The sequence below is a fragment of the Cricetulus griseus genome (genome assembly GCF_003668045.3).
Source record: "Cricetulus griseus strain 17A/GY chromosome 1 unlocalized genomic scaffold, alternate assembly CriGri-PICRH-1.0 chr1_1, whole genome shotgun sequence".
Classification (NCBI taxonomy): domain Eukaryota; kingdom Metazoa; phylum Chordata; class Mammalia; order Rodentia; family Cricetidae; genus Cricetulus; species Cricetulus griseus.
The window spans coordinates 129,909,843-130,054,021 of record NW_023276807.1 but is presented as its reverse complement, the minus strand read 5'-3'; the positions used below and the strand labels follow the sequence as shown (position 1 = coordinate 130,054,021).

General features: G+C 37.5%; 1 protein-coding gene and 1 pseudogene across 1 annotated transcript; one reads left to right on the top strand and one right to left on the bottom strand.

Annotated features, from left to right (window-relative positions):
- The first annotated feature begins 15,014 nt into the window (after positions 1-15,014).
- On the top strand, positions 15,015-15,592 carry LOC100752171 (annotated as a pseudogene).
- A 62,844-nt stretch (positions 15,593-78,436) lies between these two features.
- Dthd1 (death domain containing 1) lies at positions 78,437-138,944 on the bottom strand. Its single transcript, XM_027390717.2, has 10 exons — positions 138,674-138,944; positions 136,365-136,977; positions 131,175-131,505; positions 128,214-128,393; positions 126,764-126,999; positions 121,457-121,621; positions 117,712-118,001; positions 110,991-111,229; positions 83,668-83,725; positions 78,437-78,759 (listed from the first exon to the last, which is right to left on the bottom strand). The coding sequence occupies exons 1-10, from the start codon at positions 138,942-138,944 to the stop codon at positions 78,437-78,439; spliced, it is 2,706 nt and encodes a 901-aa protein (XP_027246518.1).
- Between the last annotated feature and the right edge of the window lie 5,235 nt (positions 138,945-144,179).

Here is a 144,179-nt window from a genome sequence, read left to right as displayed (position 1 = left end):
GTTAGAGTCATGGATATTTTTGGTATGTTACTGAAAAAGGAGGAGAGATGCTATGGTGCCAAAAGAAGGGAACACAAGCAAGGAAAGGGTCAAATATATGCTGTACTCTCCCTCGGGCTGAATTTTGAATAATTATATGAAATTCTGGGCTCAAACACAAACACCTCCAAGAACATGGTGGTCAACTTGGCACAGGGAAAGACGATTCTCCTCTACTCTGCTCTGACCTACCTCCGCTCTGCTACAACACAAGTCCTTTGCTGTGAGATTACTTCAGAATGGGCTAGATGCACAATTCCTCTGAATTTATCTAAAATGGCATCGAATGCTTATTGTCCTGTGGAGTTGTCCAAGCCAACACTGTTGAATAACCCCCTCACTCTGTGGCTCAGTCCTATTTCTTTAGTATATGACCCCCTTTGTTGTGTTCTCTGTTGTCACTGCAGAATGTGTAGCCACTAATGAGTATGGCTCACACCAGCAGTACAGAGACTGTTCTCCAGTGGGTTTTATTTTAATGGAAAAAGAAAGGTTTTTGTTTCTAGTATCCTCAACGAACATGACCCAGAGTCTCTAAGTGAAATACATGTCCATTCCTAATGCAATCCTGTGGAAAAAAATCTAGGACATTAAGACATCTTTGAGTCAGGCGTCAATCAAGGACCACACTTGAAGAATAAAAAATGAAAAGTGATGGATCTTTTGGAGGTCCTTGGTCAGTGAGGCAGAGTGAATTTTCTGCAATATAGTTTCAGTAGAATAAATGAAAATGATGAGAACAAATGCTGATGATCTAAATGTTTCCTGTTTTGCATGTGATATTTGTACATTTTGTCAAATTTGTTGTTTGAAAATTTCAAACAATAGGACCACCCTGAACCTGGTTGCACCTCACCCTTGTTCCCTCTCCACCCTCTGCCCTCTGCCCTCTGCCCTCTGCCCTCTGCCTTCTGCCTGCCACCTGAGTGAGTCTGGACACTGCTCTGCTCTCAACCTCCCCCATCACCTCCTGCTTAGTTCTTCCTGAGCCTCCCCCTGGACAATAGTGGACCTGCCCAAACTGGAAGGGCCATCCTGAGTCTGGACACACCTCACCCTTCTCCCCCCTCTGCCCTCTGCCTGCTTCCTGAGCCTGAGCCTGAACTTGTTGCCTGAGCCTGAGCCTGAGCCTGAGCCTGAGCCTGAGCCTGAGCCTGAGCCCTCCGACAGCTCCCTGAGAGGAGAGACCCCCACCTGCAGGCACTAGAAGAAGAGATGGGAAGAAGACAGAAAAGAACACACTCAATAACAGAAAGACCAATATGACACCACCAGAATCAAGGGACTCCACACCAGCTAAAACTGAAAAGCCCAATGCAGAGGATGAAGAAAAGATGGACCTTAAAAATTATCTTATGACGATTATAGAAACCATTAAAGAAATAGAAGAATAAAGAAGTATAAAATTACATGAAATAGAGGAAAAGACAAACCAAGAAATTCAAGAAGTAAACAAATCTCTTAAAGAATCTAAACAAAGCCAAGAAAAAAAAAAAAAAAAAACAACCAAACAAGTGAAGGAAACAATTCAAACAGTTCACGGTTTGAAAGCAGAATTAGAAACAATAAAGAAAACACAAAATGAGGGGATGCTGGAAATAGAAAAAGTGAGTAAACAATCGGGAACCTCTGATATAAACATAACCAATAGAATACAAGAGATGGAGGAGAGATTCTCAGGTGTTGAAGACTCATTAGAGGATATACAGTCATCGACCAAAGGAAAATCCCAAGTCCAACAAATCCCTAACACAAAATATCCAGGAAATATGGGACACAAGGAAAAGACCAAACCTAAGAATAACAGGTATAGAAGAAGGTGAAGAGATTAAGCTCAAAGGTACAGAAAACATATTCAACAAAATCATAGACGAAAACTTCCCCAACCTACAGAAGGATATGCCTATGAAAGTACAAGAAGCTTACAGAACACCAAACAGACTGGACCACAAAAAGAAGTCCCCTTGACACATAATAATCAAAATACCAAACCTACAGTATAAAGAGAAAATATTAAGAGCAGCAAAGGAAAAAGGCCAAGTAACATATAAAGGCAGACCTATCAGAATCACACCCGACTTCTCAATGGAAACTTTGAAAGCCAGAAGGTCCTGGATAGATATCCTACAAACACTAAGGGAATATGGATGCCAACCCAGACTACTGTATCCATCAAAACTTTCAATCACTATAAATGGAGAAAACAAGATACTCCATGACAAAACCAGACTTAAACAATTCATATCCACAAATCCAGCAAAACAAGTTCTGGAAGGAAAACTCCAACCCAACGGAGATAACTACACTCACAAAAACATAGGCAATAGATAATTCAATTTTACCATACATGAAAAGAAACAAGAGGGTGAAATCCACACACAATGACACCACCAACAACAAATACAAAACAAACAAGAACCAACAATCAATGTACATTAATATCCCTCAATATCAATGGTATTAACCTGCCTATAAAAAGATACAGGTTCTCTGTACGACTCAGGGCTTTTAGATGGCAAGGTATTTGGAACATGGCATCAGGGATGAGGAAGGTTATTTTTTATGAGTACAGCAAAACTGGTACCTTTCATATTGGTGGTTTGAATGATAATGTCCTGCATAGTTTAATATGCTTGAATACTTGCTCACCAACTGGCAGAACTATTTGGGAAAGATTAGGAGGTATGACCTTGTTGAAAGAAGTATATCACTGGGGGTGGACTTTGAAGTTTCAAAAGACAAGTGCCCCATTCCCAGGTTTCTCCTATCTGTCTAATGATTATGGATGGAGATGTGAGTTCTCAGCCGTTCTTGACAACATGTCTTTACTTTGCCCTCATAGACTGAAAACTTCTGAAACTAGAAGCCCAATTATAAGTTTTATAAGTTGCCTTGGCCATTGTGTTTTGTCATGGTAATAGAAAAGTTACTATGGTAGTCATTCTTAGATAAACTAAAATTGATCTCATTTTTACTAAATGACATTAAATTTCTACCCTATTACAATATTGACTTTTTTATCTATTTTATATGAATTTACTTAAAAAACAAATGAATTAGCCAAAAGAGCTCTGTTCTAACAAATAGACTAAGGTTCTTATTTTGGGATTGGGTTAATTACTGAAGGAGTAGCCTCCTGATAAAAAGAATTAGTCTAGCCTTATTCCTCCTTGTGTTTTGCATATCTCCACTTAACTTTCTCTGCTGTTGTGATACATCATGGAAGCTTTGTCAGAAGCGGGAACATGGTCCTGGCAGTTTTCATCTTCTGAACCATGAACCAAAAATTTAGCATAATACAGCAATTCATAACATCTATTTTGTTACAGTAGATGAAAGCATACTAAAACACCAAACAATTATTTCAATTTCTAGACACTGAAATATGAAAAAAACTTCATAGGATAGACCTGAATTAGCCTATTCAAGTCTATCTAGAAACTCTGAGCTACAGCCTTGCAACTCAATCTAGGTATGCTGAGCCCCTCAGCCTACCTATAAGCTCAAGAAAACACATGCTTGTTGATATAAGCTGCTAAATTTAAGAATGCTCTTTATGGAACCTCTTTTGTAATAATAGTGTTTTCCTCATATATAGAAAAAGAATTGCCACACATACCTCACAAGACATGAAGATGAATTGAATTTTTTAAGGCTTTGGAAAATACCTGCTATACCAAAAGTATATGTATTACATTACAATGTATGTCTTACTTGTTACCTTTAAAAATTAAGTGACTTGCTTAACAATTAATGGATAATGAATAAAGATAAAAAGTTGAAGTGTGATCGGGTTTTACTAGATAACCTAAATGCTTCAAATACTGACAGCTGCACACCTGGTTTATAACATCACTAGTGATGATTATCTTGGAGAAATGTAATAAATGGTGGAATAAGAAGAATATACTTCTGACTCAGATTTTAAACTAATTTTCTATGTAAACTTTTTAATGTTATCTAATAGGAACTCACTGCTGGGCATGAGGGATCTTAACAGGAATTAAGAAAAGAGCAGAGAGATGAGGGGCAGCAGGGAGTGGATACAGCTCCTCTGCCATCACTATTAGTGTGATCTTGAGTAAAAGCATTTCTGAGACTCAATAACCTTACTGTAAGACTGGGACAAAATTACCCCACTTGAATAGAATTTTGTGAAAGTTAAAAGAAATATTTGATGTAACAAAGCTGTTAAATGTTACAGAGTTAGAAAATGATCTTTTTTTTCTTCTTCTTCCTTTTTTCATGTTTCTATCTTATGAAGTTGACCCCAGAGTTCTTTATGTTCCTAATGATGACTAAGGAAATTAAATTTTCTTACAACACCATATAAGAGTATAGTATTAATTAAAATGATAGTTTGAGAGAATTACCTAAGTACTCTCAATTGTAATTATGGAATTCAAGCCTCAAGTAAATAGAAACAATTTAATCAAGATTAAATTGTGTGATTGGGATCAGAAGCAGTCCCATCAAGATCTCAGAAAGTTATTTGGACTTCACAATGTTACTCTGCAGGCATCTTTACTCTAACTTTCTTCCTTTCTAAAAGACCCGAGATGGAAGTTTATCACCCAAGAACTCATGTTTGTACTTATACATGCTTTTCTCCAATTCTGCCACAGATAGGATTCTCAGTGCCCTTCCCTGTGCCTTTCTCTTCTCTGAAGGATAAGGGAAATTGCATGTTCCTTTCCCAGACTTCTGTCCAGTTAGGGAAGTCCTTAGGACACAGTCCTGTCAAGAAAGATAGACAAGAAGTCTGATGAAGGGTTTCTGAAAATTATACAGTGTTTGCAAATGAGCCATTTCTTCCTTCTTACTGATTTGGCTTCAATATAGATGTCTAGAGTTTTCATAATCATCTTAAATGGAAATGAAATGAATAGAAGGGGTGATTGGAGGAGAATTCAGTTCCTTCATGAGATTAAAGACTAATACTCCAGCTGTTTATCAGAAAATCTCACAAGTCATCTCACAAGTTGAGTAAAAGAACACATCAACTGAAATGTAACATAGCCAGCTCATCACAGCTTGCAAAATTAGACATGTGCCCTGGAGTCATAACAAATGTGGACTGGATCTTTAAATTTCTTAAGGAACTCTTATGAATATTCTAGTTATTACAAAAACATTATTAATAGAAAAGATTCATTGCCAGAACCTTCAAGTGGTATAATGATATAAAAAATAATGTATTTAAGTATTTTAAAGGCAAAAATATTTTTCAAAGTATCTCCTTTAACTAATAGCATTTGATAAAAAATGAAATACTTCATTCAAGAACATCCTCAGGAAAGGGTAAATTAAATTTGTATTTGAAATACCATTATTCCATAACAAAAATTTAGGCATTTTCAAAGTTATAAATACAAATAAAGAGAAAAGACATATTTTTACAACATTGTGCTTAGTTTTGAAAATGATTTACTTCAAGTTTTATTTGGAAGAAAGGCATCATAATATGTGTTTTGATATAATAAAAAATGTAAGGGTTACAACCACAAAAAGACAAACATGATATGTTCTCACTCATATGTGGATTTTAGACATAGAGTAAAGGATTACCAGCCTACAATCCACACTGCCAGAGAAACTAGTAAACAAGGAGGACCCTAAAAGAGGCAAACATTGTCCCCTGGAGAAGGGGAAAAGGTCAAGATCCCCTGAGCTAATTGAGAACATGGGAAGAGGGGGAGGGAGCTAGGAGAATGAGAAGGGAAGAAGAGAAAGGATGCAGTGAAGAATAGAAGAAAGGGTATGTGATAGGTAGGGTTTTAGTTGGGGGGGTGGTAGGGAAGGACGGGAGGGAGAAGGGAACTAGGATTGTCATGTAAATCAATCTTGTTTCTAATTCAAATAAAAAATGATTTAAAAATGTAAGGGTTAATTCAAGAGCAATTGTTTAGATCTCAAACTATGTTACCAAACCATAGTAATAAAAACAATATGGTACTGGTCTAACAACACACATGTAGACCAATGAAATAAAATTAAAGTGCCAATATGACTATGCATCTGATGTTTTACAAACATGCCAAGGATGCACACTGAAGAAAAGAAAGCATCTTCAACAAAAGTTGTGTGAAAAACTGGATATCCACATGTAGGTGAATGAAATTTATCTATGACTATCACCTTATGCAAAACTAACTCGAAATGGTTAAAAATCTAAATGTGAAAACAGAAAATACTAGGAGGAAACACAGGCAGAGACTTTTCTCTCTCATATGTGTGTCTTAGCTCCTAATCTTTAGATGGGAGTAGATACCGGGAGTAGCTGCAGAAAGAGGGGAAGCAAAGGCATTATGATGGAGGAAGCAATAGAAGGAGAACACTACTTTTGAAGAGAAAAGTGAGAAAAATGAATGGGAAGAGAGGGAAACTAATACAAAAGAAGAAGAGTGAACAGTAAAATAACAGTAAGGACGTCTGAAAAATTACAAGGAAGCATATATATATATATATATATATTATATATATATTATATATAATCTATCTACTCTACCTAAAATTACATTTGATACATATAAGTATGTGTATAAATAAACAGATATAGTTTAAATGAAATTTTCCCATCTGGGCTGACAATATTTCTGCCAATTGTCATAGACTATCTAACCCTGAACAAGGACTTTCCCAATAGACATGCTAACATGGAAGAAGAATGGTCATCAAGCTTCAACCCTGAGCAAAGACCTACAGATAACTAAGATATGCTGACAGTAGGGAGAAGCAGTCTGTCCCAGGGGAAAGGCCAAAAATTGGTTTGGTTATTCAATACCAAGTTTTCAGGCCTGAAATCATTCAAGTAACACTATATACAGTGAGGAGGTTGTGTATATACATATCTGTGTGTATGTGTCTATCTATGTGTGTATAACAACAATTAAAGAAACAGAGGCCTTGAATTAGAGAGAGAACAAGGGAAGTGTATGGGAAGGGTTCCAGGGAGGTACGGACAGGAAGGAAACAATGTAATTATATTTTAATTTCAAATATGTATATCACTAATTGAATAGATCTAGTCAAACAACTAGCCGAGCCATCAGACATGAACTAGCTGGCTAAAATATACAATCCCAAGCTTCTTAAAGTCAGCCACCAAATACTTTCTCTTTACAGCTCATCCACCTTCCTTATGAAGGCAGTGCTTCATCCACTTCAGCATCCATTGCCCAGTGAACCAATCACCACCATCTTTGTTTGTTCTGACCATGGTAACAAGAAATAATGGTAACCAAATAGCAGAGCTTTGGGGTAGATAGACTCAATCCATTTCTCTAGTTCTTCATTTGACACTTGTCTTGAACATCTTTCTTCCACTTCTCTGATTTCCTCACTTGTAAATTGTAGAGAATGACCACTTCTGGTAAAACTGCTTATTTTTAACGGGTGCTGCCTGCCATATGAAAACCACTCTGGAAGGGTTCATTTCACAACATTTGCGGTTTGAATGCTCGTGACCATGCAGGAGTATCTATTCTATGGAACTGACTCTTGCATTTCAAATTGCAGATGATGTCACACTTTCCACAGCATTTGGTCCTAGCAATTCCACAGCTATCTCTTTATCCAACTGAGTATGCACATTGACAATACCATAGGCATGTAAATTATGCTGCATTTTTTAGTGTAGATAATGTTGCATTGTGTAGTGCTTCTAGGCAGATGTCCTTTATTAAAGAGTAGGCCTTGTGGGGAGAGATTATCCATCCTACTCATACCCCTAATATTTCATACCATGCTTTGCACAGAAAATTTAAATATTTTTGACAGGATGTCCTTGGATGTAGAGACAGATCTCAGAATTCTAAAAAAAAAAACAGTCAAGGTCATTTCTCTGTATGTTTCAGAGTGGGTTTTCCAACTGACACCATGTGTAAAGGTCCTGTGTATCCCCAAATCCCAGAAGAAAGCACAGTGTGGGAAATAGACCTATTTTTCTCCTACACTTATGAATCTGTGTCTCTATCATGGTTTCAATAATAAGGTTTAGTAGGAATTCAATGTTGAAGAATAACTGTCACCTAGGAAACAAATTATAAATTTTTCAAATGACTACAATTTTAAATTTCAGACATCTTGACAAAAAAATAACTGTCTCAAAAGAATATTTTTCAAGACCTGGAGAAAATTAACCAGATGAAATGATTTTTACATCTATGTTTATTCTGAAATGTGTTCACAGAAACTTCTACACACAGATTTCCTTTTGATCAGTATGTATTGACTTCCAATGTCAATGTGAAGATAGAATTTATATAGCCCAATATAATGGTAAAGAATATATTTAAATATGCCCAGGGCACTGTGTTTCTTGATATATAATACCTATAAAAGGGAATGGAAAGGTAAAAATGGCATAACAACACAAAATCCTCCTCAAAATGAAGTTGCATTATTCTAAGAATAATGCACTAAGAAGAGATGATAAAATGCATTTAAAATCTCTGACACTCTGCTGGGCATTGGTGGCGCACGCCTTTAATCCCAGCACTTGGGAGGCAGAGGCAGGTGGATGTCTGTGAGTTCGAGACCAGCCTGGTCTACAAGAGCTAGTTCCAGGACAGCACCTCCAAAGCCACAGAGAAACCCTGTCTTAGAGTGTCTCTGACACTCTAAGAATGTCTATCATAAGATCATATCTAGCCATCAAATACAACCAGTGCAAATATGCAATATATCCTTAGGTGTTTACTTACATAGAGACTTAATCCTATTGCTACTGGTTTGTGCCAGTGATGATTTTTTCTTGATTATTAAGTAGCCAGTGTTTCTATTTGTACTCCGTTTTCTGTCTTAACTTTTTTCTTTATTGAGCTTTTGAGCATTAATGTCAACACTATTAAGCTTGATGCTACTTAATTATGTTACCATTATCTCTTTGCTTTTTCTTCAAAGTTGGTTTCTTGTCCAGACAAGTGACAGCCTTATCAAAACATTCATTCTGAAAATGATTCCATTTGCCATCCTGCCATCTCCTGACACCAGCAAACTGATGGATCAGTCTAGGCACTATCTTTAGCAGTAACATGATTAACTAAATACTGTAAAATCCTTCTAGAGAACAACCCACTCTGAATTGAGGACTGCTAACCTAAACATAAATCTATTTTGCATGAACAATGAAATCATATGCAAATTGATGAGAAGCCACTTGCAATCTTTCTTTGCTAAGGAGTGGGAAAAACCTAGACCTATGGGTGTATTTATTCTGGGTCTGTGTTTTCTTTATATGCACTTCCACGCTTTTCTGTGCTTGTTCATCTACTCTCACATTTCATGTCAGTCTCTGGGTCACACTAGTTCATCATGGTTTCTTGTTATTTCTTTTGTCTATAAAGTACTCAATGTAAAAAAAAAAAACTTTTTGATAAGATAAGTATAAATCTCTAGCTTGCTCTGTCCCTACTGCATCGGTCTCTGTCAGTGCCCATAAAGATGGCTCCACTTCATATTGGCTCAAGGGAAAAGAGTTCAGAACTGTGCCCAGTAAGTCAGTCATAAGACACAAAGGTCAAAGGCATGGCTGCAGTAGGATGTTTGATCTTGGCCTTGGGTGACCTGGTCTAAGGTATGGTTACTCCTGACCCTCAAGGCCAAGTAATGAGAAGTTGAATCTAAGGTGTGGTTATTGAATCCTTGGATAAGGTATAAAAGAGATGTAAAAAATAAACTCATGGCATTCGGTGTTAACTGAATCTGCCCTCCTGCTTTTATTCTGTGTCTCCTTCTTTTCCTTTAATGTCTTTAGCTAGCCTTTCTCCAGTCCACACTCCCCCTCTCAGGTAGGAACCCTGGGCTGCCCAGCTGGCTCCAACTGCAGCCCAGAAAAGACAGCTTCCCACAGGTCTCTTTCCCCAGAACTCACAGAACACTTGTGGATAAAATTCACATGTGCAGCCCACCATTGTCACATACAAGGTCACTCACATAGGAAAATCATGAGGCAGACTGCTGGTCAAGGACACCAAAACCTCTCAGGAGAGAGTGAAATGGATTTCCTTATATATCTGGGAAAGGTGATGAAGCATATTTATTTAACACTTTCCACGCCTGATCCATAACTTTTTCTTATTCAGACATATGGCATATGACTGTCCATTTGGATATCTGCTTCAGGCCTGGCAAATATTTAGAAATCTGTACAAAAGAGTTTCCTCTAACAGAGATTTTTTTTTTTCATTTTCAGCCTTTAAGTTACAATTATAGAGAACATAAAGAGCCCAAGATTTCTGACTCCAAAGATATAACACATTGAGTGGAACATGTGCAGGCATCCCAATCCTGCCAGTAAACTCAGAGTGTGGCATGTTTTCCTTCTAAATATTATTATGCTATTTACACCAAGACTTGTCTTGTGCTTCAGGATGGAGGACTGCCAGAATCATATTAACACATATTGACAGGCTCTTTCTGATTTTCTGTCTTCAGAATCTCCCTAGAAATTTGGTCTTCATTTCATGTTGTAGAATTTATGTTTATACTGATTTGAGAGGCATAGACAATGTAAAGGTGAATTAATCATCAAAGCTAACGATTTGGGGCTGAGCAAAGGATACCACCCATGAAAAAAAAAAAAAAAAACTGCTTCTAAACGGGACTGACCTCTTGGTATTTATTTATGATGCCTGAAAGTTTGTTTATTTAACTCTTGATTTCTTCGACAAACTAACTAGCTTACTTTGATGCATTTAACAAACTATAAATAAACCAAGAGTAGAAAATCATAAACAGTTAGTTTTCTAAAATTCTACCACCAATCTATATGTAACTAATAATAGTGGCTGTACTTGTAAATATACACATGTTGAAATACAGAATATGGAATTATGTATTGTTTTCTGTATATTACTCTCTTTTATCACTTCATTAAAATGTTAGATATAATTTCACATACATAAAAAGATGCATTATGCTTCCTTAATATTGACTGTTTTTCATTGTGTAGCTAGACATGTAGCTGGATTTTTTTCCATCTGCTTTAGAAAATATATTGTTCTGATGAAAAAAAATAAATGATAAAAAGTTACCATCATCAAGAAAAACAAAGAAGTTGATGGTTAAAAGAAAAAAGAAACAGTTATCAGAATACAGTCTCCTGGTTATTTGGGTCTAGGAGAGGGATGGGCTACGCCATAGAAACAGTATGGACCAATTTGTCAAAAGACTGTATTTAATACACTAATGGCATACAGATGCTCTTCAGATACCCTGGAGTCTCAGAAGTGCTGACTTACCTTCTCATCCTCTCCTGCTAGCATTAGATCCTCACTTTTCTTTGTCCTTTTACAGAAATGTCGACACATGGCCAGTGTTACAGATGTTACTGATATCCACTGATGCCCTGTCCCAGTCCTCAACAGTACAATGGATAAAACACCTGGGTTTACTAGGACAACTTCTCCTTATTTGATGTTACTCCAGTGGCCACCAGTAATTCCCCACCTACCCCCCACCCCAGCTACACCTTTGTATGCAGTGAGAGTCCAGCATCTACATCCACTAGCCTCGCTGCTTCACATGCTGGTCCTAACTTGCTTGCATCTGCCTGATCCCTTCCTTGGCTGTCACTGGATTACTTTCAACCTAACTAAGGCCCATGAGATTCATCTTCATCATTTCTGGCTTCTGTGAATCTCTGTTAATAAATTTCACAAAAGTTTCACACCATGTACATAAATCACTTTGTGATAGCAACTATCTATCTGAGCAACAGCAAGCATAGAAGATGAGATAAAGAAGCTGATTATCTTAAGATAACTGACCATTTGAAAGAGTTTTCCTAATAATCACACCAACCCACCAGAGGGGCATAGTCAAGTGTGTATATGTGTGTACTGAAGGAAGAGTTTCTCTACCTCATATAATGCTTCTCTTTGTATTCTTATATTCATCTAGTTTCATAGGATTGACATAGACTTCCTTTTTCTTTAATTATAAAGTTAACATTAAGTTAGTACTTGTGTGGACAGTGTAGTTAGTAATTTAAATTCATTATCAATTTTTACAGTAGCTTTATAGATTAGGTATTATCTACCTAATGATTGAAAAATGTGGAATTTAGAGGTTAATATTTTGTTTACTATCATGTGACTCATAGTGAGTAAGTAGTTTTAACCAACTCTTTCTTGTTCTAAACCTTACTAGTAATAAAATGTTACAGATAAGTGAAATTTATTGTTTCAAAATGAAGAGCTTCTTACCTACACATCCTAAGTGTTCTTTCTCTCCATTTTCATACTTTATGTAGGTAACTAGGATGATGTCTGAGAGCACCTGGTGGACATTAGGTAGAAGTGCCATGGGTGTTGTGATGCAACTAAGGTAAAAGGGAGAGAGGCCTGTGCAAGTCTACAGTTAATCTAGATAGAGACGTGAGAATTCAGGAATATGTTAAGAAGGGTGCAGCTTCCTGTATACACAGAACACATACAAAATCACATATTTCTACTTCATGCAATGAGATTCTACACTGCCATTAATTATCACAAACAGAAATAATAATTGAGTATGCTATAGAATCCTCATAAAATTATGTTGCTATCTAATATATAAGAAATAATGTAATACAATATGAACAAAATATAACAAAAACAATTACAAGGATATACTAATCTGAAAGAACATTTTAATCAAAATATAATTACTCCCTTTTCACCTTTCCTACTTTAACCTCTCCCATGGACCCCACCTCTTGCTTTTTCTCAAATTCATGGTCTCTGACCTCTTTAATTCTTAAAAAGAAATTACATTTAGTATCCTGAGAGAAATGAAGGAAAGTGCTACATCTTTTTCTAAAATGAAATAAAATTAAAAAAAAATAAAGCAGAGGTGGATATAAAATAAAAATGGTAGAAAATATAAAGTAGATAAAATTATAATAATGGGAGAAAAGACTCAAAGGATATTGAAGAATAAATTTGAAGAAAGCTGTCAGAAAGTGAGCCAAGGCTGATGAGATAAAAAGAGAAGATAATGAGAGAACAAATCCAGAAAAGTCCTTTGCAGGGCTGCCAGAAATAAAGAACAGGGGAGAAAAAAAAAAGCAGAGAACACGAAGTCATGGAAAGAATTTCAGGATTATTTCCAAGAACCAGAGAACATGAAATTTTAGTTTCACAGAGCCCATAAAATGTTCATAAAAATGGAAGAAAATAGATCTAACCCAAAGGGCCTATATAAATGGAAAAAAGAAGTTCTCAAAGGAAAGTTTTATGAGCTGAAACACATAAAAAGAAGAAGGGGGAAGGAGGAGAGAGAGAGGGAGCGAGACAGCGAGAGAAAGAGAACATTCAGAGACCTTCATACTCTATAATGACATTTTCAGGCACATGACACATTCCAACCTGATATCCCATGTGACCATTCTTGTTAAGATTAATAGAACCCTCCCAACTCATAGAGTGGAAGAGGAAATACTGAAAAGTGTGGATGAGATGGAAAAGATGGAAAAGAAATTTCCAGGATAGTGATGGAGTGAGCACCCATGGTAACAATGGCAATCCATGTTGCCACCAAGGATGAATACATAGTCCTCGGAAGTGATAGATCATTGAACTAAGTATAAAGAACAGTTAATGCATATGAATATGTATTGATAAGCAACCGGAAATATCTGCTTTAGGATATTGATCTTTGATGTCAAAATTTTTGGAAATAAAGAGTTTAGATAGAAAAAAAAACAAACAAAACAAAACAAAACAAAAACATCCTGAGTACCCAGACCCAGAAAGACGAACAGAGTATGCACGCACTCATAAGTGGATATTAGAAGTAAAGCAAAGGATAACCAAACTACAATCCACAACCCCAGAGAAGCTAGGTAAAAAGGGGACCCTAAGAGGGACACAACTGAAGGGCCCCAAGAAGGGAAAATAGTTAAGATCTCCTTGGGTAAATGGGAAGGGACTAGAAAGGAGGGAATGGGAGATGGGAACATGAGGGATCAAGAAGACAAAGTCGGGGCGGTGGAGGGGGACAACAATGAAAGAGATATTTTGACAGAGGGAGCCATTATGGGGTTAGGGAGAAACCTGGTACTAGGGAAATTCCTAGGATTCCACAAGGATGACCCCAGTTAAGAATCCTAGCAATAGTGGAGAGGGTGTCTGAATGGGCCTTCCCCTATAATCCAGATTAGTGACTAACAACCTAGATCATCATAGAACCTCCAAGCAGTAACTGATGGAAGCAGATGCAGTGACCCACAGCCAAGTTCTGTGCTGAGCTCCCGGAATTCAGTTGAAGAGAGGGAGGAGGGATCATGTGAACAAGGTGGGCCAAGATCTTGATGGGAAAAACCACAGAGACAGCTGACTCCAGCTAGTGGGAACTCATTGATTATGGACTGATAGCTGGGGGACCTGCATGAGACCAAAATAGTCCCTCTGAATGTGGGTGACAGTTATGTGGCTTAGTTTGTGTGTGTGTTGGGGGGGTGCTGGTAGTGGGACCAGGACTTATCCAGGGTGAATGAACTGGCTTTTTGGTTCCCATTCCCTATGGTGGAATACCTTGCTCATCCTGATACAGGGGGAGGGATATGCCAGACTTTGTTGACTCCCCAAGGAAGGACTTAATCCCTCTGAGGAGTGGGTTGGGGGTTGGAAGGAGAGAGGTAGGGGGAAGGAGGAGGGGAAGGAGGAGGAACTGGGCTTTGTATGTGAAATAAAAGGAAAAAATTTAAATAAAAAGAAAGTAAATAAAAATTTACAAAAGGCTAAAACTACTTATCTGAATTTCTATAAATTATGGTACAAATAATAGAGAAATGGCAAACTAATGACATGGGAATAGCAAAACAAAATGATATAAACTATGAAATGGAACAATCCATTTATCATATTGGGTTCTGAAATTTCTAAATTAAATTTATTTGAGGCAACATCTCTGTTAAGAGCCCCAAAGAAGAGTCGCCATGTGATCCCAAGAAGAGAGGACGCATAAGGCCAGCCAGCATCCTCGGAACTGACTGACTTACAGAGGGATCCTCCTGCTCAGTGTTCTGCAGAACCTGTAGGTGATGACTTGTTCCACCTGCAGGCCACCATCATGGGCCCGAATGACAGTCCTTACCAAGGAGGTGTTTTCTTCCTGACCATCCACTTCCCGACAGATTATCCTTTCAAGCCGCCAAAGGTTGCTTTTACAACCAAAATCTATCACCCTAATATCAACCACAATGGCAGCATCTGCCTGGACATCCTGAGGTCCCAGTGGTTCCCCAGTATTGACTGTGTCCAAAGTTCTCTTATCCATCTTCTCACTGCTCTACGACCCCAACCCTGATGACCCACTGGTGCCAGAAATAGCCCACACCTACAAGGCCCACAGACAGAAGTATGCGTCCTCTTTGGGTTGGCTTTGTGTGCGGCTGCCCAGGTTCCCACGGACATCTTCCTGCCCAAGCCCATATACAACAGACTAGCAAGAGAGTGGACACAGAAATATGCTATGTAAGTGCTCGAAGGCTCCATGGGAGACACTGTCCAAGAGAAGCTTGCCAGGCAGAGTGGCCGTCCTGTGAAGCTCTGAGCTATTGGCTAAGACACTCACAGAACATCCTACGTTCACACACGTGTTGACCACTCACTTTGTCTGGCTGCAGCATGTTGGTGCCACTTTCAGCCATTGTGGCCTTGACAGTATCACACCTTTGATGCCAAATCAGCAACCATCGTTATGATCTGCAGTCTTCCTGCTTACTAGAATTGATCTATGCCCCAGCTTGTCTGTTTGTTTCTGGGGAATCAAGCCATGCATGCCTCCCCTACTTATCCTCAAATGGTGCCACTAGTCACCATGGCACTATACAGGAGCCCAGTCTGCTCCCTAATCACATGCCCTTTGCTTTTAGAACACAGTGCTATCCTGAGAGCCCAAGGCAGAGTGGGCTTTCTCCATACTCTTGTCTGCCACAGACCCATGTCCTCAGGAGTCCAAGTGTATCCTGGAGGCTCCTGGAATTGGGACAGCATCACGCGAAAGTGCTTCTGCTGCCTTCCGCCACCATCCTCTGTAGTGCTATATTTCTCTCCACACACCAAATAGCAAGTGGGGAATATTGGGATCTATAAAGCATGTAACACCCCAAGAAAGAGGATGACACCATCAGACGTGGAGAGATCAGGGCTATGCATATATATATATATTATATATATATATATATATATTGAGGCTTTCCCCGCTCTTCTCCTGTAAAGGGCCATAGGCCCAATTATGTGACTTAAAGCCCAACCCTGTGAGCCCCCTGTAACCCATAATTAGATACGGTTTGGCCAAGCGAGATTACTAACAACTGCTGTTCCAAGAAAAGGCCGTGGGGCCTTCCTGCTTGCTGTTTCGAAGATACCACAAGATGTTCCAGCTGATACCGCAAGAAAGTTCCAGCCCAAGCAAATACCAGATGTTCCTTTCTGCTATTCTCCCCACTTGCCCAACTTCCTCATTGCAGGGCCATTTAAGCCCGTTCCCTTGCTTCAGAAAATGAGACCTTGACATTGCACAGACGGACTCTCATCTTTTCTTGTGCCGCTTGGTCTCCTTTCTTTCTCTCACCCATGACCCTTTCAGGCAGCCCCCCTTTGGACCCTGAATAACTGGACCCGCAGGACGGGTCAAGTGGCGCCCGAACAAGGACCCAAAGTACGGTCAAGCTGTCGGACGGTGGACAGACACCCCGGGACTAAGGAGATACTTTAGACTGCTGAACTCATGCTCTCTTCAGGAAGACGTAAGGTGCCTATTCATTGCGGTCCCATTCTATTATCATGGGAACTCTAGTGTCTAAGGAGTTGCAATTTATAAGGGAACTCAAGACTATTCAGGGAGAAAGGAGTAAGACTTAAAAAGAAAGATTTAGTTCATTTTTTCTATTTTATTGATGAAGCTTGTCTATGCCTGGTTCTAACGGGACCAAATATAGCTCCCCAGACCTGGGAAAAGGTTGAGAGAGATTTAGGTAAGATGTATGAGACAAAGGTCAAGGCATCATTGAGCGCGCCAATCAGATGCTTAAACACACTATAGCCAAGCTGATGGGCCAGGTGAACCTCTACCCAATCAAGGGTAATGCCAAAACAGTCTTGGCCCACGCTCTGTTTGTGCTAAATTTCTTGTCCTTGGACGATCAAAGACGCTCAGCAGCTGATAGACTATGGCACCCCTCCACTCAGACCACTTATGCCAGGCACTCTGGAAGGATCCTATAAAAGGGACCTGGGAAGGACCTGACCCTGTACTCATATGGGGCAATGGACATGCTTGCATATATGAAACTCAAGCACAAAATGCCAGATGGCTCCCCAAGCACCTGGTAAAATTGTATAACCCACCCAGGGAAAACCAACCCTGAGGGAAAATTCTCCTTTTCTTTTCTAGATGTCACCCGAGGACCAAAGGGAAAAAGGATGACATTTCCTCTTCTGGATCTGGATAACATTTGGAATGGTAAGAATGGCGAATGCTTCCCCTTATCAGATCTTTAATTTCACCTGGCAAATTGTAAATGAGGCCAGAGATGTTGCTAACTCTTCATCATCCGTGGGTTCCAGCCCTAAATTCGACCCTCTAGAAGTAGATCTCTGCAGATTAGCCATGGGAGCACACGATTCCTGAGGATTAAGAACCCACTTCCTCCCATTGGAGGTGGTACCCTCAGGGGTACCACCAGGCTGGTACTGAAGGATGTTTAGATCCAGGAGGAAGACAGCTTTTAAATGATGTACCCATATATGTTTGTCCTGGAATCTTCCACAGAAATAGATCCCTAGTAACAAAGTGCGGGCTCTCTACTGATTTTTATTGCACCTCCTGGAGCTGTGAGACCACTGGAGACACATATTGGAACCCTTCCTCCAGCTGGGATTTTATTACAGTTAAAAGAAAAATTCCCAGCTCAAAAGAGGCTGCCTGCACCAGGTTGTGCTATACTGATTTCCCTACCAGGGATGGTGCAACCCACTCCAAATTCAATTTACTGAATCAGGCAAAAGGGCCGACTGGACAGGCAGAGGTTATCAATGGGGCCTCCACCTATATATCTCTGGTCGGGATATTGGGCTCACCTTTAAAATAAAGCTAGAAAAGAAACCTCCTACCACTCAGCTCATATCGTTTGGCCCTAACCCTGAGCTACATGATGCAGGGCTATTACCCCGAGCTCCCCCTCACTATCTATAACCCCTGCCCCAAGCCCTAGATTATCCAGCTCAACAGTTTTCCAAGCTATATTACCTCCCGGCCCACCCTCCTCCGCACAGGTTATCTTATCCTTAGTTAACGCCTCTGCCATGGCCCTCCAGTCCCTTAATGACTCCAATTATCAGGAATGCTAGATATGCTTCTCTCCCATACCACCCTTTTATGAAGGTATCGAAGAGTTTAATAATCTCACCTTCACTAATGACTCCAACAAGCTGAGATGGTCCCCCAATAAGCAGGGACTTACCCTCACTTACATCTCGGGTCTCGGAACATGCATCTTAGGATCCTGCATGCTGCTCCTGACCCCCTTACAACCCATTTGCAATGAGAAACTTACTATTAATCAAACATTCTTATATGTGGCTGCTCCCCATTCGACCTATATTGCTTGCTCTCAGGGACTCACCACCTTTATTTCTACCTCACAGTTTCTAGAAAGTAAAGATTATTGCATCTTAGTACGGCTTTTGCCCTGCCTAATAGTACGTGCCCCGGAGGAGCTGCTCCCTAGCTAGGAAGAAAGGCCCCGCCGCAAAAGAGAGCCCATTTTAGCCATCACCTTAGCCGTTGTGATGGGCCTAGGGGCAGCTGGAGCTGGAACAGGAATAGCTTCCTTAGTTACTTCCAACCAGCAATATGTGCATTTGACTCAATTGTCCCAAGTGGTAGATAAAGATATAAAAGAACTACAGACAGGACTCCAAAATCTAAAGGACTCTCTAGTCTCCCTGTCAGAGGTAGTACTCCAAAACAGAAGAGGCCTAGATCTAATTTTTCTCAAAGACGGAGGACTCTGCGCAGCTCTCAAAGAAGAGTGCTGTTTTTACAAGGATAAAACTGTGTTAGTTCAAGATAGTATAGTAAAGGTAAAGAAAAACCTAGAGGAAAGAAAAAAACAGAGAGAACAACAAGAGTCCTGGTACAAAAACTGGTTCTCCACCTCCTCCTGGCTTTCCACACTACTACCCTCCCTCCTGGGGACCCTCGTGGGACTCCTACTATTAATTTCCTTCGGCCCATGGGCCTTCCAAAAAATGACTCGCTTTATAAAAAGTCAAATAGATTCATCCCTTTCCAAAGATTTTGTTTCTATACAGTATCACCATCTCCAGACCCGGGATCCAGACAACTGACAGCGAGTTGAGCAGTGCGAGCTAAGTGACCCTTGGCCAACCGAGAAAGGCTCAATTTCTCTAAACTGTTAAAGGTTTAGTCACAGACTTCAGAGATGTGCTTGCCATCCCTAGGCATGCAACACTGGTAGCCCCGGGCATAGATGGCCGCCTCAATGATGGGCAACTTCCTTTCCTCCTGGACCAACCTAAGACATGGGACCCCTGGATGGTGGGTTTTTATCACCCTAAGATGGATAAAGCCAGAGAGGTGAAAAGGTCGAACTAATCTAAGACAGAGACGGCCATGATCCAAGACCCCAAAAGACATGATACCTATGGCCTAGTCTTAGCCCCTCTCTTTAAGAAAAGTATAAGGGGGAGAGGTAAAGGGCCATAGGCCCAATTATGTGACTTAAAGCCCAACCCTGTGAGCCCCCTGTAACCCATAATTAGATACGGTTTGGCCAAGCGAGATTACTAACAACTGCTGTTCCAAGAAAAGGCCGTGGGGCCTTCCTGCTTGCTGTTTCGAAGATACCACAAGATGTTCCAGCTGATACCGCAAGAAAGTTCCAGCCCAAGCAAATACCAGATGTTCCTTCCTGCTATTCTCCCCACTTGCCCAACTTCCTCATTGCAGGGCCATTTAAGCCCGTCCCCTTGCTTCAGTAAATGAGACCTGGACATTGCTCAGATGGACTCTTGTCTTTTCTTGCACTGCTTGGTCTCCTTTCTTTCTCTCACCCATGACCCTTTCAGGCAGCCCCCCTTCGGACCCTAAATAACTGGACCCGCGGGATGGGTCATTCTCCCACTGGGAACTTAAAATGAAGTTCAAGCATAAGCCATTCACAGACTGGAGCACAAGAAGAAGACAGACTTCAAATGCAAATAAAAGTGGAATTCCCTGAAAAAAAAAAAGCCCCAAAGAAACTGTATTTCTGAACAAAGTCCAAGCATGTCCAGATCCATTTAGATGGTATTATCAATGGTTAGAATACCTGGAGGAAAGACTGACAAAGTAAATTTGAATAGATTAGAACAATTAACTTTCCTTAAGAAATTATCTTGTTATCTTAACAGATTATATAAAAAACAATGATATTCCAGAATTAGTACACTGATTCACTCATCAGTGGAAGGTAAATATGATTAAAACTGTTATTTACATCTTTACTCCAAACTCTGACGAAGACTCATATAAGAGTCTTAGGACAATCATCATTTCGTTTCTTTCATTTTCTGTCCTTTAGATTCAAGGAAAATGAGGAACAAGGCTTAAAATACATGCAAATGATTAGCCACATGTAGAGATGGAGAGATGGCCCAGCGACAGAGTGCACTTGTTGATCTTACAGAAGACACAGGTTTAGTTCCCAGAACCCATATCAGGCAGCTCAGAATCACCTGTAACTCTAGTTCTGCAAGATCTTATGCCCTCATCTGGCCACCACAGGCATTGTACACATGTGATGAAAATAGAATGTACACATACACACTAATAAAAATAAACACTTTTTTAAAATTTAAAACAAGAGACTACGTAGGAGCTAGAGAAATGATGCAGTGGCTAAGAATGCTTACTGCTCTTCCATAGGACCTAGTTTTCCGTCCCCTGTCAGGTATCTCACAACCACCTGTAACTCAGAGATTAACACCCTCTTCTAGAGGCGACTGCACTCACTTGGCATACTGTCACAGCACACACACAAATAAAAATGACAAAAATAAATCCTTCTTGAAATTATTAGATACAAGGCAGAACAAATTGTTAGTCACAGTAGGTATTAGCTATATATCAATTATCCATTAAAAAGAAATTTCATAACACTGATATTCACCAATCAAAGATAATATAAAACAGTAAGGTGTCTTTCAATAACTAATGAGATGTTGATGAAGCTTTCTTTTTAAATTCGAAAGATACATGATAATTTGTTTGTTCCAGATAATAGCAAAATTTGGTGCATGAACACATAATGAAAGCAGGTATCTAACAGCATGTTTCTTTTTATAGAAACGACACATGATTTTGCTAGCCTAAGAATAGTGTACCTTTCATGCTTAACCCAATTCAGGATGAGAGAATTCTTTTCATTTGCCACAGAAGCACTCAAATTTCACAACTTTCATCAAAATCACTGGCCTAATGAAAAGAATGCAAACTGTGGGGAAATGCAAGCTTGTATATGGATATAAACCTTTAGATGCCCTTAAGTAATTGAAGAACAAATGCCAAAAGGAAGAAAAACTGAAGGCTAGACAAATTTCTTCTTTGTATAAAATTTCTGGAGTTTAAAAAGATAAGGGAGGTAAGCGATCAAATGGTAGCATTTCTTCAAAGTTGAGAAAGAATTATACTCACTCCATCACCTGGCCATCTCTCTAGCCCCACATGTGGCTAATCATTTGCACGAAAAAATAATGTAAATGTAAATAATATCTCTTTCTTAAAAATAAATCATTAAAATCACCACAACAAATACAGAATATATTCTTTTTGTTTATTTTTATTAAATTTATTTAATTTAGAAGCAATCTTATTTTACATATCAATCCCAGTTCCCTGTCCCTTCCATTCTCTCATGTCCCTACTGAACCCCCATCCCACTCCTACCCACTCCCCAAGGAGGGTGAGGCCTACCATGGGGAATTATCAAAATCCAGACATCCATTCTTTCTGTTCCAAAGTAAAGTTGACCTTTGTTAAGCACAGGAAACTATTTCTGGGTTCTAGAGCGCCCCCATGTGGAAGTAAGTAAACATTACTCACAGTATAGGTCCATTTACTTCTCACACTACTGCCTAAGGGCTTACAAAGATTTTTTTTGTGCATTATTTCAGTTGAATTTACTCATTGTCAACTTCATGCATGTACAGTGCACTCTGATGTTTCTCACTCTCTCTCTTTTCTCTGTCACAATCTTGACAAATCCCTCTCACAATTACATCTCCCCTATCCATGCCTCTTGGTTTTGTTACCTACAGTGATTAACCAGAGCCGTCTGTGTAACATGGCTTTAGACTGTCTATTAATGGAAGCTGTGCAAGTCATCACAATAAAATAATAGCAGCTTGTCATGATTTCTTTTTTGTTTAGTTAAACTCTTAGTAGGTGCACACTAACAATATGAATAAAATGAACAACCACTGTGTGCATCACTGAATCCCAATGCTTATGGCATAAGGCAGATATCTTAGTTTCTTTTCAGTTGCTGTGATAAAATGCCCTGACAGAAACAAATTAAAAGACAATTTATTTAAGCTCACAGTTCTAGGTTACAGTCCATCATTGTGGGGGAAGTTGCAGCACCATAAGCTAGCCTCATGGCACTCAGAATGAAGATGCAAAGAGCAAAATATGAATGCCAGCTCACTGCTCAAACTCTCCTTCTTTGCTGATATAGTTCAGAATCCAAACCAGGGAATGATACCACCGGTGGTAATTGGTCATGCTGATCAAGCATTCATTGGTAGCAGAGGTTATCTAAGTCAGAAAGCCTACTAATGTTTCTCCTCAAGAGATAGAAAGGGAAGGACTAGGAGAGAGCGTAAGAGAGGAAGTGCTGTGAAGAATAGCATTTCTGGTTTGGTGGAATAGGAAGTTGGTTACACTTTCTTCCCCTTCCCAGATAGCTGAAATTGTGTAAAATGTTTAAGACTGCTAAGACTCATGGAATGGCAATGAGCTAAAATATCTTTTCACAGCTGTCCATGCTTCATGCTGAAGTATTCATTCTGGTACAGATTGGTAGAAATAAGCAACAATAGCACAGGGCCAGACTGAAATTTCAATCTATAGTACCAGCTTTTAAATCTTGCTAATCCTAAAGTATTTACTCATGTTTGCATCACCTATTACTTTGATACTGTTAAGACCTAAATATTTGGATAATTTTAAGTCACTAAAAACATTTTTAAAACTAAAATTATTTCTAGTAATAAAACTGAGAATCAGTAAACTAAAGCTTTTGCCTGCCTCTCAGGAGTCTATTGTCATTGAACTAAATTATGGAGGACAATGTTAACTAGAATTTCATAACACTCATTAAGCTTATTCATGAAGAAAAGAAAGAGGCTAAGCTATTTAATATTGACAATTCAAAGTAACATCTCATGAGAAAATTTGTTTTAAATTTCTTTTGTAATCAAAATTATGAGTATTTAGTTTAAGTATATGTGGTAGAGAGTGAAAATTAAGTAATAAGGAAAAAGAGGTTTTTCCATTACAATAATTTAAAAAATAAATTCTTATGATTTAATTTTTTGTATTCTCTCTGTTCCCTGGTTAATTTATAATTATAATACAAATAATGAAATAAAGTTATATCCAGCAATCTAGGGCTATAGTCTATGCTATTATTAAGAAATTTAACCAAAATCATTATTAATATGTCAACCTGCACTTTAGATGCACATAATATACCATTAGATGTACTATTTTGAATAAACATTCTACTTATATACTTCTTTTTCCCATAAATATAAAATCAAGTTGACTCCAAATGTGCTTTCTGCTTTTCAAACATAGGAAAATTTATCATGTAGTAAATTACATTATTTTGTGTTTTCTCAGGACAAAAATAAAGTCTGTTAATAACTAAAGACACTTTTAGGAAAATATGGACTCCATAAAATACTAGTTGGCATAATCAATATAAAAACCCAAGTCTTGTCTTAACATGTGTATCTCAAAAACATAGATCTAAGCAAGAATTTCATGTATGAAAGTCATAAAATTAGTGGTTGCTGCAAAACTACCAAAAGATGCAACTCCAGTGAAAACAAGCTTTAGACATTTCATTGTCCATAATCCCTTTGTGTAGGCTCTGGTCCTATATCTGGTGGCCACATCTTCATCTTACTTCACCACATCATCAGATAAATACAAACATGAGGACATAGGTCATTCTTCACCTCACCAGGTTCTACTCACCTTAGAGAATAGAGTCGATTTTCTCTTTTCTATAGAGAAACTATCCTCCTTTTCCCACATCACAACTCTTAAACCAGTGATGACTCTTTCCAGTTAGTGGGCCACAGAGATCTGTAACTCATGCTGATTTCTCTTCGTAACTCCTTTCTCTAATTCTCACTGGATTCTCCTTTACCTTCCTGCTACTATATCTGGAAAGTTAGTTTATTAGTACACAGGTCCCTGTGAGAGATGTTTAACTTCCCACACAGGGAAGAATCCATTATACGCTACGATGCCAGTAGTGTCTTGTCCATGTGACTATTACTGCTCTCACAGTTGATGCATTTGCTTATACTTCTGTATCATAAATCAACTATGAAGCCATAGAGATAAGGAGCAACACAACCAACATTTAGCAAACATCCTGAGAGATGAGACATTTGGGTTCTAAATAAATATTTAGAGAAAAAGAAAAAATACAAAACTTTTAAGCACAGAATCCCACAGATATTTCCATGTAGGAAATAAGCAGGAAGGACTGACTTCTTGTGGAAATTGTATCTGTGGTCAGATTGAACCAATGAGGGCAGAACAATGTGAGGAAAGATGGCCACTGGGTCCTGGAAATTCAAGAAGCTCCATCTGTATGGCTACTCAAGATAGATAATTTCCCTTCCATACACTCCATACTTTAGTCATAATCATTTCTAGTGCCTTTACTACATTTGACTAGCTTACATAGAAAATATTTTCAGAATACATTTGCTTAAGTTGACTCATATTTTCATTAAACTTAGTATAATAAGAACTTTGTATCATTACTATATAGAGAAAATTCAGTATTGTCCCAGCAACACAAATTACACATAAGTATAATGGGAGTTTGGTTGTAGTTAATTTCATAGTAGGTAATTAGGAACAACTAGAAAAGCGAAACAAGATATTTTTAAAAGTAGCCTGAACACATGAGAGCGCTCTCAAGGCTAGGACAAATTAAAAAGAAAAATCTTGGAGAATCCAGGAAAACAAAGAGTTGAGTCTCACACTAAAGTGCTCCTCCAAACCCCATCCCCCCTGCAAATCTCAGTTCTGATGTGCTTTGTTTTTCAGATTTTTTCGTCTAATGAAGAAAAAGAAATTAATTAGCCTTCCATTTTGATTCCATTGCTGTGATAAAGTTCATAACCAAAAGCAACTTGTGGAGAAAGGGGCATATTTCAGCTCACAAATCCAGACCACATTCCATCAGTAAAGGGAAGCAGGGAAGGAATTCAAGGCAGGAACCTGGAGGCAGGAAGTGAAGAAGTGACATGGAAGAGCATTGCTTGCTGTCTTGCTCTTGTTTTTTTGTTTGTTTGTTTGTTTGTTTTTGGTTTTTGGTTTTTTTTTTTTTTTGGTTTGGTTTGGTTTGTTTTTCAGTTTCCCTTCTTTTTATTTATTTTTATTTTTTATTTTTTTTGCAGATTTTTCATTTGAATTAGAAACAAGATTGTTTTACATGGCAATCCCAGTTCCCTCTTCCTCCCATCCTCCCCTACTACACCCCCCAACTAAATCCCTACCGATCCTTTCTGCTCCCCGTGGATGCTGATGCCTTCCATAGGGTGTCATCAGAGTCTATTGTATCCTTTGGGATAGGTCCTAGGCCCACCCCTGTGTGTCTTGGCTCAGGGAGTATTCCTCTATGTGGAATGGGCTCCCAAAGTCCACACCTATGCTAGGGATAAGTTCAGTTTCCCTTCTTATACTACCCAGGGCAACCTGCCCAGACAGTGGCACTGCCTACAGAGAGTCAGACTCTCCAACATCAATCAATTATAAAGAAATCTGATAGAGGAAATCCCTGTATTAAGGTTTCTTCTTAGCTAACTCCAGCTCATGTCAAGTTAATACACACACACACACACACACACACACACACACACACACACACACAGGCTTTGGTATAGACAGAGTCCATGGCAACTGCAAGCTTTCACAATGTAACGTCTTCCCATAGCGAAATTGTCCAGAGCTGCCCAAACTAAAACACAGCCTTATTTGGAATGGTACTTTCTTCCTTTGTCTGCATATATTCACTCACTGTGTCTCCCACTTTCTATTGTGTTCACATAGTAACACTTCCTGGCTCTCACAGTTCACCCTTCAGTAAAGATAAGGTAGAACCAATGGAGATGGTTTCAATTCTAAAGAGTCTATAGCTCTGCAGAATTCCAGAAGTTAAAGAGAAACAATATTCTCTTTTCCAGCAGTACCAATCCCTGGACTGTGTGAATTCTGGAAGTGTCTCAGTCAAGTGAGTCTGTCATAAAGGAAGAGAAAATTAAAAAGTTGACTTCAGAGCCTTAAAAATTCTAGAGGTGCATGTATGGTAATTGGTTTACATTGCCCGTAGTCATGCTTACCTTTTCATGTTTTGTCAATGCTTTCCTCTCTAGCATTTTCAAGTTTTCAGTTCCTACTTTAAGATCTCTTATTGGTTTTCCATTTATTTTTATTCAGGGTAAGGAAAATATGACCTAGTTTTAGTCATTTACATGATTAGATTTACATTCACTCAATCAATGAAACCTATACTTGGTATCATTATTGGACCAAGAACCTACAGCTAGATTTACTATTATTATTATTATTATTATTATTATTATTATTATTGTTATTGTTATTATTATCATTATTTGCCAAATGGACACAGTATTAAAACCAAGTCTAATGACTTATTGTTATAATACATGTTGTATATTAATATACATGTGCACCCCTCAACCCTCATGAAAGAAGCTTTGTTTTTAGTAAATGATGATTAACACAGAGACCCATGACTGGCCAAAGTACATAGAATAAGAGATTACAGAATGCTGACCTTTAATTGGAATGTATACACCACACTCCCTTCTCCAAAGTCTCCATTATGATGTACAATATGGGCAGCATAGAGTATAGGGCCAGAGCTAGTGAATGACTATAGGAAACTGTTTTCTGGACATAGCAGACATAAGTTCACAGCTGTTGTTCAAGCCTAAGCCAAAGCAAATCTCAGCATGGAGAGGGGAATTGGTCATGAATTCCCACCTCTAGATGAGGAGTTATTGGCAATTATCAGTTAGCTTCTGGTAGAAGGAAGATAAGTTTTCTTTAATAGTGTAGTCATCAATAAGTCAACCATGCATTCAAAAATATTTGGGGCTGCACAAATTAGTCTTGATGGTAATACAAAACAGGTGAGAAGTTGAGTGAAGGAAGAATGGATCTGTGAAGAGTTGGGAAAGAGAGAGACACACACAGAGAGAAAGAGAACATGATCAAAACATGTTTTATAAAATACTCAAAGAATATGTTATTTTTAATTAAAAATTTTAATAAAAGTGACTACATTTTTAATGAAACTATGATTCAAATTCATTCCTGCATACTATAACTGATTTTGAGTATATAAAAATTATTGGTGAATAATATTTGGAATATCTGGAATTATTTCCAGAATAATATTTTATAATTCCACCTAATACACTAAGAACAATTAATTATAGTGTTGTCATACCACTTCTTTAAAGAATTCTATCCTTGTGTGTAGAAGTATACCTTTATATAATATTTTTCTGTGTATGAACATACAGTTGTATCAATGATGCTAAATAAAAGTGATAAATTAAATTTTATATATGCATATTTTATATACAAACAAGTGTACTCTTAAGAGTTAAAACTTTTCACTTTATTGTTATCATTGAACATTACACAATGTCATTACAGTTTATGTTTCAATAATATTACACCATAGAAAGTAAAACTAAAAGTCTTAATTATAATAGAAATTATATAGGGAAATGAAAATTATGATATCATATAGCTAGTTTTGCATGTAAGAAAAAAGTTAGTGTTTGGCTGCATATTTCACTCAGAAAATGAAAATGAATGTTGTCCTGTATCATACAGACAACTATTTTAAGGAGGTTGACAGTGTGCTTGCATTCTGCCTCTTACTGGTCTTTTAGGTTGTTTTAAATAAAGCAGCAAGAATACTCCACTCAAAAAATATCTAGAATTTTTAATGTATGTTATGTTAACCTATGTACATTTGTTTTAAGTAGTGTATGAAGTAGCCAACCAAAAAACTTCAATGAGTATCTGACTAATATAAATCCAACAATATTTTTGATATTGTCTTTCCTAATTCTAGCCCAAGATTCATTGAAATGAAACTGCAGTATTATCATTTAAATGTCAACAGTGATTGGTGTTTCTTGGAAGCCCTCTGGATAATCATAAAATCAGTTCATTTGAGGATTATAAATGGTTATTTTATTTCAGATTTTATTTACTGCAAGATAATTTGAAATTCTTTTGTCTACCAAAAATAGGCATTTTTACAAACCATCTGACAAACCAAAATAGATGAGCCTTCTAGATTAATTATACATAAGCAGCTTGTGTGTGCATGTTTGGTGATTATGTTCTTTCCAGGCTGAAAATAGGCTACTCATACTCATACATGAAAACTGATATTGGGAACCGCATTAGAGTACATAAAAAATCAGTTTTTGTATTTAACTAGTTGACAATAATCACACAACTTGTATTTTGAGTATAAGAAAAGCACCACCTCTAGGAGTCAAGAAATGGCATAAAACCAGGGATCCTCTCAGGAGCTACTAAAAGTTTCTCTTGTTTTTTTTTTTTTCTTAATATCTCACTTCTCCCAGTCTCTCACCTTTCCATAACATTTTATTTTTGTTGTTGTTGATAATGAAATGAAAGAAAGATGGTCTACTCAATGTGGTCACACTGGAAAGAAAGACAAAGAGATACAGAGACAGATTGGGAAGAGGGGCAAAGAGATCAAGTCCATCTTTGGGAGATTAATGTGAAATGTTGAGTACTGAAACTATGCAGATAGAAATAGCCCTTGTCAAGATGCTTTCCTACTCGGTCAGAAGTTCATCATTGTCTCTTCTGACATGGTAGTCTAACAAGTTGCAAATCTCTTACTTGAGAAGGTCCCCCTCTGGCCTAGCTCAGGCTTTAAGCTTTCTCTTCTCCAAGAATGAGATTCCTAAGAGAATTCTGATTTAGTGAGGCCCGTTGTTTCAACAGTCTGTTAGACAATGTGAAAGGTACAAGTGTCCCTTCAAAACATTTTTATCCTTTCTAGAATTGTTTCATTTCCCTGCTTTCTGTTTTAGCCCCTCAGTTTTGGGTTGTTAAATATCTATGTCTGAAAGAAATACCACATTAGAATATCACTAGAAACCAAGGTTAGAACACATCCACTTAGATGCCAGTGTTATAGAACCATTTTCTATAACAACTTGGATTTAATTACTTTTGAAAGGGCTGTCACAAACAACTCAATCTTGGTTTGGGACAAGGTCTCCTCACAAAGCCTAGGATAGTATGAATTGCATGATCCCCTTGCCTCAACATCCTAGGTAAATTTTTGAATTCTAGACAAGTATGACTCATCATGACTTCACAATTCTGACAGCTTCCCACCTTGTTTCTGAACAATATTCTCCAAAGACATTGCTGATTATCCATTTGGCACTTTGTTGTTTGTCATCTCTCCTTGCAAGCATAAAATTTGTCCTATTCTAATTTTAAAACACATAGGTGGAGAGCGGCAAGTATCAAGAAATTGGTGCAATAAACTCTTTTTGGCCAATTTCAAGCAACTAGGAAGTATAAAAGGAAAGACACTTAGGCAAGTCATACCTGGAGTCCGTTTCATTTGTCTTTTGGGTATTACTTCAGAAATATTGTTCAGGTCCTTTGTCAGAGGCTGTGTTTCTGCAGAATATTAACAGACACTTTGCAAAAAGAAGGTCAATAAGAAAAACTAAGGAGTTTAGGAATGTCCTTTCTCTATTTTTTCAAATAATTTAAGAAGTATTAGTTGTGTATCTTCTGTGAAAGTATGATAGATTTGTGGCATTAATACATATGGGACTATACTGTTTACATATGGAAGACATGTTATTGCTTAAAACTAATTTAAAAACTAAGTATTACTCTACAGAGTTAGCAAAGTTCAATACCATTTAATTATCAGTAGGTGCTGCTTGGGGTTCCTGGTGTCAGAGACTGTCTAGTTGTCTTTGCTGATGAGAGTAGTCATAATTCAACTAGGAATACATAAATAATACGTGGAGAAGGTTAGCAGTGTTAATAATTCTAATTTAGAAGATGTGATCTCTGCACAATGTTTTCTTAAGCTTTGTATAATACAAGGATTATACGCTGCATATTACAAAAGAAGCAGCAACAATTAATCTCAGTATGTAGAAGAATTGCTCCATTTTGCATATGTGTAATAAGCTTCAACAATTGAAGTAAAATTCAGGATCATTTTTAAGATTTAAAAATATTTCAGATTTTTCAAAAAAATGGGGGGACTACATATATAATTACTTTATATCATTTTCTCTTTCAGCTCCCTTGTCTCTTCCCACACCCCTCTCAAACTCACTGTCTCTTCTTCTTGTAACTTATCATGTGAATGTATATTAAATATATAATATATGCATAAATTCGACCTACTGAGACCATTTTGTATTGTTTGCATGTTAATGCTTTTACTGCTGGCCACTTGGTATTGAGTAACTAATTAGAGAGCCTATCCCTGGGGCAGACTGATTCTCTCTCTCTTAATAGGATCTTTAATAGGACTCTAGCATTTGCAAACTCAAAAGATTTTAGTATCTCCTACAAACTGATGGAATATTATTAACTATTGCGAATGAGTTATTTACAAGCCTCACTTATACAAATAATAACAAGATATTTATTTTATTACAGCAAGCAGATATATACCAACATTTCAAATAGTAAAGTTGTCTAAAAACCAGGTTCTTTATTTGGGCACACATATATAATTAAACCTTGCCATAGAAGGTTAGCTGAATCTCTGAAGTCCCATTGTTAGTTTGCAATTGTTCCTTTTAAAAAGCAAATTTGGGCACAACCCTGTAAATGAGAGGTGTCCACTGTTAGTTCTTTATACCATTCCCTAAGTTACCCCTCCTGTCATCAAACATGCAGCCATCAGGATATCTTGTACTTCCCCATCCTTACTAGGGTGAGTTCAAGATATTCATTCTGGTCCAGGTCCAAGGGAAAGCAGAGTTATACTCTGGCCTGCTGTGTCCAATTATCAGGCTGACTCTGGCTGTAGAAACCATTATAGCCTCTTCCTTATTCATACTTAGCTGTTTAGAAGGACTTGTAGTAAACAACAATACTTACCAGTTACTTTACATGTATTATCTTCATATACCTCTTAATTTGTGAACTTTTAGAGTATATAAAGTTTAGATACTGAGATATATGCCATGGATATATTTTTTTCTTAATAAACACCTATTTGAAAGATATTAACACAAGCATACAATACAAAAACCTTGACTTTGTTAAGGTAATTTTATAGTAGCTTAATATTTGTACATAAACTGCATAAAATATCAAGCATTTTCTCAAAACAAAACATAAAATCTTGTCTTTTAATGTTAAAGTATTACGAAGGAGAAAACAGTATCTGTACTCATGTTTAAAATGTCACAAGATGGGTGCAGCTATTTATTAATGCAGAGTGCCTTACATCGTCTCCAGGTTACCAACAGGCAAGGCGCAGATACTATTTTGTAAATAACTGTCCATATCTATTCACTTCATATTTTAAGAGTCAAGAAATGGGCAATCAGCCTTTAGCATGCTCCTGCTTATGAACTTCTGATGACTGAGGATGTAGTTGACAGATGACAAGGGTCAGACTTTCACAAGAATCAAAACAACATCTAAATGTTCATTTTTCTGCTAGAGATAACAAGCAGTTGATGCCAGATAAAGAGGAAAGATGGGAAAATGTACATGGAATGAAATTACTCCAGCAGTTTCTGAGACCTTCCAATCTTTCTTCTCTCTCTGGGGTTGCCTTCCTGCAGGTGGCAGATATGACAAATGTGTCATCATAATTGTTTCAAGATTAGTATCCTAGCCTGAACCAATAACCCAGATTTAGGCATTCATCATCTATAAGGTGATTAAAACATCAGAATTAATAGTGAAAAGCAGAAAGGACATATTTACCCAATGTGACCATATTGGGAAGAAGGACATAGATGACACGACCTCTAAGCCCATCTTTCTCTATAATTATGTTCAATAAGTCTTCTTCTATTTTGTATATTCCCAATAGAGTCATCACTAATTTTTATTTGAATAAGACAATGAACTTAGAACCAATTGGAAGAGTAAATCAATTCCAGTTGATCATTGATAACTCTGAGTATCTATTATGTCCTTGTGAGCTATGAAAAGTTTTGTTACTCTCGGGAGTAGGAGCAGCAGACACTGTGTGAGATAGATTTCAAGGAACTGATTAATGTCAAGATCTTGGGCAAATGTTAAAGACCAAAATTTGTTGGCCAGGTTAGCAGAAACGACAGGCTGGAACACTTAGGCTCATGCCAAAGTTGATATTCACTAATTTACTTTCTTTGTCATAAGTTTTCTATTGCCTTTTAGTAGATTGAATTAGACCCATTCACATAATCTAAAATAATACCATTACTTGAATTTAGCTAATTGTAACAATGAAGACATCTTCAAAATGTTGTTAAGACAATATTTACATCTAGATTTGTAGTCCAGTTAAGCTCAGATATCAGTCAACACTGTTCTATATACTGAGCTTTAAAGATTGAACAGATGCCATGGGCCAATATGAAAAAAACAGTAGGAACAGTATGCAATAATATAAGACGTTTGTCTAGAATCTAATCTGATTTTTTTGCCTTCTCTAGTGGCCTTTGTTCACACTTGGTTTAGTCTCTACATGTTTAAACTATCAAAGACTAGAGTGTAGTATACATTGCAGTTCTTCAGAAGAAGTATAACTGATACAGTTTCCAAAGATAATCATCTTCCCCTAAAATGATAGTTTGCACCTTCAGAATATTTCCTTTGAAGTCTGAAGAGTTCTACCATCTTTTATACAATAAAGTAATCAGCCTGAATCCTAAGATTTGGGTGAATAAAAAGTGTGCCATGACTGATCAATATTATAAAGACACATTCATGCTTGAATCAGTATAGGGATATTCCAGTTCTACACAACATGGCACTACAGCTGTCTTTTTTGGAAGGGATTATTTCCATAGCAATTTCAATTGTATTAAAGGCAAAAATGTGAAGTCCTTTTAACATATTTTATATCAATTCATTTTGCTCTATAATCTTGTTTTGTCTCTGTCATGTTCCAAATAGCTCAACAGAAAGATTTTAAACCACTTTCCCCATTCACAGATTCATTTTTCCAGGAAATGTCTTTCTGTCTCTTTTCATTATAAAAGAAATTACCAGCTATTCAACCAGCAATTTTCAGTGTCCTTGGAAAAAAAAACTAGGGTGACTTCTTTTCAATAAAGAACCAAGGAAAGCCACATGTGCTCTGAAAACAAATTTATCTAAATTACTTTTTAAAGGAAAAAATGCCAGTCTCCTATTTTAATCATACTGTATAGAAACCTGTCAAAACTACAATAGAAAAAGAAAGCCATATTTAAATGAATAAGTAATTTAAAATCAGGGAGAATTGTCTACATAGCAAATAAGATAGAGGACGCACTTATTTTTATTTAGTAATTATCAAACAGGAAACATTTTCCTCCTACTCCTAACATTGTTGTCTATTCCTGTCTAATATTTTCTTCATTGTCATTGTCAAAAATTAAATGCATAATGTTCTTTGTGTAAAATTTGTTCCTAGGAATCACTGGTTTGAATGGGCATCCTATACTTGACCTCAAAGTGCTTGTGGGAGGAAACTGTGTGTATTCAATTGGATTGTTTGTGTTCTGTGTTTGAAAGCACTGGGTGGAGTTTCCCATCTATTGAAGAGACTGATAGATCCTAGCTAGAGTCTGTAAAAGAGCACTACATTTGTCTTTGTCTCTAGACTGATGATTCCTAAGATGGGTGAGTTTAACCAAGATGTCTCTAAAACTCCTTACACTCTACAAGTCTTTTCCTTGTTTCACTGTGCTATTTAAATGCTTAAGTCTGACTTTCATACTACTACTCATGATTTCATAGTGGATGAAGATTTTAAAAATTGAATCCAAGGTCCTAGAGTATTTAGCTACATTACTGACTCTGAATCACATAGATGTTTTTATGCATGAATTTGTTTCCCAAATTATATGTCACAATGCTTCATTCCTGAGATATAATTGTTACCATCGAGGCACATCTTAGTTTCCCCAGTCCTTGGGTACCTGGCACAGTGTTTTACCCCTCTACACAAGGCAAAGCAGTAACATGGCTCTACAGAGTCACAAGAGGTCCATTTAAGGGAGTGTCTCCACCTACTCCCACTCTCTCTTTTTCTATAGTTTCTTTGAAGAGGCAGACAGCTCTCTGTATCTCTGTCTCTTTCTCTTTTGCTCTCTTTCTCTCTTCTCTCTCCCCTTTCTCCCTTTCCTTCCCCCAGTAACATTCCCACTTAAGTTCTGCCTGCATGGCATATTTGTCTCTCACCCACCATGGGATCCACCAAGGTCCCCCTTGCATTGCACAACAGTAATAATTTACATGTTTTAGTCAGATGGCTTTGGGTTGGATAATCTACCAGAAGGCTGAAGAAGACTTGGAGAAGACTGAAGCTCCCTCTCACCAGCCATTAATTGCCTATGGTTCTTTATTTGTGACTATGGCCTGGGGGATCTCTCCCATCAATGTTAGCATATCAATTAGTGCTGTTATTATCATTCAGGACATGTTTAGGAACCATACTGTCAAGATATGAGCAGTAGTAATAAATGTACTAATCAGTCTATATGTATACATGTATGTACATAAATATATATGTACATATATAAACAACAATTATAAAGAAGTCATGAATTTGAGAGGGAATGGAGAAAACATGACATGGGAGGAGTTGGAGAGAGAGGAAAGGGTAGAAAGAAATTATGTAATATAGGACTCATGAACGAGACAACATTTAAGGAAACATAGGTAATGTAAGAAAAGTGATATAAAACCTGGGAAAGAACCAAAAATTCTCCAAATAATTTAAACAAAAAGGGAAATTGCATGTTCCATGGATTTTAAGAGGTCTGTGATGGGATATGTCATTCTGTAAATATGTCTCTTTTATGGTTGATAAATAAAACACTGTTGACCAGTAGGGAAACAAGATAGGCTGGACTTAGAGACAAAGAGGATTCTGGGAAATGAAGTAAGAAGTTGCCATGTGATCCCAGGAGGAGAGGAGGTATGAGTCTGGCATTCTTGGTCAGATAATAAGCCCTTGTAGAAATACATATATTAGAAGTTATGGGTTAATACTTAACCCAGAGCAAGCCAATACAAAGCCTTAGACATTGGCCAACAGCATTATAACTAATAGAGTCTCTCTGTGTTATTTGGGGCTGACATGGCACTGGGACCAGGCTGACAGGAAGAGTTATTATGACAGGTCTGGAGGAAATTCATTTTGTAGACAGAAAATAAGCTAGCAGGTTAATGTAAAGAACTAAATAATGGAAGAATTAAGACTAGACATCAGTCTTCTATTATTCATAGTAGTGTTGTAACCATTAAACTATGTGCATCTTTCAGTCCTGATGTTGGATTTATCACAGGGAATTTAAAACAATGTAAAAGGTAGAGGAGTGTAAGGAAGCTGGCAATAGAAGAAGAAAGATGTAAAATCAGAATGGAATGCTAAAGAACAGCAACAAAAACACTGTCAGTGTTGGTTCATTAGTAGACTGCCCTTCAGGGAGTAAGGAATCTGAGCTTGGGGACAGTTCTTAAGGCATCTAATAGTAAAAAGAAATAGAGAGAAGTTAAAAGATGTAGCATTATATCCAAGATGCATGATGCCATCACAAAGAAATAATACCTATGCAGTAGGAATAGTATATGGATAAGAACAAGAGAAAAGAAACAAAGAAGAGAAGCAGAAAGGAAGGGAAGGAAGAAGAAGAAGAAGAGAAGGAAGTATGTGAAGAAATAATGACTGAAAATGTACCCAGAACACTGTCAAATACCAGACTATAAATTCAAAAAAGCTTGCAGTCTTGCAGAGGACTCAATTCCTGTAAAGAGCATACATGGCAGTCCACAACTGCCTATAACTCCTCTTCCAGGGGATCCAACCACACTCCAGGGCAGAGCCCAGGCTCTCCTCTGGTCTTCTTGGGCTCCAGGCAGGCATGCCATGCACATTCATACATACAAGGAACAACACTCAGACACAAAGTGAAAATAAATAAATCTTTTAAAAAATAAAAGAGGAATAAGTAAAAGTAAAACAAAAGTCTTTTATTTTTATATTCAGGAGTCTAACAAAGGATGCTTCACAAAATAAAAAAGGTGTATTTTGTGGTTGATCATAATTTACATATAAATGAAATAAGCAATAGAAGTCATATGAGATGAGAGGGAGCAATTCTAAGCGCATGGTTATTAAAAAGTTTACTACCCATCGAGTGCATTGGTGCTACCTGAAACTATCAATGGATTAGGTTAGCCATTCTCAGTCCCTCTCTGCCTCTGCTGAGAGCTTCTTCCCAATTCTAAACTCACAGATGTACTACGTTATCTCCTTTATGAACTCAGTGTTGGTCTTACTTCTCAACTCTATTACCAAGCAGAAGAGCAGGCTACTATTATTCCCATCTTATCTTGCAGATGTCTTTATTACCGTGTTTATACATATTCCATTTATTTCTTAGAGGTTAAGGAATACATATTACCCTAATGCTGCTATATGGGGGTAAATTATATGACTGTGAAGGTATTGTTTATTTTTACTTAATTTTTCATAAAATACATTTTATCATACTCTTTTTCATTCCCCAACTCCTCTAAGATTATTTTCACTTCCCTAGCTACCCAATTTCCTCTTCAGTGTATCTAAATAAATAAATGAATAAATAAGTAGTCAACAAAATCAAAATTCCAACAAGACAAAAAAACAACAGGAAGTCTGTTTTGTTTGCTAGTCAACCACTCTGGGCGTGGACCTTGGAGTGTGGATGATATATCCAGTGACATTCCAGTGAAGAAAACTGCATTTACCTTTGCCCAGCAGGTTTCAATTGCAATTGGTTAGTAGTGGGGCTTGGTTGTCTCAGACACTCAACATTCACAATAGTGACTTTTGATCACCAGAGGGCACCACCTACCCAGACGTCGGTGTTCTAGTGAAGTCACCTGAAGCTCATCTAAAGTTTCTCAACTTCGAAACCACAACTGAAGACAATGATTTGTCTCTTCCACATCAGTAGTGCAGATGATCCTGGTTCAACCCAGTGAATCTAAAAATAAAGGAGAAAGGAAAGAGAGAGAGAGAGAGAGAGAGAGAGAGAGAGAGAGAGAGGGAGAGAGAGGGAGGGAGGAAGGGAGGGAGGAAGGAAGATAAAAGAGGCTAATAAGAGCAATATTCACCAGAGTCAGTAGTGATTGTGTGTGTGTGTGTGTGTGTGTGTGTGTGTGTGTGTGTGTGTCTGTGTCTGTGTCTGTGTGTCTGTGTGTGTGTCTGTGTGTGTTATATTTTTTTAGATTGAAAAAACAGACCTAAGAGATTTCTACCCATATCCATGTTAGGTCTCTGTCTTAAATATAATGTTTTATTAAGATGAAATACTTTTTCTTGTTTTTCTTCAAAAATAATTTGAAAACTAAGAAAATTCAAAGAACTTGACTTAAAAGAACTGGAGAAAGCTCTCTGACCTGCAGCAGGTGCCCGAACCACAGGTGAGTCTGGGTGCTGCTCTGCCCCCCCCCGCCCCACCCCAAACTCCCACATCAACCCCTGCTCTCTTCTGCCTTGAACCACCCCCCAAAGAGTGGACCTGCCCAGAATGGAAGGCCCACCCTGAGTCTGGTCACACCTCACCCATGTCCACTCTCTGCCATCTGTCCTGCTGAGGGCGCCCAAGCCTCAGATAAGTCTGGGCATTGCTCTGTTCCCCAAGCTCCCCCATCAACCCCTGCTTGTTTCTGCCTGACCCCACCCTGGCAAGAATGGACCTGCCTAGACCAGAAAGGCACACCCTGAGTCTGGACACACCCCACCCTTGTCCACCCACCACCCTCGGCCATCCAACTGATGCCAGAGGCTGAGCCCTCCACTAGCCACCTGAGAGAGAGAGAGATCCTACCTGCACTCACTGGAAGAAGAGACAGGAAGAAGACATAGCAAAAACGCACTCAACAAAAGAAAAACCAAGATGACATCACCAGAATCTAGGGACTCCACACCAGCAAGATCTGAAAAGCCCAATACAGAGGATGAAGAAGAGATGAACCACAAAAATTATCTTAGAAGATGATAGATACCTTTAAAGAGGAAACAAGAACATCGCTTAAAGAAATAGAAGAAAAAACAAGCAAAAAATTACACGAGATGGAGAAGACAAAACAAAAAATTCAAGAAGAAAACAAGTCTCTTAAAGAATCTAAAAAAAGCCAAAAAAAAAAAAAAAAAACAAACAAGGCATGAAAGCTGAAATAAAAACAATAAAGAAAACAGAGAATGAGGCGATGCTTGGAATAGAAAGGCTGGATAAATGATCAGGAACTAAAGATGTGAGTATAACCAATAGAATTCAAGAGATGGAAGAGAGAATCTCAGTTGTTGAAGACTCAATAGAGGATATAGAGTCATCGACCAGAGAAAATCTCAAGTCCAACAAAGCCCTAACACAAAATATCCAGGAAATATAGGACACTGTGAAAAGACTAAACCAAAGAATAACAGGTATATAAGAAGGTGAAGAAATTAAGCTCAAAGGTACAGAAAACATATTCAACAAAATCGTAGAAGAAAACTTCCCCAACATAAAGAAGGATATGCCTATGAAAATACAAAAGCTTACAGAACACCAAACAGACTGGAACACAAAAAGAAGTCCCCTCAACACATAATAATCAAAACACCAAACCTTCAAAATAAAGAGAAAATATTAAGAGCAGCAAAGGAAAAAGGCCAACTAACATATATAGACAGACCTATCAGAATCACACCCGACTTCTCAATGAAAACTTTAAAAGCCAGAAGGTCCTGGATATATATCCTATAAATGCTAAGGGAGCATGGATGCCAACCCAGACGACTGTACCCAGCAAAACTTTCAATCACTATACATGGAGAAAACAAAATGTTCCATGACAAAACCAGATTTAAACAATACATATCAACAAATCCAGCACTTCAGAAAGTTCTAGAAGGAAAACTCCAACCCAATGAAGATAATTACACTCACAAAAACATAGTCAATAGATAATCCAATTTTACCAAACAGGAAAAGAAAGAGGAGGGCAAAATCCACACATTAACAATAAATCCAAAACAATCAAGAATCAACAATCAATGCACATTAATATCCCTCAATGTCAATGGTCTTAGCCTGCCCATAAAAAGATACAGGCTAAAAGAATGGATATGAAGGCAGAATACATCCTTCTACTGTATACAAGAAACACACCTCAACTTCAAAGACAGGCATTACCTCAGAGTAAAGGGTTGAGAAAAGATTTTCCAATCAAATGGGTCCAAGAAACAAGCTGGTGTAGCAATACTAATATCTTTCAAATTAGATGTCAAACTAAAATCAATCAAAAGAGATGAAGAAGGGCATTTCATACTCATCACAGGAAAAGTCCATCAAGGTGAAGTCTCAATCCTAAACATCTATGCCCCAAATACAAAGCCACACACATTCGTAAAAGAAACATTACTAAAACTTAAGCCACACATAACACCACACACACTTATAGAAGGAGACTTCAACACCCTGCTTCCACTACCAGACAGGACCACCAGACAGAAACTTAACAAAGAAACAAAGGATCTAATACAAGTTATGACCCAATTAGGTTTAACAGATATCTATAGAACATTCCATGCAAACACAAAAGAATATACCTTCTTCTCAGCACCACATGGCACCTTCTCTAAAATTGAGCACATAGTTGGCAACAAAGCAAACCTCCACAGACACAAAAGGATTGAAATAACCCCCTGAATCTTATCAGATCACCATGCTTTAAAGCTAAAATTCAACAGCAATACAAATTGCAGAAAACCTACAAACACGTGGAAATTAAATAACTCCCACTTGCACCATTCCCGGGTTGAGGAAGAAATAAAAAAAAAAGAAATTAAAGACTTCCTATAATTTAATGAGAATGTAGACACAACATACCCAAACTTATGGGACACTATGAAAGCAGTGCTAAGAGGAAAGTACATAGCACTAAGTGCTCATATGAAGAAACTGGAGAATAGTCACACTAGAGAATTGACAGAACAACTGAAAGCTTTAGAGCAAAAAGAAATAAACTCACCATGGAGGAGTAGATGCCAGGAAATAATCAAACTGAGGGCTGAAATCAATGAAGTAAAAAACTGTGAAAACATTACAAAGAATCAATGAAACAAAGAGTTGGTTCTTTGAGAAAATCCACAAGATAGACAAACCTCTATCCAAACTAATCAAAAGGCAGAGAGAGAGCATGCTAATTAACAAAATCAGAAACAAAAGGGGAATGTAACAACAGACACTAAGGATATCCAGAGAATCATCAGATCATGCTTTGAAAACCCATACTCCACAAAATTTGAAAACCTAAAGGAAATGGACAGTTTACTGGATAGATATCACTTACCAAAATTAAACCAAGAACAGATAAGCAGTTTAAATCGACATACAACCCCTAATGAAATAGAAACAGTCATCAAAAGCCTCCCAACCAAAAAAAAAGCCCAGGGCCAGATGGCTTCACTGCAGAATTCTACCAGAAATTCAAACAAGAGCTAATTCCAGTACTCCTCAAACTGTTCCGCACAATAGAAGCAGATGGGATATTGCCAAACTCTTTCTACGAGGCTACAATCACTTTGATACCCAAGCCACACAAAGGTACAACTAAAAAAGAGAACTACAGACCAATATCCCTCATGAACATCGATGCAAAAATACTCAACAAAATATTGGCAATCAAATCCAAGAACACATCAGAAATATCATCCACCATGATCAAGTAGGCTTCATCCCAGGGATGCAAGGATGGTTCAACATACAAAAATCCATCAATGTAATCCACCATATAAACAAACTGAAAAAGAAAAAAACACATGATCATCTCACTAGATGCTGAAAAAGCCTTTGACAAAATCCAACATCCCTTCATGATAAAGATCTTGGAGAGAACAGGAATAACAGGAACATATCTAAACATGATAAAAGCAATATACAACAAACCAATAGCCAACATCAAATTAAAGGGAAACTCAAAGCGATTCCTCTAAAATCAGGAACAAGACAAGGCTGTCTACTCTCTCCATATCTCTTCAATATTGTACTTGAAGTTCAAGCTAGAACAATGAGACAAGAAAAGGAGATCAAAGGGATACAAATTGGAAAGGAAGAAGTCAAACTTTCACTATTTGCAGATGATCTGATGGCCTACATAAGTGACCCGAAAAGCTCTACCAGGGAACTCCTACAGCTGATAAACATCTTCAGAAAAATAGAAGGATACAAAATTAACTCAAAAAATCAGTAGCTCTATTATACAGATGATAAACCCAATGAGAAAGAAATCAGAGAAACACCACCCTTCACAATATCCACAAGCAACATAAAATATCTTGGGGTAACACTAACCAAAAAAAGTGAAAAACCTGTACAATAAGAACTTTGAGTCTTTAAAGAAACAAAGTAAAGAAGATACCAGAAAATGGAAAGATCTCTCATGCTCTTGGATAGGTAGAATCAACATAGTAAAAATGACAATCTTGCCAAAAGTAATCTACAGAGTCAAAGAAATCCCCAACAAAATCCCAACACAGTTCTTCACAGACCTTGAAAGAACAATACTCAACTTGATATGGAAAAACAAAAAACCTGGGATAGCCAAAACAATGTACAATAAAGGATCTTCTGGAGGCATGAACATCCCTTACTTCAAGCTCTATTATAGAACCATCGTTCTGAAAGCATGTGTTGCCTGTGTGAGAGCGTGTGCATGTTTGTGCTGTTTTTTATATGCATATATATATATATATATATGGCAAGAAATATAGCAAATTTTATAATTTCCTACTGTGATGAGATTGTGATCCTGGTGTTTATGTTACTTGCTCTAATTGTGTCTTAACAACTTGCATTAAACAAAAGTCACTTGTACTTCACTAATGGCTCTGTCCTCATTAACAATGACCCAGAGAAGAAATAATATTTCATAAATTTAGTCTGCAGCTTTTTCTAGGAAATATGAGCCATTATTGTGTGTAATTTGTGTCATTAAATATTTATAATTAGTTAATACATATTTATAATTTAATAGTTTTGTAGATGAAAAACAAAATGAAAACTGCTGTAAATGTGAGTTGGATATGAACAATTTAGTAATGGGTGGCAGATGGTAGGAAGCAGGTTTCATGCTGCATTGGTGAGCAATTATAGACAAGTAAGGGGGGGCTAAAATAACCTACGTGGGGATACATAGAGTGTGGTGATATATTACTTATGATCTAATAAAGTTTGCCTGAATATCAAAATGCAAAGATAGCCACAGCCACATTGGCGAGGCAGAAGTGGTCCACACCTTTAATCCCAACAACCACACTGCTAGTCATAGAAACTGGGCAGTTGTAGCGCACATGTTTAACACAAGTACTAGAGAGGTATATAAGACAGGAGCACAAGGTCTCACTGCTGGCAACTAATCTCCCGCCATGCCTTGGTAGAGGTAAGAGCTCTCTAGTGGTTGGCTATTTTGCTTTTCTGATCTTCAACTTTAACTTCAATATCCGTCTCTGGCTTTTTATTATGTGTGCTGTGATATAGTTTGTGACATCAATGACAACACATGCTAAATTACTATAGATTCAAATAGGTGTATATCAAAAATATGCACAGGTATGTGTATACATACTCAGGAAACATATACAAATATAGATACTTGCTTCTTTTGCTGGAAGGGCCTAAAAGTGACCTACAAGTCAGGGTCATGAGCATAATGCTCAGATCTAATGGTTATTGAAGAAAAGATTGACTATAACACTGGATAACATGTAAATTGTACCAAGAACATCTTAGTGTTTGACAATAAGCAACTTCCCGGGAAGAAAAGGCAAAGGAAATACTTCTATTATGGGAGTATACAGGAGCCAGCTGATAACACTGTAAATAGACAAAGATGAAATAGTTTGACTACAAGATTTAACAAGAAATATTTAACTACAACCCAAAATATCCTTACTGACATACATAAATGACACACAACAGTCACATTTTGCATACAGTAGCATTAAAAATAACCTACATTGCCATTTTACCTTCATGAGGTTGGTCACAACTCTCTACTGGTAAGTATGGGAAGTATTTTATAAATGTTACATATTACACTGAATCTTCCTAGTGTTTACCCATTGCAGATTTAGTTGCCAATACCTCAGAATATGACTTTACTTGAAAACAGTGTCTTTGCAAGTATAATTAATTAAGGTGATGTCATAGAAAAGTGACTCACTGGTACAATCTGACTGACGTCCACAAAATATAGACACATATACAAATATGGTTGCCATGTTAACCTGAAAGCAGAAACAAAATAATTCATCTTCAAACCAATAATTCCTAAAATTGGCAGCAAATTGCCAAAAAATAGATGAAAGTTCTAGAACAGGTTCTCTTTCACCATGCTCATGAGTCATCAATACCACTGACATGTTGGTCTTAGCTTTCAAGCCCAAGTGTGCATCTGCTCGATTTTCTAAGGGTTCACAGGGTCAATATTCATCTTCAGCTTGGTGGAATTGGGAGCAGATGAAACCCTTATAAACTAGGGCCTGGTGGAAAGAAGCTAGGATTTTGCTATCGAATGGTATATGGGGATTTTGAATTCTCTTTCATTTCTGGGACTGTATAGATCAACAGTTTTGCTTCTCCCCATGCTCCCCCTACCTTATGTGCTGACTCACAGTAGGTTCAATGGTGATTGGTCAACCTTTCATGAACTGAAATATCAGAAACTAGGAGCCAAAATAAGCCGTTTCTCCTTATAATAATGATCTCAGACATTTTGTCACAATGCTGGTGAGCTGAATAACATCCCAGATGAAATAATCTTTTGTAAGCCACATATCATGTGGTTCTTTCTTATATGAGCTCTAGGTAACTAACACATTCACTTCTAAAAGTTTTGGTATGAAAATAGAGAAAAATTAATAAAACTGCCCAGTGGCGAAATCTGGTGTATTGGTTTGAATAAGAATGGCCTCTATAAACTCATATATTTGAATGCTTGATCACCATGGAGTGGCCCTGTTTGACGTGATTAGGAGGTATGGCCTTGTTAGAAGTATGTCACTGAAGGTGGGCCTTGAGCCCAAGCCAGGTCCAGTGGATCTTCCTGCTGCCTCTGGGTCCAGATGTAAAACTCTCAGCTACTTCTCCAGCACCACATCTGCCTTCATGCCAGCATGCTTCCCATCATGACTACCATGTGCTGAATCTCTGAATCTATAAGTAATCCCCAATTAAATGCTTACCTTTATAAGACTTGCCATGGTCATGGTGTCTCTTCACAGCAATAGAATTCTAAGACACTTGGCAAACACTTCTCAGCCAGGCTGTCACAGTAATTACAACAGGGGTATGTCAAACAGAAAGCATGTACCTTTAATACGAGGTGGTAACAGAGGAGATTAGCTGAAGTCCTCTCAGATATTTCCAACTCAAGGGAGGGGAGAGCCTTATAAGATTCAGAGAGCTAATGAAATTTACAGAACCTGAAAGCTTATGAATCAGGAGAATCATAAACCCCTGCCTCATATGTATGTAAACAATAATGATCTCTGAAAAGAGGAGATACCCCCATGGAGCTGAGTGTGAGTTACACAGACAGCTCCAGATTTAGTGCTTTTGTGGCACCTCAGTCATGTGGAGGCAGGCCTTTGGGTGATGCAGCTGTCTTTAATTCATCCATGTTCCTGTTAGGAGTCCCTCATAACTACTTCTGTAAGTACCTCCTCTCCCATATTCATGTAAATACCATCTTACACATTCTGTAAAACGTTCTTCACCATGGTCCTGTAAGAAACTCCAATAAACCCACTAGGTAAGAAGAGATGGTTGGAGTTCTTTCTTTGTTCTGTTGTCAAGGTCTTAACTGGGATGAATACACATTTGTTTGTGTCACCCCAGGAAAAAGTCATTCAACAGTTTTGACCTCATAAAAGCCACAATGCAAGTTTTGTTACAATAAAAGTAGAAGACAAATCCTAGTTGGAGAACATTCTACAAAATACCTGATCAGTATTTCTAAAACTGTCAAGTTATGAAAATGTGGAGAAGTCTGAGGGACTATTGGAGCCATAAGAAGGAGATGTGGTAACTGAATATAATATATTCTAACTGGAGTCTAGGAATAGAAAATAAACATTAGCAGAAAAGTAATTAAATCTCCATAAACAGGATCCAATTAGCAATATATCAATATTGATTAATTAATGTGTCATACTAATATAATACATTAATAATGAAAACTAGGTATGAAATTCATAGGAATTATGTTTTATATTCTCAAATTTATGTAAATCTAAATTTATTTTATAATGATGAATTTACTTTAAAATACATTTTTAAATGTGTGATCTGAACATAAATAATGCATTTAAAATGCATAAGACAGACTATTTCAAACTTAAGTATACTTCATATGAAATAGAATTCACAAAACTCCCAACATGCTCATAAAAGTTAATGAGTACATTTATTAAAAATAACATCATCATAAATAACTCACCAAAATCATGGTGTTTGGTGAAACACAATGTGTATTTTTTTTCTTTTTGAAACCACAAGGAGTAAATTTTCTAGAAATATAACAATCTTGATATATTACCCTTATACAACTATGTAAACAACTTGTACCTCATTAATTTCAGTTGAGCAATATTTTACACTCTACAGTAATGACAGAAAATATAAAACCTTAAAAATTTCATCAGTAGGTTTTATCTTCTGTATTACACACAAAATCAAAATTGCCTGAGAGTCTGAGACTAAACTGCCCTGTCATACCTCCCCTTGGACATGTCCAACTAGCACTTCTTAAATCACTGAAGTCAAGGTATACCACTTACAGGAATATTTGAGGCGCTAAATTCTCAAGTCATGTCTGGCATATATCCTCTGTCTGTAGGTGTGATAGTGTCTTAGTTAGGGTTTCTATTGCTGCAATGAAACACCATGACCAAAAAGGAAGTTGGGCAGGACACAGTGTATTTGGCTTATACTTTAGCCTTGCTGTTCATCACTGGAGAAAGTCAGGGCAGGAACTTAAACAGGGCAAGATACTGGAGGCAGAAGCTAATGCAGAAACCATGGGGAGGTGCTGCTTACTGGCTTGCTTCCCATGGCTTGCTCAGCCTGGTTTCTTCCTTTTTTATTTTCTTTTTTTAATTTAAATTAGAAACAAGCATGTTTTACATGTGAATCCCAGTTCCTTCTCCCTCTCCCCGGCCCCTCCCCTCCACCAACCCCCTATTCCACCCCCTATTGAAAGCCTTACCCAAAGAGGGTAAGGCCTTCCATAGGGGATCTTCAAAGTCTGTCATATCATTTGGAGCAGGGCCTAGACCCCCCTTCATGTGTCTAGGCTGAGAAAGTGTCCCTTTATGAGGAATGGGCTCCCAAAGTCCATGCATATACTCAGAGTAAATACTGATCCACTGCCAGAGGCCCCATAGATTGCCCAGTCCTCCTGTCACCCACAATCAGGGGGTCTGGGTCGGTCCTATGCTAGTTTCACAGCTATCAGTCTGGGGCCCATGAGTTCCCCCTTATTCATGTCAAATGTTTCTGTGGATTTCGCCAGCCTGGTCTTGACCCCTTAGCTCATCACTCCTCCCTCTCTGCAGCTGGATTCAAGGAATTCAGCTCAGTGTTTAGCTGTGGGTATCTGCTTCTGCTGCCACCAGCTATTGTGTGAAGGCTCTAGAATGGCATATAAGGTAGTCATCAATCTCATTTTCAGGAAAGGGAATTTTAAGGTAGCCTCTCTACTATTGCTTTGATTGTTAGTTGGTATCATCCTTATTGATCTCTGGACATTTCCCTAGTGCCATATTTCTCTTTAATGTCTCCCTATATTAGGGTATCTCTTTTCTTGCTCTCCTCTATTCTTCCCCCAACTCAATCTTCCTGTTCCCTCCTGTCCTCTTCTCCCCTTCTCTTTCTCCTAACTCCCTCTCCCCTCCCCCCATACTCCCAATTTACTCAGGAGATCTTGTCCTTTTCCCCTTCTCCAGGGGACCATGTATGTCTCTTAAGGTCCTCCTTGTTTCGTAGCTTTTCTGGTGATGTGGATTGTATTCAGCCTCGGTTCTTTTTTTGTTTGTTTGTTTTATTTGATTTACAAACATGATTGAATTACATTACAATCCCAGTTCCCTTCTCCTTCTCCACCTCCTCTAACACCCCCTCCACTAAAACCATACCTATCATATATCCTTTCTTCTATTCTTCACCTGACTCAACCTTTCTGCTCCCTCATGACCTCTGCATCCTTCCTCTTCTTCCCTTCTTCCCTGAAGAAAGTCAGGGCAGGAACTTAGACAGGGCAAGATACTGGAGGCAGGAGCTAATGCAGAAACCATGGGGAGGTGCTGCTTACTGGCTTGCTTCCCATGGCTTGCTCAGCCTGGTTTCTTCCTCATTCTCTTAGCTCCCTTCCCCCTCTTCCCATGCTCTCAATTTGCTCAGGGAATCTTGACCCTTTCCCCTTCTCCAGGGGACAATGTTTGTCTCTTTTAGGGTCCTCCTTGTTTACTAGTTTCTCTGGCAGTGTGGATTGTAGGCTGGTAATCCCTTACTCTATGTTTAAAATCCACATATGAGTGAGTACATATCATGTTTGTCTTTTTTGATTGGGTTACCTCACTCAGAATAGTTTCTTCCAGTTCCATCCATTTTCCTGCAAATTTCAAGATTCCATTTTTTTTTCTGCTGAGCTACTGCTCCATTGTGTAAATGTACCACATTTTCTCTATCCATTCTTCAGTTGAGGGGCATCTAGGCTGCTTCCAGTTTCTGGCTATTACAAATGGTGCTGCTATGAACATTGTTGAACAGATGTCTTTGTTGTATGAATGTTCTTCTTTTGGGTATATGCCTAGGAGTGGAATTGCTGGATCTTGTGGTAGACTGATTCCCATTTTCTTGAGGAGTCACCATACTGATTTCCAAAGTCAGCCTCATTTCTTATGAGCCTAGGATCACCAGCACAGGGATGGCACAACCCATAATGGTCTGGACCTTCCTGAATTGACCACTAAATGAGAAATGCCTTACATCTGGATCTCAAGGAGGAATTTCCTGAACTGAGGCTCTTTCCTCTCTGTTGACTCTAGTTTATGAGCACAAAAATGACCCAGTACAGATTACTATTCTTGGTTGTCAATTTAACTACATTTGGAATTAACTAAAACTCAAAAATTGTGAGCACACCTGTGAGGGAATTTTGCATAATTTGAAATAGGAAGATCCACTTCTAATTGGAATCTTCAAGGTAGAAAGACACACATTTAACCCAGATCTTTTGAGCTGGGAAATCCCACTGTAGCCCTCTAATTTGGGCTACACCTTCTACTAGAAGGCTATACCAAGGACTTAGAAGAAGCAACAGTTTTCCTCTTTGTCTGCTTTCCTTCATCTCATTAACAAATCTCTTCAGCCACTGACATCAGAGCCTACTTCCTTGGGATTCCAGGTGAGAAAGTGAAGTGGTGGAATAGGAGGAGGGAAAAGGAGAGAGAGATTCATTCCAATTCTGTTGCTCTAGAGAACCCTGACTTTTACATTAGGTAAACACTTCTTTAAAAGAGATTGGAAATGTTTTAACTTGCAGTTCTATAAATTCTGTCTGGGAATAATTAACACATCACATCCCATTTCACCAACTATTAGCATTCTTGTTTGGTTGATGAGTCAACCAAGATCCAATCAGTAAAGAGGCATCAGTCTGAAAGTTAGAGGAGAAGAAATTAGTACAAGAAATAGGCCTTGCATAATAGCAGGGAGTATGGGATCAGAACACAGACACCACTAGAGATGGAATTTCAAGGCATGTCCTGCCAGATTCAGATAGTGAACTCAAAATGATAGGCCTATGGAAAAGCTATTATCCCCAGGGTGTTGTGGTAAGCAGTTCCAAAAGTTAGAGAAATAAAAGAACACAAAGTAAGATATATGTGACCATCTCCCTCCCATGGAAGTTTGTGGAAAAGGTTTAGAGAATAATGGACACTCTCAATTTTCTGCCTTCCAAATTCACATGAATACTTCTAGCAAGCAGCAATTTGAAGAATGCAGAGAAAGGCATCTCTCAGGCAGAATCAGCGTAGCCGCAGTGTTATCTATGTGCATGCCCAGGGAGCTCTGCAGGGTTCTTGCACCTAGAATCATCATCCATTCTCATCTTTTTGTTAGACAAGTGAAAATCATATTTTAGAAAAGTTCTTACTAACTGGAGCTTCCCAATCATGTTGACTAAGATGCACCTTTACAAAAAGTGTAAAAAGTAAAACAGAGAATGCTAGTGATGTGTTGTTATGAGTGTGTCTGTCTGGATTGTATAAATAGATACATCGCATCCAGAAACCAGATTTGTTATGGCGCAGAAACACCTCAGGAGAAAGCAGAGGTGACAAAACCAAGATAGTGGTCTGGGGTTGATGACACTGTGTCAATGAATTCACAGGACATGAAAAAACATAGTAAAAGACCACACACACACACACACACACGCACAAAAAAAAAAAAAGAACACCTCTCACAGCATCAGACCCCAAGAGCTCTGAGCCATAGGAGCCTGGAGCATACAACAGCATTCAGCACTGATGCTCTGGATCAGCAATTCAATCTTTCTAAGCCTCCTTCATCTCATCCTATAGTTTCAAGTTACTTCACAATAAAGAAACCATTTCAAACTCAGAGACATAGTATTATAGATGGTAATTATATTAATTAGTCCATTTAAAATTTGAAAATTACTAAAATAATAAAAACACATGGCTATGAAAATTGAGTACATGGCGATAAAAACTGTCATGGTCACAACAATAGCCCTCAGACACTATTTCCAGAAATCTTATAAACTCTCCTTAATTTTAATTTTAGGGACTCAGCTTCTGACCTTGAAAGCTAGCCTTTTTGACAAATTAAAATTTTAATTACTGACAAGTAATTGCATTGCTGTTATTATATATATTGGAATAAAATTGTTCATAACAGATAGGACATTCAGTCGATTTGTTGGTCTCATCTATTACCCATAAATACCCAACCTTCAAAATATTTAGGAAGGTAGATTTGCTCTTGACTTTCCAATGCTCTAGAACTCTCAACAGCTTGAATATAGTCTTGGGAATTAGTCTTCTCTAACATGCTCTTTTCTTTTCTTTTTTTTAAATTTTTTATTTAATTTTTACAAATTATAATTTCACATATCAGTCCCTTCTCCCTCTCCCCCCCAATCCCCCACCATCCCATTTTCCCAGCCACTCCCCATAGAGGGTATAGCCCTCCACGGGGGCTCCCCAAATTCCACATCATCCTGGGCCAGGCCTAGGCCCTCCCCCATGTGTCCCGGATGAGAGCATCCCTTCACATGGGATGGGCTCTCAAAGTCCCTTCTTTTTTTTTTCATTCATTTATTTAACTCATAAATAAAGTCATGCACAATTATGATACACAATACAGTATGTTCACAATGGCATGGCTAAATTAAACCAATTAACATGTTATATCACACATATTCATCATTTTTGTTTTGAGAACACTTAAAGTATACTATCTCACAACTTTTAAAATATAGCATATTGTTATCAACCATATTTATCATGCTCTCAGTAGACCTCAAGACTTCACAGAGTCCATGCCTCTTGTCCAACTGCAGTTTTATATCCTTAAACCAATCATTTCCCCATTGTTAAAAACCCACATTGAAGCCTAATAGCCACAATTCTGCTCTCTGTTCCCATGAGTTCATCATTTCTAGGTTACACATAAAATTGAAATTGTGTGACATTTGTCTTCCAGTGTGTCACTTATTTTTTTTTTTTTTGGCAAGCATATAAATTTACTACTTACTAAAGATGAAATTAAATTTGCATACACAGGTGAGCACTCTCTGAAACACCTTGGATTCATCATATATTTGAGTTTCAATTAGCATATATATATATATATATATATAGAGAGAGAGAGAGAGAGAGAAAGCAATAATGGCAATATGTTATGCATCAATAGCAGCAACAGCTTTTCCAGGATCTGCAGTCATTTGAACAAAATTGTAGAGAAATCCAGCACACTCCATTTAAAAAGCAAAAAACAAAAACAAAAAAACAAACAACCACAAAAAAAGTAAAAAACAAAATCCCAGAAAACAGCGCAGTTCTGTTACTCTTGTGGTACTTGACACCATTTTTTTTTTAATTAGCTTCTCAGGCATCATCTGGGAGGAAACCATTCTGAGCAACATCATTAAAAACAGCTCTGATAAAGCATGGTCACTACTATGTATCATAAAGCAGGACCACATATGAGTGAGTACATATCATGTTTGTCTTTTTGTGATTGGGTTACCTTGCTCAGAATGGTTTCTTCGAGTTCCATCCATTTTCCTGCAAATTTCAAGATTCCATTGTTTTTTTCTGCTGAGTAGTACTCCATTGTGTAAATGTACCACATTTTCTCTATCCATTCTTCGGTTGAGGGGCATCTAGGCTGCTTCCAGTTTCTGGCTATTACAAATAATGCTGCTATGAACATGGTTGAACATATGTCCTTGTTATACGAATGTGCTTCTTTTGGGTATATGCCTAGGAGTGGAATTGCTGGATCTTGTGGTAGACTGATTCCCTTTTTCTTAAGGAGTCACCATAGTGATTTCCACAGTGGCTGTACAAGTTGGCACTCCCACCAGCAGTGGAGGAGTGTTCCTCTTTCTCCGCATCCTCTCCAGCATAAACTGTCATTGGTATTTTTGATTTTAGCCATTCTGACAGGAGTAAGATGGTATCTCAGAGTTGTTTTGATTTGCATTTCCCTGATGGCTAAGGATGTTGAACACTTTCTCATGTGTCTTTCAGCCATTTTAGATTCCTCTATTGAGAATTGTCTATTTAGTTCTGTACCCCACTTTTTAATTGGATTGTTTGGTGTTTGGGAGACTAGCTTCTTGAGTTCATTGTATATTTTGGAGATCAGCCCTCTGTCAGATGTGGGGTTGGTGAATATCTTTTCCCAGTCTGTGGGCTGCCGTTTTGTCTTGCTGATTTTCTCTTTTGCCTTATAGAAGCTAACATGCTCTTTTCTTAACAGTACTTTTTGCCCACTAAATTCTTAACATGAATGTCCTCTTAAAGGTTTTTAGTGATCTTCTTTGATTTTTATTTCTGGCCTTGGGCACCGTACCATATCTTTGCAGAACAAATGCTGTAATTTTCCAGAATCACTTTGTAACACTAAAAGTCATATGTCATGTTGCATCTTATTTTTTTTCTTCTTAGCTTCTAGAAGTAGCAAATGCCACTGTTGTTTCTTGTAACCTTTTCAGTATCTTGCATCTAAAGTGCGGTGTAAAATGTACCCTTTTAAAGGCTAAATCATCTCTAAATTCTAGGGTGAATGTCAATATCCTCTCCTTGTTTCTCTGGAGGCATTGTGGTGACCATATTTGCCATATAGACATACTAAATTGAACAAATGAAAATATACAGGCCTCATACCAAGCCGTTGAGGATTTTGTTTTATTATTTAATCACATAAGAGGTTCTATTGAGTGTTTGAATTGAGTTTGTCTTTGCAGAGATTGTGTTGTTAAATATATTGATTTCTGTAGCTGAGAGCAGGTGATGAGGGCAAATAAAAAAAAAGAATTCACATCAAATATAGAGAATCAAGCCCCTAAATTTAGTTAAAAGTCCAGAAGCTGTAAAAGATATGTCCTATATTCAGAGAACTCAAATTAATGAAGATGCCCAACAAACAGATATAGAAAATTATCAACCACTTTCAGCTTTTCCTTGTCTACATTGTAATTCCCTTTCTGTTCAGAAGATAGATCCTAGAACGTGATGATTAGCATTTAAATCCTGTTTAATTATCTACAAGTTACATATCATTTGGGGATTTATGTCACTTTTTAGCTCTTCCCTGACACGATAATCATTCACCTATCAAGATGGTCATAGGATAATTAAGCACACATTGTTAGAAATCATGTTAATGCACTTATTATGTGTTTGCTGCTCTTCTGTTGCTGTGATGAAAGACCATGATCACAGCAACCTAGAAAAGAAAGTTTATTTGTGTTTATAGTTCTAGCAGATTAGCATCCCTGATTGCAGAGTGCTTTCATGGCAGCAGGAGCAGGGAGCTGCAAGCCCCTATCTTAAACAGCAAGTACAAAACAAAGAACAAAGAGGAATGATATGAGTCTTAAAACTCTCAAAGCCCACTCCCAGTGACAAGTTTTCTCCAAAGGCCATAAACCTAGTTAAGCAGAGCTAGGAACTGAGGACCAAGTATTCAAATTCCAAGGAATATGGGAAATATGGGAAAACATTCATTCAAACTAACACAGAGCAGGTGGTTGTTATAGAAACCAACATCGAGGTTGCTGAGGTTAGCTATTTTTAGTGACTCACTTTGGGATAAAGTATGCCATGGAATAACAGTAGTCATTGGACACCCAGAGGTAAGAATAGGGATTAAAAAGTACCAAGGAAACAAGATAGGTTTCTGCAACATGTAAAAGGGGAAATCAGAAATCCTGAGCCCAAAGAACTAGAGTTCCTGCATTACTTGCTATTGGATCTCAGATTATGGTTGCTTGTGTGTTCAAAAGCAAAAATCAACCCACATATCTAGAGAACTTCAGAGTACTAGAACTGTCATTTTAGTTTAACAAAGAATTAATTATAGCTGGTCCTGGTGGTGTAGTCCTGCAATCCCAGCTACTCTGTGGTTTGAAATCTAGGACCCCAAGTTCCACAGTTACCTGGAGAATTTAATGAGATATTTCCTCAAAAATCAAAACAGAAAAGAAGGCTGAGAACATAGCTTAGTAATAGAGCTCTCTTGACTAGAGAGTACCTTCTGAGCCTACAGGATTCTAAAGGAATGTCTGATGAACCAGTTAGAAGAAATATTTATATATAGGAGAAAGATGACAGGGAGAAACCAAATTATTAGCATACTAGGCAAAGGTCAAAGTTCAAGTGTTTTGAATGAAACAATGCCAAAGTAAACACAAACACCCCAAATTAGGCAGTATTCAAACCCCTGAGTGATGGAGTTAACACCACAAGAAGAGTCCTAGGAGATAGTAGGTCAAAAGGAAGAGGGTACTCTTTCTCCTCCTCAAAGGTTGAAAGTGTAAGGATTCTAAATGTCTTTTCCTTTTTTTTTTTTTTGTTTGTTTTTCAAAACTGGGTTTCTCTGTGTTGCTTTTTGAGTCTATCCTGGCACTCGCTCTGGTCATCAGGCTGTCCTCGAACTCACAGTGATCCGTCTGCCTCTGCCTCCCGAGTGCTGTAATTAAAGGTGTGTGCCACCAACACCCCTCGTAAATGTCTTTTCTTAAATGAATAAGAAGGCACAAGTTTCACACAACAAAACTAAATGAAAAAGAACTCCTCAAAGTACTGTCCAGCTGTTAGTGAAAGTGATAGACCAATAGACTCCAAATGTCCTTCCCAAGACCTTCATTTTTGCAGCTTCCCTTAATTTCCAAATCATGACCTTTTTTTTCTTGGTTCTTTTTCCTTCAATAGTACACAAATATGATGCTGTTTTTCTAGCATATTTTACAATTTTCCACATTCCTCGTGATGGTTAATCTTGTATGTCAACTTCACCTGATCTAAAGTCAACTAAAAATAAAAGTTCCTGGGAACGCTTACAGGAGGTTTTTTTGTTTGTTTGCTTGTTTTGTTTGTTTGTTTTCTGGTCAGACCATGTGAAATGACAAGGGCCACACATAGATGTGTGTAGCACCAACTGGTGGCTGCCCAGGTAAAAGAAAATTGGAAGAAGGAAACTTTGCTTTTTCCTGATTGCCTTTACTATTTCTGGAAAGTTCATCCATCCTGTTACTGCCATGGCTGTATACCTCCACTAAGAACGATCTTCTGTTTGGCTTCCATCCTAGACTGAAAAACAATTACTCTACACACACACACATACACACACACACACACACACACAGAGAGAGAGAGAGAGAGAGAGAGAGAGAGAGAGAGAGAAAGAGAGAGAGAGAGAGAGAGAGAGAGAGAGAGAGAGGCTTTCAGTATAGTTCCAAACAGCTGAGACATCCATTCTCATGAGCAAGAGTAGAAAAGAGGGAATGGTAGAGGAGACAAAAAGAGAGAATATTCTCTTTTTTTCTTTTCCTTCCTTCCTTTTTTTTGAAAGGGGATTTCTAGATGTCTGACTGTCCCAGAACTTGTTCTATAGACAGAATGGCCTCAAGCACAGAGATCTGCCTGCCTCTGCCTTCCTCATACTGAAATTAAAGGCATGTGCTAACCACAACCCTTGAGAGATATTTCTAAAATTTCCACACTCTGTGTCTGGAATTAGTCTCCTTCTGTTGCCTTTAATTCAACTCCTAAATGGACTTCAGATGTACTACTCCACAAAAGGTTCTTTTTATAAAGATCTTCAGTGAACCCTGAGTTGCTACACCCACCTTTTGCAGTTGATCTATGGGAACTTTGTCACCACTTGTCACAATCTACCTTGGAAATGCTTTCATTGTTGACTTTCCACATACTCCCTTCTGCTAGTGTCCCTCCTCTTTTCTTGGATGCTTTTTCACTTCTTGATTCTTCTCTAGTTCCTTCATCTTTCAATGTAAACATATAGCACATCTTTTCTCTGCTCTCGATATTTTTTATCCAGTGTCATGGATTTAAATTTATTCTGTATTATGAAGTGTCTCAAGTCTACAAACACCATCTAAGACTTGCACTCTGAATTTTAGAGAATACAAATGTCTGATGCCATCTTATGTTCTGAAATTAGCATGGAAAAGCCATAGTTCCTACTGCCTATTCTTTACCTTAACAGAAGAGAGCTCCAATTCTGAAAATGACAATTTTATTGCCACTTACAATTCCTCTTCTGTCATGCTATATCAAATTCATGGACAAGCTAATATACTCCATTATGAAAGCATATTCATAGATTAGTTATCGCCGTCACTGCAACTACCCACCTAAAAATAACATTTCTACCAATTGTTTTCCCTCCTTTAGTTTTTAACTCTCCTGAGTCCATGGTAATCATAAACCATCAAACAAATAGAAAATCATCATGGCATACATCTCCAACTTCTCAATAACTATTCTTTGAAGTACAGACAAAAGTGTTTTTTTTCTATAGTTCCTGGCTCTTGCATCATTTGATATCATCTCCAAATACTAGTTTCCTATTTAACTTTGTATCACTCATAGCATACACATTGTTCTAACATTCTATCCTCCTGTCATCTAGATGATTCTTCACCTAAACTCATAATTCTAGTTCACAGAATTTTCTATGGGTTTTCATCAGCATGCAAATAGAAACCACATTAGGCATTTCACAGAAGATTCAGTGTGGAATTGGCTATTGAAGGATGTTGACAGGAGGTGTTGAAGGGTGGTAACCATCCTAGGAAGCATAAAAGTGAACATGAAATAGTAAATACAGAAAGCAGCTACCACACTTACAGGAGAAATTTTAGAAAGGGTGTGGGGTTGTCAGAAGACTACATCTCAGAAAGCCATGACTCAGGCATCTAAGTATTAGATGTGCCCACCTGGTGGTGGAACTTGGGGAATCTGGAGTAAAGTCCCCACAAGATTTGTTGTCATTGCCCAGAAGAAGTCTTGTTATGAAGCAAATATTCACAGATCAAAGCCCCTAAGTGACTTATATCAGGATGGGACAATTGAAACGTCCTTGGTTTTGAACGTATAGACTCCAGAATTATAACAATCTTTATTGTCAAAGCCATTCAGTCTGTTTGTTCTATTATGACAGTCAGAGCTATTTAATAAGATCACCACACATCCGAGAAATTAAATGAGGAGTTTGGAGAAGTATGTATAAAATTCACAGGGATTTTTCCATTAATTCAAAAGTGCCAACAAAATCTGAAAGCTAAGGTCATCTCTTGTAGAGTGCAAGGGCCATTGCTAGCTGATGCCAACAGAACCAAAAACCAGACAGGAGGAAGGGCTTTCTTTACTCCATCAGCTTTCAGTCTCCATCTGATGCCATTTAACAAAACAAGGGGACAATAATAAATGTGAACACAAAATCCCAGTAATTAGTAGGAGAAATATTTCTTCAGAACCACTTGATTCCTGGGCTCCTTGAAATAAAATGAGTCTAAAAGTCCCTGGAAGAGTACCAGCCATGGGTGCTCAGCTGATTCTGGAGATAATGTGGTAGAAAACCTTTAACCTAAAATGAAGCCTTTGTATAGGCAGAGTTTTTGTCAGATTTCCAGCTCCAATTAATATAAATGTTCTGCCAATAGCTTAGTCTTCTTACTAACTAGCTCCTACAATTTAAATTAACCCATCTCTATTAATCTGCATTCTGCCACATGGCATTACTTCTAATTCATCTTACACTTCCTCTTTCCTCGGGGCTATTTCTCACTGGTGACTCCTCTGACTTTGCCCTCCTTCTTCCCAGCATTCTCCCTGTCCTGAAAATACTGCCTAGCCATTTGTCAATTTTTTTTTATTAACCATGAGAGCCATACATACAGTGTACACATACATTGAACAAAGATTGTTCCACAGCATTTCCCTTTTTGTCTAATTAAAAAGGAAGGCTTTAACTTTAACACAGTAAAATTATATGCAACAAAAACAGTTACCAAGTAAGAATTACAGTTACAATATCCAGTCCATTTGTATTTGGCAAAATTATAGAAAATACTCTATTATTTATCTTATCTTTCTGAGTCTAAAGTGTTATACTTAAAATTGTCTTTTATCATAACTAAGGAAAACCTTCAGTCTAATTATTTAGTCTTTAACATCATCACAGACCCCAGAAATGTAAAATGTTGCCTAACAACAGGGACATCTGACTGCCTGGACAGTCACCCAAATTTCCTGTAATGTTGGGGCATCTGTCTTTGGCCTACAGGCCTAATATATCTGACAGACTTACTGAGAAGCATGGAATTTTGAAGGGCTGCCCTACATTGCCTTGGCTAAATTTGGCAGTCACTTACTTTTTTCTTTTCTTTTTTTCTTTTCTTTTTTTTTTTTTTTGCAACCTCTTGGTCCTGTTTGGACAGTATACTGTTTGGACAGTAATTGAGGCAAGGGCAGTTTCTTTGCCCAAAGGGTATATTTTGCCATAAAGAAAGCAAACTCCATAGAGATTTTCTCTGATGTTCATTAGTCAACTCTGAAGTAAATTGTAGCTGCCAGGAGCAGTTGTGCCTCTCTGTCAAGAAATGTCTTATATTATTAAAATATTTTGAGATTCATAGTTGTTTTTATGAAGTAAAGTAGATATCACTATCATTCCTATGTTATACCCTCCTTTTTCCTTTCAGAAAGAGATCCTTAAATTTAATTCTTTAGTTTTTTTCTGTCTAACAATAACCCTCCTAAAAAGTGACAGACATTCATAATCCATCAAATAACCAAAATCTGCCCATAACCCATCTGTAGGAATGTGGGCATCATATTCTAGACTAGTTCCTATTGTCTATGGATGCTGGTATCTTTCAGGGAACCTTGAGAAAATTAGGATAATTTTTACGTCTTGGCAGGAAGAGTTTGTGAGGATGGACCATCTCAGCCAGCACACTTGAAGCTTTTCTGGATGGAGAACTCTGAGAAAACTGAAACAGAGGCATTTTGAGATGTTGGATCACCCGGGCCATTGTTTTCACTGCTGTCTGGTCCCTTTGCTCTGAAAATACATAAACTTTTAAAGGTAACAAGCATATCTGTATTAGTACAAGTATAGACTGTGTGTTGTATAAAAATTAGCCAAAGATGACTTTTTACTTTGTGTTTGAGTAGTTAAAATACATGTTACATGTTTTGTGGTTGTTTTTTGGTTTATTTCTTTATGTTCGGAGCCAGGATTTTCAGGGCGTCTTCCTTGATCAAACCTTATCATCTTTATCCTGGAATGAATCCATAGCCTCTCATTTACTGTCAAAGGAGCAACACACCTTTTGACTTCCATTTTGAAGTCAGGATATTTTAAATATATATTTGGTAGCTTAACCTAGCAGATTTTGTAATCCAATGTGTCTTTGCAGCAGTTGTTCCTTTATTAGCAATGAGAAAATCTAAAGACAATACAATAACATACAGAATCCAGACTCTCTGTGTATTTCCCATCTTATACAGCTCTTTTATATTACTTTAGCCCCCTTTTAATAACTTTACTATTATTTTAAAGCTACATTTATATTTATATTGTTGTAACTTTTTTCTCTCCCAAGCCTATGTACATTTCAAAACACACTGTAACCTGTTCAAAAGGTATGTCCATCTGGATCTGTCTTTACTGTGTACCTGTATAAGCAAAACACCCAACCTGCCACACTGAATGCAGGTGGGGTTCTCACTGGCATCTCAAGCACATAGGCAGTGGCTGGGGAAGGCCTCACTCTGCAGAGGCCATGTGAGAGACTGTAGGAACCTGTCATACAAACTTAGCTCATGATGTGCTGGCAGATGCCAGGAGACATATTTCTGTACTGTGCCTGGCATGAGAGACATGAGACTAGGAAGCCCTGTTTGGCTTCATTTTTGTGTGTTTGGAACCTCTTTTAAGATTTCTCAGGTTTTATGCAGATGTAAGTGCTGGACTTTTGGGTGCCATTTGTAGGCAGAATTTTTCTGTGTCCTAGCAGTTGCTCCCAAATAACCACAAGAGACCATAATTAATTATAAATGCTCAGCCAATATCTTAGACTTGTCTCCAGACAGCTCTTACATTTTAATTAACCCGTATTTCTTATCTACCCTCTGCCACTGGTAGTACATTCTTTCAACAAGTGATGCTCATCATCTTGCTTCCCTCTAAGTGTGTCCAAAATTCCTGAGACTCTGCCTTATTCTTCCCTGCATTCTCGCTGACCCTAAAATTCTACTTAGCTATTGACCAATCAGCTTTTTTATTAACAATGAGATCAATACATATTTACAGTGTACAAAGATTGTTCCACAGCACCCTTGTTTTGTAAAGTACTATAGTGACTGAAGATGTCTGACTTTGAAGTTCTCAATAAATATCAGAAAACAAAGTAATATTTAACATCTAAAACCTTTGGCACCACAATCCCTGTCTGCTTAGCAAGGCCCAGTTGTTCTTCCATAATTGTTTATTCACCATCTGTGTGATTAAAACCAAGTATGAACTCTGTGTTTTGCAATAGATTTAATGAAAATCCACTCACAAGTATTAGATGAAAATGTTGCACTGTGCTTTGTCCAGACATACTGGGTAGCTAGCCAAGAATCACAAAACCCAGCATTGAGTCTGATGGTGTCTAGCATGATGTTTGAGACCTGCAAAAGAACTATGACAGCATTGATGCACTATATGTGTGACATAGAGATTGGTAGTGATTGTGCTATCAGCAAAGTTATGGTGTGCTACTTATATACAGTGAACAAAGTGGGTTTCAGTGTAGAAAATCTCCATCTCAATATAATATAAAATATATGTTGTCCAGTAAGACATGAGCAGAAACAGATCAGATTGAGATTGAGATTTCCTATGTAATTGACAAAAAATTACTTGTATTTAATAAACAGATTTATTGGTAAATAATAATGATTTTCAGTTGGAGGCATTGAATCATAAATCTTTATGATTTACTTAAAAAAATACTCTAAACAATTTATCAAAGGTATAAACCCAGTGTCAGTGAAAAATGCTCTACACCTACTCTGCCCTCTACATTTAGGAACAGTGCCATCACTACACAATGATTTGCTAAACCAATGAGGTGCTAGAACTCAATGGAAAAAATCAGAGAATATTATATTCAAGAAGTCTATACAAACCTGGCCATGTCTACTTAGGTGCCCCCTGTGTTAAATTATAAACTAACTTTTGTTAAGTTTGTGATTTAGTCACAGTGACAAAGCTAGTTTTTGGTGGAAAGATCCTGTCATGATTTTCCCCTGAATTTATACTCTGTTCCACTGACAACAATAAGCAGAGAAGAAACACATGTATTGGACTTCACATGACATCTGGTGGTTAAACATGTGCATGGTAGAAAAGTTTGTATTTCTTTTCTTTAAATGTATATATACATATAACTTCCCCAATTTCACCTGAGTAAGGACAATTCCTCAATAGCTTCCTTCTTAAATAAGATTTCATTTGCATAAGTTAGCACTAACAAATTCTAGAATGATAGTCCACTTGAGTCATTTGAAATTTTTCCTGTCCTATATCTGATTAGTATTGGCTATCTGGAGAGTGTTGTGCCTCTAAACCAATTTAACTAAGTAAAGCATGAGAAGGCAATGGCCTGGAAGATTTTGATCGATGTAAAGCAGGATCATATTTTAATAACATGGAAAGTTTGTGCTAAGATTAGCAGCTTGTAACAGGTCCATAGTCAACTTAGAGGAAAATATCATCAGCCAAAAATTCATCTGAACATTTTCTTAAAATTCATGTTAGAAGATTTTCTTAATTTAGGTAGCTCTCTAGCATTGAATATTGAAATATTGAAGTGTTTACATCTGAAGCATTATTTGAATGTGTTTCATTTGAAAACTTGCTATATAAATCCTATCTAGATCCACCCTCTGTTTTCCTGGCTCCAATATTGACCTGGATCACCCAAGTTCTCTTATCAACTTGTTTTAGATTGGAATAGCCAGTTTGAGGCTATGTAGGAATCAGATGGCTGGAGGATTGAGATACAGTGTTGTTCTTGTTCATGTCTATCCTGCTCAATGCTGTATCTCTCAAAGGAGTAAACTGTCTTCATGTCTAAAGTTCCTAACTATGCTCTAGGTCAAGCACTTCCTCTACCTAGGTCTACAACTTCCTTCTCTGTTGAAGAATTTGTTGATAGTTTCTAAGTGCTTCTGCAGCTCTTTGTTTCAGGTAAAGTTTGTCCTATATCCCCTCTTGAAGAATGGCTTCAAAAACCAGTCCTCATTTAAACCTTTTTGTGTGCCTGATGAGACTTTCGAGGGTATCTTTCTAGAGATGAGTTTGTTTACATAAGAGGAAAAAAACATAAAATGTGTATCATAAAAAGGAAGAGCAGTAAAAGACCAGAAATCTATCAGGCTGGATGCCACATGTTTTAAATAAACAAGGATTTCTTCAAAGTGACACATGTAGGTTCAGGAAACCCCTAACCTGCAAAACAGTATTATTTGTTTGGCCAGGGGATGTTGTGTATTGTTTCTTTAAAATTGTGCTTCCAGAAAGTATGATGACAACTATTGTTTTATAGTTAATGTTAGCCTCTTTAGTTCATCAATATCCAAATATCTAGTGCTTAAAATACAATCAGTTGTAGAGGTGTCAGAATCTTTATTTGAAGACACAAATTAATAGATGGTTGGGTCAATGGTTTAGTTGATTTATCGCTTGATAGATGAATGAATGATAGTCATTAACTATTTTATTTAAATCAGCTTTGTATCATTGAATCTCATTTTGGTTTTTTTTTTCAGAAATATAGAAATATACTAAGAGAAACTCAGAAAAGATTAGGAGAAACGTTATGCTGTAATTGAGAAGGCTGCTACATAGAAATTGTTCTGCTGCATAGAAATTGTTCAAATTAGATTTCTATTTCTTTGATGTACATCATGAGCAAAACAACATGGGAAGGGAAAGGTTTATTTCTTCTTACAGTTTGTGATCCATCATGAAGTGAAGTCACAGCAGGAACTCAAGGCAGGACCCTAGATACAGAAACTGAAGCTATGAAGAAAAGCTGCCAACTGGCTTGCTCCAGAGTTTATGTTCAGCTATCTTTCTTATATCTCCCAAGGACAACTGCCCTGGGGTGGCATTACTTACAGTGGTTTGGATACTCCCAATTCAGTCACCAAATCTGGAAAAAACCTTACAGACTTGCTTTCAGGTCAGTCTGATGGCAGCATTTTCTCCATTGAAGTTACCTCTTCCAGGATGACCCTAGCTTGCCAGGGGGTGCTTGCACATGCCTTTAATCCCAGCACTCTGGAGGCAGAGGCAAGTGGATCTCTGTGAGTTCCAGGACAGCCTGATCTACAAAATGAGTTCCAGGACAGCCAGGGCTGTTACATAGGGGAACCCTATCTCGAAAACTGAAAAACACAAAACAAAACAGCTAACCAGCACAGAAAAAAAAAAATTAGTTAAACTTCTTAGTCAATGCAAAGATTAAAAACATGCTTATGCATTAATTACCACAAATATTTTATGAAACAACTGAATTTCTTTCAATTCTGTCTTTTTACATTATTTGTCTTCTCCATATTTCTATTTCCTTATAACTTTTGTTAGAAAATACCATAATGTGTTATAAATTATAGCTCATACACTTAGGATTACTCAAAGTGTAGCAGGTCTCTCTTAGTTTGTATTTCTGACCATGACCCTATTTTCACATTACTTTCTCAGCCTATAGGTAGGAAAGCTTCTCCACGACTAAAGGCTCATTGATTAGAGTAAGTCTTCTGCATTATCTTCCCATTAACATATCTTCAAAGTCCCCTTTGCTGGATAGAGCGATGTAGTTACAAGTTTTGGACACACAAACACTGACTATTTATGAGAATTAATAATAGGGATAATGCATGTAATCATAAACTGTAAAAAGTTGATAGGTGTTAACTGCAGTTTTGATACACATTATTGTTTTAGGCACTTTTATATTTGATATTAAAAGAACAAATATACATTTATACAAGAAAGCAAAGCAGTAAATCCCCATAGAAATAGTGATCAAATATTTACAAAGCTCATATTTTTCTCCAAGGTACATATGTCTTATGTTCACAATGATTATTATAAATTGTATCAGCAGGATCATAGGCTTCTGAAACTTCATAGACAGATGCAATCGATCTGCTGTTCTACTGTTTGCTTCTTCTCTGTACTAGCCAATTTCCTTTGTGTGGTAATTAGAATTTTCTAGTGAGTTCAATATCAATTTTCAATAAGGAAAAGTGCCCTAAAATTTAACAGTAAAGTGGCATTGGATGCAGGGGAAACAAAAACTCATATTAGGAACATATTCTTCTGGATAAGAATGTAAGTGAAACATAAGCAAGGATGAAGGAGTTGGACAAGAAGCTTCCTCTAAGTTCAATAGGATTCTGCAAGGGCACTTTATCTTGAACTCTCAATTTCTTACTCAAACAGGAAGTGGAAAGAGCAAGACAGGATGCAGTCAAGGACCAGATCTCTAAGGACCCTTTTCCCAAGACCTAGTTCCTCAAGCACTGTTACATCTCAATTTTAGAACCTCACAAATAGTGCTTTGTTGGGGGACTAAACTTCTAATCATGAGCATACGGGTGCATCACATGTTCGAACCATAATGTGGGGCTTTCTAATCTCACTATTCACCTTTCACTAGGAAATACACATCATTTGGACCTCAGAATCAGAGGTTGGATTTCTAGGCAGTAACCAGTAAGAGAATACTAAAATGACCCTCGGTCTCTTTCCTACATCTACACAGATTATCTCAGAGCTGCTAGAGATCAAAGGATTCACTCTCATTTATCTCACTATAAGACAGTCTATGATCACAGAAAAAGTGACTATGACAATTTTTGAAATCAATATTGAGACTGCTAGAGTGACTCATAGAAAAGATGATCTTTACCTCACATCCCCAACACTTGATTTTCCCTGTTACCACCATCTTTAATTGATGTGGTGTATTTATTATCATCAATAAACCAAAACTCACATATTATTGGTCTATCATTCCATAGGATCATAACCAGACTCCATATATTACAGTTAGTCATCATGTGAACTAGACTTTTTTTTTTCTAAGATGACTTCTCAGTTTAATTTTGATGACCTTGTCAGATGTTAAAGAGTTTTCTTAATGCATTCCCTACAATGCCTCTTAATTATGGTTTGATTAATGTTTTCACATGACTAGACTAGGTTCTGGATTTTGCAATGAAAATCCCAGGAAATAATCCCCCTCATGACATTATAACATTGCACACATGATCAAGATGATTTGTCCCTTTTTGTAAGTAATATTTGCTTTTCTCCTCAGCATGACAATTGTGACAGACCATTGGTATTTTGTGATACATATTCTTTCTCCTTCCCTTTGGATTTCAGTATGAAGAAGGCATGCTGAACTAGTTTCAACTGAACTTAAGTTTTCTCAGTCATGTCAAGTCCACTCAGAAGTCAGTGGGTGTTATTCTTTATCTGCATTACTGTTTTGTTTTGTTTTTTTTTTCATTTTTGTCTTCTGTTTGACTTTTTTCTATAGTTTCCATCTCTGCTGAAATCCTTCTCTTTTTTTTTTTCTTTTTTTTTTCCGAGACAGATTTTCTCTATATTGCTTTGGAGGTGGTCCTGAAACACACTCTATAGAACATGCTGTCCTCGAACCCACAGATCCTTCTGCCTCTGCCTCCCCAGTGCTGGGATTAAAGTTGTGCACTGCCAACACCTGCCTGAAATCCTCCATTTTTTCCATCAATATTTCCCAAGCTTTCCTCATGAGTCTTACAGCATCAAGAAGCAAATGTTCTATGGTGTTTCCAGTAACTTGATCTTAATTGAGTATTGCTTTGTGTATTGCTTTCCTTGGTCTGCAACATTCATCTTCCTAGACAAATTCCTTGGCTCTTGCTGTGATATGCTTACTAGCTAGTGGTAATTAGACAGAAGTAGGGTTTCTGTAGTCACCTAACATCACTGAATCACTGGAATTTCTAAGTGACCTCTGCCTTACTGGTTCCGGATCTCTTGTGATATGATTCGGATATCCTACTCCTTCCACAGGGCCTCAATGGGTCTTGGCCTAGGTTCAGTGTATTGTGAGGTTTACTGCGGGTGACTTAAAGCTGCTTTCTAAGAGAGATGTATAAGGTAGACTTCTTGACTTTCCCTCAACTGTAATTTCTTCCTTTTCCTAGGCAGTACTAGTGAGGAACATGTTCTGTCTTGCTCTACCAGCCTCTAGCATTTCTTGTGAGCTCCCAGTGGAGAGCCACAGAGAACATTTATCATAAGGACACAAATTGCCCTTCTGCTTTCAGTTGTAGCAAGTTTTATATTCTCCCACTTTATCTCACTCCCTTTTAGCCTTTTTCTTTAAAATTTTGACTTTATTTCTTAACAAACTTGCAGCAAAGCCCTATGTCAATCTGTGACCTTTTGTGCATACTGTTGGGTGTGGCTTGTATATTTTTCCTTATAAACAACTGTCCTTTCTTCAAGTTCAGCTCAGTTTTTATAACCTAAGGTCTATGTTATATTCAAGAAGATTTATAATTTTCCTCTGGCTTTTTGGATATAAGCAATGCCTTTTTCCACTTTTTATCCCTAAGCAGAAGCCAAAAATTCCCGTTAATGTTTAAATGGATGCACAATAAGGATTTAAAGATCCTTCCTTTTCACTGAGACTCTCTGAGTATATTATGAGCATTCTAAACAAAGTGAACTAGACTCCAGGAAGCCCGGACTGGACCCCTGTTAGTTGAGTATGTGGAGTGTTAGTCCAATGCTATGAACTTTATTATCTATAAAGGAAGATATTGTACTCCTTTATTTTTACAAGACTCTCCATCATTTTTTTCAGTAACAGTTTATAATCATGTTTTCACATGCTTTTAACTATATGTCTCTATTTTATATAATGGAGGTTTGGAATTAAAACCCAGAGATACAGATTTTTTTGGCATCAAATTGAAGCTTGATCAATTATACAAGTATTACTTAGGAAGTGGTGGTAGAAGTCCTGAAAACTACCTGAGCTTCACTCAAAGAAGAGTAGTACATTAACCCAACAGTTTATCAAGGCTGTTAGCAAAGTTAGAATCAGCTGCTAACAGGGATAATACAGATTGAGAAACCTTGAGCCTTTCTCTAAATAGCACCCATGGACTTAAACTTCAAAAATGTTAATAGGAAGTGGAATTTTTATTACACAGAAAATTATTTCAGTCTGTAATAGTTATTTTCTTTTTTCTAAATATATTTTAGGCATGATTTTTTATTTCAAAAAATATCTTTTCTCACTTTACATACCAATCCCAGTTCCCAGTCTCTCAATTTCTTCCCTCTCTCCTCACCTTCCCTCCACCCCACCCCATCCACTCCTCAGCAAAGGTAAGGTTTCCCACAGAAGACAATGAAGTCTGGCACATCTCTTTGAGACACAACAAAGGTCCTCCACCCCATATCTAGGCTGAGCAAAGTATCCCTCCAAAGAGAATGGGCTCCACAAAGCCAGTTCAAGCACTAGGGATAAATCCTGGTCCCACTGGCTGTGGCCTCACAGACTGCAAGAGAGGGAGGAGCAATAATATGTGCAAAGGGTCAAGACCATTTTGGAGGAATCCACAGACAGCTAGTGGTGTCTCACTGACTCCAGACTGACAACTGAGGAGCCTGCATGGGACCTAACCCTCTGAATGGGAGTGACAGTTGTGTGGTTTGAGCAGTCTAAATATGTTTTTAACTGGAATAGAACTATATCACTTTCCACCCTCCATCATATCCCTCTAAGCTGCCCTGTCTAACCCATACATATTCAAACAATTCTCAAATTGATAGACTGCTTTTTGTCATTTTATATATGCAAAATACTTAAATGCAGCCTGCTGAGTCTATATTTGTTGTTTGTGGTATATATTTTCAACGCCGATCCCTCTCCATTGCATCAATAATGTGTATTATCTCTTGGAAAGGCTAATTTTTTGTTCCATCAGTTGTTAGTTGCCTTTAATTCTGTCTATGGTTGGAACACCACAAAATCTTCTCATTTTGATGTTATCTGTCCATCGATACTGCCCTCTGCTTCAATTTTTCTTGTGTAGCTATTACTAGGAGAGGCTGTTTTATGGCAGACTTTCTGGTATTCAGGCATTTGCTGTTTTTATTGTCTCCTCTTCCTCAGTCTCCCTCAGTCATAGATACAGGACCTGGGATGTAAATTTATTGATTGGTGATGGCCTTCCTGGTGATCCATTGACTTCTGCATTCTATCCAGTTGTGGTTTTCTATGATACTTTCTTGTTGGAAAGAGAAGTTTCTTTGATGAGGGGTGTAGCTATACTTAACCATGTGTATAAGGATAAGAATTATCATGTAGTATGGAATTTGCTGATCTAGCAAACTCATAGTAGTGGATTTTTTTCTAAGACTCATGAACTCACTAGCCCTGGGAAGCTGGCTATATTTCCAGTGCATGGCTTTATTTCTAGCCTCCTGTCTACCACAGAATTTTATGTACTTGTGAGAAAAGAACTTTGGAATCAGAGACAGAAGAGTTAAGTCATAATTTGATTTAACATAGCTATTTAATATTTATTTATGTATTTATTTATTTATTTATTGAACTATGAATGAATGGTTAAGTGCACAAATAACAAAGGACATCTGCAAATTTAAAAACCCCAAATGTATTTTATCATGTAAAAAAGATAAATAGTAACACCAAATTGAAGGGTACCTAAGAGAATGAAAAGAGATTATACATTAAAAGCTATGAAATGTTACTGGAACTCAATTACTACTTATTATTAATCTTTTGTAGTGGGAATATATGGGCATAGCATTGCAGTAGAAGTCTGTTTCCAGTCCTGTAAAAGATTTGAATCTTTTATATGTTCCTTCCATTTGTCTAACTTCTAAAGCCAATGGGGTTACTCCCTTGGTTCAACATTTCTTAAAATCTGACAACCTTAACAGGCATTGTTTGATTTTCTTCCCTGTGCATGATAACTGAATCCACAGGGATCATAACAGGCTATAACAACAAAGGTGGTTTCACACATTTTCTGACATATTTCCTATGTATTGTACATGGGTAGTGGATCTCTTACACTCTCAGCACGGAGGCTGGTGAAAGGTCATACAGACCTGATGCTGTTATCAAAGCAGGAAGAAAAGGAACTGGGAAGAAACTCTTAATGGTCTTAAAATTCTCACTCAATTGTGATATTTTTTATGTCATTAAACATTTTGAAACACATATCAAAGTGGGACATCAGGTAGCAGGCATATATCACCATCCTACAGTAAGGAACAGCTAACACTCTGACACAAACTTTGTGTTGTAGTAATCCTTAGACATCCACATGATGTATTTGTGTTATTATTTTACCTTCTTCTCAGGCATAACTGTCATCACAACATTGACTTACAGTTGTGAGATGCACTGTGAAAGAAACACTAATACTCAGTAATAGGTTTTCTGTACCTCAATAGTAGGTTTCTCTGCCAATGCAGTAAGCCAGGTTAAGCAGATTTGAAAAAGTAAAAGAGCGGGTTTATTTTGAGCAAACAACTCCTGGGTGAGTTCTCCAGCCCCCAGGGACTGAGGGAGAAAAGGCAGCAGAATTTACATGTCCAAACTAAAGCAGGGATCTTAAATACCCAGGAAGCAAGGGGTGATGCAGTTTCCTACATAAGCTGGTTTTGTGCCCAAATATGGTACGATTTAGGTGGGGTCTTGGGCTACTGGCAACTTCAAGGGAGGAGCCTCCCCAGCCTCCAAGATTGCAGAACTGGGCTTTTTAATGCCTTTTATCTGTTGGAGGTTTTTTGAGAGGGCGGGGTTTTGAGAGAAAGAAATGGGGATTTGTGGATGAAGCAGAAATGAGCTGGAGATTCCAGACACTCAGCTTTGTTTAGAATTATCTCAGGAAATATAAAATCACAACTACAAATAATATGCTAAAAACCATATGGTCGATTAAAAATGACTTTGTAATAGGAAAGGTATTTTAATGTATGGATGTTAGTTTCACTCATTGCCAAATCATAACAGGAAATGGTTCAAAGTATTTCAAAAATTAGAAATTAATTCTTGATTCCTAGTGATCAAATTCGTTTACTAATCAAATTAGTAAACATCTATTGGAAACTGAATGGATCTCAGAGTGTATTTAATTTTTACTGTCATTAATTATACTTTCATTTGCTGTTCGCAAAAGATTTCACAAAGTTACACATTGTTTCAGTAACCAATCCTACATTGCATTATCAATTAAATCTCTTTGGTTAAAGAAACACAAAATGCATTCCAACATAAAAACCCAGTCCAGCAATTGCTGCATACCTTGTTTTGTCATACCAAATGAGTGTTAGACTGTTGAGACTATCATTACTATTAGAACTAAATTTAGCAAAAATTAATGTTGCATTTATAATATATTGACTATATGTCATATTCGTTCCTTTATTCTAAAATGTTATTATTTTAGTATCATGCAAAATGTTTTTTTCAATATGTATAGGAATTTCTTTGTAAGAGCATGCTCTTATCCTCGATTTTGTGTGAGACATGGGTTCCCCCTTGTGGCTATATCAATACATTTGCATTTTCTGTTTATAAAGAAAAGTTTCCTGATGTGGTATAGACAGTGAAGCCAGGAAGGGGGTCACTTAATTGTGGAGGCCCTCAGTGTCTGAACAAATGACCCCAAATTAATCTAAATAGAAGTATATAAATAGTGTGTTGTATTATAAATCTTTTTGTATGCAGAAAACATTGGAGAACAATTTTATCATTGAAATGAAACAATCAAATTGTTAATCCACATTAGCTATATAATAAGCAGCTTCCTGAGGAGTCAGCTCCAATGCCTGATCACAGACAGCTCTTCTCATTTTAACACTGCTGACCTGACTTTCTCTCTTTCTGGAGGGTCTGGCTGAAGAGTTCTTCTCCTGCTCCACCCTCTTCTCTTGGCTCTGGGCTCCACTCTGCTTAGTCTTGTGAACAAATACATCTTCTCAAATGACCTCTCCAAAGGAAAAAAGTCTTTGTAGTCAGCATAGACAGAGCTTTCTCTGTTCTCTTTCTTCCCTTCTATTACTCTTGGCCCAGTGCTAAGCACAAAAATTAAAAATTGCAAGAGTTCTCTGGGCAGGACATAGAACATACTGAACAACGCCCTTCGACTTTATGAACAAAAACATGACCTGAGGCACTTGATGACTACCCATAGTCAAAAACTGATTTAGAGGGCTGAGTTTTCATCTTATGAAACTGATTTTAACATTCATTCCATATATATCAGAGTCCATTTGACCAAAAAAGAAATCATTCTTAACCCTGCTGCATATGAGGAACTTAGCCAGTTTTCTTCCTAGAGCCTACCTGAGGTTAAATCAAGCAAGATTTGTCAGAATCAGTCCCTGATTTATTCTGACTTAAAATGCAGATAGTTTGCAAACTATTGTGTTGAAAACAGGAGTATCATACAGGTAACACAGATGGGGAAGTACCACCAGGAGCATGCCTGGAATACAATGAAATTGGGTTTGCTGATTCATTTCAATACAGGAGGCTGTATATCAAAGGGATGGTTAGTATCTCCTTACACAAAATCAAAAAAGGGAGTTATTTTAGTATGTGGGAGGAGGATTATTGTTTCAATGAACACAAATCAAATCAGAGTTACATGTGCAGAAGTCAGCATCAGGTCTGCTGTGCAAAGTGGACATCCCCAGTAACATTATATCTGAGGTGGGTGTGCAGTGCTATACCTAGAGGCCTATATCTCGACAAAGCTTGGAACCTCAGCTTGTAAATTCAGAATGCCTTTCTGTGTCAAAGTGGCTTCAATCCTCCAGGCAAGCAAGGGATTCTTTCCTAACTAATACAATTTCAAGTGGCAAATTTTTCTTATATTGGGTTAGGAGACCAAAGATTCTCAGTGTGTAAGGAATCAGCGGTCAGATGCAAGGGATACTTTAGAGCTGTGATGTGTAGGGAAGTATTGATTCCTATTAAATTTGAGGCTAGCTTTACCTAGCCCTGTGAATGTTATCGATGTCTGATAAAATCCACGCACATTTTTCTCTTTTCAAACATGATATCTGCTCCACAAGGTTGTCTTGGGGAGAAAGATGGAACAGTTAGAGTCCAGATGGCCTGTCAGTATGTTCATGTGTAGTAGCTCATTCATTAACTCAAAAAAGAATTTTTGAGTGCCTACTATATGCCCTGTCCTTTGCAAAACTCTGGGACCCCACCAATGGGCAAAAACCAAAGAATGTGCTCAGGAAACCTAAAAGGTGAATGGAAGAAAGTATGCATCAATAGACAATTATAATCCTGTATAATCAAGTTGTGGCTGTACTTGCAGGTGGCGTTCAATGTGCATTAATCCTATCCTAGGAATTCAGGAAACTGTGAAACAGAACACAGAAGCGAGTGCTGACTTAGAAAATGTAAACAATGGTAACAAGCGAGTAAACTATTTAATGTGTTAAATAATGAATTGGAGAAGATTGGAAGAGTTAGGGAGTCAAGGGTCAAATGACTGACATGACATCTCTGAAAATGTGCAGACCACACTGTGACTTTCTGGGGGTTAGATTACAGAAGCAACACTCGGCTAAGCTGCTGGGAATCCCCCAGCCTACATCCGCCCTGACATTAACCTCACCCACTATTTCCTTCTTTCCCCACACAGTTGCCTTTTTAATTTGTGGGAGCATGACTCTGTATCTTCTATTAACCTCTCACTCCATGACCAATCTGGACATCTTACCGAGAAAGAATCTTTCTGAACAAAAGTGATCAGTTTCTTGAAGACACTGGTAGCAGCTAGAGACTAATTTGGAGCCTTCAGGACTTAAATATTTTAGATTGCCCTTTCCCTTTCCATGCTCCACATCAAACTGAAGGCTGAGTCAAGGGCCTACCTATTACTACATTCACTTTCTCACCCACCCACCTTTCCCCACAGGTTTCTGTGTGGAAACCATTTTACTAGTCATGGATTCTAAGGGCCTTTAACCACTTGGTGTGGAGAGGGAGATACGTTTAATGTCCTGAATTCATGAGCCAGTTCGGGTTAATTTTGTTCTTTTTTAAATTAATTTATTCTCTCATATATTACATGCCAGTTGCAGTTTCCCCTCCCTTCTTTCCTCCCAACTCCCTTCCACTCTTCTTCCATTCCCCTTCAGAAAAGGGCAGGCTCCCCCGGGATATAAACCAAACATGTCATATCAAGTTGCAATAAAACTAAGCATTTCCCGTTGTATCAAGGCTAGGGGGAGCAACTGAGTAGGAGGAAAAGTGTCCCAAAAACTGACAAAAGAGTCAGACACAGATATGCTCCTAATGTTGATTATTCCGTGATGCGTGCACTCAAAGATGATCTGTAGTCCGGAAGGCTAAGATTTCTTTATTCAGATAAACACTAGCCCAAACTCAAGCCACTGTTAGGAGTCCCACAAAAGACCAAGTTACACAACTGTAACAAATATGCAGAGGGCCTAGCTTAGACCCATGCAGACTCCCTGATTGTCAGTTAAGTTTCAGTGGGCCTGTGTGAGTCCAGGTTTGTTGACTTTGTATGTTTTTCTTGTGGTATCTTTGACTTTTCTGGCTCCTACAATCCTTCCTCTCTCTTCCTGTCCCTTTTCCTTCCTCTTCCATAGGATTCACCGAGCTCAGCCTAATGTTTGTCTGTGGATCTCGTCGTCTGCTCTCATCAGTTTCTGAATGAAGCCTCTCTGATGATGATTATGCCAGGCTCTTGTTAATGAGGATAGCAAGAGTGTCATTTTTCTAAGCTACTTCTCAGAAGGAAGTAATATTCCATTCAAAATATCCTAATATCCTTCTGAGAAGTACTAGCTTAGAAAAAATAGACCTTTGCCCACTGAAGTTACCTTTTTTGAAGACTGGATTATAACATTCTTGAAGCATTCATTCTACTTAAGACCTTACTATTTTTCTCTGAAATACTTTAGAATTTTATACTACAGACACAACCATTTCATCAAGACGACTGTGATTACACACCATGAATTTGTTAGTTTGAATAATAAATGTTAATTTTATCTAATTTGTAAAACAAGGTGCTTAATAATTAGCAAAATGGCGTTGATAATAGGTTTTTCCCTGGTGAAGTTGGTGATTAACACAAATGGTGGATCATCCTTTAACCCTGTCCAGTATACGCAAGTATCAAGGTTAAATTAATTTTGCCAACCTACCATTTTACTCTTAGGTAGAGAAAAGAATGAATAACATTATATATATATTATATATATATATATATATATATATATATAATTAGAAGTAAGCTGCTAAAATAGAAATATATGCTTATATATGATAAAAGTATGCCAAGAATTTTTATAATAGCACTGTATATGATAATCTGAAAGTATAATTTATTTCAATGCCAATCTACAATAGAATATATGAATAATTTGTCAGGTGGTGGTGATGATGCATGCCTTTAATCCCAACATTTGGGAAGCAGAGACAGGCTGAGATATATATGATTTTGGGGCCAGCCTAGTCAATGGAGCAAGTTCAAGGACAGCCAGGGCTACACAAATAAACCCTGTCTTGAAATACCAAAGAAAACAAAAATTAACAGAAGAATATACGCATAATTTCATTTTCTCCCATAATGAGATATTGTAAATGAACAAACTATAGCCATACATGGCAAAATTGGTGCATTTCACCAACATAAAGTTGAATTAAAAACTCAAACCTCAACAAATACATGTTACATTTCTCAGTTTAAACATTTTTAAAATTAATTATGATATGATGTAATCTTTCATGTAAAACACTTAAAGGCATTGATAATGTACATAATTAAATAAGACATTAATTTTTGAAACTATAAATTGTATTCAAAATATATGACTCCTCTTGTAGAAATATACAGACAGGATTCTAGAGTAGAAGGTGAGGTTGTACAGATACATCGGTTGGGATTTCAATAAGACACAGATGGGACAATTGAATAGGAATAAGTCAAGAAGCCTTGTCTTAAAAGAGAAAAGGAATGCTTTGGAAACAGGTAGGATGGTGCAGCTGTTCCTCACAAGGAAGCTGGTGCAAGCTCCAGACCTATAGAAAGGAGCAAAACAGCTACCAAAACCCAAGGGAGTGTGGTTTCCTGGACACCAGTTTAGATGAGAGACACAGCTTTACAATCATGAACACAGGAAGGAAAAGAGGGACGTAGTGTAACTCTCTCCTGTCCCTCTGTCCAGACTCTTTTAGCTCTCACCGGTAAGCAACCCCAACTGGAAGCCAGTGATTCTACTAATATGATCCACATAGGTCAGCACATCATACAGAAGGCAGGTGCATAAGGCTGGGGTGTGGCTATAGGGAATTCTGGAGCACTTTTGTATGTGCTTCCTTGTTGTTTTAATGCTACAATAATAGGAGAAATGTTTTAACACTAGAAAAACTGTCTTCATATATGAAGGGATGTATGTATATATTTCACTTTCAAATATGTATTTAAATGCATGCGAGAGAAAAAGGTAGAGCAAAAGTAGATTTTGTAAGAAAGTTGTGAAAACATAAGTGTTCAGGTCAAGATTGTGTGTGTGTGTGTGTGTGTGTGTGTGTGTGTGTGTGTGTGTGTACATGTTGAATATATGTATGAGCTGTGGGAATAGTTTACATGTGAAAGGATATGCCTCAGAGTCTACATGAGTGAAAGTATCCTAGTAGATTTGATAATATAGCCATGTGTGTATATGTGGTTATGTATATGAAAACTGTGTTTGAATACGTGGAAGTGGTCTGTTGCTTACAGTATTCAGATGAACATGATGTACACACATAGATGTCAGACTGTGAAGTAAATGGTATGTTAGAGAGTGAGATTGTGAAAGATGTGAAAAGATGTGTGCTTGTTTTTGTTTTTGTTTTTGTTTTTCTCTTTGGCTCTGTGAGGGGCCCATCACCAAGCTCCCAAATAATGACATGGAGGTTTCTTTTTATCTATGAATGTCCAGCCTTAGCTTGACTTGTTTCCAGCCAGCTTATCTTAAATTATTCTGTCTACCTTTAACCTCTGGGCTTTCATATTTCTCCTTTCTAAATACCTTTTTTACTTCTTACTCTGTGGCTTGCTGTGTAGCCAAGTGGCTGGCCCCTGATGTCCTCCTCTCCTTATCCTATCACTCCCTGATATTTCTACTCTTCCTTTCCTCCTATTTATTCTCTCTGCATGCCAGCACCACTTATCCTTTCTCCTACCTAGCTATTGGCCATCATCTGGCTCTCTATTAGACCAATCAGGTGTTTTAGACAGGCAGAGTACCACAGCTTCACAGAATTAAACAAATGCAGCATAAAATAATGCAACAATCTTTTCATCATTAAACAAATATTCCACAGCATAAAAGAATGTAACACATCTTCAATGAATAGTCCAAAACATGTACTTCTAAATATTCTTGAGTGTGTGTGTATGTGTATGCAGACACTGTAGAGATGGTTAAGGAACCAGTGAATGATGTCATGTATATTAGGAGTCTTTGGGGGTTGCATTAAAATGTACAAGTGTGCAAAAATAAATTCCTATGAATAAAAATAAAATATTTTTCTTGGAAGAGAGTTGGACACCTGAAACAGTTAATATCTGTAACAGTAATCTCTAGTGGCAAAATAAAAGGAACATGAAATCTTCTTGTAGTCAGAAAAGCACTAAATATTTTACTTTGTTCTCTTTACTTCAAGAACACAAGAAAACACACATTGCAACTTTGGGGTATTCTGTAAAAATATTTTTTGAGTAATAAAATATAAGGTAGTCGATTGTGACTATCTTAGAGAAGCCCTCACTGTGCTGTCTGGGTTGCTTTCCTCCTGGGCATTTCTCTTCTCTCTTAATGCCCATGCTGATGCCTATTTTTAAAGTATCTTTAGTAAATGCCAATTATGCTTAATGATGGCTAGTCATGAACTTCTTTGCTGTGTTGAAGTTGTAATACCCAGTTTGACCTGAGTCCAGGTCCCTAATAAAGGGAACATCTCAGGCTGTAGTATTGTGTCTCCTTTCCTGCCCTGAACTCCGACATTTATGCAATAAGATCTCTCTGTGTAATAAACACACTCTTTGAAGAATTGAAAGAGACCTTGGGTTAGTTTTTACAACTTCATTTTTTCTGTATTGCTCAATTTCCCTAATAATGAGTAAGAAAAGTCACCAATTCTAAGAGAACTTGTTATAAAAGAGCTTTTGGCAGTAAGTGGCTGAAGTGCTTTTATACTATTAATTTATTTTAAGAGTTTCAACTTTCTAAAAGTGACTTGTTACTGTCTATAATTGGCACCTTTTATTTTACATTGTCATATGTGGGCATCTATCATCATATAACTGGAATTGGTTGCTTGGAATCATGAATAAGCAGTTATTTTATATAACAATTGTTTAAAAGTCATTCTCTATATTATATGTTTACCTCACACTTAGAAAACAACCTTAACTATTGAAATGTAAACTGGGTGTGGTGGTTTGGAAGTAAGTGGCCCCCAAAGGGAGTAGCACAAATAGGAATTGTGGCCTTGTTGGAGTAGGTGTGGTCTTGTATGGAGGTTGGCTTTGAGATCTTATATATATATATCTTAAGCCATGCCCGGTGTCTCAGACTATTTCCTGTTACCTCAGGTCAAGATGTAGGACTGTCAGTTACTTCTCCAGCATCATGTCTGCCTACAAACCATGTTGCATCACAAGGATAATGAACTAAACCTCTGAAAATATAAGCCACCCTAATAAAATGTTTTTCCTTCATAAGAATTGCCATGGTCATGTTGTCTCTTCTCAGCAATAGAAAACCTAACTAAGACACTGGGAAAACTCTACTGCAAATGTCTTTAAACTTAACTGAACCCATGGTGCTGTTGTTTGCAGAAAACATGTCAGTCATCATTGAAGGTGCAGAAACCTGAGATGCCTTTAGTTGTCTGAGGATTCCCCTTTGTTTCCATAGGTTTCTCAGTAGTGAGTCTATCAAACAGACTGACTTCAAAACCATCTTACTTGGTACCTGGGAAAAGCTGACACCCTGTCTTTTTCTAGGGTAAAGGAAGGGTGAGCACACCTTTATTCGGCAGCCACATCAAACCAGGGCTGAGGTTCTGTGAACACCTTATGTTCCCACTTAAATTTGAGCTCTTCTGCAAGATCACTCCGGCCCAGTTTGCGGAGATGGCGAGTCAGGAGGCGAATTTTGTCCATGGAAGTCGGGAGCGATCGTTTCCAGGAGCAAAGCAGTTCATTGATCTGCTCTGTCAGATCATCGGGGTGCTTGAGTTTGATGAGCTGAACTGTGCTGCGGCGCAGAGGCAGGGATGAGGTGAGCACCTCGACACCTTCTTCAGAGAGCTCCTCAGCCAGCCAATGAAGTAAGTTATCCCAAAGAGCCTCTGTCAGGGCACATGCAAGGTTAGGTGAGGATAGTAAGGGCTTAGGCACTTATTGATTTAACTCTACTCCCCAGCTCACATGAAATCTGCCTGCTTTCAGGTCTAGTCTCTGAGAAACAGTAAGCTATGAAGACCACCCATAAGCATTTAAATTATCTGACAAAGTCAAAGTCATCTGAGTGAGGGTACTAGCTACTGCAGAGGCTTAACAATGCTAATGTCCCTAGAAAGCAGAAGGGCTTGTCAGAATAATTTTTATGCCCCATCCTCATGATTGAGAGGTACTAGTGAAAGGAAGGTGTTTGATGTTTTTAAGGAGTTCTTGGTAGATGCTGATGTTGGAGTCCAGACCATTCTTTGAATAGCATCATGTTACAGGATATGTTACAGGTACTGATAGTTCTCCTTATTAGTACTAATGGGATGGATAAATACATCAGGTAGTCAATTTTCACAGAAAAAGTCACAAGTCAGGGTACTCCGGGATGTATTTCTGCCGAAGGTTCTTTACACTAAAATTTCCAGTGATCTGCAAGAATCTTGAGTATGTGCAGAATGCTCAACATAGCCCTCATCAAGCTTGGGAACCACCTGTTCATCTCTTGTATTTCTGATTCCATTTTGCAGTCATTACTGGTAGTGATGGTGCGTGATTTAAACCATCATTCTATGTAAGGTCCCTTTGCACTACTCTCTTCTATCACAGCCACTTTCATCATGTTTTGCAATCACTCTCACCTCCTATTACTTGCATGGATTACACTCTCAATCAAATTTCTTGTGAAGATTATTTAGGAAAAGGGGCATGTACAATCTTGCTGGTTTTCCAAGAAGTGTTCTCATAGCATGAGACAATGCACTCATTTTGATGTCCGTTACACTTCCTAGATCTTCCTCTCTCCATGTCCTTCACCTTTCTTCTGAAATTAGCAGGCAGCTTCATCACCAGCCTTGCTGATTACTATTTACTTCCCTAACAACAACCCTATTTTCCTGTCTTGTGTTTGCAAAACATATAAGAACCAATCCTCACATTTTCTTTCTTTTCCCTTTATTTCCTTTCTTTTTGGCATTGCTAAAGATCAAAATCAGGGTATGATACATGGTAAGTAGTCACTCTACCACATTGTAGACTATTAACTCTACTACTGAGTTACATCCATCCATAGTCTGAAAAATATTGTGCTTCATAGTCTATGAGACTGATTCCTCCTAAATGTGGCCTAAATTTCTCAACATTATTACTTTCCTCTACATCTTGCCTTTAAGCTTATTCAAACTATCCTAGAATCATTTGGTTACTACTTACAACAATGGGCTCTTAGTCTGCATCTTCTATGACACCCATACCGTGTCATTGTTTTGGGTTTTGTTTGTTTTGAAACTAGTAGTATTTCATGTCATGGTTTCCTTCTTTTCTCTTTCCTTAATTAATTCATCTCCCTAGTGTGACTCAGTGGAGCCTTCCTCTGTCAGATCATTTGAATTTTTTAAAGAAACTATTGTTTTATAAATTTAATTTTTATGTAGTGCAATGTGTGTGTGTGTGTGTGTGTGTGTGTGTGTGTGTGGTGTGCATATGAGAATGTGGATATACATATGCCATAGTGTTTATATGTAGGTTAGAAGATAATATTTGAGATTTGGTGTCAATTCTCTTTCACTATGGAATTCAGGGATTGAATTCTGGTCTTTAGGCTTATATGAAAAGCACTTTTACCTGCTAAGCCATCTAACCAACCCCGATTATTCCAGTTCCTATGTCTCCCCTCAATGAATTCATATACTCTTGCTTACTTACCTCTATCCTGTATGTAACATAACCCAATCTACTATACCTTCATCTTTACTTTTTTTTCTTCTTGAACCTACTATATTATTAAATGATTCACCTCTTTGTCAGAGATGAATTTTATCTATATGGCTATAGAACAGACATCTGAGATACTATATTTATAAAATTAAAACCATCAACTTTGGCCTTTTCTTTTTTCCAGCTACTTGCTTCTCATTCCATGTGTTTGCTTCTTAGATTTTTAATGTAGTTGTTTGGTTGAGTATGCTAAAACACTTGTTATTATTCAAATTTCTAAAAGGCCATTTCACATACCCTTGTGTCTAAATGCTATCTCAAGTTTACAGATCTCAAGTATTTCTTCTATTTTCCAAGCTGGTTGACACACTATTAATCATACTTGCTATAGTTGGGATCTTGAATATTTTCCTTAAAAGATCCATGTTTCTCAGCCTGTGGTGCTATTTAGAGATGGAAGGACCCTTAGAGAATGGAGCCTGGTGAGAGAAAGGTAGGTCTTTGGGCCATTTGTGTTGAGCCAGTACTATGATCCTGAGGTCTTCCTGTTTCTTTCTGGTTTTTTTCTCTATAGGATGAGATGAACAGACTTCTGCCATATTCTTCCCCAAAATGTACTCTACTGCCAGAAAGTCATGGTGAAACTGAGCCTCAAAATAAGCTTTTCTTACTTTAAACATTTTTAAGATTTGTTTTGTTTTACATGTATTAATGCTTTGGCTGTCTGTATGAGTATGTATGTACAAGTGCATGTAGTAAAAACAGAGGGAAAAGGAGGTCATCATGTTCCCTGAAACTGGAGTTGCAGATGGTTGTGAGCCACCATGTGGGTGTTGGAAGCCAAAATGAGTTCCTTTGCATAAGCAACAAATGCTCTTAACCACGGAGCCATTTCTTCAGGCCCCTTTTCCCATTTAAAAAATGATTGCCTCAGTTATTTTGTCACAGTGTTGGAAGACTGACAACCACAATGTTCTGTCTTCTTGCTGAAAGGAGTTAAGGTTCTCATTCATATTGTTGCTATTAATTTTGGCTTCTTTTTGTTTTCAACACAACTAATAAGCATTTAAGATTTGATCTGATCTCGTTAATCCCTTTTTATAAATCCATTGAAAGGCGCTCCTATTATTTAGGCTTCTTAATTTGGCATTTTAAACATTGTTACTTATTATGGGTGTCTGTTCTGGAAAACTGTGAACTTCCTGTGAACTATGTATGGGACAGATTGTAGAAAGTTCTTCCTACCAGATAGCCTTCTAGGAAGAATTGCATAAACTCTGATAAGTGAATGCACTTGAAAGCAAAGTCATTGAGGGAATACTCTGCTATCTCCAAATTAACCCCATGGGAAATAAAAAAAAATATAAGAGGAAGATGATAAGACATAACATCAGGTGTATTCCCTCGTTGTACTTTTATTTGATTAATCTATTAAACTAAGGACAAACATCACTCTCAGTTTTGCTTGCCTTAATAAAAATTCGAAGTGTTTTGTTTGCACTACTCTTTTAGAGATCAGAAGCCTGGAGTCTCCTACTTTGTCTCCACTCAGATCTTTGGAATATATCCTTCAATCTTTCAGACTTAGCCTTAGTTCAACAAACCAAGTCTAACTCCATCCATGTTCATTCTTCCATATGAAGCTGTGATGATAGCTGGAACTTCCTAATACATACATGGAGGAGCACCAAGTTCTTGTACAGTCTGATGGTCATTGATAACAACAGCTATTGTGCTTTTATTTGAGCATCAAATTCTTTAAAAGTTAACATTGCTAGACTTTCTGAGATTTCACCTACTTCAGCTGTGTGACCTTCCATCTTCTCTCTTTTAAAAAAATGTTTATTTGGTAAAGTATATAATACTGAAGTTTATTCCTATTCTCTATACAATGCAGTTCAGGGGTGCATGCATTTTCTAAACTAACCCATGAGGACTGCTAATTGGGATTCTGTTTGGTTCCTGGTTGACCTAATAAAGTGTGGAGAATAATCTGATGCCTTTGAAGAGCACAAGTTACAGAATCAGTAGTTTTAACATAATTAAATAATACATTAAATAATATATTTAAAAGCTCAAATAGAATAAAAGTGTCAAATCTTATCTGGAAATTTGCATCTTTGTTAGGTAGCTACATGCTTGTTAATATGAAACCTAACTAATAACCACAATCAAATCTTTACCTTCTATTTTCAGAGTTCAAAGTGTTCAGTGTTATACTATGGAAACTACTCTCTCTTGTTTCAAAGGAATACACACCTCAGTTGTACGTCTACTGACTGTTAGTATTCAGGCGTCTGTACTGGCCTGTCCTTGGGGTTCTGACAGTCACAAAGAGCACCTGTGCACATTCACTATGTTCTCTTTTAAAAGGGCCCTGCCCACCTCCCATCCTCCTTCTCCTTCTCCTCCTCCTCTTCCTCCTCCTCCCTCCCTCCCTCCCTCCCTCCCTCTCTCTCTCCTCTCTCTCTCTCTCTCTCTCTCTCTCTCTCTCTCTCTCTCTCTCTCTCTTCCCCTGTCTCTCTCTCTCTCCCTCTCTCCCCCTCTTTCCTCTACCCCTTTCCTTTCTCCTCTCTCCTGCTGCTACTGTCTCTAGAGGCCAGTTTCCCTCCTTCCCTTTTCTCTTTTTTATGATCCTTTTCCCTAACAATAAAAAAATAACCCTCTACTTGAACCCTGTCACATGTGCCTTTCTCTCCATGCCACTTTTCTTATATCATAACATGGGCATCTAAGGGTAGCCTTAATTGACAACTTCTAGATACTGACAAATGAAAGTTAGAGTTGGAATTGAACAATTTTGCAGTAGTGCAAAATGATAGTGTATTTACAAAACTAAGAAATTTCTTGAAATCTGAGCAAAATGCTTTCTACAGCTCATAGCCCTATGAATTACAATGTAAGTTTAATTAATTATATTAGTTTACAAATGCTATTTTAGGTTATATGCACATGAATTCCCAAAGAAGTCCACTGATGGGCTTTCAAGCAATGATTGTCACCCTATCATTTCTTTTATATAAAAGAACTCAGAGGTATGTAAACGATATGACAATAAATAGTAGGATGACCAGGACAAAGCCAAGAGTCCTTACCGAGTGGGTCTGTAGACACTCTTTTGGTACTCTGTGGACGGTTGATTACTTTCTCATGCTGCTTAGAGAAAGGAAAGCAGAGTAAACAGAGGAAGTTACACTGATGAACAAGCTGCAGTCTCCACCTAAGCCTTACCACTATTTGCAAGACATGAACTGCATACCTTGTAAAGTTAGATTTTGTGGTGTATGTGTGTGTGTGTGTGTGTGTGTGTGTGTGTGTGTGTGTGTGTGTGTGTGTGTGTGTTCAATAGTTGTTTTCCTGTGTTAGGGCAAAGTACAACAACTCAAATGTGCAGGAAATTTACACTTAGAAATACTACATTTAAGTATCACCATACAAACCACATGAGCTCCAAGCAATTGAAGATAATTTAAGAAGCAACTAGTGTAAAGCACTGCTCAAGCCTTATTCCTAAACCACAATATTTCATAAAATCCAGTTGGGCCAGGAACTGGGCATCAACACTCACCTAAGGACTTGGTACCCAGCAGAGACTCAAATAATTGTTTGAATGATATGTATACAGGATCCAAAAACTAGTTAAGTTTTTATACATATATTTTAAAAACATATTTTCCAGAACTAATTACATAGTTAATCATTACTTTTTGAAACTACCTAAAGAACAGTGTATACACCATTAATGTGGAAGAGTGAAAAACAGCTTAGGCATACAAATTAATAAAATCAGGAATGAAAAGGGGGACATAACAACAGACACAGAGGAAATCCAGAGAATCATCAGGTCATAAATTGAAAACCTATATTCCTCAAAATTTGAAAATCTAAAAGAAATGGACAATGGGAAAAGATATTCACCAACCCCACATCTGACAGAGGGCTGATCTCCAAAATATACAAAGAACTCAAGAAGCTAGTCACCAAAATACCAACTAATCCAATTAAAAAATAAGGTACAGAACTAGAGAATTCTCAATAGAGTAATCTAAAATGGCTAAAAGACACTTAAGAAATTGCTCAACATCCTTAACCATCAGGGAAATGAAAATTAAAACAACTCTGAAATACGTTCTTAACAACTGCCAGAATCGCTAAAATCAAAAACACCAATGGCAGTTTATGCTGGAGAGGATGTGGAGAAAGAGGAACACTCCTCCCTTGTTGGTGGGAGTGCAAACTGATAAAGCCACTTTTGAAATCAGTTTGGCAGTTTCTCAAGAAAATGGGAATCAGTCTACCAATTCTACTCTTAGGCATTTACCCAAAGGATGCACATTCATACAACAAGGACATCTGTTCAACTATGTCCATAGCATCATTATTTGTAATAGCCAGAACCTGGAAGCAACCTAGATGCCCCTCAACTGAAGAATGGATAAAGAAAATGTGGTACATTTACTCAATGGAGTACTACTCAGCAGAAATAAACAATGAAAACTTAAAATTCACAGGCAAATGGATGGAACGGGATGAATCCATCCTGAGTGAGGTAACCCAGTCACAGAAAGACAAACATGATATGTACTCATTCATATATGGATATTAGACATAGATTAAATGATTACCATCTTGCAATCTATACCTCCAGAGAAGATAAGAAACAAGGAGGACCTTAAGAGAGATATACATAGTAACATGGAGAAGGCAAAATGGACAAAATTTCCAGAATAAATTGGGAGCCTGAGGGAGAGGGGAGGGAGGAGGAAGAGAAGGAATGGAGGTAAGAGAAAGAGGAAGGGAGAAGAGGAGGGGAGAGGAGAAATGAGGGATCAGGAAGATTGAGTTGGTTGATGAATAGAGGAGAGCAAGAAAAGAGATAACTTAGTAGAGGGAGCCATTATTGCTTTAAAGAGAAATCTGGCACTAGGGATATATCCAAAAATCCACAAGGATTACCACAACTAAGAATCTAAGAAATAGGGGAGGGGCTACCTTAAATGCCCTTCCCCTATAATGAGACTGATGACTACCTTAAATGCCATCCTAGGGCCTTCCTTCATCCAGTAGCTGATGGAAGCAGAAGCACTGAGCCGAACTCCTGAATGCAGTTGTAGAGAGGGAGGAGTGATGAACAAAGGGGTCAAGACCATTCTGGGGAAACCAACTGAAAGAACTGACCTGAGCAAGTGGGAGTTCATGGTCTGGCTGGGGAAATAGCATAGGACTGAACCATGGCCCCTGAGCTTGGGAGAGAGTTAGGAGGTCCAGGAAGTCTATGGGACCTCTTGTGGTGGACTCAGTATTTATTCCTAGAGCAGGAAGGGACTTTGGGAGCCCATTCCCAATGGATGGATACTCTCTGAGCCTAAATATATGGGAGAGGGCCTAGGGCTTACCCCAAATGATGTGACAGACTTTGATGATCTCCCATGGATGGCCTCACTCTCCCTGGGGAGTGGATAGGGAGTGGGATGGGGGGCCATGGGAGGGTGAGAGGGAGAGTAAACTGGAATTTATATGTAAAATAAGAGTGTTTCTAATTTAAATAAAAAAGTCAAAAAAGAGAAATATAAAAATAGAATGATAAAAATACTATATGTTAATATGTGGTACATCCTATGTATTTACAACAAGTTCACTAAATTTAATACTTGTTTTGGAGGAATGCTTTTCATAGAAGTTCTATGGAAGAATATAAAATGTACATTAAGATGCTTCAATAGGAGGAAATTAAGAAATGAGTATATGTTCAGGTGTATTGTACTGTAGCATTTCATGCATCATTAATTTGGACACATCAACTATATGACACACTCTTTAAAGCTGAAATATAAGTCAATTTATTCATATTTTTAATTTAATCCATGTGAGTGTCTGTGTGTGCTTGTGTGAATGTACACACAAGAGACTGAGACTTGGTGTGAAACACCAAGTCTAGTAGAGCTAGTGTTACAGGTATAAGTAGGTGTCTGTGAAGCAACATATATGGGTGCTGGGATCTCAGCTCTGGTCTTTTAATTAAGCCACAAATATTTTTAAGCACTGAGACATCTTGTTATTTTCATAAATAGTGCAACAGAAGCTTCCTCCCCATGAATGGACATTGCATGGACTGAGACTATGACAAGACATGGGTATCAATTGCTTTCTTTATTTATGTATAAGCAATTTTTTCCTGCTCCTAGGAAATTGTTCTTTGTTCACTGATATTTCATATCTCATAGCATCTTGATGCACAACAATGTTTCTGATGCTTAAATACAAAGATGGTTTCACATGTAAGTACCACAAAGACTCCTCATAAAGGAGTTTTTTTTAAAAAAATTGAGATTATAATATGATTACATTTCTCTCCATTTTCTCTATCCAAACCCTCTTTTATACCCCTTCCCATCTCCCTAAAATTCATTATTTCTTTATTCATTACTAGTTATTGCATGTGTATATTTATATGCATCCATATTCCTTAACATAACCTTCTTGGTATGTATAATATTGCTTGTATGTAGACTAAGTGGTCAGTTCTGAAATCATAAGGGATTTTTAATGCCACCTTCTCATGCCTTGTTCCCCGCTTGCCTATGCTTACTGTCCCATTCATTCTCTGAATGGTTTTTACTGGTGCACAGTTGTTGTCCGTATGCTTTTTTGCCTGCAGCATTGCCTTTGAAGCTTTCTGGTGTCCAGAATTGCCCACAAGCGAAAACAGACTCTGTATGCCCTCATGTTATCTTTCTTTCTAATGGTCCCAGTATCCCCATGCCTTCCTTGCCAGAAACCGCTCTACTTTTTTACTTTCTATTTTCTTTTTTTGCTACTCAGATGGTGCTATTCTGCTACCCCAGCGATCTGCTAATTGAAGGCTTGTCATTTTTATTAGTAGGCATTTTGTATGTTAACCTAATATATTTTTTGGTATGTAGAATACACTCTTCATCATTTTCAACTTTCATGGCACATGAAGGTGGTTTAATAAACCAAAACATGCCTCTAACATAGATAGATGATAGGCAGATGGATAGATAGATAGATAGATAGATAGATAGATAGATAGATAGATGGATGACAGGTAATAGTTATCCTACTGCTTTATAGACTCTAGAATTAATTCCTCCTGTTGTTCACTGGCACTCTTTATAGCAATGGATATTAAGACAGAGAAACTGTAAAACATTTTAAAATGCCATGGCTCAAATCAGTTCTTGACAAATAATGTATGCTCAGTAAAAATTACCTGTTTCTATCACAAAAGTTTGGGAAGAATGGGGTGTAATTTTTACATGTATAGATGGCTTCTACAGCTGTAACATTGTAATAGATGAGTGTCCAAAGTTCCATCTGTAATTATGATGTAAGTAGAGGCATGGGTAGAGAGAAACCCCATCTCAGTTAATGTCACCCTTGCACAGTAGACTCAAATATAGTGCTCTATCCTGTGTCTCACAGTATCCCTGCACTAAGCTATTGTGGTCTCTGACAGTACTTTGGTCTGATAAGAACTCAGCATTTCAGTGTCAGCTAGGACTCATAGCCATTGTAATGTGCTCTCAGGGAGCTTATGATGGTACATTCACTAGACAAGCAAATGTCACTATAGAAGCACATGGGTGAGAATAAAGGGAAAAACAATGCAGTGGCAGCAAGAGCCATTGTGAGCTGGCTTTAGTGTGATTTGCTTGGTGACATGTCATCATTGTACCCTTCACCCTTCCAGCCTAAATGATTGAATGTGGGTCATAGTTGAGAATACAGAGAAGTCAATGGGGTGACCCAAATCCAGGGTCTACAACAATAACTGGTTAAATCCAAAAGGAAGCTTAAAAGAGAAAAATTCAGGGAAACTAAATCATTCAGAATATTTCCCATACATATTAAGTGGTTAAATAGAAACAATGAAATAAAACTATCCCTTTGAGACATACAGCAATAGTCTACTTCAAATTTTATCTTGGGTGGTAAATTCATTTCGAAGGCAGCTATGATAACATTGTTGCAATTTGGTACATAAACAAGAAATAAACAACAATTATCTTATTTACTTTCTACTGCATTCCAGTATGGGGTTCTCCAGAGAAGAATCAGTTTCTATTAGACAATCATGCTGGAGATTCCCTGCTCTTTTGAGTATTTTTATGCATTGATGCCATTTAGTAGAATTAGTAAATAATACTTTCACACTACCAGAAAATTAGAAAGGTCATGTTTTTTAACTTGTATCTTGGGTCACTTAATCATGAAGATAATTTTGCAGGTACTTATTATAATATCTTGTGGTAACAACTCCTTCATCTAGTTAGGCCCCACACTCCTCACACTTCAAACACCTTTCCATGGATTTTTCTGGTGACCAGGTTATTTGTTTTGTTATTAAAATACACTCTAATTTAGCATTACATGAAAGATGTATCTAGTATTTGTCTGCATATCTTTAGCAAGAGTTTTTATAAGAAGCATTTCTGGTAATTTGAATGAGCATGACCTCCATAGTCTTATATATTTGAATACTGGGTCCCCACTTGGTGGCTGCTTGGGGAGGATTAAGAGATGTGGTCTTGTTGGAGGATGTGTCACTAGGCAACAGGCAGTTACAAAGCTTCCAAAGCCTTCTGCCCTTCCCAGTGTGCTCTGTCTTTCTTCTGCTGTGGAATGAGATATGAGCTCTCTGCTACTGCTCTAGCTGCATGCCTTCATGTCTTCACTCTGCCATCATAAACTTTAACCCTCTGAAACTGTAAGCCCAATTTAACATTTTATTTTATAAATTGCATTTCTCATAGTGTTTTAATCACAGCAATAGAAAAGTAACTATCCCAAAGGATACAATAGACACTGATGACACCCTACGGAAGGCCTCACCATCCAGGGGGAGCAGAAATGATATGTGATAGATAGGGTTTTAGTTGGGGGGGGGTAGGGGTGGACAGGTGGGAGAAGGGAACTGGGATTGTCATGTAAAACAATCCTGTTTCTAATTCAAATAAAAAGGTTGAAAAAAAAGAAAAATAACATCACAGAAATAGAAAAAAAGAACTCCATTTACAAATAATGATAATTTTAAATTTTTTCCATAACTTGAAATTATAACTGATTCTGTTATTTTACCCCTTCAGTTTTAATAAGCAGTTTTTGGATTGCATTACAATCATTGAGAGGCCACTGACTGGATTTTGCGGTATATGTCCCCAATCAATTGCTTAATGCAGAAATGGATTCATAATTTGATTACATTATTGAATGATAGAGTAAGATTTGAGAAGTGGGGCTTAGCCAGAGGAAGTTGGTCCTGGGAGTATGTGTGACTTTGAAGAAAGCAAAGATCTTCGCTTTCTGGATCCCAAGACATAAGCAATTTTTGGGTTAGTTGTTCCTTTCTGACATTATATTCTGCCTTGCCACAGGCTTTACCACAGTAGGGCCTGGTTCACACAGACAGAAACCTCTGATTCTTCAAGCCAAGAAGAGATCTTTCCAGCTTGAAAACTGTTTCCCTTCACAGTAGAATTCTGACTAATATAACTAGAAATTAATATAAACAGACACCAAGAGAGACTAAAAACACTGTTTTAATTCAAAGAGTGTCCCATGGCTTTCAGTTCTCAGATAGTTATTATTTTGAAGATTTTTTTCCTTCAAAATTATTTGTTTCAATTCTAGAGCTTAATGTAAATGTATGGCCTATGCTATTTTTCATATTGGGCTTTTTATGCAACATTTTGTATTATACATTCTATTAAATTGTCTTTACTCAGTTATTATGTATTACTATTTAAATACTACTTTAATATAGTAAGCTTGTTTATCCACACTCTTGTATGTGACTATTGGGGTGAAGTTGACAGGAACGCAATTGTACTATTTTGAACATGTGTTTTCCTATCATCTCTGGCTTCCTGTATCCACTAGGGGCTTGAGACCCATTCTGTGAGAAAAAAAAAAAAAAAACTACTGTGGTTACTTCTAAAGTGTGATTATATAAAAAAGGTGTAACATCCTTTAAATAAGTGAAATAAATCAATTCACTTCTGATGAGTACTTATTGGCTGGGTTTTATTGTTTGTGCATGTGTGCCATATTTATTTTTAGTGGTCTTCTAATAAAATTTCCTTGTCCTTATTTTTGAAAAAAAAATAAAAGTAACTAATACAACTACTAAATACAATCTATTTTGTGTGGAAGATTCTTTAGTAATAGTTATCATTTGCATTTGAGTGCATTGATAGCAACATAATTGTAAACTATTTTCCTAATTTTATAACACATGATTCACATTGGTTTCTTAATCGTTTCATATTATAGGCAAGCTAAATAGACTATTAATCAAATAAGTAATCTGTTACAAAACTAATACTAGCATAAATTCTATTATATTTGTAGGTTCATCATAGCTGTAAATCAAATTGTAGCTTATCTCAGTATAGTCTCATTCTATGCTTTATGGCATTATTTTCCTCCAAAGATAAAACAATAGTTTGACTAATTATCATGCCTATTTCACCAATGTAAATTCACTAAGGCATCATGGCTAGGATATTCCAAAACAGATGTAAAACCTGGGTCTCTTTAAAACTCTAATTTAGGAGATAATAATGTTCCCAGATAGCAACATTAGCCAATGATTTTGATTAGTAACCATGCACTAGGAGTTGCTTTAAAAAGGTATATCCTGTAATCTTTGCAACTATATGCAGTTCTGTGTGTATCCCATGAAGGAGCTATTAGGTATACTAATAAATGAAGAGAACAGATGTAAAGAAAACAATTTGGCCAAAAAATATGCTTTTGAAATGACAGACACACCATTCAAGCTAGTATCTACAAGAAGATCAGATCCCATATTTATAACTGTAATCTAAAACATGTATATAAATGAATATAGCACATGACTTTGCATTTAGTTATTCTAGTACCTCCTACACTGCATGCACCATTCATATATGTCAGCTTTGCTTCTCTGGACTTAGAAGCAGTATGAGATGGAGGTTAAGAGCCTGACTCCTGGCCCTAGTTTTCATTTAGTTGTGGCCTTAAGCAAAATATTCCCTTTTTCCCTCTTTTCTCATTTTACAAGCAAGAATAATAGCACCTGTTCACCAGTGACATTGAAAGGAAGCACTGAATTGCATCATGTTCCTTTAAAGCATAGCACAATGTACAATAAAGTGCTGAAAATATTACCAGCAATTACTTATTTATTTTAAAAATTACTACTTGTTGCCTTCTTAAAAGGAAGTTCACTTATATAAACAAAAAGAAATTCTAAAAATAAGTGCAATTAAAACGAAACAGCATTGCTAAATTCTGTTGCTAGCCAAGATTTCTGAACCAGAGAGAAATTTTCAGCTAAGAAGGGAGTTTTGCAAGTGGTAGAGACATTAACACCAGGGACTAAAAAGAGAACAACTGCCTCGCCACACGAATCTATTTTTTATTTAAATGCAATTTATGTATTAATTTAAGAAATAGATGGAAACACTACCAGTGACTCCAAAAGTTGGGGACAAGGATTGTGTGAAAGAGACATCCGTCTGTATTTGCTAGGAATGACATCACTCAGGGTAAATATGTTTGGATAGTGTTTGTGTCTTTCTAAGCTCTGGAGAAAACACTTTAAAGGCATAGGAGTGATGAGTCATTAAGGGAGCTAGACTCCTCTAAATCACAGAAAGCCAGATACAGGCAGGGAGAGGGATGTCTGCAGTATCTGCTCAGAAGATGTAACAGCTGTGTCCCTATCACAATAGAACAGAAAAACCTTACCAGCGTGTTCATATGCCACTAAGCCTTTAAAACCAACATGATTATGGAAGGCTGTTTCTGATGTGGGAGCTTACAATTTCCAGGGCACAGATTAACCACCATCCAAGACTCTACTCCAAAGTTGAGTTTCCACAAAAGAGTTTGGTTGCTGTCTCTTGGAGGCCTGCTCTTTTCTAAAGGGAAATGTAAGGGAAGTGGATCTGAGGGAGAAGGGAGGTGGAGTGGAACTGGAGAGGAGCTGGGAGGAGTGGAGGGAGGGCAAACTATGGTCGGGATATAGTATATGAGAGAATCTATTCTAAATAAATAAATAATAAATAAAATTGCTCATTCCCTTCTCAAGGGGAAGAAAAAGACTTCAAAAAAACTTCCAACTGCTATGATTGGATCCTACTAGGACCCTGTCTTTTACAAATCAAAAGAAAAGAAAAAAAAATAGTCATTGACTATTGAACATAATCTTGTTAGTACTCATTAAAAAGGCAGCAATTGTACTGTGATCAGTTTTTGTCCTCACACTTCAGAAATGTATTTAGAAGTATTTGTCTGCAGATGAAATGATTGGATATATTTTATTTGCTCTTAAATATTCCTACAAGAAGAAATAATACCATCAAATCAGGGCATAAAAAGAAAGAAGAAATGTTCATTAAAGTTCTTTCTGTATCTTCTCTATTTTGGTAAATATTTATGTGTTTACACACCAGCACAAAGATGTTTAAATAAAGACAGTAAAAGACATGGACTAGTATCCTGTGGTTGTTGTCATATAGACATTCTGCTAACTCTATAATCAGTGTAGACCCTCTGGACAGCCTAGAAAGAGATGTTCTGTACTCAACAGTAAAAGGAAGTAGCAATCCATGGAGGGGTGTAAGGGCAGCATGAACCTACAGACAAGTAAGATCACTAAGGAACAAACTATCAAGAGTTCAGAGTGATCTTTTTCTTTTAATCCAGATAGACCACAAGGAAACAAATTAAACAGTTAAGTTTGGAAGTGAAGGACAGGTGCTTCGAGTGTAGAAGTACCATGAACCCTCACTTACCTAGTTCAGATTGGCCTTTCTTTTAAGTCTATGCTTATTTCTGTGCAGCAAATTTTACAACTGCTTCTTCATTACTTTTACCATTGCTTAACACTGCAAACTAATTTTATTCTTTTAAAGGCATTAACCTGATTATGCTTTTGTCACTAAGAGAAAAATGAATACATACGCCTTGCCTTGATAGATTTAATCTCAAAGGGTGACAGCTTTCAGACCCTAGTAAGCAGGTGGATCAATTCAGGAAAGACCCAAGGAATCTAAGGAACTTGGCAGATAGGAAGAGATGCCTCTACCAGTGGCTGCATTTGTAAAGTAAGGAGAAACCTAGCTAGTTCAGAAAACAGATGAGTAGTTAAAAACCATCAGAAAACATCATTGCTCAGTCTGGAACAGAGCAATCTGAGTCATAAGTGGGTAACTCTGGCTTCAGGGTTTCTTGTTTGTTATTGAACAAATGAGAAATGCAGCAGATATGCTATATGAGTTAATGAGACACTTCACATGTACCAGAACTTCATAAGTATTCACTCTTGTTAGTATGAGTTTATAAAATTGCTCAGAATTGCAAGTCGTCCCTGCAAAAAGCAGATCTCAATGACCAAAAAGTGCAGCTATACAGAAGGTGTTATTTATTTTTAGAACTTGTACTACTCCTAACAACTGTTTATAATGGTCTCACTTGAAGATTATACTCCTTATCGATTTTGTCAATCAGAAGATCTATCAAGGTGACTAAATTCTGAGAATAATTATTTCTGGAATATTCTAAATGATCTCTTTGAATTCTTTGAGTTTATTTTGTCTTGGGTGAAGGTTACCTGAAAGGCCTGAACATCCACATAGTACTAGGTCTTATACAATGTAAGAAATCCCAACAATAACCATGGCTTTCCAGTCATGACAGGCTTTTGCTGCTTGTTAACTGGGTAGAAAACAGGTTAAACTTTGTCAATTATTAAGACACTTCAGTTGTTTATGATTGCTATGAGTATATGTTAATTTATTAATCAATGAGTTCAGCAAATTGTTATGCAAAACGTCTGATAATATTAAATTGAATGAGGTCCTCTAGCCCTAATAAACTTTGTCACATAGGGTGAAATTGGGTGTCATGGTCAGGTTTGCAGACACTGGAATCAGACCAATCTGGTCTGTTGTACTATTAAGCTACAAGTACAGCCGAGCATTGGTGGTGCACACCTTTAATCCCAGCACTTGGGAGGCAGAAGTATCTCTGTGAGTTCGAGGCCAGCCTGGTCTCCAGAGCAAGTGCCAGGATAGGCTCCAAAGCTATACAGAGAAACCCTGCATTGGAGGAAAAAAAAAAACCCACATGTGCTATTTCTCCTGGGGGGGAAAGTTCTTCATCCTTCTATTTCTTTAGTAATGTATTTTTTCAGAAAAATAATTTAACATGGGTAAATATATTATCAAATTGCTATCAGAGTATAAAAATCAATATTAGTAATTAGTTTATATAAATAAAAGCTGCAATGGACCATACATTAGTATATGTACAAATACTTAGGTTATAGTTACTGATCAGCACCTATAACCAAATTTCTTTGTTTTTGTTTAGTAAATGTAAAGGTTTCTCTAAGAAGGTGACAACAGAACCAACTGAAAGGGTCATTACTGATATAAGAACTTAAGAGACCCATGATTATAATGAGTAAGAGAAATGGAACAAAAGATGTTCCTCTGGCCAGGGCATCATGAAAAGGCTGTAGGGGTAAAAGGATGGGAGTTTTAAAGGACTTTCTATGCCAAGGTGACCTGTGGTTACCCACTGCCTATTGAAGTGTCTTAAAAGTCATTGATTTTTAAGAAATCCCAAACTTTCAGTTATATGAAAGCTGGCCTAGAGTAGAAAATGGCACTGATCACAGGTCCTTAAGGGAAAGCAGTTCCAATGGGTCTGTGTTAAGAATAGAGATGTGTGCAAATCTGAATAACACTTCCAAAGTAAGTCAATAAAATGCTGCAGTGATCATAAGACAATAGGTCACTCCATTTGCCAAAAACCCCCTTCCACAGCTTCCTCTATTTCCCAATGCACTTCTGTCTCCTAACTCCACCCATATCCACAAGTCCTGTTGACTCCATCCCTAAACCTCTATGTCATTGTTCTCTTCCTGCCAACATCACAATTTCATGCATGAATTATTTAACTATCTCTTTGATTTACTGATAGTGACTCATCTCCTGAATGTGTCCATTTATTACAATGATAATACAAACAAAATTTTACCATTTTATTCTCCTGCCTAAACTTTTCCAATGGCTTATTAACTATTCCTGTGTAATTTAATTCCTATAAAATTGATTTAGTTATAAACTAGAAACCTGGTATTTATTTGTTTCCTGTGTAGTACATACTGTCTCTCTGGGTGGACATTTACCTGCACATGTTCTCTATGTCATAAAATCCATCACACCCTCCTGATGGATTAGATATTCAGGTGACCCACACAAGGAATTTAAATCCCTCCAAAATCATTCCTCAATTTATTTCAATATGAAGTTTCCATGTCTTCCACTCAAGCTTCGAAGGAGGACTCACTATACAGTATTGAAATACACCTGGTGCTTTCCCATTTTGAAGTTTATGTTCACACTATGCCACTTTCTCTAACCCTCTCTAGATTCAAACTTCTTCTCCAATCACAGTGACACATCCCAAAGTTACCTTAGCACATGTTGTGTGACAAAACTTTTTCAGAGGAAACGCAACACCACATGACTATTCACCCCAGATAGGGTACCCATGACAGACCAAACTATGAATGCCGTCAAAGTCCAACTTAGTAAACCAATGAGATTTACTGTGTCACAGAGGAATATGAGTGAGGAGTTACTTACAGGAGTAAAAGTGACTCAAAGACATCTGCATCACCAAAGCCCATCCCTGTATGGGTGACAGTTTACAAAACTGAGAACCTGAAGAACACTGCACATCCTTCAAGCAGCTAAACAGGTTGGAGTGTCTTTTCCAGACACCTCAGTTGGTACAAACTTCTAGCAGCTTGGCTGGTATCTGTTTCTTCCAGACTGTTTATCTGGTATCAGAGAATGCTTTGCAGTTTTGGTTATTTGAGTCTTCTTTGCAGCTCAGCTTCCTCCTATAATTGGGACTCTCAGCTTTTATTGCTTACTCTGGTGGGGCAGGGCCTAATGAGTCTTGTCAGTTTCAGGGACTTTCTGGAACTATTAAGAGTTGTTTGCTTTTTTGCTTAAAGAGCTTCCCTGAAGGGTGCAATGTTTCAGTCTCAAAGGAAACCGTTACACAATCAAACACAAGAAATAGCACTTCTTTGAAAAAGTCTGTCTCAGCCATATAGGGCAGGATATTGTAAGTTCTTGTCCTTAAATTTTGTTGTGTTGTTGTATTTGGTTGCTATTTATTGCATATATTGTTTTATAATTTTTCTTATTAAATAAAAGCTACTTTGAGGTTTTGTTTTATACCAATCAGAATGACCAAGATCAATAAAATAAATGACAGTTCTTGCTGACAAAGATGTGGGGTAAGCAGAACACTAATCCATTGCTGATGGTAGTGTAAAATTCTACAGTCACTATGAAAATCAGTGTGACAGTTCCAAGGAAGTTGGCAATCTGATGTAAGATCAGCTATACCACTAGTAAGCCTACACCTAAAGGACAATTCATCCTACTACAGAGACACTTGATCAAACATGGTTCTCTATTCATAATAGTCAGAAATTGAAAATAGCATAGTTGTCAATCAAAATATCAATGGATGAAGAAAATATACATTTTCATAATGGCTTATTACTCAGCTATAAACAATAAAACAAAAAATAACTGAAAAGTGAAATCATTAAAATTCACAGTAAATAGATGGAACTAGAAAAAAATCTTTAGTGAGGTAACACAGATTCAAAAGGACAAACATGGTATGTATATGCTTATGTGTAGATGTGGTTGTGAAGACTTCAATAAGCAGTCTATAATCTGTATAACTACAGAGATTTGGTACACAGTCAGGAACTGGGTGGGGGAATCTCTCAAGAAAGAATACATAGAAGAGAGACTTATGAATGGATGTGGGGTGACCTGGAATGGTGGAAAATGGGGAGGGGAGGGAAAGGATGTAAAAGGGTTAATATGGTGATGTATAGCTAAGACTAAGGGTCACAGGAAAGGTTAAATAGAAAGATAATACAGTGGAAGCTTCTTAAAATGTATATATATGTGAAAGAAATCTAAATGGAGTTACCAAAGAGACAAAGCTCCAATGAGACATTTTTCACCACCAAATGAAATCTCTATTTCCAGGAAATCAGTTATGTATAATTGAGTTGTTGGCCAAAGGGGCCCCATGGAAACCCACAACCAGACAGGCTATTGTCCAAATTATTGGTTGCTTTCCATAAATTGATTGTAAGGCTCTATTGCTGAAGATAATACCTACACATCTCATTGTACATAGAGAAGTTGACCTGCTGCCTATGGAGAGCCTTTGCCTCTGTTGACTAGTGCTCATGGCACTGGAGGGTACTCTGAATGCTACATGAGGGGAAAGATAAACACAAACCTAACCAGAAACCTTTGATCTGAAATGGTGACCTACTTACATGATACACTGGTGCAATAGTGGCATAAAAGCTAGGGGAGTAAACAGCACTCTCTAATTGGATTTAAGGGCCATGTCATGAGATGGAACTCATGGTGGAGACTGCTTGGGTGTCCAAGAACCTGAGACTAGATAGGCCAGGGATCTAAGGGAAAACCAAATATTACTGTTATGATGAAGGACTCTATAATGACTCATAATCACATTCTGCTGGACTCACAGATCAATGTCTCACTTAGCCATCATCAAGAGAAGCTTCCTCCTGCAGTAGTTGGGAAAAATACAGTGACCCACAACTGGACAATGTATAAAGACTGAAAAAACCTTGGAACACTCAGTTCTAATTGGGATATCTTCCTCAAATTTCTCCCCCCAGGGCTTAGAGAACTCTGTGGAAGAGGAGGCCAAAAAATGTTTAAGAGCCAGGGATGTTGGATGTTACTAAGAAAAGAAGGCCTTCTGGACACAGCAGGGCTGGTGTACATATGAACTAACAGAGACTGTGGCTGCATGCACAGGGCCTGGGCAAGGCTAAGCCAGATGGGATCGAAGTACTGAGAGGAGAAGTGGGCATGGCCCCCATCCTTAACCCAGAAGCTATCTCCAGTTGCTTACTGTGTGTGAAGGAAAAATCAGTTTTCTCCAGCAGAGTCTCACTGGGTATACAAGCCTCTTTAAAGGGCAGGACCAACATCCAGCAGAAGACTGCCAACACAAGTTGAGATCAATGGTATTTTTGGATATTTTGTTTTCTTTTTAATCTCATAAAGCTTTGTCTATGTTTCTATCCCTATAGGTCTTTTGCTTATATATTATGGTTTCCAGTTTTGTTTTTATGAGATTTTTGTGCGTGAAACTCTGTGGCTAAATGTGTTTCATGTGCTTTTCCTTTCATTCTTGTTTGTTTGTTTGTTTTCTCTCATCTGTTTGTTTTGCCCTATTCTCATTTATTTGTTTTTGTTTTATCTTATTTTATTTTTCTAGATGCCTCTTTGTTTTCTAACAAGAAAGAAAGTGGACTTAAGTGAATGGGCAGGTGGGGAGAATCTGGTAGGAGTTGGTCAAAGTAAACCATACTCAGAACATATTGTATGGAAGAAATACATATTTTTAATTAAAAGAAGAAAAAAGAGTTTAGAACTCATTTTATACACTGTACTTGAAATTTTCTTAAAAGCCAGGTCACTGGCTAGTTTTTCAGTCTTCTGATCAGATTAATCGTCTGTGTAGACAGAAGCTAAAGGAGGAGGGTTGATGGGAGAGAAGAGGACGAAAGGAAGAAGGGAGAAAAAGAGAAAAGAGGGGAAATATTGAGAGCAAGGAGTTTAGGAAGAAGAGAGCAAATTTTCTTCTGATTAAGTAGGCAAGCAAAGCATTTTCCAAAATGGAATACAGAACCCTGTTGGTGATTAAATCAGCATTGTTCCTCTATCTCCCTACTATCTTCTAGTGGCTCATGCACAATGGTGTCTATCTCTGAGGATCACACTGATTGGTGAAAGGCAAGCAGGACCAGAGGGAGAGTAAATGGAAGTCAGAATTAGGAAGCTCAAAGGATAAAGTTTAGCTTACAGCTTAAGAAATACATAGTATTTCTTATTTATTGTATTATTATATTTTTTATTATTTAAAACAACTGACCATATTCTTGCCCTTCCCAGAGTCCCACCAGATCCTCTCCTCTTCCTTACCTACCCAATTTTAAGTACTTTCTCAAAAAAGATATAAAAATCAATACAACAAAAACACCCATACCAAGAAAACAAAATAAAACCACATTCAAAAAGTTATAGGGGAAGACCCACCAAACTGTAACCAAATAAAAGTACACACAAAAAAAACTGTGGAGTCCATTATATGTTGAACTGTTCCTGAGCATGTGGCCTGTCCTGGAGTGGTTGACATACCAAGTATCACTCTATTGGGGAAAATTGGTTTTTCCTCTCCCAGCCAATATAAGTGAAAGTTCAGTTGTTAAGTTTTAACCTAGTGGCTAGGTTTTCATTCACTCATTCATTTATTCATTTTTAAAATATAACAAAAAATATAAGATAAAACAAAAACTATCATATTAGAGATGGACATGACAAACCAACAGAGGGAAAAGACCCCAAGAGAAGACACAACAATCAGAGACCCATTGTTCACTCACTCAGGAATCCCATACAAACATTAAACTGAGAGCCATAATATATGCACTAAAGACCTGGTGCAGACCTGGGCAGGTCCTGCACTTGCTACTTCAATCTCTGTGAATTTATATGAGCTTTTCTCACACTGATTTAGAGAGCCTTGTTTTCTTGGTGTACTCCACCCCGTCTTACAATCTTTCTGCCTCCTCGTCTGCAGGGTTCCCTGAGCTCTGAGGGCAGGGATTTGAAGGAGACATGAAATTTAGGACTGAGTGTTCCAAGCTCTCTCATTCTCTGAATAATTTAACATAGTATTTCAATTTATCAAGATCTCAGTGAATTTGTTCTCTGACTGGCAAAGGGTGGAGGATAAAGCAACTGTGGACATGTTGTTGAAATTGTCTCTACTATAGAAAACATGGAATTAAGTTACAGGAAATTCTAAAACTGCCTAAGTTCAATGCTTCTACTAAAACCAATTATATATATACTTTTTCTGACTCATTTTCTTATTAGCCAGAAACAGGATAATGAATTTCACTTTTTGTTTTGTTTTTTTTATTGTTGTTTTTGTTTTCATTTTTGTTCAAGACAGGGTTTCTCTGTGGCTTTGGGGGCTGTCCTAGAACCAGTTCTCGTGGACCAGGCTGGTCTCAAACTGACGGAGATCCTCCTGCCTCTGCCTCCTGAGTGCTGGGATTAAAGGCAAGCAGCAGCACTGCCCGGCAATGAATTCCACATTTTAAATTTTTAAATTTAAAAAATACCATGGTGGCCTTGGTATTTTTATTTATTCTGAAAATTTTGTACACACATACAATGTATCTTAATCATATCTATATCCCAACACCCACTCATTTCACCTTTCCCTGGTCTCCCAACACACTTTCCTTCCAGCTATTTTTTATTTATAATCCACAGAGTGAAGTTAGTACTACCCATTTGTGCTATTGGGGCTTTAGTTATTAATCCTAATATAATATTATAAAATGACTACATCTGAAAACTGTAAGCAAAGCCAAAGTGCCTTTGACCATAAGCATTTCTCTTACTCCAGAATCAGTAATACCAATAATAAAAACCCAGAGACAGATGCTGGGGCTTAAGCTGAAGATCAGACAAAGCAAAGCAGCCAGCCACTAGCTCTTACCTCAGACTGAAAGGGCAATCCTGTCTCCATGACTCCTCAGACTCTTTCTGCCTAGACTGCCCTGAGACTGCACTGAGCTCCTGTCTTATATTCTTTCCTAGTGCTAGGATGAAAGGAGTGCCATCCTAAATTCTGGGACCAAAGGTGTGAGCTCTGTTTCTCTTTTAGACTGACTCACTCTCATGCAGTCCATGGTGGCCTTGAACTCACAGAGATCCATCTGCCTCTGTCTGCTGAGTGCTGGGAATAAAGGTGTGGCCACCACTGTCTGTCTTCTATGACTGACTAGTGGCTTAGTGTGTATGTAGCTAACTGGTGTCGTAGCTCTTCACTGATCTTCAAGCAGGCTTTATTTGTTAGATTACAAACAAAATATCACTACAAGAATCCACTGACTTATTTAGTTAAGATTACTTTAGCATTTCAGTTTCTTAGAAAAAATACATTTTTTATATTATCCTTAGCAGGGTAGGGAAAATGCAACGAAAATCCAAAATCAAGAGAAAGTGGTACTACCGACAAACCAACTCTTGCCGTAGCATCTACGCACTTCCTTCCTTTAACAAGGTGTACTGTTTAATGTGGTGGAAGAGTAAATGCTGACACAGTACCTTTTTTTGTTTTTAGCTAGAAATGGTGTGATAATGTGTCATGAGTTCACAGGGGCTTTTTGATTGTGTTTTGTTTTTAAGGAAGTTAAATCTCAGTGTTGCTTATGTAAGCCTGTCATTGAGGTATTGCTGGGAATTCCAGCCTCAGGTAGACTTCAGTCATGAGACTGAAGCCCTTCCTGCATTCAAAGCACAACCACCAAACAGGTGGGAGAAGTACAAGGCAGTCACAGCTCAAGCTGACGAAAGTAACCAAATGTCATCTAGCCAGCCATCTGGGTGATTTCAGAAGCACATGTTCTGGCACCAAACATTCTAACCACTTCCTTCCACCAAAAAAAAAAAAAAAAAAAAAAAGAAAGAAAGAAAGAAAAAAAAAACCTCTTCAGTTTTTTTAAGGTGCTTTCTTCTACAAATGCCTGTAATATGGACAGAGTGTTACTGAGCATCTCTGAAAAGAACTGTGAGAGGCACAACTGAGAAAAGACTTACAAACAAACTATTGTCCTTTGAGGCCATGTATTTTCACACATATTGCCAACATAGCCATTTTCAGAAGGGCATCTTGATTACGGAGTACCATTAAGACCCTCTGATCTTTCTGCAGACCTTGTCCCACTTGGTAGCCACCATTGCACATTATCTCTGATGAGATTTCTTCAAAGCTTCACAGAGTTTAGCCGTCTCCTGTTTTCCTTCCCCATCTGATGCTCTCCTTGGAATAGGCAGAGAAACTTCTTGTCCTGTGTTCCTCCTCAGCCCTGACATTGACTCAGTGTTGGCCTTCTGTGATTGTCCTACTTTAACATACATGCCAACAATTTTGTTTATGCTCTGATGCTAATTTGTTTTCTTCCTTGACATTTCTTGATTTCTCCTCTCATTTCTGTTACCTATAATACAAGCTGTATTTATTAATGCACTCTTGCAACCAGCATTTATTTAACATCTAATCTATGACAAGCATTGTTCTACATCAGTGTTATTAGACAATGAAGGACTAGAGCTAAGCTTCCTGCTGTCATGGAACTTACTTACATTTTTGTTGTGTGTAGCTCAGTGTTCTTTCAATATACCTAACACATGAGCTGCTGATGCTTTACAGGGAAACAAAGTTAAAGTAGGTTAAGGAGGCACTAGAGTGTTGGACTAAGAGAACAGAAATATATTGCCTATTTAACAGAATCAAAGGAGGCTTTAGAAAGAATGTGAAATTTGACCAAACAATGAAGATTGAGGTATTGGCCTATAGGTGGATATTAGGAGGACCATTAAGGTCAGAGAAATCACTAACACAGATACTTTAATCTGAAGACTGTGTGCTGTGGTCTAGAAGCAGGGACAGGATAACTGTGGGATTGAAGCTGAACAGCTAAAGGAGATAGGATACAAGGATCTGGAATCAGTGGACATATAAATCATATAGAGACTTCTGCAGTAGGTGTCCCTTATGAGTGGTTTGTATTTTCTGGACTCATCATCCTTCAGGCTCCATGGTAACATGGTCAATAATCTTTAAAAGTATTAAACAATAATTTACAGAAATAAAAAATTTATGTCTTAAGATGCTTTTATTGTAGCAAATTATCAATTGTTCCCTTTTATTATTGGTTGCACTTGTTAATATCTCACTCTACCTAATTTGTAAATTAAACTTTATCATAGCTATATATACATAAAACATCCATTCCCTTAGGTTTCAATTATATCTAGAGCCCATTGTGAATCTTAGAACATGTTTCCTGCACATGAGTGGAGACCTTGCTCTGAGGGAAACAAGAGTCATTGCAGGGTTTGAAGTGTGTGATCTGAATGATGCTTTTAAAGATACCTCTGTCCTCAAAACAGAAGATGGACTACTGAGATACAAGGGAAGGTTTAGATTGAGATCATTATTGTAATGCTTTAGGCATTATGCTGCTCTACTCCCTGTCACTTGGCAGACTGAACTCAGGTAGTACCCTGGTCAACCCGGGGTTCCATGACTCCGTATTCTACACAAAAGTGCAAAGGACCCTTTAAAAGAAAAAAAATAATCCACCCACTTATGTCCTCTTTCATGCTGTTCCTATGAAGGGGCAGACAGGATTTTTCCTGTCTCTCCTTTTTGTCTCCTTCTGTCCCTCCTTTTTCTCTCCTTTTCCTACCCCATCCCTTCCCTTTCTAATAAAACTTCTCATTTAAGCTCTGTCTGCCTGGCATGTTTGTACCTCACCCATTATGGAATCCACCAAGGTCCACCTCACACAAATATAAGTTTTTCTTCATTGTTATTATAGGGGAACTTGGGGTTGCCTGAGAGACATACCTCTGGTGTCTGGCAGAGTGTGTACATTGAAGTTAGACTGAGAAGGGAATACTCACTCTGAATGTGGGCTGCAAAAATTACATACAATAGGGGTACCAGACTGAATAGAAAATGTAAAAAGGAGAAAGTTGAACCTCAGCCTTTGTTTCTCATTGATACCAGAAACACATCAATGTAAGAACACCCAAATGCTGCACCTGCGAACCACTCCTGTCAAGCCTTCCTGACACAATTGAGTCTCCCCTCTAACTGTGGACCAGAACAAATCTTCTTAATTTGATTCTCATCAGGTATTTGGTCACAGTGACAAGAAAAGCAAATATTATATCAACACAGGAGTGCTACTGTACTTTAGGCCCTTGGCATACAAACCATGGTTTTTGAAGGAATTAATATATGAATGAACAAAATATGAAAGTTGAAGGATGTAAGGTATTCTCACAAGCAGGAAGTAAACAAATGAAAGTTATAAATAATCTTCACTTTTGAGGAACCTCACAGTACATTAACATTGTACTTTGTGATTACTTGTGTGCAAATATGTGTGACTATATATACACACACACAACACATAGTGACCACCTGATGACACACTGTGTCTTTGAGATGCTTATTTTTTAAAATATTTGTAAAGTCTTCACCTTATAGGTATAAAATACACTCAGATTGTATTTGACCTGTAACAATCACTATGCTCTTTAGATCTTTCCAAGGTACTAGGGTGGACTTGTTTGTGGTAAGGGGTAAATGTTAGTATGTTTTAAACTACAATCATTTAAGGAGAAAGTGTGTTCAGATTGTTTGCTCTAAGTGGCACTTAACATTATTGCTTCTTCTAGTTATGGAAATTAAGCCACAGCTTTTATTCTGTTAAAAGTATTTACTGTTTGCATTCTGTGGATACTTCTACTTAGTCAAAGGTAACACATTTTGATGATGCCTTGCCGAGTTGGATTTTTTTTCTTATTCCAAACTTTGTGGTAATCTGTTCTCACAAAACAAAGGTCATGGTTTCAATTCCCATTTAGGTGTACATTAGTTACAAAAGAGGAGGAAAGCTTCCTAAACCACATATTCTTTTTCAGCCCCAGGGAACTTATTTGCGGAGGCTTTTTGTAAAAGCTATGGCCAAGTGTGTGAATCTGGAAAGCCCTGTACAAACCCATCCAGGAGAAAAGGAAAGTACAGCTGGTATATTAATAGTCAAGTAGTCTTCGAAAAGCAGCAGCTATTTTAAAACATTTTATCTTTAACATGGTGATGTACTTTCAAGATGATAAGTTTCAAGGTTGAACAATTTTAAGACTAATAGAAATGACCTCATTGATATAGTCATTCATAAATACTCTGAACTTGTACTAACTATAAGATGCTTGGCAGAGTTGAGTAGAAAACTTGTAAGTTTGTATTGTCAATCATGCCTTCTCAGCTGGAGAAACAAAGCCCTCTAGGAGAGATGGCTTCTCCTAAACTGACCAAGAGAGGAGAGGGAGAGAAGAAACAGACAACAAAAGATGAAGGAGTAGGAAGGAAAGAAGGAAGAAAGGGAGGGTGGGATGGAAGGAGGGAGATTCAGAAATATTCAGAAAGCAGTTTTACAATATGTTTTATTTAGGGAAATACTACTGTGTTCCCCAGTTGGACTATATCTTTTCTAGCCATGTACCTTCGATCAACTTTATCATACGAAGTCTCTATTACTTCCTATGGAATGGACTTCCCATCCAATTATAGAGCAATTGGTTGATTATCCCCAAAATATTAAGGGTAGTGGCACTATTGAACAAGTAAGCTTCTTGCCTAGCAGGTCAGTATTGCAGCCAACATGGTCTTTAGCTGAGACCATTGGTGAGTTTACTTTCCTAGCAACTTGAATAGCATCTTCCAGCACTATGAATTCTAGCAAGCAGAGAGAGAGAGAGAGAGAGAGAGAGAGAGAGAGAGAGAGAGAGAGAGAGAGATCCCACTCAGTTCCATCTTGATCTCCTTGTCCCATAACCAGAGCATGTAGTGTCTTTAGGTTAGAATTTATCATCATGTTCTGGTGGGGAAGCAGAGCAACGACAACAGGCTGTACTGTTTTGGAGCCTCTAAGTCCTCCCTGGCCAACAAAGCATAGGGAAGTATTCCACATCTTATACAGGTTTTGCTTAAAAGCCCATTGCTTCTTAGAACAGAATTAATCATCCATAAAGGAAAGGTACCTCCATTCCAAACATTTTTGAACTTATTTTTTAATTGTATAAAGCAAGTCCTAGACTTTACATACGTATATCTTTAGCTTTTGGCAGCCATCCAAAGTCCACCATTTTGCTAATCCCATTTTAGTTTTTTTCATGCTGAACTAGCACATGCTATTTATTATTTATTTTATATTTATTAATCCCCTGCATTAGTGCTCCCCTCCCAGTGCTCCTTTCTTGTCTACTAGTAGATAATCATATTTCTACCCATTACTAGTTCTACTTCCAGCATGGGGCAGAAATACAAATTTTTGATGAGGGCAGCAATTAATGCAGGGACTCATATTTGTTCAAAATGCTGAGAATAAGGGACAAACGGGGGTATATCTAATACATATATACTATATCTGTATTAGAACAGACCGAGGGGTCTTAAACAATACATTTGCACACACACACACACACACACACACACACACACACACACACACACCTCTGAAGGCCCAGAGAACATTGTAGAAGAGAGGTCAAAAAGAATTTATGAGACAGAAGATGGGGAAGATGAGTACTCTGTATTGCTGCCATTCAGATTTGACCTTGCTCTTGCAAACATGATCAGCAGCTATGGACCCCTGCATGAGATTGGGCCCTCCAGATTTCCATCATGGATACAGAGACACTCATGTGGTCTAGTCCCTGCCTGAAAAGCCAATGTCTCTTAACAGCTGCTTGGGAAGCATGCATCACTTTCTCTAATTGTGTAGCTACTAGGGTACTAAGTGGAAAGAAGAAGGCTATTGGAAAAAAAGGAAGTGGGTAACACAGGCTAATGGGGAGTTTGAAAGTAAAAATAATACATAGTTTATATCTATAAAACAGTCAGAACTTTTAAAAAGGAATTTATGCTTCTCCTATTTGTATTTGTATATATAGCATACATAAGCGGATATATACCGTATCTGTATTAGAATGCCTGAGGGGTTGGCGATGGATGACTCAATAAAATATCTAAGAGATTTCCATGAAGGCAATTAAAGCATCAAGGTTGAAAGTGTTTGTCTGTTGAGAAACTATAAACAAGGCATTATCGAATGCAGTAACTACCATAACAGATGAAGTCCAGAATCTGTGGCTACATATATCAAGAACACTGAGCTTGGAATAGACTGGCAAGTCACACAGCTTCCTGAGGAGGTCACACTGAGGCAGAAGTACAAGAGGTGGCCAACAGGAGCAGACAAGTGGATGAGAAGTGGGTGTCAGAGTCAAAGTGGGAGACGAGCTCATGACATATTTAAGGTGATCACTTATAAACTTCCACAGGGAAAATCTATATAAACTCCTAAATTAGCTACCTTGGCTAATCCACCTAATTATTTCAAGAATCATACAGGCCCCAGAGGAAATACAGATAACTGAAAGTTCAATTTATGTCATATGTTTGTATTGATGTTCATTTTTCTATACCTATGTATGATCTCTTTCCTCACAGTCTGACACCTTGGCAGTGAAGTCCTGGCATTTTCTACTAGAACATCCTACTGTGCTCAGCCTTGTCTGCCTCTGATCATGCCATAGCTGCAGAATAACAACACAGCTCTCTGGAAGAAATGGGCTCAATTAAGCAGCCTGGAGAGCAGCCCTCGTGTGTATTCTCCACTGCAAATCTTTATGTATTCATGCAGATCAAGTCCTCAGTCTGACAGGCAAGAGCTCATACAATTAAGCTCTAAAATACTAATCTGAGAAAGTATGAGTGTTCTATCCAGTCCACAGTTGTGAACCTCAGGGAACTAATGAGGGCGGTATGTACCGCACCTCTCCCATGTCATCACACATAATTAGTGCCTGGTCTGAGTCAGGCTCTGTTCTCACCATTTAGGACAGAACCTGGCCAGCACAGACTAGGTCTAAATACAGCAAATAAATTTAGAGAGGATTACATGTTAAAAGATGACTAGTAGATAGTGAAATAAGGACAGTAAATAGCATGTGGGCAGGGACTTGAATGTTAAAAAGCCAACTACAGGAGAATATTCAAATTCTTCCATTCTAGGTACTCTGAAACAATGTTTGAGGTGATGGCTATGCTAATTATTGCAACTTGATCACTTGATCATTACATGCTATGTATATGTCAAAAAATTGACATAATGAATATATGTATTTCTTGGTTATTTCTGGTGGTGAGTGAACCCAGTACCTCACGTATGCTAAGCACATCCTCTATCACAGAATTACATTCCAGGCAATCTGTAAACTGTTATGTCCAGTAGACTCAAAAAGGAGCTAGACAGACTGCTCAGTGGGCAAAGGAGAGAACCAACTTCTGCAAATTGTCCCCAGACCTCCAGTGTGTGATATATGTATCACACATATGAACATATACAACACATGCACTATACATGCATATATATATATATATATATATATATAATATTTTAAAATTTTTACACACATGGACATATACAACATATGCACTATGTATGCATATATATAATTTTAAATATTTTAAAGGTGAAATAAACTTTAAAGTATGTATACTCTTTATTGGAGGGAAATTATAAATCAACATTGAAGCTGCTTTGGTTTGGCTGGTGTCCATGACACGCTATTTGATAACTTTTTCGAACAGTTTGTCTTCACTCTTCGTTTTTGTCTTGTCCTACAACTTTTAGGGACAATCTAGATACCCACAACTCTATCCTGTTTTCTTGACTAAGAATAGAAGTTTTGTCTATTAAGAGGCAACAGCACAGAGGTTGCAGAACACCTGGGGAACAGATTTCCTGAGTTGGAATCCTTCCTCTGCACTTAGCTCTAGGACCTCAGACAACTTGAATGAACCTGCTCAGTCTCCCCTTCCGTTAACACAAGAACAATGCTTTGAATTAAAAGAGTCTGTAAGGATTTAATGACACAGTGCATGGAAAAGCACTTAAAGAGATTTCTGTATTCTAGAAATTCTGGTAATGGCTTTAATTGAAACGTGAATTTCTACTGTGATATTTCTATCATCCCAATCAAACGCATTCCATTTCCTTGCTGTAAGCCAGTTTTCCCTTCATGTCTAGTGGTTAAATTGCCAAGAACAAAAACAGTTTAGAAAAAAGTGATGTAATCACTACAAAAAGACTACTGTTTTCAGCTTCCTGAAACGCTACTTTCAACTTCCGGAACAACTATTAATTCAGTTATAATCTTATAATCAAGTTTTATATACATGTTTTACATACTCCATTAAGGATACATTCATTTAAGAAAGAGCTATTCCACAGAAATAGAATTTGAGATGTATATTTCAATGTAGCAGTTACTTAAGGAAAAACAAAATTGATTTATAGGATGTGTTATTTAACCTGATCAAACCAAAATATTACAAATGTGCCATTTCATTGTTATGATTCATTCCATATCTCTTTAATAGATCTATCTGACACAGATGTCTCCTTTGAGACATATGTTACATGTTTGAGGATAGACATGGTGGACAGTAGCTACCATTCTTGACAACACAGATTCTGACTACATTTTTATTGGTATAGTTCTGCATTTATGATAAAAAGTAGAAGAGCCCTCTCTTTCAGAAATGCAGTTATCATTTGTTAATTAAGGGCAGATCAAAGGCTGGCTGTGATGGTTCACACCTGTAATCCTAGCATTTGGGCTCTAAGCAAGGGGATTTGGAGTTCAAGGATATCCTCAGCTATGTAGTGAGTTTATGTATACTCTGAGATAGATGACACCAAGAAAAATGTAAAAAAAAAAATCTGTATATGGAAACATGTTCTGAGATACAAAACATGGAAGGTAAGAACAGAAAAAGATTAATTTATCTTTCATTAAAAGTAACACGTGTCTTTTTGCAAGACAGTAGTATGAATTTTCAGCATTATTTCCCATTATGTATAGAGGCTAAGTCAGGCAGTGGTGGTGCATAGCTTTAATTTCAGCACTTGGGAGGCAGAAGCAGGCAGATCTCTGTGAGTTTGAGACTAGCCTGGTCTACAAGAGCTAGTTCCAGGGCAGGCTCCAAAGGTACACAAGAAAACCCTATCTCAGAGGCAAAACAAACAAACAAAAAAAAGAAAAGAGGTTAATTATACTTGTTCATGGAAAGAAAATACTTTTACAATAATAATTTTTTGACATTTCTGGAAAATAATTTAATATGATATTCTGGCACAAAGCAGATTATTAGATATGAATAACTTGTAAAGTAAACACGCTGGACTAATTGATCTGTCTTGGTGAGTTTATTTTGATGTTAGTCCCATGTTCAGAATGATCTGTCCTTCAAGTACACTTTGAAATGCACTCAGTGCTTTCACAAATGATGTCTCAGTTACTGAGATGTAGTTACAGAAAATGAATGGTAGTGTTTGCACAGTCATTAACAATGTGCTGTGAAGAACCAGTCAATGTGCATTGCTCTAGTTAGAAAAACTAACATCAGCAAAGGCACAAACCCAATACATGTTCCGTTGCTCTAGAATTGGCCCAACCTACCCCTTCTTATCAATCTTATTATTATTAAGTTTTTTAACCTTCTTTATCCATTGGCTTGCAGAACTGATTGTAACAGTGAATTACTAAAAGGCAACAAAAGTTGTCAGGTAGTAACTTACCTTTGGAAGCTTCAATGGTAATTTGCAAACTGGCAACTGGTAAAGATTTTCATGAAGGGATTGATCCGAATTGGGAACAATCTTCTCTCTGGGTACTTTATAGACCACAATGGTGCCTTTATAATGAGGGCAGCTATAGTTCCCAAATTCATCCACCTCTTTGATGTGGAGTTCTAGCCTGGGTTTCCTTTGCAGGTGAAAAATGAGTTTGTAGTCTTTCCCATAATCCTTCCCATTGCCTAGAAAGGAGATGCATTGGTCACCAATAAGATATTTGGTTTGCTTCAATTTTTGAAAATCCCAATGACCTTTCATTTATCAAATCTCATTAAAGTGTCTTGCCTGCCATCACAGCTTATGAGTACATAACCTAACAGAAATGGCAAGTTATTGTAGATTATTAGGAAGATTCCTCATCTGTAATCGGCCCACATATTCTTTGGAAACTCCTACATGGAATAAATTTTGCTTTTCTTTTTCCTCTCCATGACTTTCTAGCAAGAAACTTTTGGAAGTATTCACATTTTCCAGTATTTAGAAAATTATTCTCACTCTTGAAGAACTATCTTTCCCCTTCCTCTGTGCTGTTCCTATCACACCACACTGCCATGACTTCACATTGGATATTTTAGTACTGCATTCTCCTGGGACATGTGGCTACTTAAGTGTAAATTAAAATTAAATTGAAGACCATTCAAAATGCAACTCTTTGGCCTCCTAGATGGCTCAATAGGTAAAGGTGCTTGCCATAAAACCTGAATACCTGGCTTCAATCCCCAGATCCTACGTTGTTATCTGATCTACACACACACACGCACGCACGCACGCACGCACGCACGCACGCACGCACGCACGCACGCACGCACGCACGCACGCACGCACGCACGCACGCACGCACGCACGCACGCACACACACACTCACACACACACAAAATTCAATGCCTCTGCCTCTGCCTCTGCCTCTCTCTGCCTCTCTCTGCCTCTCTCTGCTCTCTCTGCCTCTCTGCCTCTCTCTGCCTCTCTGCTCTCTCTGCCTCTCTGCCTCTCTCTCTGCCTCTCTGCCTCTCTCTCTGCCTCTCTGCCTCTCTGCCTCTCTGCCTCTCTGCCTCTCTGCCTCTCTGCCTCTCTGCCTCTCTGCCTCTCTGCCTTTCTGCCTCTCTGCCTCTCTGCCTCTGCCTCTGCCTCTGCCTCTAAGTGCTTGGATTAAGTGTGTGCCACCACTGCCCAGCTGATGGCTTCCTTAGTAAAGGAAAATGTTTATTCAGTAAAAGATTTAGATGATATTGCTGTTTCCCTGCTAGGACAGCTGGAAAGCATTTTGGTAAATTTCTGAACACTTAAAGTGGGAATAGACCAGTTTTGAGTTATAGAATGGACAGGAGTGGTCCCCTTTATATAAGATTGCATTTTGGCAGTATGGCTCCTTGAGTGAAGCAGACCTCTATGAAGACAATGATTAATGGGGAGAGGGGTGTGTTTCTTAAAAAGATTTTATGTTTGCATTTTTTAATGATAAATTATTTGGGGTAAATAAAATGTGATCTAAGTTGTAAATGAAAGTTTTCAGATCCCTCAACTAATGCCTGGTAGGTCTCTGTTTCCTTCCCCAAGAAATTATCAGAAGAAACAGCAGTACTTTGATCCTAACAGACTATGACTTGGAAAATTTCTATTTTTTTATCTCTTCTTTCCCTGTAAAATTTACAATTACTTGTAAGTGATGATTAATATGTAGAAAACAAGGATTTGGAGGTAAGTCCATATTGATTAAATTCAGATCTAGACTCTGCAAACCTATCATTGCCATCAACACCTTTTAAAAACTAGAAGTATCATTATCTAGCATTTAATAAGGATGCAATAAATGTTTTAGTTTAAGTGAATTAAAGATGAAAATAAAGAATGCTAGCGTAAGAAAAAAAACTAGCAGTATCTGTAATGAAGCTCTAAGAGTCACATCAGTAAATTAAACAGGGATGCAATTATTGGGGATTTATCAGTAACAGATGGATGACTTTATAAACAACTGGTATGTATTTTTTTTTATTTTGGCTTATAGTGTTGTAAGAGATAACACTATATTTTGAGGGCCATCAGTCTCTAATAAAGAGGAACAAGGGATTAAAAATGAATGGACTTTGGGAGCCCGTTTCACATTGAGGGATATTCTCTCAGTCTGGATACATGGGGGAGGGCCTAGGTCCTGCCCCAAATGATGTGACAGACTTTGATAATCCCCTATGGAAGGCCTCATCGTCACTGGGAAGTCATGGGGGCTGGGATAGGGGTTGGTGGGGGACATGGGAGGATGGGAGGGAGAGGGAACTGTGACTGATATGTAAAATAAGATTGCTTTTAATTTAATTAAAATGTATAAAAATTAAAAAGCCAAAATAATAAATAAAAATAAAAGAAAAAACGGTATTTTTTCCTCTTCCAGTGACACATACAAAGAAGTAAAAATGAAAATGACATTTGGAACTCAGATAAGGACAGCTTTGACTGGCTGACCTTTGGAGAGTGTTTCCCCTTTCTCACCATGTCAGACATATATAGTCCCGAGTCGAGAAGTGAGACACCACTATTGGACAGATACTTGCTATGTTAAAAAATTATTTATATTCTGTGAGTAAATGGAAGTTTCTTCCAACAATACGTATTCTTCTCAGAGATGAGGACTAAATTTTTTTCTTGATGTCATAGGCAGTACACAGACATGAATGAGAGTTTTCACTAGAAAAGTCAGTTGAGGAAGTGAAAGTGCTAGCTACATTAGGGACCAAAATATACCAAGAGAAATGATGTCTCTGGGTATTTTTATGATTCTTACCCACAATCCACAGCTTTTACTTGAAGGTCTGCCAAAGCCTTACAGAAAGGTGCAGTTACAGAAACAGCTCATTAACTGATCTCTTCAGTTTAACTCTCAACTTGCAGCTCATTCTCAACAGATTTGTGGCCTACCTTGAGTCAGATTACCCTGTTGACCACTCATCTCAAATGTTATCTCAGGCACAAGCTATGCAATGGCCCTAGGAGTGGTCAGTCTTCATCTCCCACTATCTTTTCTCGTGCCTTCTGATCCTTTTTTCTTAGCCTTTTCAGGTCTTCAAGCACACAATTTGTATGCACCTCTAATGCCTATGCCTGAGACAAACTGCCTCAGATGAGATTAATGCCATTAATGCCATTCTCTCATGTCCTTAGAGAATTATATACATGTCACCTACTTAGTATGTTCTTCCATAATCATTGTTTGAAACTATAAGTCAGCCTCTTCTTTGTCTTTTCCTGTTTTGGTTTTTCTGCAGTGTCCTTTTAAGACAGCTTTGTATTGTATATTGTATTCACTTAGTTACTTATTTTGTCTTGTCTGTAGATGACAATATGCAGAAAATAGCAGGTAAGTTTTACACAGTGAATAGAAGAATGGTTAATTTAACATGCTACTCATGGACATAGCAGCTTCACGTCCCAGAGCTAAAAGACATAAGTCACTGACAACATGTTTGAGGCAATAGGCTTGCATAGAGCCTTTCTAGACATTAGGAGTAAGACTAAGGTATCATTATAGAAAAGCTTCTCCAAGAAATTGCTGGCATTTTCTGGATTTTGTTTGCACTGGGCCTTAAAGGCCATGCAGCAAGGTGTGTAAGTGCTGTATTGACAGCTCTGACAGAGAATAAAAGCATGCTCTAGGTCTATCCTCAAGAATGACAGACAAATGATGAAGATAAAGATACAGAAACATTCCTTAGATTTCATCTCAGAAGTAGGAACAGTGTTTATTTCTCATGAAACTTTCTCAAGAGTCATCTGTGTTGTATATCTGTAGGGCAGAGGACTTTGGGGTTTTTAAGGGACAGTCAACTAAATTCAATAATGAATTTATACAACATTAATCCATTCAACCATCACAATTACTAGTACAATGCTAAGACCTTTGTTTTCATATCCTAGAGGTCCTTCTATCTGCCCTGGATTATCCTAGGTGGTGGGGGTTACAACAACAAAACTGCCCACTTCCAAGGAGAGTCTTTATAGAGAAACTGGTATTAAATAAGTAAATAGAAAGTGGCATCTGTGGCAAGGAACACAGAAGAAAAGGTGAATATCTGTGAAAATAAAATAAGGCTCTGAAAGGGAGAATAAGGAATACTTCCTTGAGCATAACCCTTAAGAAGATAAAATAGGGCTGGGTGGTGGTGGCACACACCTTTAATCCCAGAACTCGGGAGGCAGAGGCAGGCAGATCTCTGTGAGTTCGAAACCACCTGGTCTACCAGAGCTAGAGCTAGTTCCAGGACAGCCTCCAAAGTCACAGAGAAACCCTGTCTTGAAAAACCAGAAGAAGAAGAAGAAGAAGAAGAAGAAGAAGAAGAAGAAGAAGAAGAAGAAGAAGAAGAAGAAGAAGAAGAAGAAGAAGAAGAAGAAGAAGAAGAAATAGGAGACATGAGAGTGGGAGAAAAGTAGGGGAGGAGATGAGGGCCCAGCGAACAGAGAACACTTGAGGTTATCTCCTTCACCTTCCCAGGTTCTGATGGAGTTATAGGTGTCAATTCTTTGTGGAGAGCCATGTTCCTCCTAGATCTAGAAAACTGTAGTGAGGATCCTAGCATGTCCTGAATAAAGGACAATATAAAGGATACTGGCATATCACCTACTTCAGTGATCATCTCCATCCCTTGTAGACAGGCTAGCATACATGCTGCCAGTCTTTAGGCTGTCTTAATTTCTCATGGGACCTTTGACTCAGCCAAGACAACAGGTTACCTGCCAGTGAAGACAGCAGCTCAGTACTGTTTAGGAGAGTAGGTGAACATAGCTGCCTCTGTAGTATTACAGGAAAATCATTTGCATCATTAGTTTGGGTGAAGTACTTCTGAGTTCTGACTATCTCTCTTTACAGAGTTTCCTTGGGTGTTCAGTGTGGTTGCCAATTCAAAACTTAAATAGGAAGGCATTGTTCCCATTCTTCCTTCCTTTCCTCCTCTAATGACTGAGATGTTATATGTAAGAGTGGAATACACACTTTAGATTGGGAGTCTTTGGGTAACATTGAGTCTCACTTATCCCTGTGAGGGCCAGAACTGGCTTCAAACCTCATTATCTTTGTGAATTACCATTGAAGCCTTGGAGCCATTTTCTGAATGAGAGATAGTAGGCATCAAGGATTCAATGTTATGCAAATTAACTTATAAGTATACAGTCACGTGCACAGTAACGTTCCTGGTTCAGAAATTCCTATGAAATCTACACCTTAATCATGCCCCACCATTATAAGTATGCCTTTGATATTCTGTTTTATTCAAGGAAGGGAACTGGAAATAGGAAATAGTTGATGAAAAAGAAATGCCCAGATAGTAATGCCTTTGAAGACCATTTGTTCTCCTCCTTTAGCTATCTCTTTACTCTTGTTCTTTTTTCTTCTTTTCACTTCCCCTTTCACTGTCTTGTATTTTCTTCACCTCCCCTAGTGACTCACTTCTCCTCCTTCCCAGCACTTCCTATTGCCATCAGCTTGTTCATTTTCTTCAGCACTGTCATAGTTGTATCCATTCACTCTACAAACATTGAAAGACAGTATTCTTAGGCTCAGAGGACATCAGACAAGGAATACATGCTCACTATCCCATGAACTTTCATTCCAATGAGGAGTGCCTCCTGAGAATATGAATAAAACCCAAACCTAGGAGTCAATACTTTCTAATATGATTTATAATGAGAACAAAAGTAACACTGGGTAAATGTGGGAATGAGAAGTCTTCAGGGTGTAATCCACATATAAGCTCCTTTTGTACCTTAGACCACTTTCCAAATGTAAAATATATTTCTGAGAATATACCTTAAAATATGTAAACTAAAATACATGTCATTTAAAATAAAGAATTGCATGGCATACTTCTAAAGCATGTCTTTTGGGATTCCACTAACCCATGCTAGTTTCTTGAAGGACACATTAAACAATTTGTAGATAATTTTAGGTACAATGAAGGCTAATATAGTTCTATCAAAAGAGTAACACACAGATGTTCCTGGAGTTGTGATATTGTCACTTTCTTACAAATGTAACATATTGAAAATATCAAATATCAAAAATATCAAAAACACACTTAATATAATTCAAATACTTGACACCATGGCTTAGCAACCCAACATACTACAGAACATTAGTTTTTACCCTTGAGACTGGGTGGGCAACTAGGGGCTGTAACATCACAGACAGTGTCATACTGGAAACAGATAGGCTGGAGAAAGATCAAAACTCAGAATGTACATCTTCTACTTGAATATGTATTGCTATTGTATATCATAAAGCCAACTTTTCTAACTCAAATCATTTTAAGTGAGGGGCCATCTGTCACATGGCATGTTTCTCCACAGATTAGTATTACAGTGTAGAAACAAATTCATACTGCCAAGTGGAAGCAGGGAGTGTTGAGAAGTTAAGGAGTTGCCAAGGGAAGAGGTAATGCTAGCTTGAACTCAGGGAGAAATCATGAAGAAGACTATTTCTAAAAGAATGTCACTTTGAATCTGTCCATAAAGACACACATGCCCCTGTGCAGAAAAAGACTAGTGCCTAGACAGACTAGTCTCTAAATGTTTCCTGAAATTCTATGAAGGGAAGTCTTCCTTAGTAATACAAGTTTGGGGTATTGAATCTAAGGTTTGTGGCTTATAGTCTGTAGAATACATAAGAATAGTTCCTTATACTTACTTGAGCCAAATATGTTTCCAGTAAACCTTAAAAGAAGTTGTTCTCCTTCTCTTACTTGGAAATGCCTAGATGATTCTGGAAGTCCTCCAAATCCTTCCGAGCGCAAGTTCTTCAGTGCCAGGTTTAACTCCTTAGAAGGTACCACTAAAATAACCACTTTATGTGGATTGTCCTTCTGGTGTGACAGTACAATGCAGGCAGTGGTGCTGAGTGAGGCTTCCTCTAAAGATTTAACAAAAGACACCAAGTGGCTATTGTCCACTGTGGAAGACAACTGGAGCACAATAAACCTGTGCAAAAGAAAGAGCAAGACACAAGGGGAATATTAAGCATTGAAACACCACAGATTCAAGGAAAAAGCTACTTTTCTTAATTTTCACTTAAAGCAAGAATTCTGATGATCAACTACCTACATTAACAAAGGACTTTAGTGAAACCCAAGGAAGTCAAGAAATTAGTTTGTATCAACTAAGTTCTTTGCTGTCTTTGTCTGTGTGTTTTGTATACATGTGGTTTGTGTGGACGTAAACATCTGTGTATATTTGGGTGTGTGGGCACAAGTATGCTCATGCCTGTGGAGGTCAGAGATCAATGTTAACTGGTATCTCTCCACCTCTTTCCACATTATTATTTGAGATAGAATGTCTCATAGAGGGTCTCAGTGAACCTAAGAGACCTCAGAGCTCATCCGGTCCCCTAGACTTGAGTTTTAGAGATCTTCCTGTCTTTGTTCTGCTCAATACAGGAGTTGCAGACGTGAGCTGTCATGCCAAGGTTTTTGAATGCTGGGGAGCTGAACTGAGACTCCCTTGTTTTCATGGCAGGAAGATTACCTGAGACCTCTCCCTAGGTCTCAAGCTAAATTCTAAGCATGCTTTTGGTTGTTATTGGGTGGTTTGTTCTTGCTATGTAGCCCAGCTAGCCTTGAACTCACAGCAGCCTTCCTCAGTCTTCCATGTGATAAGATTACAAGTGGACACTGCCATCATCCTCTAAAACATATCCTTCTTGTAATCATCCTGTCTTAGCTGAGCACTAAAAGTGGTCCCATCTTTTAATTATAGAGTCATGCATCCTATGTCATTTCAATCAATGACTGGCTGCACATACCCAGGTGGTCTTATAAGAATATAATGGAGCTGAGGAATTCTATTGCTTAGTGGTGATGTTGGTATGAAACACCTATTGCCCTGACAATTGCAGCAAATATAATTGTGTATAGTACATGATACTTGGTGATAACAATAAGCAACTATATTAGTGCCTGTTGTATTTATTGTTAGTTTAGAATGTATTCATATCTATATAGGTTTGCCATCCAGAATGGGTCCAGAAGAAGGTACTATCACATGAGATGACAACTCAAGGTATGTTGTTGTTGCCAGTGAAGACTTTCTAGTGGGACAAAATAAGGAAGTAAAAGGCAGTATTTGGGTGAATCTGATGCTATTTAGACCTAGAATAATGTTCTTTTGTGTCTTGGACCTTAACAGCAACAAAAGAAAAATGAAATAATCCAGATGGAATTGTTTACATCTGTAATTCCAGCAGTAAGGAGGTAGAGGCAGGAGGATTGCCATGAACTTGAGGCCAGCCTTTTCTAAATAGAAAGTTTCAGAGTATACAGGGCTAGTTAGCAAGCTGCTGTCTCAAATTCTATGAAATAAATAAATAAATAACAATTTAAAATGGAAATGTGCAGAGAATAAAATGCAAACAAGGGCATATAGAGATGTCTCAGCGGGTCAGATCGGATTCTCTCTGAGCCTTGGACTCAAGTTAGGTTCCTAGCACTGCTGGTAGGCTGCTCAATTACATCAGTACCCTCAGCCCCAGGGAACCCTACACTCTCTTCTGGACTTCATAGATCCCTGAACTCTTAAGAAAGTAAAGAAGTTAAAGGAAATGGTTCTATATAACCAAATAATATGTTTCTGTTTCAAGCTAATTGACAGAACAAATGATCCAAAATCCAATTTTTTAAAATATATGAAAAAATAAGATTAAAGTAAGAAATAATGATTTTGATTGAAGAAAAATATAATAAAATTAGACTTACCAATGTCACAGTACTCTACCAAGGGTAGAGTAACGTCCAGGGTCTTCAGATTCAGTGTTTACTGTCTCACCCAGAAACATTTCCTATCCCAAAAGCTCAATCCATGGTAAATGGTATACCATGGTATCCATGGTATCCATGGTATACTTTTAAAAACATCTTTTATCCTATATTTTTACTATGCTGAAATACATTTTGACAAAGCAGATAGTTTATGTTTAAATCAACTGTAACCATATACCTTAGAATGGTTAATTACTAGGTTATTACAGGTTCTGCCACCAAGGTTTGTGTAATTATGCTGTGTGCTTTGTATGGCAGTGCAATTGTCAAGGTTTGAAAATTTTGCTTTTCCATCATTAAATAGAGTAAGGCTATAGAAAAGTATCAAAGTAATATTTGAAAACATGAAGCAGACTATGTTCAAAATAATCCATTTCTGTAACACAAGTAGGTGGGGGTGAAACCCTAATCTCCATTTCTGTGATGTGAGAAATTTCATGATGGATCCTGTTTGGGATTTAATTTTGTTCTTCCCCACGTCACATGCTCAAATGCTAAAGTTTATGTATATCAATTAAGATGAGGTCAATAGGATGACCCTAATGCAGTATTACTAGTATGCCCAAAGGAGGAGTTTTCAACCTAAAAAGAAGTACACAGAAGATGCTATGTGAGGACGAAGATGACCATTTATAACCAAGGACAGGCTTTCAGAGGGTTCTTCCCGTGAAGTTCTCAAAGGGAACAAATCCTATCAATGCTCTGATTGGAGACACTGAGCCTCTAGAACTATAAGATCATAAATAAATGTGTGACATTTTGTTACAGCACCCCTGGGAAACCGATACAGGTTTAGATCCCAGAATGGGACAAGTTAACTGTTGCTTGTTCTCCAGAGAACAGAATCCTTCATCCAGAGCAGCCTTCTCTCACAGGCAAGGACTGCCAGGTGTAGCCATCCAAGCCAATCACTGCAAAATATTCCAGAGCTCCCCTGAGGCACCAGGCTGGGAAAATCCAACCCAAACCAGCTTTTCCATCCTCTCCCCTCGATTCCTCTGCTTCTTTCTTTCATTCCCTCACAGGATCTTCCTGAGAGGTCTCCCTGAATCATCACTTACCCTCTCATCTCACACTGTGTTTCTGCAGCATTTGGCCTGGGATAATCATAGAGGTAAGGCTGTCATTACAAAATGAAACCTATCTTTAGACATGTGATTGCCTTTCTTCATGAGTGTCTACTCCTCATGTACCTTAAAATGGTCTAAAACAGTCCTTTAATGGGCCGTCTGGAAAACATGGAAATGAGAAAGCTAAATGAAGGAACTGAAATAACAAATTCAGTTTATATCTACATAGTTATGAGGTGAGCATAATACGAATGGTTAATTACTATCCTGTGGAATTTATGAAATGAAGGTGCTGTTTTGAAACTATTTTGGTGTTAAGAGAAACCTATAAAAATAAACCTATGTTGCAAGTAGTTTCGAAAGCCCTACTTAAACTATCATGAGCAAAATTGCAAACAGAAGATCCATGTCAATTGTGGTTTGCCTTTTAAGTACACCCAAAAAGAAAGATTATATCTGAGCAATAAAAGTATAATCCTATGATTCCATTCATACACATTAATTACAGACTATAGGAGAGTTCCATTGCCTCTGATGGTTTCTATGGCCTTACCTCTCTAAGTGTTCACCCAGTTCGAAAGATACCAAGCCATTCTGGACAGTTCTCACCACAATATCATCAATCCCAAACCAACCACCATCTCTGCTTCTGAATCCTAATAATTTCAAAGTTTCACAAGCACTGTTGCCAGGTTTTCTGATGGAGGCACTCTTGGTCCTATAAAATGGTAACAGAATAGGTAAAAATTTTGTATAGCACAAATCACATTTAAAAAACCTACTTTTTTTTAAGTGACTATCCATCATATGTATACTATGTATTAGTAATTATTTCTGACTTCAATAATAGGAAGATGGGGTGGTTATAACCTTTACTTCAAGAAGTATCCATATACTGTCATAATATTAACTTTTTACATCATGGGGCGATCTGGGTCATACTAAGAAGAAAATACAGATGATTTAGGAGCAAATGTAATAGTCAAGGACAGTTTCAGAGTAAAAATACTGATGTGAAAGAATAGATTTTAAGAATCCAACACCATTTCTTCTCCTGACTGGGTTCTGTCTCTTAAACAAATGTCCAGGAATGTGTAAAGTGTTTGATTTCTATGTATCTCAATTTCACTGGTTATCACATTAGAATTATATCACCTATATTCTGAAGCATTCATTGAAAGTGTTAAGTGCTACTAATATTCTCATACCACTTCCTACAGCAGAAGATGGCCAATGGACTTTGCTTTTCCTGCTTATATAGCATGTCCTGTCCAAAGTCTAGCAGCTTTATAGACCACATGATACTACTTGCAAACTTGAGTTCATTCCATGGGCCAGTTTCTAAGAGCCAGCCAATGTGGTTCCCTTTCTTTGGAATTTGGCTATGTAGGAGTTCAGAGACTGTGGATCATCATTTTCCTTTGGTTGCAAAGTTTTGGATTAAGGAAACTAATTAATGGTGTGCATGTTAAGAAGAAAATCTAGATGTTAAGGGAGAAGGAAAATCAATATGAAAGAGACAATGGAGTCTTCAGAGACTCAATATGAAGTCTTTCAAAGAATTTTCTTCTCAAATTCTTTTAAGCAGTTTCTGTTCTTCACAAGCCATTGTGAAAAGAATTTGATACTGAACATCTTTGGGGAAAAACATCCTGCAACTTGCTGGGGGACAGAAACAATCTTCTATCTATCTGCGTTTCTGTGATGTGGTGTGTGTGTGTGTAGATAAGGAGAGTTATAAAAATTACCTCAGTTTCACAAACTGATATGCCCTATGATTCAGAAACAAAAAATTGTCCTTAACTAAGTTATTATTTTGAAAATCCTCTATTGCTATTTTAGGGACTCAGACAGAAAAAAAATCAAGGATTAGGGAAATTGGCTATAGGATGTTAGATTATTATCATAGATGTGGTAGAATTTTAATCCTTGAAGATAAAAATTAATTTACACAGAAGTATTTACATTGAATCAGAATCTTGATCATTCACTAGAAATCAATTTCACTAAAATCAGTGCTGATCCTTCCCTAAACCTACCCATGGTAGTAGCTATTCACTTTTTTCTACCAATGCTCTGCATTTCAGTAAGACTGTAACATGTAGTGGAAGCTCATACTCCCTGATTCAGCCAAATAGCGCATCTGGCACTTGTGAGTAATGGTCACTAAAGTAGTGGCTAAACCTTTGTTTTGATTGGACAATGAGGTTGTATGTCTCTGTCACTGTAGTTGAGTGGGTCCATGTGACTAGTTCCAGCTAAATTGGACATTGAAGAGAGGTTTGTCACTTTGAGGTCATGAAGATTATTGCTAATGGGCCTACCCAAACTTGTATTAAAGCCATGATGACAACCACAAAGTATTTGTCTTGTGCCTAAGTACAGACATAAGAAGTGAGAAGCAGCCTTTCAGAGCCATGGAATGAGATATAAAGATTGTTGTTATATATGTGTAATGAGATACACAGGCTGTTGAGAGTTTTGTTATTACCTTGTAACACAGCCTGATCTGTACTGCATATTTCTTCTGGGAAAAGTTAGGAGTTTCTGACAGATTTGAGATGGAAGTTCACCTCTAAGCTTCCATACATATAAATGAGGGAAACATTCCTATTTTTCTCTAAACTTGGATTTATGAAGATGTAGTGGTATCATCTGCATGAGGTATAAATGTGTCAGAGAATATAATTTGCTCAAGAAAACACAAATGAGAGACTGCTTTATTACAAGTATACAAAAATATAAATGAATAAAGGAACAGCACTATTTGATTAAAAACTTTTTGTTTGCTTTTCTGTGACTTAAAAATGTCCTTAATAATGAAGACTAATAGCGTGCACCTGTGATGTTAGGACTGGGGAGGCTGATGTAGAAGCTGAGTACAAAATAAGCAGCCAGCTGGGTTACACAGCAGGTACCAGAAGAGCTATATAACAAGAGTCTGTCCCAAAATACAAGAAAAATGAAGTCCTGAATTATCAATCAGAATGTGTAGTAATAGACATTACTCATCTTTAAGTCAAATAACCGCATGATATAGCTATACCTCCTAGGAATAACAGCTCTCTAATTAGACTATGCTCTATTTAACACACTATTAGCAAGCTTTGACAATAATGTTGCCTATTAATGACTAGTATTTGGTCAAGTTAAAAAAAATGACATTTGATTTTATGACAAGTCCAAAATGAAATAAACCAGGTCTGGGGAGATAGTTCAGCTAGTACAACATGGAGCATGAACACAGGAATTCTCACCCCCAACAACTATGTATATAACAGGCATGTGGGTGTGCCTGCCCTATTATAACCCCACTGGTCAGGAGATGGACATGAGGAATCCTTGAAGCAAACTGATGAGACCAACTAGTTGAGCCAGTCTGTTCCACATTCATGGAGGTACCCTGTCAGTCAATAATGTGAAGAGTGATTGAGGAACATGCCCAACATCAACCTAGGATCTCTGGACACATGCCCACATGCATACACACTCTCACACATTTACATAGACACACACATACAAAAAGTTAAAATAAATAAAACATAGTACATCTTTCTAAAATTGATTTATTTAAAAATGTTCATCTCTTCCCCAAATAGAATCAGGTTCTGTGAAGATGCTGACTAAAATAAACATGCTATTAATCTCTAAGAAAACACGTGCTGAAAGCAATCAAATTATCAAAATTCTCATATCACATTTTACTTTCAGAACATTCCCTTCGTGATATACATAATGCATAGGCCTTTAAATGTGAATGTCATTAACATTTTAGGATTAACTTGTTCTCAGAAAACTAATTTAGCCATTAAAGTAAGTACTGATTTTTACATAGAATTTCTTTACTCAAAAATTAAAAACAATCCCCATTTTAAATTATGCATGTTTTGATGGAGCTGTTTTAAAATAAAAGTGTTTTCTGACTATTTTTTTCTTGTCAACTTGTTACAAGTTTGTGTTAGTTACCCAGGAAGAGAAACCTCAATTCCAAAAAGACTTCCATCAGATTGTCTGTAGGCACGTCTGTCTATAGAACATTTTCTTGATTCATGATTGATTTGGGACAGACCACTGTGTGTAGTGCCACCCATGGCAAGCCATGGAGAGAAAGCCAGTAATCAGAACTCCTTGATGCTCTCTGTTTCAGTTCCTGCCCAGATTTTCTTCATTGATGATGAACTATGATATGGAAGTGTAAAACAGATAAAATATTCCTTCCCAAGTTGTTTTTGGTCAAAATGTTCATCACAGCAATAGAAACCCTAAGGCAGAATGTAAATGGACAAAGAAAGTATGATAGTCACATTGCCTAGGGTGTATGGCATACTGAGGAATTTTTGGTGACCTATTTTCTACATAGTTTTGTATTTAGTTTGCAAATTGGTGACCATTTTACTAGTGAAATTGTGCACTCTGGGTTTAATATTTGATACCACTATAATCACTTTGGGATTTCAATTCAAATGACTGATAATGAGAGAAAAGCCTTTTTTTCTGATCCAACTATCTTGTTTAAATTAAACTTTTAGGGTCTTGCCTAATTGACAATGTCCTTAGTCCCAGTTACACTTATCAAAGACTCCAAAATCTAATCTATTGTGTGTTGTGGATATGTGTCTGCTCATGACAGCTGATGATTCCTCATAATCTGTCAACATTAGCACAATCACCAGCACATGTCTCTATGCCAAAACTTATTGTTTTGAAAGTGAGTTAAAAAGTGGCTCAGCTTGTGAAGTTGAGTAGAAAATTGTGCACAACTGATCATGTCTATTTTTATGTACTCTATATTTATCTTACAGTAAAGAATGTTTAATTTCTTCCCCTAGCCACAAATCAACATAGTAGTGCTGCTCCAAGCTTTGTAAGCTGCAAGCATAAGAGGAAGGAGAATATTACCCTTAACCCAGACAAATGATGACGACTCAATAGAGAGGAAACATGTGAGTTTAGTTCAAGACTGCATCACTCATTAGTTAGCATACTTGCAGAGGTTCTTAATGTCCCTACACCTAAGTCTTCACATTGATAAAATGATAATGCAGGCTACAATATACAAAACAAATCTACCACAGAGTGACTTCTCAGGCAAAAGTAGCTATTACTCAATTCTTGTTTTTTAAAGCAAGTCCTTTCATGTTTAATGGATGGGAATATCCCCTGCTGCCTCCTCTGTTAGGAAAGAAAATTAATGTTAAATTTAAAAATAAGAATTAATGTCAGGTTTAATGCCTTATATTGTATTTGCTAGACTCTAACTTTTTGTTTATTTTGGCTGGTGAGAATATGTATATTTGACTTTATTAGTGAAGATGTTGTTTGATTATGCAACTTGGGAGAAGGAATTCACTTGTAGGTAAATATAAATTCAAATTAAATTAATTAACTAATCAGTTTTGAGACAAGATTTCTCTGTGCAGCTTTGGCTGTCCTGGAACTTGCTCTGTAAACCAGGCTGACCTTGAACTCACAGAGATCCACCTGCCTCTGACACCCGAGTGCTGGGGTAAAGGCATGCATCACATCACCAACTCCCAGAAAATTTGTTTTTAAAAGATCAAATTTATCTTATTTGTACATTGGATGAAGAAATTATAAATACAATGTTCCATTCTCATAATTAGCCATGTCATAAATTCTTGAAAGGTTTAATCTTATGTCTATATTATTAAAAGGCACCATTTTTCACATGGCAGTTTCAAGTCCATTAGAACTAAAACTCTTTCCTATTGTGGATCAACAATGAGAATATTCATCATACTATTTTACTCAGATATTTAAATACAAGCTGTCTGATTACAGTTAATCATGGAAGATTCTTTGTCTCCCATTAAATAGCAGTAGTAATTCTCTGACTCACCTGCTGAAGTATGACGTTGTGGGCAGGCTCCTGTGCATGGTGGCACTCTCTGGTCTTCTATGATCCTTCTCAGACTCAGGGAGAGGAGAACAGGGGAGGAACACTGTAACTGGCTTCTGAAAGGAATGAGTTGATGGGTGCTGGGTATGGATAAGAGGACTTGTGGACTGTACTAAATAGGAAGAATCTTGATGTGCTTTTAAATATGACACCAGAGAAGGGTCAACTGGCTGGATCTAAGCAAAAAAGAAGGAAAACTATGTTCATGTATACACACTCCAAAACACATACATTCAGAAGATGCAGGTATTAGTATGTCTCTAAAACAATTTTCTGAAAATTTTAGAGAATGCAATTTTATACATGTCTCTACACATTCTTTCCTATAAATAAAGCTTTTTATATAAAAGCACACAATTGAGTAAAATATTTTAAAACATGGTTTCCTATACATATGTACATGTACACAATCACACACACATGTATATAGACATACACACAGACTCAAGCATACACACATGTATGCATACATACTCACAAACACACACGTTTGTTTATATATGTATATATTTGTGTATGTATGTGTGTTTCAGAAACACTTTAAATTATAAATAACATGATCAAGAAAACAAAAGTGGCATTTCATGAAATTTCTAAATATAGCTCTCTTCTTAGATCATGTGATGAGCACAAAGTTGAAAAAACTATATTTCCATTCCTCTCACATAAGTATAATTAATAATATATTATTATAATTATTACATAATTATTATATAATATAATTATAATTATTATAATTAATAATATAAAATTTTTCAAATGAAAATTTATAGAAAATATTTGGAATGAAATATTACAGTTTCTTTCCAATTTTTCTCCTTGACTTACTATTTAGGAACTGGGAGAAATAGGAAAGAGAGAATGGGAAAACAAAGGTGAAATGATAAGCAATATCATTGGATAAAATAAATCTTCTGGGATGTATATTGTTATATCATTACACAGTATGAAAATAGTGTTTGTGTACATTAGATCATTATTCCAAAATGCTAATTTTCTTTAGTAAATAGAATCCAAAAATCATAGTAGTAACCAATTGAATGGACCTGTAGCTTCTTATCTTTTTCTGTCAATTCATTTGAAAATCTGGTTTTATATAAATGCCCTCAAATTTGTCAGCAGTTGTTTTGTAGATATTCAGCATATGTTTGTCACCATATTAAACAAGTAAGAATACAGAAGGTGATTATGAAAGCCTTACAAAAAAGGCATATATTTATTTTAGATGTGTTCAAAATGCTTACTGCTATCATTCAATGCACTATAGATAAGTCCAAATACAAGAGAAGGTGAGCTTTATGGCAATATGAAAAACCTACATCTTTTGCATCTATACTATGATTGATCCACTAGACATAAGATATAATTAATTTCCCTTTTCAAATTTTACCTTTAATTGTACAAGCACTGGTGAACTGAAAACTCCTGCAGGATAGCTGAAGGATACCCGGGCATCCACGCTTGACTTCAGAGTGAGCCCCTTTTTTGTCACCGTGAAAGACTGTTTCTTTAAACAGGACACTACTGAAAACATACCCAACTTGTAAACATTCACTGCAGCACAAGTCCCCTATATGGAGTAAAAGACATTGCTGAAGCAAGCAATTAATAACACATATTCTATGGGCAGTCAAAACAAACAAACAAAAAATTCATATGCTACCCATAACCTCCCATGGTATGGAAGGATTACATTTGATGAGCATGGATGCAGCTTTCCTATGGCAAAGGATAAGTAGATTTTAAGAGTTTCTTAAGCTTGAACTTTTCCAGTTGCTGGAAGGCCAGCACAGGACTGATCCAGACCCCTGAACATGGATGTCAATTAGGAGGCCTCCATATTCTAGGGGCCCCCTGGTAGAGGATTAGTATTTTTCCCCGGTGTAAGAAGGGACTTTGAGAGCCCATCCCACGTGAAGGGATGCACTCTTGGCCTGGACACATAGGGGAGGGCCTAGGCCCAGCCCAGAATGATGTGGTGGACTTTGGGGAGTCCCCAATGAGGGCCCTAACCTGCCTGGGGAATGGAAGGTGGATGGGGTGAGGGGCAGGTGGGGGAAAGAGGAAAGGTTGGGGTGAGGGGAGGGAGAGGGAGAAGGGATTGACATGTGAAGCAATCTTGTTCCTAATTTGAACTAATAAAAAAAAAGAAATGAGAAATGAATTTGTTTTTTAAGTTAAATTAAATCTTCACACATGTATAATAGGTAGTCATAAAATTTTCACAAGTTTTAGTTACTTCTGGAATTCTAGCCATTTTTGGCTGGAATGATTTTTTTGATAGAATGAATTTTATATATAGATCTTGTCTAGAACTTTCTATGCTATTTTACAGAATTCTAAGGAATAGAATTTTAGTACTTCAGCATTTTACTTTAACATTGCAGCAAATGTGATGTCAGAAAAAAGAAATATCTTCCTTTTGACAGATCACAGCATCTTCAGATGCCATAATAAGGTCGTTGTCTCTATTTTTTTTCTGCAGTGGAAACAGATAACTGTGGAGTAATGCATTGTTCCTTTCTCGTGTATTTAAATTCAAATAAATAATCATATATCCAAGCACACACTCAACAGCATTTACCATGCAAAATGGAACTGAGTCCATAAATGAAAGCAAAATGATCGATGTGTATAATCACCAATGCTGTAAACAAGGAGGCAGACTAAGAAGTAATTTTTTCTGTTCATGTGTGCCCTGTACTGGCTAGACTCCACCCAGCATGAGTGGATAATAGCACACGCACACGCACATGCACACACACAAACATCTCAGGGTTATTCACAATGGAAAATAATCTATCATTTGAAAGCTTACTAAGAGAAACATTTCACAATCTCAGGGTTGGGAAAATTCTGAGCACAATGATCCTCCTTCAGTGGCCAAAGGGAAAGCAACGAGAAGAAAAGGTCTCCTGGGAACAAGTGGTGGTTGCTGAGTGCCGAGGCCACATTTGGCAGATACTGGGGAAGCTAAAAAGGCCTTTGAGAATTCCAGCATTTAAATGTCATAGGACCCACATAAAACTTTGGAAGGAGTCCAGAACTCGAACGACCCTGAGCTAAAATGAGAGATAACTCTCATTAGCTTACTATATGCAAAGAAAAGTACAGTTTTTTAGTAGACAGTGATCCTCTTCATTTTTCCTGTGTCTTGATTATTCATTTACAAAACATCATTGGAGCCCATCTGGGAAGGCACTTGTACTGTGAGCAGTTTCTAAAGTACTCATTATAAAGGACACACACTCTAGCCAAGATTAAGACGCCTACTCCAGAGCAATGCTAATCAGATTCTCACATTCACAGGCAGCTAGTCTAAATCTAACAGGTATTGGTAGCATGAATCTGAATAAGGGGAAGGGACTTGGCTTTATTATTCACCTATATAACCTCAATTTGATTTGTAAACAAACCAAAAGGATGGAATGTATTATGGAGATTTTAACATGTAATTTTTTTCTGTCCTCATCTAATAAGAAATATTCACATATAGAAAGATAAGCACCTCAATTGGTTAAAAAAAATTGGTAGGCCACAGAAAGCCCTTAACCTGAGTCCTCATCAACTCTCTAATATTAAATTTAGTAATTTGGGATTCTGTCTCAACAACATTTGAATTTGTGATGTAGGTAGACTTGATATTATAATAAAGTCTGTTTAAAATGGTGAAAACTTAACAACTTGCTTGTTTAAAGGCTTTTCCCATATTCATAAGTGGTTTGTTTAATTTTTGACATCTTATCATGGAGACATTACTATATTACTTTTCAATTAAAAGGTTTTATTCACAGAGAGGAGTCTTGGTCCATCCTAGTTAGCACTGCAGCCAAATGTGGGAACTGATTTCTTCCTTTACTGCCCACATTCTAACTACTAACTACATAATCCTCAATATTTAGACTAAATTCCTCTTATAAATTTATCAAGGCATGCACATACACAAGGTTTCCATTTTATATATTTTCTCCCAACCTGTGAATAATAAAAGCTAAACTAACATCTGAAGATTCTTATGCTTCTGCGTGGGCTGCAATCCAGCAAATTACACACATTACTATGAAGTTACTACAAACCGTGAAGTTAATTAAGCTATGGTGTTGGTTGTTTTCTAGGAGAAAAAAGGTAACATTTGCCAAGTCCTAGGACCATTCTCTATTACTAGTTTTGGCAAACAATTTCTACTGTTTGAACTTCATAGATAGTGTTTAGAAAACAAATTATGAATGTTCTAACACAAATGTGTCCCCACTTATACAATGGAACTATTATTACACTATAACATACTATTCTGAATTATAAGAAGAAAAGAAAAACCATCAAATACAGTTGTAACACAGGCTCTACTGACCTTATAACTTCCCCGAATTCCTTCCAATGAATTTGGAGTTAGGTAACTTGACTGAAAGTTTGTGTCAGACATTTTCACCATGATGTCTCTGTAATTTCCCTTGTAGCTTGCCTTGAATGGAATTGCAATGCATATTGGGAATGGAATTTTCTTTTCCTTATCTGAGCATTCAACAGTGATGACATTGCTTACCAACTCTTCACTATCACTCACTATAAACGAGCTCTTGCTGTTAACTATCTGGCAGTCTAACTGTTGCAGGACATTCGATGGTGCTGTGATGTAACAAGACACTTGGGGATCAGTCCCATCACTCAGCTCATCAAGATACCTGCAGAAAAAAAACTGTGAGCTTCATTTTCCAAGATTCTATCCATGTACTTTATAGACAAATGCAGGTCACAAAGTGTGAGGCACATTGCTTTGATGTGAACTTTAGTTCTCCCACTTATTGACTCTCTCAGCCTAGGCCCCTCCCCAAATGATGTGACAGACTTTAATGATCCCCCCATGAAAGGCCTCACCCTCCCTGGGGAGTGGATGGGATGTTTGGTGGGGAGCATGGGAGGATGGGAGGGAGGGAGAACTGGGAATGATATGTAAAATAAGATTGTTTCTAAATAAAAATAATAATAATAAAAGATGCTAAACCTCTGTGTACCACAATTTTCTGTAATATGGGATGAAAATAATATCTACTTCACAGGGAAAGCTTTTAGTTAAAAGTATTATTCTACAGTAATTATAAAGAACTATGCCTTCACATTGTAAGGAAGTTGCCTATACTGTATTCATTATATTAGCTAAGTACATAAGCTATAATTGTTTTTAACTAATTTTATTGTCAAAGTGACTGACTTATTCATCACTATTATCCACCCTATGATAAAATTCAAAATTATTGATGTTTATAAATAACTTAATAATAGATTGCTTGACTGTGAGGACAGTGATGCCTGTATGATGAAGTTCTCTTGGATGAAAGAATAGATTCTTTTTTATTTTTTAAATTATTTAAAAGTGAAAAGTCAGAAAAAGGAAAGTCCCAGCACTTGTCCAGTCTTTATTGAAAGCAAAAGTACATATGCATGTGTACCCACACACAGCCCCCCCCCACAGAGAGAGACACAGACAGACAGACAGAGACAGAGAAACAGAGAGAAAAGAAAAACAGAGAGAAGACAAAATCTGTGCAAAGGTTATTCAGACTCTTCTCATGATTAGGGGTGGGGTGAATCACTTTTCTTCCTTGAAAGTGGCTAGTTTCGGCTATTGCAGGACACCAAATAATCCAGACAAAGAAGAAAAGCTAATTGCTTTTCCCTTCCACAGGTGCTCACTCCTGACTCCCAACCTGTCCTGAGAGACCTGAAAATTCTGGACAGTTCCTCCTGCAGGGAAAACAGCCAGCAAGTCCTTGATTTGGAGAGGAAGAAGAACAAGGAAATTGCCCATCTTAAATGTTTAAGTATAAAGTACATTAATCTACCTAAGACCTCTTATTTGTTTGTCTGTATGCCTGCCTGCCAGGGATCTATCTGTATGACTCCTAATGCCTCGAGAGGATGTGCTGAATCTGAGGCACAGAAATTGTCCAAGTACACCAGATCAAATAATGATATTTAAGTTTTCTCTACACTAACTCTATATAATAGGAATACATTGTTTCTATTCCTCAGATTATCATTTGAAAAGTTTATTTTAACTAGTTTATTTTTCCTCAAGCTCATCTTGCAAAGATTTTTAAAGTGCTATAAATTTGAATTTAAATTTGAGACCAGGCATTTCTTATTTGTTTGTCCATAAATACCACAACCTCTCAGAACAGGCCACAGTTTAATGCTTTCTGTGGGTCAGGTTTTAGCCAAATAGTTTTACTTAATCTGTATAGCTTCTGTCTCAAGTACTATACTGTATTATTTTACAAATAGGGAAACAGAGGCTGAGATTTTTAGTTTGCTACAAATTTCATAGATGTTCAGTTTTAGAACTAACAGGTGACTCCATACATCTTCAGTGTGGAAGTAAGAGCTCTCAAATATTGTCATGCCTTTCTCAAATCTTCCCTAAGTAATGATTACTCCATACAACTTGAAACTAATATCTAATCTATGTTCTTGGGAAGTTTGAATGAGATAAAATATTTAAATCTCTTTAATAGTAATGGATCTGAATAAACTGCATATTCAATAACAATTTGATCTCTGTGTTAAAACCAACAACTTTAGGTTCTGTTGATGATATTTTTTTCACAACAGAGAAATAATGGAAACAAAGGCAATGTTGAAGATAAATAACTGGATCAATGTAAAACAGCATTATCTTCTCAGTTATGTGTTAATAAAGTTTTAGATGCTTTTCATTTGATGTTAATATAATTTGAAGTTTACTGTTGAATAAAATTTATGATTTTATAAAGAAATATAATAAAACATTTAACTTATGGAGTTCTTTTAATTATGTATGCAATCCTGAACTTAAAAGAGTTCTCCAACATACAGAACTGCTTTTTGTTTTTGTTTATATAGATAATGATAATTCAGAAAAAGAAACATGATTCAGCAGAAGATTCAGTGAAGCATTTAAGTTCAGGAATGTTCTCTTCTGTATCCTGGAAACCATCTCAATACATCCCACCTCTACAAGATGTGGTTCCCAAATGACAGATAAAGTGTAAAAGAGATTTGTAAATGGATTCATTCTTCATATTCCTAATCAAATATGACTTTTTTGTTATTAAATAGATTACACTGATTTAGTTCCCCCCGCCCCAGCTTCACGTACACATTAGTATAGCTTCCCCCAAAGGATGGGGCTTCTGGAAAATTACAGATTGAGGAACCACAAAAGATCCTAAACAAGGTTTTGTTTATTATATATACTTTTATGTGGTATGATGGCTAGCCTGGGGAACTGCAGAGAAGAGTCATCTTAGTAAATATGCAAGCCAAGCACAATTGGTTCAATGCCACAAAGGAAGTCACTAACCAGGGAACACCTAAAGGAGGTGTTAGAGGGAGTGGTGCAGGCAATGACTCACTAGCTGGTGTCCTGAGTCAGTTTTGAATGGGAGGATATGAAGTGTCAATGTTTTTCTCAAATGATATGCAAAACCACATATTGACAACTTTAGAGGTTGTTTGTTAGACGAAGCAATGCTTGCAAACATGAAGGTCTTCCATGCATTGAGATTCACCTACAGAATTCATTAAGTTCTCCTTGCTGTGGATAAATTGCTTTATTTTTTTTTTGTTTTGTTTTTATAGTCTCACAGTCAATGTAAGCAAAGTACTTGCACAAGAGTGTACACTTGGTGATGTTTTCCTAGGACAGTGTTGTGAGTTTACTCAGTAGAGCATCAGTATGTTATACAGAAATAGATACAAGTGAGGAGCAGCAGTGAGGAGGGGTAGGATAGTGAAAGTAGCTGGGCATGACATCAAATAGCACACTGATGTTTAGCTGACTATGAACACTAGCAGAGTAGCCCAACACTAGTCCCCTCTGTGACTGTCTCATTTGCTATTACATGCTCCAAGAAGGAGATAGTACTCATAGGTGAGAAAGTGAGACCAAAAGCAAATACACAAACAAAAAGAAAACATGAAACAAGTTTCCCAGTGTCAAAAATGCTGGCTAATACTAAGAGAGCAGAAAAAAAAAATTTTTATCTGCTCCCCAAATATTTTCCCCACTATATCACATTGCTAAGCAAGATGTTGTATTTATATGGGAAAATGTAGTGATAATCTATCAATTCAGACAAATCAAGCAGTACTGCTACCTTGCAGTGTGGGAGTCGGGGGATAGCTCATAAAATACATCAAGCTTTCTGCTGTTTTTCTTCCATGAGCTTTTAGAGAATCTGATACAAATTACCTGTGACAATTTTCTGAATTAAATAGTTGGGAGCACATTTACCTTTAATAACCCTGAAAAGCCTATCCACAAGTCCCCTGAAGCTCTGAAGACAAAGTTTAAAGACTGATGACAGTTATCTTGGAGATAAACATAATATATATCTTGGAGATGTCACATGTATGATGGGGAATGTACTTCTTTGTATGTTTATCTTATTAATTGTTGAATAAAATACTGTTTGGCCAATGGCAAGCAAGGACTAGGAGTCAAAGAGAATTCTGGGAAATGTAGTAGAGAACTGATGATCCAGGCAGGAAGTGACATGACAAGGAGACTCAGACCTAAGGGAGGAAACAGGAAGTGTGTTTCTTTTCCCCTCGACTCCTGCTCCAGCAGCACAATGTGAGCCACAGGCAAGGAGGGACACCAATAAGGCATCCGGTGATATAAGTCTTATAAAATATATAGATTTATGATAGTTAAGACTGAGCTAACAGATGAGAATCCTAGTCATAGGCCAAGCAGCATTGAGCCTAATACAAGTTTCTGTGTATTCATTTGGGCCTAACTCGGGCGGGCGGCTGGCGTAAAGCTCACACGTGGCGGTGGGGCTCAGGTGGCTTTTGGCAGAAAGATTTATCATAACACATGTATACTTACTGCTTACATAATCATATTAGCAAATTATTTTTTTAATTTTTAAGAGTCTGAAATCTTTTTTCTTATTCAAAATTCAATTTTGTTATTTAAAAAAGTGTTCTGTTCTGAACAATTGTAACTGCTTTCATACTAGTTAATTTTCCTCTAAAACACTACTTAATATTAATGTTTCCTAAAACTATGAAGAGCAGAGTGATATTAGCAACAGCAGACACATGAATTTCTGTGGGTTGATTTTAACCAGAATCACTGGTTTATAGTAACTTTTGGAGACATGACACAAAAATATAAAACTTCATTGTATGTTCCTTCATATCAAATGTTGACATTTTATCCCATAAATTACTGTGTTAGGAGACAAGGCCTTTGTGGGACCTTAGCAGATCATATAGCATCATCCTCAAGGATGGGATTAGTGTCATTAATAAAGGGCCTTGAAGTTGGTTTTCCCCTTATGCCATTTGAGGATGCAACAAGAAGGTAACATCTGTGAATCAGTAAACTTTCAGTAGACCCTGAATCTCCTGTGCCTTGTAAGAAATTAACGTCTTTCACTCAAAACAAACCAGTTTATGGTAGTTTATCATAGGAGAAAGATTAAGACATTGAGTAACTAAATGCACATAGAAGTAGGCATATATAAACACTTCTCACAGTGCCTTTACTTACTCCTTTTCCATTATGTTATTCTTTTGTTTTAGACTCTCTGACTCATTATGAAGACTATTCACGTCCTTACTGGAGACATCCCATGCTTCTGGGGATGTGGTAATCTCTTCTCTTCGGCTTTCTGAGATCTCTCGAGTTTCCCCTGCTGTTGTCTGGATTACATCATGAATGTCTTCCTTGTTGCCATTTATGTTCTCAGCAGTCATGTGTTCTATTTGTTTTTCATCTTTATTTTCTGCATTATCTGGGAACACTGTGCTCTGTGACTCTTCTTGCCCTATTACATTTCCACTCAATGATGCATTGTTTTCTTTTCCCCCTAATTCAGAATATATCTGTGTTTCGTTTTCTTTTAGCTGGACCTGGTTTGTGTAATGACTTTCCCCTGTATTTGTAGGAGAAATAGTAGCTGTTTCCATGACATTTAGTTCCTTGCTTGGAGCAATGTCTGTTGCTTTGGTGTCTTGAATAGCCGATATTGTGTGCTGTGGAGTACGGTCCTCATGCATGCTGCATAAATTACACATCTCCTTTTCTTCTTCCCTTAGAAGCATAGCAGTGTTCCCCAAATGTTCATTCACTTTCATGAGGCAGTCTGTGAAAGCAATAATCTCTGCACATGTACACACACAAAGAAGCAAAAACTAAGTCAAATTATGCTTCTGCACAGACGAAAAAAGTATTTTCAGAGTTTGCCATCGTTTAACACTTATATAGCTAGAAGGAAAGAAATCTCCACTTTTAACATAGTAGCCAAGAACTGAAACTGACCCTTTTTTCTCCTGAGTATGCTTTGAACTTCATAGAAAAATGTGAGGATCCTTCTCCCAATTAAGGATGGAGGCAACAACTCTTCAATCATTTGGTGTATTTGACAGTTGTTCCTTTGCCTTGGGAGATACTACATAATATCAATTGTCCATTTCAAATATCAGACATAAAATTATCTGAACACCCCAGGACAGTTCCACAGCAGAAATGCAACAGCTGTGTTATTTACAATGACACAGATGCTGTATTTGGTGGGAAATTCAATCCTCCTCTATTGAGCATGGAATCATTAAAATCTGTCAAATTTGTTCTTTCAAAGAGTAACTTTGACCATATCATTCTTACTGGATCATGCAGTGGCTAATCAATGACAAGCAAACTAAGACAAACTGCTTTACTCTAAGGCTAAGCATCATCAATATCTGAGTCACTCCATTTCTCACTCCATCCTGATTTCATCCCAAGTTCCGGTCTGTGCTTCTCACTTCTCAAGCTTCTTTCAGGCTGAACCTTTGTATACTGTCAGCTCTGGGCTAGAAGTCTGGATCCAAAGTCCAAACATCTCACTGTCACCAGATAACTAGTCTGGGCTTGCCTTTGCACTATGGTTCTGACAACTCATTCTTTGTCTTATGTCTGAGATCCCATGTTTATTTTGAACTCGTCCTTTTTGGTTGCTGACTACTTGCCTTGGCTTGTTGTCTAAGACTATGTTCAGTCCTTCCAGAGACTGCCTGGCTGTGAGCTCCTGCTGATGGTCCTGGGGTCACACAGCTTTAGGACAGATTCTCTAATGGTCACTATTTGTCCCCTAGACTGAACTCCTTAGTGCTGTCTATTCTGGATTCCTGACTGACGAGGCCCATGTGCTCACCTTGATACTGTATATCTGAGAGCTGGATTTCATGATGCCATCTAGATAATCTGAAAGTATGGCTGTGAAGACCCCATTCTTTAGATGTTCTCCATACTTACTATCAAATACACCTGATCATATTCCCAAGAATTTATATCCTCTCTTCAGTGTGTAGGGATCCAGTTTCTTCTAGCTCATCCAGTCTTTCCAGTGTTTTTGTAATTAATAGGACTAGACTCAAATTACTGTAAAGTTAGAACATGCTATTCCAATTTAGAAAAACTGCCTGTTCTGCTTTAATTAGTCCTGTACTTTCCTACCCCCACAACTTGGATCTCACAAATAATAGACCAGGCACCTGAATTTCCAGTTGCGTGGCTCCAGTTTGTTGTTTAGGTGTCAGTTTGAATACCATATATTTCCTGGTAGAGCGCTAAGTTCCCTTCCTTAAAATGTGAACCTGGCTACAGGAGAAGCCTGAAACAATCCATCTGTACCCCAACAGCAGGAACATCTAAACCTGTGAAATGTTGTCTTCCCCTACTTTTTCTATAGTAACTACTGTCTCTTGTAAACAGATTCTACCTTCATTGAATTTCTATACATATCCCCTCTTAAATACTGATCAGATGAGTATTTGAAAAGAAAGTATAAACCCAAGTAAACAAAATAGACTACTTGCCTTGTCTCCAGATACATTGATTATCCTTGTCAAGTCGTATATACAGCTGTTGGCAGGTGGACTGAAAGATGCCTACAGTGTGTTCCAATAGTTGATGAAGGGCTTCATTGAGCCCTTGGCCCAAAAAGATCACTGTGGCTATCCAAGTGGCTCTACCAGCCATCTCACAGAGATTATCACCCAGCAGCGCCTGCTTCAACATTTGGTTTTGTCTCCAAATCTGCTTTAATATTTGGCCTAATTTATCTATACCCATGTCTTCTGTATCCATTTCTAAGCTCCAAAAATGGTATATTTATTCCCTGCCAAGAAAGCCTAAAGGTTTAGCACCTTCAAACTTGGCAATGGTTATTTGTCCTAAAATCTCAGAGATGATCCAGCTAGTCAGCTAGTCTTAACCTTGCTCTGCAGCCCAAGAGTTTGTTCCACTTGTTGTTGACAAAGTTGTTAACTTGTTGTTAATGAAAAGTTTCTAGGTGACCAGCAGAGGGGCGTTCCTGAACCCTAGTGCTATTGTGTACACAATAGATTAATCGCCCGCTGGGACAGAGTTAGCTCACATAATCATATGTCCATGTAAACTTTACAAATTCAATATACTATGAAAACCTCACATGCTCTTTAATTTTTGCTGTAACAAATTATGTATGACAGATAGAAGATGAACTTCATTAATGAAAGTAAACTGTTTGTTTTTTCTCTTTTATTACAATACTGTTAATAAAATTCCCATGTATAACTTTATGAATATTAATGAAAAATATGGTTTGCTTTAAAATAATTTTGGAGTCTAGAAATAAGGTTTAGATAAATAAGATTGGTTATAAAATTAGAATTTATTGGAATTGAATATAGCTACACATGGGGTCTTTTTGACTTACATTCATGTAAAATAAAAAATAAAGATTTAAAGATCAAATAAAGAATTAAAACTGGTCCATGAATGGCGTCTTACTACTCTAATCACAGCATTGGGTAATTAGGAGCAGGATGATTGATTCAAGTACAAGACCAGTAAGAGGTTCACAGTAAGACCCAGTTACAAACAACCACAATAAGAGTTAAAAGAAAAAGGAAAGTCCTCCAGCTGGAACATAGCCTAAATAGTATTGTTTAGCAAGTATAATTAGTACTTTCTTACAGGTAAGTGTACATCAAGATTGTGATAGGAACTTGGTCTCAGTCCTGCCCTTTGATAGTTTCTCTCTAATTGTGTCAAATGCTTCTTTACAAAAAGAAAGCAAACTTGAAGAGTGGCTTCCTCTGGACTAACAAGGAGTATTTACCACCACTATAATTAAAATTCAGATGTAGCATATTCTCCCCATGCCACCTCTCCAGTGGGCACATTATACACTGGGTCACTGCAATACAGAGCCTGGCATAGTGGAGGCTGAGGTGCATTGTGGAACAGCCTGCTTCCTCTCATCCAAGTCCCCTTTTTCTAAGAAAAGAGAACACACAGCAGAGGGAGAAGAGGTTATAAGTTTAAAAACAATCCATGTTCCCTAGAGGACACAGAAGGAAATAAAATCTTTCCATAGGGAGGATAGAATGCTTTTCTCCCACCAGCAGCATTATTTCACCTTAGGCATTGAGGTTATTCAGGCTTTATTCAGTATATATGAACCATTTCGGGAAACAGTTCCAGGGAATGAAGGAAGAATGAAAGCACGGACCTATAACCTGCACAGACTGCCCTGATTCATTGGACTTGAATGTTTTTCTCTGTCCCACTGGTACTCCTGGACTGGTTTGTCTTCCACTAGAAGGTCTTCATAGCTGCTTATAATTGTTTGGCCAGTGGCTCAGGCTTATTACTGGCTAGCTCTTTCTTTTAAACTAACCCATTTTTAAAAATCTGCATATCAGCACATGGTGATGCCTTACCAGTAGTGATCTGACATCTTATTCCTTTGGCAGCTACATGTCCTCTCCCTGAGTCTGCCTTCTTTCTTTCTCTTTCTCTGTTTGTATTTCCCACCTAGGTATATTCTGCCCTTTCATAGGCCAAAACAGCTTCATTCATTAACCAATAAAAGTAACACATATTTGTGGCATACAGAAGGACTTCCCTCATCAGTTCATAGATTCCAAAGGACAAGGAAAAGAACATAGAAGATCTGATGGCTCCAGATTGTCTTCCCTTTTAGGTAACTAATAACTTCTGAGACGGGGAGAAATTGTTATCCACAAGGATGTGCCCCTCATTGGCTATCCAATGCCAAATGGTTCATTCTCCTGGATGAAGGAGAGCTGGGAAATGATGTAATTATATTTTCATTTTTAAAAATTACAAAATAAGTCTTATTTTCCAACAAAACTGATTTTTTGATATTTTAATCTATATCATATAAAAGATTACATTAAAATGTTTTCACATTCTTTTTGGTTTTCAAATCTGTGTTGCATGTTGCATATGGCAATTATGTCTTAGATTTCATTGTTTGGAGGCTTGAGGGACTACATTAAGGCAATTACAGGACAAGTAACAAAAGTGAACCTCTTGAAAGCAGATTGGATTTGGAGAAGAGTACCTAAAATTTACCAAATCATCAGACAGACTGAAAGAAATTGAAAGCACTGGATATATACCCATCTATTTATTGGTCACTGATAAAAGAACAATTGTTGGCAATGAAATATAACTAAGCCATTTCATTTAGGCTACATCCTAGTAGGTAAATGTATTAAGAAATAAAGGAGGGACTTTAGGGTTGACAGAATGTGATTTGAGTAATTTTAGATTTGTAGTTTTCAAGTTAGCTCAGGAAAATAGCTCAGCAGATAGGTCAGAAAAGTGTTGACAAATGTTTGAGCATTTTCTATAAATAGATGGTAAATGAATCCCTAGTGGTAGAAGACACTGAAGAAGAACTTATACCATGCATATTTTAAATATTGAATGAAACAATACTAAATTCAAGGTCACTAGATCCATTTATACTTATTTTTTTTATACATGTGTGGGAAACCCTCTCTGTCAGGATAAGAAGGAACACCCGAAACCTTCCCTTCAATACTACTTGCTCATTTCAAGTCTACACTTGTTTTCTGTCTAGCTTCTAAAGAATGTTTGCAAAATAAAGCATACCTTAGGCCATGCTGCATGCACTTGTTAAAACAGGCATGTGCGTGTTACTGTGTTTTATTTTCAATTAATTGATGTCACTGACCACAAGAAAAACTGACATTTATAGGAGAGAGACACCCAAAGACACCAACTGCAAAAGTTCATCTGGATGGTTTGCACACAACTTTAGACCCATCATTGTTGAGGTTTATTCAGACTGCTTTCAGTTTCCTACTAGTATTTTCTGTAAAGAAATAAAACTACAATATTTGGACAAATTATGGATTCAAAACAAGGGATGAGAACAATTAAGTGTTTAATGTTTTGGTACCCTATTTTCATAGAAGTTGTGAAGGTTAGTGGTGCACAGTTCAGATGCCAGCACAAGAACTTAAACAGGAAGTAAATCTAAATATCGTAAATGTGCTTACCAGCTTTAAAAATGTTTAAAAAAAATTACATGATGGGGCAGGGAGGGATCTGAATGAGACTAAATGTAATGACATATGTGCATGAAGATATGAAAGATGCCATGATGAATTCCATTATTGTGCATGCTAAAATAAATAAATAAAGTAAGTAAGTAAATAAATAAATCTGAAAGACCTCCAGAGACTCAGGCCCCCAGCATCTCAGCCCAGGACTTCGGCCACCCCAATCACTAGGTGGAGGCAGAAACTTGATGCAAACAGCAAGAGGCTTTATTGTAGTTGTTTAACAAGATAACCCCATGTTAGCTGGGGCCTCCCATCCATCCACCATGGCGAATGGCTAGGAAAGACGCTGCAAAGCCACTGCATAGAGATCTTATAGGGCAGCGTAAGAGGAGTGTCTAGGGGTACGCACAGGCTCAGGATTGGTGTGCCTCCAGGCTTGGAGGTTTTGGCCTGTGTTGATTGGTCAACTGGTTGTTATGGCCCATAGGCTCTCCCAGGGTGGTTGCTATGCTCTTCGAATCATTGCTGTGCACTTGTCTGTAAAGCACACCCAGAGCCATAAAGCATAGCACCACCAGCTAAGTTTTGATTGGTTCCTTGCCACAAGGCAGGCATCTGACCTCTTAGTGACCAAGACAAGATCAGGCAAATATGTGTTCATCTGTTATGGCTGAGGAAATGGGGAGCTGGTCCCTTCAAATCAAATAGTAAAAGTCAAAGCCAACACTTCTGATTTTAGAGCTCAATTTGATGCTCTTCCTTTGTTTTCACTCTTCTTCCTCAAGTCCCCAGAAAAGAAAAAATTAATATATAAATTCCACAGGAAAAAAAAAAGAATTATGATAGAAGACAGGAGTTAACAAAGGCCAAGAAAGTTCAATGTAGTAAACTGTGTGACAATACAGTAAAATGGAAACTCCAGAATATAAATGGTGAAAATCAGGCTGGCATTCACCAGAGATGCTCACAATGTCCCAGCACTTAAAAAGGTCTAGTACTCCTGAACATGAGCATGAACCTCATATGGTAAATAGTTCCTGTTGTTACTGGTCTAGAAGCAGGTCAATTTCTGTTCCCACCATGTTTCCCACAGTCAAGTCATTGCCTTTTTCCTACTCCCCAAAATTTGAAAAGCTTTCTATAAAAGACATCAGTAGAAACGCTGAAGGTCTTGCTTTAGAGGCAACTTGGAGAGAGCTTCCATGCCAATCACAGAGCTACGTGAAAACCTGAAGGTTTTTACTTTTCTTTCTTTTGTTTTTTATTGAAAATGGATTTTTTCATAAATATATTCTGATTAGGGTTTCCTCTCCCCCAAGTCCTCCAAGACCCCCCCCCAACCCCCGCATCGCATCCTGCCCCACATCCTTTCTGTCTCTCATTAGAAAAGATTGGGCAGCTAAAGCAGTGTTAAATAATGAGAAGCCACTGCAATTCTGCTCACCTCTGAAAGCATGGATGATTATAACCTCCTAGAGAGATTCAGGAGCCTCGCAACAGCAGCTGTGCATCGGAAGAGATAAACAATGGGAACTGAATCATTCACTGCTCCTCCCCAGCTCCCAGCCCTTCAGAACCTGCTCAGACTGCACAGGATTGTCCAACCAAGTCTCTTAGTCTTAAACCCTGCCTATGAATGTCAAGCTTGAAAACAGTGCTTTTAATACCTCACATTTAAATATGTGGAAATAGTCAATGAGGCAGACATCTACAAAAGCCTCTAGTGGAAAGCTAGGGATTAAACTAAGCAAGCCCAAATGAGCCATTTGAAAGAAATAAAGCCAACACAGGCAAGAGAAGAAAATACCAGCCACACATACACTTACATTTATCAGATTCTAGGATAAAAACAAGAAAATGCATCTCTCCTCCCATTAAACCAGAAAAGATTTTCTTTACAAAAATGAGAAATTTTCCTCTTGAGAAGGAACTCAGAAATTAAATATATTAACAGAAAAATTTCAAACTATATGTGTCGGGACAAAAGCAGTGAAGA

Excerpts from the sequence above, each read along its gene's own strand:
- Dthd1 (XM_027390717.2), bottom strand. The coding sequence starts at position 138,944 with ATGGATACAGAAGACATGGGTATAGATAAATTAGGCCAAATATTAAAG. Across the intron at positions 121,622-126,763 it reads ACAACGTCATACTTCAGCAG|GACCAAGAGTGCCTCCATCA; the intron begins GTGAGTCAGAGA and ends ACCATTTTATAG. Across the intron at positions 118,002-121,456 it reads CTGGGTGAACACTTAGAGAG|GTTTATTGTGCTCCAGTTGT; the intron begins GTAAGGCCATAG and ends TCTTTTGCACAG.